The sequence below is a fragment of the Ranitomeya imitator genome, chromosome 1 (assembly GCF_032444005.1).
Source record: "Ranitomeya imitator isolate aRanImi1 chromosome 1, aRanImi1.pri, whole genome shotgun sequence".
NCBI classification, from domain to species: Eukaryota; Metazoa; Chordata; class Amphibia; order Anura; family Dendrobatidae; genus Ranitomeya; species Ranitomeya imitator.
In genome coordinates, this window is record NC_091282.1 from 938,180,864 (window position 1) to 938,325,042 (window position 144,179).

General features: G+C 45.5%; 2 protein-coding genes across 2 annotated transcripts; one reads left to right on the top strand and one right to left on the bottom strand.

Moving 5' to 3' along the window:
- Positions 1-21,878: 21,878 nt before the first annotated feature.
- Positions 21,879-90,164, top strand: LOC138651335 (complement C3-like). The gene is made up of 17 exons (XM_069741480.1): positions 21,879-21,900; positions 22,714-22,768; positions 25,606-25,768; positions 38,029-38,182; positions 39,675-39,844; positions 41,943-42,101; positions 42,585-42,644; positions 44,128-44,209; positions 47,774-47,813; positions 48,815-48,902; positions 50,947-51,033; positions 51,114-51,219; positions 59,995-60,084; positions 63,108-63,185; positions 76,357-76,440; positions 87,983-88,124; positions 88,230-90,164. The coding sequence occupies exons 1-17, from the start codon at positions 21,879-21,881 to the stop codon at positions 88,336-88,338; spliced, it is 1,689 nt and encodes a 562-aa protein (XP_069597581.1). The 3' UTR covers positions 88,339-90,164.
- A 14,944-nt stretch (positions 90,165-105,108) lies between these two features.
- LOC138655653 (alcohol dehydrogenase class-3) lies at positions 105,109-130,308 on the bottom strand. The gene is made up of 9 exons (XM_069743612.1): positions 130,166-130,308; positions 127,702-127,803; positions 127,463-127,604; positions 126,398-126,485; positions 124,542-124,761; positions 120,371-120,631; positions 117,499-117,634; positions 106,725-106,863; positions 105,109-105,278 (listed from the first exon to the last, which is right to left on the bottom strand). Exons 1-9 carry the CDS (start codon positions 130,286-130,288, stop codon positions 105,254-105,256), a joined length of 1,236 nt encoding a protein of 411 aa, XP_069599713.1. The 5' UTR covers positions 130,289-130,308; the 3' UTR covers positions 105,109-105,253.
- Between the last annotated feature and the right edge of the window lie 13,871 nt (positions 130,309-144,179).

Sequence of the window (144,179 nt, forward strand, 5' to 3'; positions counted from 1 at the left end):
CATATTCTTTTTATTCCACTGTTATTATTCTTCCTATTCTACTTCTTCATCATATTCTCATTTGTGACAGGCATTCCCGTAGTTGTTATCTATAAAAGTTTGAAGATTACACCTTCCGTTCTGCCAGTCACAAAAGTTACATTTGTCCGCGTTCAGTTTGGCCTGCAGCATCAGGCTTTATCCAGGGGCACCACGAGGAGGAACGGACTCACCCCCATACACTGCTTAGTCTTCTTCTGCATATAATTTAGATAATATCTTTTGCTCTGATATTAAGTCTTATGCTTAATGTTCTTCTGCTCTTTGTTCTGCAGCCTCTTGTTCTTCTGCTTCTCGGTCTTCCATGTTGTCGTCTCCAGGGTCGTCGTCTCCAGTGTCGTCATCTCCGCCGTCGTCGTCTCCGCCGTCGTCGTCGTCGTCATCGGGGTGGTCTTCCGTGTCGTCGTCATCGTGGTGGTCTTCCGGGTCGTCGACGTTAGGGTCTTCAACTTGGAAATGTAGCAGAAGGTACAAGAAGGCTGAGAAAATGCCAAGAACCAGCTGATGGAACTGGAACTCGGATGGCTACCCGAAGGTTCAAGAGCCTATGGAACTACCGAGGACCAGCTGACGTTACTGGAACCCGGTTACTAAGCAGGAGGTACCCGTGCTAAAAAGCACTACCAAGGACCGCCTGACGTTGACGGAACTCGGATACCCAGAAGGAGGCACCTAAGCCAAAGGCTCTGCCCGGAACCAGCTGACGTTACTGGAACCAGGATGGGGAGCAGAAGGTACAAGAGCAAAAGACACTGCCGAGAACCAGCTGACGGTACTGGAACCCGGATGGGTAGCCGAAGGTCCAAGAGCCAATGGAACTACCGAGGACCAGCTGACGTTACTGGAACCCGGTTACTAAGCAGGAGGTACCCGTGCCTGAAAGCACTACCAAGGACCACCTGACGTTGGTGGAACTTGGATACCCAGAAGGAGGCACCTAAGCCAAAGGCTCTGCCTCCCGGAACCAGCTGACGGTACTGGAACCAGGATGGGGAGCAGAAGGTACAAGAGCAAAAGACACTGCCGAGAACCAGCTGACGGTGCTGGAACCAGGTGGTGGACCCGAAGGCCCACAGGAGAGGAGAGAACAGCTAGGCCGCGAGGCAGCCGCAGTTACCGAACCCCAACAGTCCTACAGGGGGAGCTGGGCCTACTGGCACTACATAACCAGCCTTGACTACCAGTTCACGCAGCCCACATAGGAAGCTCCTAAACTGGAGGCACCTGGAGTTGGCTAACTCGACCGCACCACGACGGGGCAAGCATAGGCGTCTCAGTGAAGTTGACACAACCCGGAAACAGCTGACGGTGCTGAAACCAGGCTTGGCACGAGGGAGTACCTGTGACAAGAACACTGCGAGGAACCAGCTGGCGGTGCTGGAACCCGGATGCGTTGCCCCAGTGTGCAAGAGCCAATGGCACGACCGAGGACCAGCTGACGGTGCTGGAACCCGGTTACTAAGCTGTAGGTGCCCGCGCTTAAAAGCACTACCAAGGACCGCCTGGCGTTGGCGGAACTCGGATACCCAGGAGGAGGCACCTAAGCCAAAGGCTCGGCCCGGAACCAGCTGACGGTGCTGGAACCAGGTGGTGGACCCCAAGGCCCACAGGAGAGGAGAGAACAGCTAGGCCGCGAGGCAGCCGCAGTTACCGAACCCCAACAGTCCTACAGGGGGGAGCTGGGCCTACTGGCACTACAGAACCAGCCTTGACTACCAGTTCACGCAGCCCACATAGGAAGCTCCTAAACTGGAGGCACCCTGGAGTTGGCTAACCCGACCGCACCACGACGAGGCAAGCATAGGTGTCTCAGTGAGCTTGACACAACCCGGAAACAGCTGACGGTGCTGAAACCAGGCTTGGCACGAGGGAGTACCTGTGACAAAAAACACTGCCGAGAACCAGCTGGCGGTGCTGGAACCCGGATGCGTTGCCCCCAGTGTGCAAGAGCCAATGGCACGACCCGAGGACCAGCTGACGGTGCTGGAACCCGGTTACTAAGCTGTAGGTGCCCGCGCTTAAAAGCACTACCAAGGACCGCCTGGCGGTTGGCGGAACTCGGATACCCAGGAGGAGGCACCTAAGCCAAAGGCTCGGCCCGGAACCAGCTGACGGTGCTGGAACCAGGTGGTGGACCCGAAGGTCCACAGGAGAGGAGAGAACAGCTAGGCCGCGAGGCAGCCGCAGTTACCGAACCCCAACAGTCCTACAGGGGGAGCTGGGCCTACTGGCACTACAGAACCAGCCTTGACTACCAGTTCACGCAGCCCACATAGGAAGCTCCTAAACTGGAGGCACCCTGGAGTTGGCTAACCCGACCGCCACCACGACGAGGCAAGCATAGGTGTCTCAGTGAGCTTGACACAACCCGGAAACAGCTGACGGTGCTGAAACCAGGCTTGGCACGAGGGAGTACCTGTGACAAAAACACTGCCGAGAACCAGCTGGCGGTGCTGGAACCCGGATGCGTTGCCCCAGTGTGCAAGAGCCAATGGCACGACCGAGGACCAGCTGACGGTGCTGGAACCCGGTTACTAAGCTGTAGGTGCCCGCGCTTAAAAGCACTACCAAGGACCGCCTGGCGTTGGCGGAACTCGGATACCCAGGAGGAGGCACCTAAGCCAAAGGCTCGGCCCGGAACCAGCTGACGGTGCTGGAACCAGGTGGTGGACCCGAAGGTCCACAGGAGAGGAGAGAACAGCTAGGCCGCGAGGCAGCCGCAGTTACCGAACCCCAACAGTTCCTACAGGGGGAGCTGGGCCTACTGGCACTACAGAACCAGCCTTGACTACCAGTTCACGCAGCCCACATAGGAAGCTCCTAAACTGGAGGCACCCTGGAGTTGGCTAACCCGACCGCACCACGACGAGGCAAGCATAGGTGTCTCAGTGAGCTTGACACAACCCGGAAACAGCTGACGGTGCTGAAACCAGGCTTGGCACGAGGGAGTACCTGTGACAAAAACACTGCCGAGAACCAGCTGGCGGTGCTGGAACCCGGATGCGTTGCCCCAGTGTGCAAGAGCCAATGGCACGACCGAGGACCAGCTGACGGTGCTGGAACCCGGTTACTAAGCTGTAGGTGCCCGCGCTTAAAAGCACTACCAAGGACCGCCTGGCGTTGGCGGAACTCGGATACCCAGGAGGAGGCACCTAAGCCAAAGGCTCGGCCCGGAACCAGCTGACGGTGCTGGAACCAGGTGGTGGACCCGAAGGTCCACAGGAGAGGAGAGAACAGCTAGGCCGCGAGGCAGCCGCAGTTACCGAACCCCAACAGTCCTACAGGGGGAGCTGGGCCTACTGGCACTACAGAACCAGCCTTGACTACCAGTTCACGCAGCCCACATAGGAAGCTCCTAAACTGGAGGCACCCTGGAGTTGGCTAACCCGACCGCACCACGACGAGGCAAGCATAGGTGTCTCAGTGAGCTTGACACAACCCGGAAACAGCTGACGGTGCTGAAACCCAGGCTTGGCACGAGGGAGTACCTGTGACAAGAACACTGCCGAGAACCAGCTGGCGGTGCTGGAACCCGGATGCGTTGCCCCAGTGTGCAAGAGCCAATGGCACGACCGAGGACCAGCTGACGGTGCTGGAACCCGGTTACTAAGCTGTAGGTGCCCGCGCTTAAAAGCACTACCAAGGACCGCCTGGCGTTGGCGGAACTCGGATACCCAGGAGGAGGCACCTAAGCCAAAGGCTCGGCCCGGAACCAGCTGACGGTGCTGGAACCAGGTGGTGGACCCCAAGGCCCACAGGAGAGGAGAGAACAGCTAGGCCGCGAGGCAGCCGCAGTTACCGAACCCCAACAGTCCTACAGGGGGAGCTGGGCCTACTGGCACTACAGAACCAGCCTTGACTACCAGTTCACGCAGCCCACATAGGAAGCTCCTAAACTGGAGGCACCCTGGAGTTGGCTAACCCGACCGTACCACGACGAGGCAAGCATAGGTGTCTCAGTGAGCTTGACACAACCCGGAAACAGCTGACGGTGCTGAAACCAGGCTTGGCACGAGGGAGTACCTGTGACAAAAACACTGCCGAGAACCAGCTGGCGGTGCTGGAACCCGGATGCGTTGCCCCAGTGTGCAAGAGCCAATGGCACGACCGAGGACCAGCTGACGGTGCTGGAACCCGGTTACTAAGCTGTAGGTGCCCGCGCTTAAAAGCACTACCAAGGACCGCCTGGCGTTGGCGGAACTCGGATACCCAGGAGGAGGCACCTAAGCCAAAGGCTCGGCCCGGAACCAGCTGACGGTGCTGGAACCAGGTGGTGGACCCGAAGGTCCACAGGAGAGGAGAGAACAGCTAGGCCGCGAGGCAGCCGCAGTTACCGAACCCCAACAGTCCTACAGGGGGAGCTGGGCCTACTGGCACTACAGAACCAGCCTTGACTACCAGTTCACGCAGCCCACATAGGAAGCTCCTAAACTGGAGGCACCCTGGAGTTGGCTAACCCGACCGCACCACGACGAGGCAAGCATAGGTGTCTCAGTGAGCTTGACACAACCCGGAAACAGCTGACGGTGCTGAAACCAGGCTTGGCACGAGGGAGTACCTGTGACAAAAACACTGCCGAGAACCAGCTGGCGGTGCTGGAACCCGGATGCGTTGCCCCAGTGTGCAAGAGCCAATGGCACGACCGAGGACCAGCTGACGGTGCTGGAACCCGGTTACTAAGCTGTAGGTGCCCGCGCTTAAAAGCACTACCAAGGACCGCCTGGCGTTGGCGGAACTCGGATACCCAGGAGGAGGCACCTAAGCCAAAGGCTCGGCCCGGAACCAGCTGACGGTGCTGGAACCAGGTGGTGGACCCGAAGGTCCACAGGAGAGGAGAGAACAGCTAGGCCGCGAGGCAGCCGCAGTTACCCGAACCCCAACAGTCCTACAGGGGGAGCTGGGCCTACTGGCACTACAGAACCAGCCTTGACTACCAGTTCACGCAGCCCACATAGGAAGCTCCTAAACTGGAGGCACCCTGGAGTTGGCTAACCCGACCGCACCACGACGAGGCAAGCATAGGTGTCTCAGTGAGCTTGACACAACCCGGAAACAGCTGACGGTGCTGAAACCAGGCTTGGCACGAGGGAGTACCTGTGACAAAAAACACTGCCGAGAACCAGCTGGCGGTGCTGGAACCCGGATGCGTTGCCCCAGTGTGCAAGAGCCAATGGCACGACCGAGGACCAGCTGACGGTGCTGGAACCCGGTTACTAAGCTGTAGGTGCCCGCGCTTAAAAGCACTACCAAGGACCGCCTGGCGTTGGCGGAACTCGGATACCCAGGAGGAGGCACCTAAGCCAAAGGCTCGGCCCGGAACCAGCTGACGGTGCTGGAACCAGGTGGTGGACCCGAAGGTCCACAGGAGAGGAGAGAACAGCTAGGCCGCGAGGCAGCCGCAGTTACCGAACCCCAACAGTCCTACAGGGGGAGCTGGGCCTACTGGCACTACAGAACCAGCCTTGACTACCAGTTCACGCAGCCCACATAGGAAGCTCCTAAACTGGAGGCACCCTGGAGTTGGCTAACCCGACCGCACCACGACGGGGCAAGCATAGGCGTCTCAGTGAAGTTGACACAACCCGGAAACAGCTGACGGTGCTGAAACCAGGCTTGGCACGAGGGAGTACCTGTGACAAGAACACTGCCGAGAACCAGCTGGCGGTGCTGGAACCCGGATGCGTTGCCTTGCCTATTAAAGATTGTCTTCCTAGAGCCCCAACTAGCGGTGTTGGAGCAAAGGGTAAGCAGGGGGAGATGAGTGTAGGCCGAAGCCTGCACTGGAGGCAGCTTTGTGTCTGCGTTGCGTTTGCAGGACACTTTGCCGGCTACACACTGGGGGAACAGCTGGCGTTGCTGAACCCCACTAACACAATGGCGTGTGTTTTTCTCTGTGCAGCTAGCACTTGCGGGCAAAAACTAGCGATGTTAGAGCCCGTGTTGAAGCAGGAGGAGGAGGAGAGGAGCAGAGTGTAGGCCGAAGCTTAGTTGAACCAATTTCAAAGGAAACCTTTAACCCCCCCCTCAGGTGTTACAAAGTACAAGAGACACACCTTGTGCAGTATTAATGCTGCACAAGTGAAAGGTTGCTCTATTAATTTGTCTACTTGCACACGCTGAATGAAAGACATACACAATTTACCCCATTCTACAGTCAAACTGTAGTGGATGCGTGACTTGGTTTTTTGATGAGACGCAGCACAGGTGTCCAAAATAACGCCTTGGTGCTTGGAGCAGCTTCCTGAGCGTTGTTATTTGCTGTACAGGAGTCTGCGCTCTTGTGTTATCCCTTGGCAATGCCCTGTTAGCGCTGCCCATCTTATGACATCATTTCATGTTGGCCGGTGCGGTTAACGATGGCCATAAATCCCAGACCCACAGTGTCTTTTCATAAAGCCACACTGCGGTGCTGGGATTCGTGGCCTTGAGCAGTAAATATTTTGGCCGCTCACACACGTCCTTACACCTGCTTCAGACTGGGCGGCCTCTGCTGATCCCTTCTCGCATGCCGCGGCCATGAGGCTGCACAGTCTGAAGAAGGCTGAAGGAGATGAGTTAAGACAGGCGAAGATATGCACTGCTCGTGCCCATCAATCACACCCTCGCAGTCAAAATAATTAAGACAACGAGGAGCATTTTATTCAGGCAGGGCGGACGAACAGGCGCAAGTAGCCAACCAATGATGTCAGAAGACGGGAAGCGCTACCAAGGGGGGTGCTGCGTATCATTAGAAAGGAAAGTCACACCTCAGGGACAGTGGAATGGTCTCAAAGAGACACATTTTGTACGTGTTGAGTTCCACGTGGGCAAGGAGAAAACATCAGCCACCTTGTACAAATGCAGCAGTACTGCTGTACAAGGTGGCTGTTATACATAGAAACACCTGGGGGTGGGGGCCAGGCTCCCTTCAATTTCAGTTCATGTGCCTGCGTGGCGTTTGCAGGTCACGTTGCAAGCTGCACAGCAGGGGAACAGCTGGCGGTGCTGAACCCCACTAACACATTGGCTGGTGTTTTTCTCTGTGCAGCTAGCATTTCCGGGCAAAAACTAGCGGTGTTTGAGCCCAGGGTCAGCAGGAGGAGGAGGAGAGGAGCAAAGTGTAGGCCGAAGCCTGCACTGGTGGCAGCTTTTGGTCGGTTGTGCCAGCGTGGCTTGTGCTGGACACGATGCCGGCTACACAGCGGGGGAACAGCTGGCGTTGCTGAACCCCACTAACACATTGGCTGGTGTTTTTCTCTGTGCAGCTAGCATTTCCGGGCAAAAACTAGCGGTGTTTGAGCCCAGGGTCAGCAGGAGGAGGAGGAGAGGAGCAAAGTGTAGGCCGAAGCCTGCACTGGTGGCAGCTTTTGGTCGGTTGTGCCAGCGTGGCTTGTGCTGGACACGATGCCGGCTACACAGCGGGGGAACAGCTGGCGGTGCTGAACCCCACTAACACATTGGCTGGTGTTTTTCTCTGTGCAGCTAGCATTTCCGGGCAAAAACTAGCGTTGTTAGAGCCCAGGGTCAGCAGGAGGAGGAGAGGAGCAGAGTGTAGGCCGAAGCCTAGTTGAACCAATTTCAAAGGTTACCTTTAACCCCCCCTCAGGTGTTACAAAGAACAAGAGCCACTCCTTCTGCAGCATTAATGCTGCACAAGTAAAAGGTTGCTCTATTAATTTGTCTACTTGCACAAGCTGAATGCAACACGTAGACTATTTAGCCCATTATACTGTTTAACAGTAGTGGAGGCGTGACTTGTCTTTTTAAAGAAAAGCAGCACAGGTGTCGAAAACAACACCTTTTTGCATGGGCGCAGCTTCCTGAGCGTTGTTAGTTGCTGTACAGGAGTCTGCGCTCTTGTGATCCTTTGGCCATGCGCTGTGAGCGCTTCCTGTCTTATGACCTCATTTCATGTTGGCCGTTGCGGTTAGCGATGGACATGAATCCCAGACCCACAGTGTGTTTTTAAAAAATCACACTGCGGTGCTGGGATTCGTGCCCTGGTGCAGTAAATATGTTTGCCGCTCACACATGTCCTTACACCTGCTTCAGACTGGACGGCCTCATCTGATCCCTTATCGCCTGCCGAGGCCATGAGGACACCCAGTCTGAAGAAGGCGGAAGGAGATGAGTGAACACAGGCAAACATATGCACTGCACATGCCCATCAATCACACCCTCGCTGTCCAAAAAAATAAGACACCGAGGGGCGTTGTTTCGAGCAGGGGAGATGCACAGGCGCAGCCAGCTAACCAATGATGTCAAAAGACGGGCAGCGCTAACAAGGGTGGTGCTGCGTGTCATTACAAAGGAAAGTCACACCTCAGGGACATTGTAATGGTCTCTAATGAGACACATTTTGTACGTGTTGAGTTCCACGTGGGCAAGGAGAAAAAGTCAGCCACCTCGTACAAATGCAGCAGTACTGCTGTACAAGGTGGCTGTTATACATAGAAACACCTGTGGGTGGGGGGCAGGCTCCCTTCAATTTCAGTTCATGTGCCTGCGTGGCGTTTGCAGGTCACGTTGCAAGCTACACAGCAGGGGAACAGCTGGCGTTGCTGAACCCCACTGACACATTGACTGGTGTTTTTCTCTGTGCAGATTGCATGTCCGGGCAAAAACTAGCGGTGTTAGAGCCCAGGGTCAGCAGGAGGAGGAGGAGAGGAGCAAAGTGTAGGCCGAAGCCTGCACTGGTGGCAGCTTTTGGTCGGTTGTGCCAGCGTGGCTTGTGCTGGACACGATGCCGGCTACACAGCGGGGGAACAGCTGGCGGTGCTGAACCCCACTAACACATTGGCTGGTGTTTTTCTCTGTGCAGCTAGCATTTCCGGGCAAAAACTAGCGGTGTTTGAGCCCAGGGTCAGCAGGAGGAGTAGAGGAGCAGAGTGTAGGCCGAAGCCTAGTTGAACCAATTTCAAAGGTTACCTTTAACCCCCCCCCTCAGGTGTTGCAAGGTACAAGAGCCACACCTTGAACAGCATTAATGATGCACAAGTCAAAGGTTGCTCTATTTAATTTTGCTCCTTGCACACGCTGAATTAAACACGTACACTATTTAGCCCATTATACTGTCAAACAGTAGTGGAGGCGTGACTACTAGTCTTTTTAAGGAGACGCAGCACAGGTGTACAAATTTACACCTAGGTGCTGTGCGCAGATTCCTTACCGTTGTTATTTGCAGTACAGGAAACTGCGCTCTTGTGTTATCCCTTGGCAATACCCTGTTAGTGCAGGCCGTCTCATGACCTCATTTCATGTTGGCCGGTGCGGTTAACGATGGCCATAAATCCCAGACCCATAGTGGCTTTTCCTAAAGTCACACTGCGGTGCTGGGATTCGTGGCCTTGTGCAGTAAATATGTTCGCCGCTCACACATGTCCTTACACCTGCTTCAGACTGGGCGGCCTCAGCTGATCCCTTATCGCATGCCGCGGCCATGAGGCCGCACAGTCAGAAGAAGGCGGAAGGAGGGGAGTGAAAACAGGGGAACATATGCACTGCTCGTGCCCATCAATCACACCCTCGCAGTCAAAATATATGAGACAACGGGGGGCGTTGTGTCGGGCAGGGGGGACGCACAGGCACAGCCAGCCAACCAATGATGTCAGGAGACGGGCAGCGCTAACAATGGGGGTGCTGCGTGTCATTAAAAAGGAAAGTCACACCTCAGGGACATTGTAATGGTCTGTAATGAGACACATTTTGTACTTGTTGAGTTCCACGTGTGCAAGGAGAAAAAGTCAGCCACCTTGTACAAATGCAGCAGTACTGCTGTACAAGGTGGCTGTTATACATAGAAACACCTGGGGGGGTGGGGGGCAGGCTCCCTTCAATTTCAGTTCATGTGCCTGCGTGGCGTTTGCAGGTCACGTTGCAAGCTACACAGCAGGGGAACAGCTGGCGTTGCTGAACCCCACTGACACATTGACTGGTGTTTTTCTCTGTGCAGATTGCATGTCCGGGCAAAAACTAGCGGTGTTAGAGCCCAGGGTCAGCAGGAGGAGGAGGAGAGGAGCAAAGTGTAGGCCGAAGCCTGCACTGGTGGCAGCTTTTGGTCGGTTGTGCCAGCGTGGCTTGTGCTGGACACGATGCCGGCTACACAGCGGGGGAACAGCTGGCGGTGCTGAACCCCACTAACACATTGGCTGGTGTTTTTCTCTGTGCAGCTAGCATTTCCGGGCAAAAACTAGCGGTGTTTGAGCCCAGGGTCAGCAGGAGGAGTAGAGGAGCAGAGTGTAGGCCGAAGCCTAGTTGAACCAATTTCAAAGGTTACCTTTAACCCCCCCCTCAGGTGTTGCAAGGTACAAGAGCCACACCTTGAACAGCATTAATGATGCACAAGTCAAAGGTTGCTCTATTTAATTTTGCTCCTTGCACACGCTGAATTAAACACGTACACTATTTAGCCCATTATACTGTCAAACAGTTGTGGAGGCGTGACTTGTCTTTTTAACGAGACGCAGCACAGGTGTCAAAATTTGCACCTAGGTACTGGGCGCAGATTCCTGAGCGTTGTTATTTGCTGTACAGGAGTCTGCGCTATTGTGATCCCTTGGCCATGCGCTGTGAGCGCTTCCTGTCTTCTGACCTCATTTCATGTCGGCCGTTGCGGTTAGCGATGGACATGAATCCCAGACCCACAGTGTGTTTTCAAAAAATCACACTGCGTGGCTGGGATTCGTGGCCTTGTGCAGTAAATAGGTTTGCCGCTTACACATGTCCTTACACCTGCTCCAGACTGGGCGGCCTCAGCTGATCCCTTATCGCCTACCACGGCCAGGAGGCCGCACAGTCTGAAGAAGGCGGAAGGAGATGAGTTAAGACAGGCGAACATATGCACTGCTCGTGCCCATAAACCACACCCTCGCTGACAAAATAAATATGACAACGAGGGGCGTTGTTTCTAGCAGGGCGGATGCACAGGCGCAGCCAGCTAACCATGATGACAAAAGACGGGAAACGCTACCAAGGGGGGTGCTGCGTATCATTACAAAGGAAAGTCACACCTCAGGGACAGTGGAATGGTCTCAATGAGACACATTTTGTACGTGTTGAGTTCCACGTGGGCAAGGAGAAAAAGTCAGCCACCTTGTACAAATGCAGCAGTACTGCTGTACTAGGTGGCTGTTATACATAGAAACACCTGGGGGGGTGGGGCCAGGTTCCCTTTTAATTTCAGTTCCTGTGCCTGCATGGCGTTTGCAGGTCACGTTGCCGGCTACACAGCAGGGGAACAGCTGGCGTTGCTGAACCCCACTAACACATTGGCTGGTGTTTTTCTCTGTGCAGCTAGCACTTCCGGGCAAAAACTAGCGGTGTTTGAGCCCAGGGTCAGCAGGAGGAGGAGAGGAGCAGAGTGTAGGCCGAAGCCTGCACTGGTGGCAGCTTTTGTTCTGTTGTGCCAGCGTGGCTTGTGCTGGACACGTTGCCGACTACACAGCAGGGGAACAGCTGGCGGTGCTGAACCCCACTGACACATCACCTAGTGTTTTTTTCTGTGTAGACAACACTTCCAGGTGGCAACTGACAGTGTTGAAACCCAGGGAATCAAAGAGGAGCAGAGTGTAGGCCGAAGCCTGCAGTGGAGCAAGTTGAAAGGGAACCTTTAACCCCCCCCCCCAGGCATTTGTTGCTGAAAGAGCCATCTTGTACAGCAGTAATACTGCACATGGAAAATGGTGGCTCCGAAAATTATGCTCCTTGCAAACGCTGAAGTACACACTCATATAATGTGTCCCCTCACACCGTCAAACCATCCCGGAAGTGGGACTTTCCTTTGTAATGTGACACAGCACAGCCGTCATTCCAACCCCCTTGGTGCCGGGCACCACCTCCTCAACGTTGTTTGGTTCTGTCACGGAGCCCGCACTGTAATGTTATCCCTTGGCCATGCACAGTTAGCGGTGCCCGTCTTCTGACATCATGTAGGTGTCAGGCTGGCAGTGCCTGTGCGTCCAAGCTGCCCGAGATCCAACCTTGCAGTGTCATCTAATGTAGTCCCACTGCGGGCCAGGGATCCATGGGCATGCGCAGTGCATATCATCGCCTCTCACTCACCTCCTTCCTGCTTCTTCAGACTGTGCGGCGTCACGGCCGTGGCATGCTATTAGGGATCAGCTGACGCCGCCTAGTCTGAAGAAGCGTGAAGAAGGGGAGTGAGAGGCTAGTATATGCACTGCGCATGGCCATGGATACCAGGCCCACTGTGGGATCACATTAGACGACACTGCGAGGTGTGATTTCGGGCAGCGTGGACGCACAGGCGCAGCCAGGACGACAACAAATGATGTCAGAGGACGGGCAGCGCAAACTGTGCATGGCCAAGGGATAACATAACAGCGCAGGGTCCATGACGGAATCAAACAACGCTAAGGAGGCAGCGCACGGTGCCAAGGGGGTAGCAATGACGGCTGTGCTGTGTCACATTACAAAGGAAAGTCCCACCTCCGGGACGGTTGGACGGTGTGAGGGGACACATTACATGAGTGTGTAGTTCAGCGTTTGCAAGGAGCATAATTTCAAGAGCGACCTTTCCCTTGTGCAGTATTAGTGCTGCACATGGTGGCTCTTTCAGTAACAAACGCCTAGGGGGGGGGGGGGGACAGGTCCCCTTACATTTTAGTTGTGCCAGCGTGGCGGTCGCATGACACGTTGCCGGATACACAGCTGGGGATCAGCTGACGTTACTGAACCCCAATAACAGAGGAGCGACTGTTGACTGTGCACACAGCACTTCCAGGCACCAACTGGCGGTGTTAGAGCCCAGGGACAGCAGGAGGAGCAGATTGGAGGTATTGCCGCACACACAGCTGGGGATCAGCTGACGTTACTGAACCCCAATAACAGAGGAGCGACTGTTGACTGTGCACACAGCACTTCCAGGCACCAACTGGCGGTGTTAGAGCCCAGGGACAGCAGGAGGAGCAGAGGAACAGAGTGTAGGCCGAAGCCTGATTGGAGCAAGTTGAAAGGAAACCTTTAACCCCCCCCCCCAAGACGTTTGTAGCTGAAAGAGCCATGTTGTGCAGCACTAAGGATGCAAAAGGAAAAGGTTGCTCTTTTAATTATGCTCCTTGCAAACACCGAAGTAAACACTAAAAATGTGTCCCTTTATACCGTTAAACCGTTCCGGAGGTGCGAATTTCCTTCGTAATGGGACACAGCACAGCTGTCATTCCTATCCCCTTGATGCCGTGCGCTGCCTCCTCAGCGTTGTTTTAAGCTGCCACGGAGCCTGCGCTGTTCTGTTAGCCCTTGGCCATGCCCAATTAGCGCTGCCTGTCTTCTGACATAATTTGGTGTCAGGCTGTCAGTGCCTGTGCGTCCACGCTGCTCCAGATCCCACCTCGCAGTCTCATCTAACGTAATCCCACTGCGGGCCTTGGAACCATGGGCATGCACAGTGCATAACCTCGACTCTCACTCCCCTCCTTCCCTCTTCTTCAGACTGTGCGGTGTCACGGCCGTGGCATGCTAGGGATCAGCTGACGGCGCACAGTCTAAAGAAGGCGGAGGGAAATGAGCGAGAGCCCGAGGGGAAGATATGCACTGCGCATGCCCATGGATCCCAGGCCCGCAGTGTGACTCAATCAGAAGACACTGCGAGGCGGGATCTCGGGCACCGCGGCCGCACAGGCGCAGCCAGCCTGACACCAAATTATGTCAGAAGACAGGCAGCGCAAATAGGGCATGCCCAAGGGATAACAGAACAGCGCAGGCTCCGTGACAGCTTAAAACAACGCTGAGGAGGCAGCGCATGGCACCAAGGGGGTAGGAATGACGGCTGTGCTGCGTCACATTACGAAGGAAAGTCCCAGCTCCGGGACGGTATAACGGTATCAGTGAACACATTTTATAAGTGTTAAGTTCTGCGTGTGCAAAGAGCTAAAAAAAAAGAGCTACCTTTTCCTTGTGCAGCATTACTGCTGCACAAGATGGCTCTTTCAGTAACAAACGACGGGGGGGGGGGGGGGGACAGGTTCCCTTACATTTAGGTTGTTGTGCCAGCGTGGCGGTCGCAGGACACATTGCCGGCTACACAGCTGGGGATCAGCTGACGTTACTGAAACCCAATAACACTGGGTCGTATGTTTTTACTGTGCAGCCTGCACTTCTGAGCCGCAACTGGCGGTGTTGGAGCCCAGGAATAGCAGTTCAGGTGGTAGAAAGATGAACACAGCAGGAGACCTGGATGACACCCAATTACTTAATCAGGCAGAGGAGTGGCAAATTCCTGCGAGATCCAGGCCTGGTTCATTTTCAGGAAAGTAAGCCGGTCAACGTTATCGGAGGATAGTCGCATGCGACGGTCTGTTAGTACACCACCTGCGGCACTAAAGACACGTTCCGATAAGACACTAGCCGCAGGGCAAGCCAGCACCTCCAATGCATACTGGCTTAGCTCTGGCCATGTATCCAGCTTAGAGACCCAAAACTTGAACGGGGAAGAGCCGTCTGGGAGTACAGTAAGAGGGCAAGCCATGTAGTCTGTCACCATCTGACGGAACCGTTGCCTCCTGCTGACTGGAGCCGCCGGTGATGGTGTAGACATTTGGGGCGGGCACACAAAAGTGTGCCAGAGTTGTGCCATACTGGGCTTGCCTTGGGCAGAGGCACTGCTTCTGCTCCCTCTTTGGGCAGAGCCTCCCCCACTGCCTCGACGCACTGAGCTGCTTTGTAAAGCACTAGCAGCACTCCTCTCAGTTGGACAGGAGAAGATGATGGAATTCACCAGTGTGTCGTGGTACTCCCGCAATTTACGCTCCCGGGTCAACGCAGGGATGAGGTTTTGGACGTTGTCCCGGTAGCGAGGATCGAGGAGGGTGAACACCCAATAATCAGGCATGTTGAGAATGTGGTCGATGCGGCGGTCGTTTCTCAGGCACTGCAGCATGAAATCCACCATGTGCTGCAGAGTGCCAACCGGCCCAGAAACGCTGTCCCCTGCTTGAGACATGATCTCTGCCCGCTCGTCATCACCCCACCCTCGCTGTACACACTGACCACTGGACAATTGTGTCGCTCCCTCCTCTGGACGGAGCTCTTCCTCCTCCATTGACTCCTCCTCATCCTCCTCACAAATTGGCCCCTGCGTACCCCTTTGTGAGGAACCACGTGGCGCTGACTCTCCAGAAGCTGATGGAAAAGGTGACTCCTCATCCTCCACCTCTTCCACCACATCATCCCTTAACCCTTGCAAAGTTTGCTGAAGCAGGCAGATAAGGGGGACAGTCATGCTGACTAGTGCATCATCTGCACTTGCCATCCGCGTGGAATAATCAAAAGGACGCAAAACCTGGCAGACGTCCTTCATAGTGGCCCACTCTGTGGTTGTGAAGTCTGATCGGCGCTGACTGCGACTTCTTTGCGCCTGATGCAGCTGGTACTCCATAACTGCTTGCTGCTGCTCACACAACCGCTCCAACATATGTAACGTGGAATTCCACCGGGTAGGTAGGTCACATATGATGCGGTGTTCCGGAAGGCGGAATCGGCGCTGCAGAGCAGCAATGCGGGATCTGGCCAAGCTGGAACGCCGCAAGTGAGCACACTCTAGGCGGACCTTGTGCAGCAGGGCATCAAGATCCGGATAGTCCCTCAGAAAACTCTGCACAACCAAATTGAGCACATGTGCCAGACATGGGATGTGAGTGAGGTTGCCAAGGGCCAAAGCTGCCACCAGATTTCGGCCATTGTCACACACTACCATGCCTGGCTGGAGATTCGCTGGCAGTAACCACACATCGCTCTCCTGCTTTATGGCATTCCAGAGCTCCTGCGCTGTGTGGCTTCGATGCCCCAATGAAACTAGTTTCAAGACGGCCTGCTGACGTTTGGCCACGGCTGTGCTCATGTCGGTCATAGGTAAACGTTCACGGGTCCATGTGGGGGTGGACTGTGACGGATCCTGCAGAGAGGAATCAGAGGAACTGGTGTAAGAGGAGGAGTCGATGCGTACAGACTGGATTCCTGCAATCCTTTGAGTGGGCAGGACACGTCCTGCGCCACTCGCACGATCTGTACCTGGCTCAACAACATTAACCCAATGGGCAGTGAGGGAAACATATCGCCCCTGTCCATGCTGACTGGTCCACGCATCGGTGGTGAGGTGGACCTTGCTACTGACGGCGTTCAGTAGCGCATGTTTTATGTTTGCCTCAACATGCCTGTGCAGGGCAGGGACAGCCTGCCTGCTGAAGTAAAAGCGGCTGGGCACCTTGTACTGTGGGACTGCCAATGCCATCAAGTCACGGAAGCTGTCAGTCTCCACCAGCCTGAACGAGAGCATTTCCAGGGACAACAGTTTGGCAATGCCTGCATTCAGAGCCTGTGCTCGGGGGTGGTTGGCCGAGAATGCCCGCCTTTTCTCCCATGCCTGTACTACCGATGGCTGTAGAGTAGACTGGGAGTGTGAGGATGACTGGGAAGGTGGTGCTGTGGGTGGAATTACACAAGGTCTCTGGGAGGAAGCCAAACCAGCTGTGCGTGAGCTGGAGGAAGAGGCAACACGAGCTGAAGAGGTGGTAGCTGCCGCTGTTGGTTGGCCTACATCTTCAGTGTGTTTCTGTAACTCCACCGCGTGCCTGGTCCGCACATGTTTCCACATATTTGTGGTATTGAGGTTGCTGACATTTTTCCCTCTTTTTACTTTATGATGACACAGCTTGCATTTGACAAAACAAATGTCATCTGCAACTGTGTCAAAAAAGGACCAGGCACTGCAAGTCTTGGGAGCGCCCTTTTTGGCTTTGGAAAGAGACAGGCTCCTAACGGGTGCCAAAGTGGAGGCTACAGGCTCCGCAGTCTTCCCCCTCCCTCTCCCTCTTTGGCCCGTAAGAGGAAGCTCTTCCTCTGAGCTGCTCCCACCACCTTCCTGTTCCTCACGCCACGATGGGTCAAGGACCTCATCATCTCCACTACCCTCTGCCACCAACTGCTCCTCCTGGGTAGTCTCAGCAGCACAGTACGCACGAGAAAGCGGCACCTGAGTTTCATCATCAGATGCGTACTGCGCTGTGGTCACCGGAGGCACTGGCCCACCTGCCTCTTCAGAGTCAGAGAGAAAAAGGTGTTGGGCATCACTGCACACTGCCTCTTCTTCCATTTCTCCAATGCTGCTTGGCTGGCCCCCTGTTTCCAAGCCAAGAGATTCAGAGAACAGAAGTAGAGACGGCTCCTGTCCTGGGCTCTCTGACTGCCTGGCCAATTTGGCAGGTGGTGAAGAGACAGATGGCTGCTCTCCAGTGCTCTGTGCCTGAGAGGATGTGGCACTAACTGAAGTCGATGCCGAGGCGTTAGCTGCCATCCACCCGACAACGGCTTCAATTTGGTCTTCACGCAGCAGCGGTGCACGGCGCTCTCCGACAAAGCTGCGCATGAAGGACTGTTCCCTGCTGAAACTGAGTGACGACGAGTCACCGGCGCCCGCAGCAGGCACAGAATCACCACGTCCTCTCCCTGCTCCTCTCCCTGCTCCGCGCCCACGCCCACGTGCCTTACTCCCTGCCCTCTTCATCTTGGTTGACAGATAAAGATAAGCAGAAAAGTACTAAGGCCTTAGTGTGCTTATTCCTGTAATGCTCCTCCTAACAGGTGTAAGAAACACTAATGTTGTAAATTGTGGACTAAACTTTATTATTTTTCAAATGTGGCCTACACAAGTGTAAGTTGTGTTTGGTGAACTTAACCTTTTTTTTGGTGCAGATCGGGCTACAGAGCTAGTTTAAATCACACGGAGACCGTGCAGACAGCCGTAAACGGCGCTGCAAGGCCAAGAAACCCTCCTCTAGGTTATCCTATATAGTGTTTTTCCACTATTTAGCTGGATACAAGTGGAAAGACACTAATAGGAATTTTTTTTTTCAAATTTTAAACTGGCTGCACTATTTGAAAAAAAGGAAATTGTTTTTCAAGGTATGAGGCAGTAACGCACCCTGAGCTGAATCCAACCGGCTATGGCTGCACACAGACTACAGGGCGAGCTGGGCTCACACGGAGACCGTGCAGACAGCCGTAAACGGCGCTGCAAGGCCAAAAAACCCTCCTCTAGGTTATCCTATATAGTGTTTTTCCACTATTTAGCTGGATACGAGTGGAAAGACACTAATAGGAATTTTTTTTTTCAAATTTTAAACAGGCTGCACTATTTGAAAAAAAGGAAAATTTTTCTCAAGGTATGAGCCAGTAACGAACCCTGAGCTGAATCCAACCGGCTATGGCTGCACACAGACTACAGGGCGAGCTGGGCTCACACGGAGACCGTGCAGACAGCCGTAAACGGCGCTGCAAGGCCAAAAAACCCTCCTCTAGGTTATCCTATATAGTGTTTTTCCACTATTTAGCTGGATACGAGTGGAAAGACACTAATAGGAATTTTTTTTTTCAAATTTTAAACAGGCTGCACTATTTGAAAAAAAGGAAAATTTTTCTCAAGGTATGAGCCAGTAACGAACCCTGAGCTGAATCCAACCGGCTATGGCTGCACACAGACTACAGGGCGAGCTGGGCTCACACGGAGACCGTGCAGACAGCCGTAAACGGCGCTGCAAGGCCAAAAAACCCTCCTCTAGGTTATCCTATATAGTGTTTTTCCACTATTTAGCTGGATACGAGTGGAAAGACACTAATAGGAATTTTTTTTTTCAAATTTTAAACAGGCTGCACTATTTGAAAAAAAGGAAAATTTTTCTCAAGGTATGAGCCAGTAACGAACCCTGAGCTGAATCCAACCGGCTATGGCTGCACACAGACTACAGGGCGAGCTGGGCTCACACGGAGACCGTGCAGACAGCCGTAAACGGCGCTGCAAGGCCCAAAAACCCCCCTCTAGGTTATCCTATGTAGTGTTTTTCCACAATAGAGCTGGAGACTGGTGGAAAAACACTAATAGGAAATTTGAGAAAAAATGTGCAGCAGGCTGCACTAAGAGCAAAAAAGAACAACTGTGTGAGGCAGTGTGAACCCCCCCTGAGCTGAATACAACCGGGTATATGGCTGCACACAGACTACAGAGTGAGCTGCACACACACACACACAGAGACCTTGCAGAACGCTGTTAAAACAGCGCTGCAAGGCAAGAGCAAGGTGAACAGTGAAGAACACACAGCGTTTTGCTAAATTAGCCTTTGGAAAGGAAAATAAAGCAATTAGCTAGCTCAACTGGCCCTCAGTTAGAACACAGCGTCCTGTCCCTAACTGAAATCACAGCAGAGTGAGCGCAAAATGGCGGCAGCGCTTTTTTATAGTGCAGAGTGACATCATTTCAGCAGCCAATCCAAGCCTTGCCAGTACTTACATGCCCACCATGCTAAACAGGATGTGCCCACACTTTCATTCATTCCTCATTGGCTGCTGCGTTCAATTTGAATTCTGGGAACTTCCGATTCCGGTATCCGATACGCGGGAAGTATCGGAATTCAGTATCGGAATTCCGATACCGCAAATATCGGCCGATACCCGATACTTGCGGTATCGGAATGCTCAACACTAGTTGTCAGTGGTCTTTTGATCGGATGAGACAGTGTTTGTTCAGTTGAGCTTTCATTAACATTAACACTCAACCCATGTACACATCGAACACCAAGCCTATTCCCTCTTCCACCACAACCTCACTTTTTCCCACTCCTGTTGTATGTACCCTTCCCCCTTGCAATCTGCTGTTTCACAACCTAAAGGTACCATCACATTAAGCAACTTACCAATGAGAACGACAACGATCCGTGATGTTGCAGCGTCCTGGATAGCGATCTCGTTGTGTTTGACATGCAGCAGCGATCAGGATCCCGCTGTGACATCGCTGGTCGTCGCTGAAAGTCCGGAACTTTATTTGGTCGGCGTGATTCGTCCTGTTTGACAGCAAAAGCAATGATGCCTGCAATGTTTTTCCATGGAGCGAACAACCAGCGAGAATAATAAGTACGTCACTGGATCGCTCCTGCATCGTTCTGCTGTTACAGTGTTTGACGTCTCCTAGCGACGTAAACAGCGACGCTATAGCGTTGTCTATATTGCTGCAGCATCGCTTAATGTGACGGTACCTTTAGGTCCACAGCTGTCAGTCACTTGTCACTAAATGAGCAATCACTATTTATTTTCTTAGATAGTGTGTTTGAACAACACTGTTATACCTAACAATTTTAAGAGGAAATCTGGCCGCCTAATTTCTCACTGAAACACAGTTTTATCACAAACCATTTGGATTAGCAAATTGGGCCTCCTGGCTGCACCCCAATATTAAGCCTAATGATTTTTAAGTGGAAATCTGGTCTTCTGATTTCTCACTGAAACACAGTTTTATCATAAACCATTTGGATTAGCAGATCCCAATATTAGACCTAACAATTTTTAAGTGGCCTTCTGATTTCTCATTGCAGCACAGTTTTAGCCCAAACGATTTCGATTAGCAAATTGGACCTCTTGAGACTGCAACACAGCTTTAGCACAATCTCATTAGATGCTGGAAGATCAATTTCCCACAGGACAGGATCCTATCTAGCTAACTGACAAGCAGTAGTAGTATTTGCCATACAATAATAGCTAGTGATCATCAGCTGATCCAAGTAAATCCATACATTCTGTTTAGTTTTCCATAAAGCCCCATTTTCTGTGGTTGTTCTCTCGATTTTTGGTCTAAAGATCTCTTGTGTAGTGACGGAATATATATTATTCCCAGAGATAACACCTGTCTGTTGGGACGTGTTCTCATTTCTCTTGCCTGGGTTTCATAACTATCAGCGCATTATCTGCTCCACGAGCAATTACTTCAGCAGGTTCTGGAGGACCTTTGTCCCCATGATTTTTACACCATCATTGATAGTATGTGAGGATCCAACTCCTTTATCAAATCTAACCTGATGAGCACCTCTCTGGTCTGTGCCCATTGGTAAGTAGCTTTTTCTCCTAGGTGTCCATATTTCTAATGTGCCCACTGAATTCTTTTGGATTTTCACAAATCAACTGGCCTCCACCCTTGTACCTTCTACCAAAGCTTTAACTTGTTGCTTGTTTTTATTTTTCCAGTTAATCACCAAATCTACGTGGGGGCGTTTAACAATTTGTGGGGCGTGGCCAGCAAGTCACTCTTATTTTTTTCCTCTCCATTGCTCCTCCATTTCAGATGAAGACATCTTGGTAGGAGAAAATGATTGGCCCTTCAGTTGGGCTTTAAATTCATGTATCACGGATTTCACTTCAGCATAAAGATCCTCAGTCCCAGGTACTGTGGGCTTTGATGGAGATGAAGAGGGAGTGGGTCTTCTCTCCTTGTGTTCTGTCTCGCCCCTGCTGTGGAGATTCAGAATCTTTTACAGAAACCTTTTTATTATGTTAAACACCTGCCTTTTATTAAGTCCTCTCTTTTGATACAATTTCCACATCTCATCAGTACCAATCCCGCCTATTTTATCCCTGTGGACGCCATTCTTTATTAAAGCCATAAACCTATGCTTGCTTGTAATACAGGTTCTAGAATTGTAATGACTTTTGACATAGTCATGCTGCTCTTCAGAGGGAAAAGTACCCTTTTGTTTGGGACCCCAATCTCCTAGATCCCTTAACTGTCGAATTGCCTCCAGTGTATTAGCGATTGCTTTCCAAGTCTGATTTACCATTAGCGTCATCATGATATGTTTATATGCTGGAGGAGCATTTCTACAATTTCTAACAGATACACTTACAACAACTAGCATATAATCATCATAGGTGCTTGGTGAAATAGCATTTTTCATGACTTCCTCCTTCAACCTCTGAGCACAATCTTTTAATGTAAACCATAGTTTTTCATTGGGTGGCCATTCCACCTCAGATGGATATTTATGCTGCAATGCCATAGTCACAATGTCAAGCATACTACATACCACATGTGGCTCCTGGATTATCAAGGTACGGAATGCCTCCTTCACTACAGGTTCATGACTCAGGCAAATTTTGGGCCATCCACAGCATCCACCTGTACCCCATTAACCCCCATCTCCCATAATCTTACTGCCCAAGCTACCAGAGGTTCATTTGGGCTTATACTTATTAATTTAACTTTTATTGGTATCTATTTTTATTTTTGACATTTACCGGTAGCTGCTGTATTTTCTACCCTAGGCTTATACTCGAGTCAATAAGTTTTCCGTGTTTTTTGTGGCAAAATTAGGGGGGTCGGCTTATACTCAGGTCGGCTTATACTCGAGTATATACGGTAACTATTACTACGTCTCTGTGCTATATACTACGTGGCTGTGCTCTATACTGCGTGGCTGTGCAATATACTACGTGTCTGTGTTATATACTACGGGGCTGTGCTATATACTACGTGGCTGGGCAATATACTACGTGGGCTGTGCTATATACTACGTGGGCTGTGCTATATACTATGTGAGCTGTGTTATATACTACGTGGGCTGTGTTATACACTACGTGGGCTGTGTTATATACTATGTGGGCTGTATGCTACTTGGCTGTGCTATGTTTCTCTGCTGTATCTGTGCATCATGAATCGTGGTATGTGTTAAAGAGGGGGGCCCACTGAGACTCTTTCGCCCGGGGCCCTCAAAAACCTGGAGCAGGCCCTAGCTTCACTGATTGTTCGCGGCCGGGCATGACCAATCAGCAACAGGCGCAGTCCAGCCGCGAATTGGCGCGCAATTTGAACCACTGTCATAGATTTATAAGACAACCTGTAATAACTGTTTCTCTTTCAAACAGGTTATCTGAAACAATTATCTCATTTATCTGGGAATTCTTTTCAGAAAAGCACATGGTAAGAACTGAATTTTTAGCTGTTTTCTATTTAGCTTTGAATTGCTGATGAAAAGTAACCTAGCCATCAGGAGGACATACACATAGGTTGCTATAATGTGGTGGGCAATGGAGTTGTGCCGCTTGTCAACTACAGTGGCTTACTATTCAGCTGAGCTGAGCTTCCATTGGAACTCCTTGGTCCAGAGCTATTTTTGATACAGAGTAGGGATGGGGGAGCATTCCGTAGTCGAATCGAGCTGGTCCAAAGCTCGGACGGGCTTGATTTGAATGACGAGTATAATGAAGGTCAATGGGAAACTTGAGCACTATTCCGGCCGATCCTACCAAGAGGGTTGGGGTCATGAAAAAGGCTTGAATAAGGTGTTATTCGAGCATGCTCAAGTGTTAATAGAGCATCTTCGATGTGCTTCTAATACTATGTTTCATTGGCTGTTTGCTAGGCAATCCCTTCATGTGTTGTGGCTGTCAAACAGCAGCAAGACATGCAGCCACGGCGACTCAGACATAGTATTAGAGCATGCCAAATATGGTCTATTAGCACTCGAGCATGCTCGGATAACACTTTACTTGAGCACGCTTCTCATCACAAGCCTGGACGCATCTCTGATTCCCATATTATGCCATTTTTATGGAATGACAATAAAACATCAATAACCATAGGGGTGGAGCCGCATATTCATTACTGTAATGAGCGGTAACGGTGACCGCTCAGTACAGGAAGAAGCTGCGGCGCCGGGAAGCCAGGGACCTGCAGGGACCGCGCCAGGAACCGGAGAGTATAATGGGGAGGGGAGCACGATATTCACCTGCTCCTCGTTCCGGGCACCGCTGCATCCTCAGCGTCTTCTGCAGTGACGCTCAGGTCAGAGGGCACGTTGACGTGGTTAGTAAGCGCCCTCTGCCTGAACGTCAGTGAAAAAGACGCTGAAGATGGAGCGGCACCGGAACGAAGTCAGGTGAATATTGACAGTGTCGGGGGCCTGAGCGATGGAGAGGTGAGTATGTGATTTTTTTTTTTTATCGCAACAGCAAATGGGGAAAGTGTCTGTATGGAGTATCTTATGGGGCCATAACGTTTGTGCAGCACTATATGGGGCAAGTGTCTGTATGGGGCCATAATCAACGTTTGTGCAGCACTATATGGGGCAAGTGTCTGTATGGGGCCATAACGTTTGTGCAGCACTATATGGGGCAAGTGTTTGTATTGGGCCATAACGTTTGTGCAGCACTATATGGGGCAAGTGTCTGTATGGGGCCATAATGTTTGTGCAGCACTATATGGGGCAAGTGTCTGTATGGGGCCATAACGTTTGTGCAGCACTATATGAGGCAAGTGTCTGTATGGAGCATCTTATGGGGCCATAATCAATGTTTATGCAGCACTATATGGGGCAAATGTCTGCATTGAGCATCTTTTGGAGCCATAATCAACATTTGTGCAGCATTATATGGGGCAAATGTCTGTATGGAGTATTTTATGGGGCCATAACGTTTATGCAGCACTATATGGGGCAAATGTCTGTATGGAGCATCTTATGGGGCCATTATTAACCTTTATGCAGGATTATATGGGGCATATTTTAATATGGAGCATCTTATGGGGCCATCATAAACTTTATGGAGCATTATATGGGGCTCCTGATTCAATATGGATATTCAAAAACACTTAACCTACTGATGTCTCAATTAATTTTACATTTATTGGTATCTATTTTTACTTTTGACATTTACTGGTAGCTGCTGTATTTCCCACCCTAGGCTTATACTCGAGTCATTAATTTTTCCCAGTTTTTTGTGGCAAAATTAGGGGGGGGTCGGCTTATACTCGGGTCGGCTTATACTCGAGTATATACGGGTATTCAAAATTGAAGGCATACTGAACCAGCATGGCTACCACAGCATCTTGCAGCGCATGCTAGTCCATCAGGTTTGCGTTTAGTTGGACCATCATTTATTTTTCAACAGGACAATGACCCCAAACACACCTCCAGGCTGTGTAAGGGCTATTTGACCAAGAGGGAGAGTGATGGGGTGCTACGCCAGATGACCTGGCCTCCACAGTCACCAGACCTGAACCCAATCGAGATGGTTTGGGGTGAGCTGGACTGCACAGTGAAGGCAAACGGGCCAACAAGTGCTAAGCATCTCTGGGAGCTCCTTCCAGATTGTTGGAAGACCATTCCCGGTGACTACCTCTTGAAGCTCATCAAGAGAATGCCAAGAGTGTGCAAAGCAGTCATCAAAGCAAAAGGTGGCTACTTTGAAGAACCTAGAATATAAGACATAATTTCAGTTGTTAAACACTTTTTTGTTAAGTATATAATTCCACATGTGTTAATTCATAGTTTTGATGCCTTCAGTGTGAATGTACAATTTTCATAGTCAAGAAAATACAGAATAATCTTTAAATGAGAAGGTGTGTCCAAACTTTTGGTCTGTACTGCATCTCTGTTATTTAAGGGCATAAAACTGAAAAGTTGGAAAATTGCAAATTTTTGCAAAATTTTCATTTTTTTCACTAATAAATGCAGGTAATATCAAAGAAATGTTACCACCGCTATCTGTTGAAGCGTTCCAGAGTTATAACCTCATAAAGGGACTGTGGTCAGATTTGTAAAAATTGGCCCGTCATTAACGTGCAAACCACCCTTGGGAGGTTAAAGTCAAAATTTGCGTGGCTGTTAAGGGGTTAAATGTCTGGGGCCAATGTTACCCAATTTCTGGCCATTGCAGCAGTTAGTCAGTTGTATATTACATGGGATAAACACTGTGGATGGTGCGAGCACAGCACCAGAACACACATTGTTCCTGAATCAGAATTTCTTTTTCTTCCAGGTTAACCGCATATGTAGTAAAAATATTTTCAATGGCTTTAAATGCAAGTTTACTGGATGTTGATAAAAGCATGCTATGTCAAAGTTCAAAATGGCTGGTCAATAATCAAAAACAAAATGGTGAATTTATGGAGCCTGGAACTGTGTATGCAAAATCAATGCAGGTAAGACATTAAAGTGGTTAAAATGGTGAAAGCATTTTTTGCTTGTGTCACTATTTTCTGAGTCCCATAACATTATCATTTTTCAGTCGATGGTGCTGGGCGAGGGCTTGCTTTTTTCACAGTGAGATGATGTTTTTATTTCTACTATTTTAGGGTAGATGACGAGACCACTGCTATTTAATCATTTTAATGCCGGTGTCAGTTACCTCCTGGTATGTAATTGTCATGACCGTAGGGTACCGATGGGTTATCATGGCACCATTGGCTCTCAGGGCTGCCATCTTGGTCCATGGCTGATATCTTAGAACGTCATTTTCACAATATACTACAGTAAAAATACAGTATATAGAACAAATAATTCAACAAGGGACCTAAAACAAAAATGGATACAAAATGAAAAAAGTTTTGAAAAATGCAAAAAAAAAAATTGTAAACATTCATCCACTTTTTTAAATGGCAGAATTTGTGTTTTTTTACTCCTTGGACCATTGTAAAGGAATTCAATCAAAAGCCATTAAAGCATATGCTCTCTAATATGATAAAGGAACTTGTCACCTGATTCATGCTGCCCAAACTCTGAGCAGCATGAATCATCTCTCTGAAATGCTCTGGCATTTCAGAGAACATATACTTGGAAAATCAGATTGGGGACCATAGCCAGAGGCTAAACTAGTCCCATGCCAGCATTTTTCTGCATCGCTGCAGGTGATTGACAGGTCTCTCCATAGCAAGAAACCTGTAAATCACCTCAAGAAGCACAGGGAAAAGTTGGCAGGGAGCAGCTTTAATAGCCAGAGTTAAAGGGAATCTCTAAGCAGTAGAGATGGGAGTATTGATTTGCAGGACTCCAGTCCATTAGTTAACTAAGTAGTCTGTGATAGCTGGAAGGGAGGCCTGTGAATCTCCTTGATTAATTGGGCTTGTACAGTGTCATTATCGCGGCGTGACATACACACGACATTGCACAAGCCTTGGCTAATCAAAAGAAGAGTTGGGTTTGCCAAGAAGTAATACGATTTACAGACCTCTCATCTACTGGTCCCAGGTTACTAACATGACTGCAATTGACTAGAATACTCCAAATCCATTCTCTGATCTTTACTTAGCAGGATTTCTCCCTCAGGCTGTTTATATCCACACATAGCTCTTGCAATGAAAAGTCCATCCATACTTTCTTCTGCTTGACTGTAAGTTACTCTGCTTGAAGGCACATAACAAATGGAGCTGTCAGTCAAGCAGAAGGTGTTGCTGGGCAGGAAATAGACCTGGGAAGAGAAGATGCTGGGATGTGCTACCACATATTGAAAGCACTTCAGCATCATTTGAATGTTGATTCAAAGGCGATTCAAAGGCAACGGAGGAACCAACTGGTTATGGGAGGACTTGTCTTTGCAAGAGCTACATGTGCATATAAACTGCTTGAGGGGGTGAAATCCTTCTGATAAATGCATTTTTAAATGGAACCTAAGTGAGGCCATCACGACAGTCATTTGCATTGATTTTTTTGAGATTATATTACTACACAGCAGATTCCGGACAACAAAAGTTAAAGTTCAGCTGCACTTAAAGCAAACTGACTGGTTCAGATCCAAAGCCAGTCCACCAGAGAAGAGCGGATTGCTTTGTGCAACCCCTGTCCATAGTGAACATCTAAGTTCTCTGGTCATGGACAGTGGCTGTGCAAATTTTCTGAGCTTCCACATTCCCTGGTGCAGCATTTCTTTTTCTGGCCTTGCGTGTTGTCATCTGTGTAGCTTGCAGCACACATGTGATGTCCCTCCAGCCCGGCAAATTATAAGCTGAGCCTGTTGTCCCAGAAGCTACTGACCTGGGCCATGGACTTGGGTTGTGCAAAGTCATCAGCTCATCTCTACTGCCACTTCTTTGTTCATGAATTACGGTAACTGAGAACAGAGAAGAGAGCTGTCCTCTTGATAGACAGCACGGGTAATGTACAAACACAGGAAGCTCTATCCTATGGCACTTAAAGCGGGAAGAGGAGGTGCTTTAAAAAAATTTTAAGCTGGTTAACCCTCTTTTAAGTGATACATTTTTACCAAACCAAGTTGTGTTCTTGTCTTTCTAGGGTGGCTATACAGAGTCAGAGTCCTCACTTACAGCATTTGTACTCATTGCATTAGCTGAATTAGGAAACACGTGTGATCATTTAGTAAGTACTGGTTACATGTAAAATGGCTGTGAATATTGTATTATACAGTGCGAGGGTTAGTGAATTCACCAACTGGTGTATAACATGTAATCACAAGCATCAGCTAAAAAATAATTTCCACAGTCCAATAAATCCTTCTACATTTATGACCATTTCTCAAAGAGGGCCTATCTTTTCTCATGATATGCAGTTTAGTAAATTATTGTATTCCCCATAATGCATCCATTTTGGAGTATGTCTTAGTACTCTGTTGGGTTAATTCTCACTTATTCTGAAGAGATAATTATGAACAACTTTACAACTGTACGTTAACGACATATGGTGTTTCCTTGCACATTCTCATACTGTCCAATCATTGCTGCTTGCACCAGTCTGCATAGGGTTATGACAAGAGGGATGGTGACACCCAGTTGCTAATTTACTCATAATTTTGTAGGATAAAAAAACAAATGAACATCACAATGCAGAGTTAAAAAAAGACATTTTAGAATACATATATTTACTAAACCAGACATGACGCAGTCGTGTCTGGTTTTGTTTGTTGTGGCATCAAATAATTCTTGAAAACCTATCTAAAAGAGTTGACTTTAGGTACCGTCACACTAAGCGACGCTGCAGCGATACCGACAACGATCCGGATCGCTGCAGCGTCGCTGTTTGGTCGCTGGAGAGCTGTCACACAGACAGCTCTCCAGCGACCAACGATCCCGAGGTCCCCGGTAACCAGGGTAAACATCGGGTTACTAAGCGCAGGGCCGCGCTTAGTAACCCGATGTTTACCCTGGTTACCATCCTAAAAAGTAAAAAAACAAACGCTACATACTAACCTACCGCTGTCTGTCCTCGGCGCTCTGCTTCTCTGGTCTGGCTGTGAGCGCCGGGCAGCCGGAAAGCAGAGCGGTGACGTCACCGCTCTGCTTTCCGGCTGACCGACGCTCACAGCCAGAGCAGGAGGAGTGCAGAGCACAGCGCTGGAGGACAGACAGCGGAAGGTAAGTATGTAGTGTTTGTTTTTTTACTTTTAGGATGGTAACCAGGGTAAACATCGGGTTACTAAGCGCGGCCCTGCGCTTAGTTACCCGATGTTTACCCTGGTTACCAGCGAAGACATCGCTGAATCGGTGTCACACACGCCGATTCAGCGATGTCTACGGGGAGTCCAGCGACCAAATAAAGTTCTGGACTTTCTTCCCCGACCAGCGACAGCACAGCAGGGGCCTGATCGCTGCTGCCTGTCACACTGGACGATATCGCTAGCGAGGACGCTGCAACGTCACAGATCGCTAGCGATATCGTCTAGTGAGACAGTACCTTTTGTTGATTGAGCTGTGAACAACCTCATTTAGGAGGTTTGTGCACTTGGGATTTTTTTTTAATGTTCCCATAGACCCCCATAATAGAGAGCCAAAAGTGTGTTCTTTGGGCTTTTTCTCTAACCAATATAGTATGTGCCTGCTCAGCATTTAATTAACTCTATAGGAAAATACGTCATACTGCATTTTCCTTTATAGAGGGTGTGATGAATTCGCCAGCCGGCTCCTATGTCCTTCCAAGCATGTTACTCGACTGTACCCCCCCCCCCCCTTTCGAAGTGGACCGCATGCATAACAGAAAAAGAGACCACATGACATTACACTAGCCTTTATCCCCTTTGTGACACTCCCCTCCTGCTCACTGGGCTGAACCTAAATCCCCTCCCCTTGTCTCTAGCAGCTAAAAACTCCGAAACTTGAGATGTGTTATAACCCCTTAATGGACGGTTCTAGGGAGACTGTTTTGTTGCCATCGGATCCAGCCAGGCCCCTGCTACGCACTGAGACTAAACACATCTTGGCTATCTGGTTCCTATTAGCCATTCTATGTATTTCCGCTCCCTGGGGTGTCAGAACGGATCGAGCTCTTGGAATGCATTTGTCATGTTCTGGAGATCTCGAAAATATACACGATGTGCGGCTAGGACATATAGTATCTCTATAACTCCTTATAGAATCATGTTTCTATAATAATAATAATAATAATAATTTTATTTATATAGCGCCAACATATTCCGCAGCGCTTTACAAATTATAGAGGGGACTTGTACAGACAATAAACATTACATCATAACAGAAATACAGTTCAAAACAGATACCAGGAGGAGTGAGGGCCCTGCTCGCAAGCTTACAAACTATGGGGAAAAGGGGAGACACGAGAGGTGGATGGTAACAATTGCTTTAGTTATTCGGACCAGCTATAGTGTAAGGCTCAGGTGTTCATGTAAAGCTGCATGAACCAGTTACCTGCCTAAGTATGTAGCAGTACAGACACAGAGGGCTAATACTGCATAAAGTGTATGAGAACATGATGCGAGGAACCTTTTTTTTTTTTTTTTTTTTTTTATTATAAATAGGCCACACAGGGATCGTTAGGTTAATGCATTGAGGCGGTAGGCCAGTCTGAACAAATGAGTTTTTAGGGCACGCTTAAAACTGTGGGGATTGGGGATTAATCGTATTAACCTAGGTAGTGCATTCCAAAGAATCGGCGCAGCACGTGTAAAGTCTTGGAGACGGGTGTGGGAGGTTCTGATTATTGAGGATGCTAACCTGAGGTCATTAGCGGAGCGGAGGGCACGGGTAGGGTGGTAGACTGATACCAGGGAGGAGATGTAGGGTGGTGCTGAGCCATGGAGTGCTTTGTGGATGAGGGTAGTAGTTTTGTACTGGATTCTGGAGTGGATGGGTAGCCAGTGTAGTGACTGGCACAGGGTAGAGGCATTGGTGTAACGGTTGGTGAGGAATATGATCCTGGCTGCAGCATTCAGGACAGATTGGAGCGGGGAGAGTTTTGCAAGAGGGAGACCGATTAGTAGAGAGTTACAATAGTCCAGACGAGAATGAATAAGTGAAACAGTCAGAGTTTTTGCAGAGTCGAAATTAAGAAAAGGGCGAATTCTAGAAATGTTTTTGAGATGCAGGTAAGAAGAGCGAGCCAGTGATCGGATGTAGGGGGTGAATGAAAGGTCAGAATCAAGGATGACCCCAAGGCAGCGGGCATGTTGCTTTGGAGTAATGGTGGAACCGCACACGGAGATGGCAATGTCAGGCAAAGGTAGGTTAGTAGAGGGAGAGAACACGAGGAGTTCAGTTTTTGACAGGTTTAGTTTCAGATAGAGGGAGGACATGATGTTAGAGACAGCGGTAATCTTTTTTGCCAACTTCAGCATGACTCTCTATTACATGCAAGCATTTGTCATGCTCTGAGCTTCCGCAAGGTGTGAGATCTGTCACTCACAGCCTTTGGAGGGTTGAGCTAGCTGCCAGCTTTCTCCTTGAGGCTTGGAGAATATTGGACTTCCTGCTGAGTCCCTGGTGGACAAAGGCAAAGGGTTTATAATCCCAGGCCAAATAGCATGCAAATGATTGGCATGAAATTATATCTCCAATATTCTTCACAGAGTGCCTCTGCAAAATTCTATACCAATCAGTATGTGTTTATTACAATGGCTCTCTATTAGTGATGAGTGAATACACTCGTTACTCGAGATTTCCTGAGCACGCTCGGGTGTCCTCTGAGTATTTTTTAGTGCTCGGAGATTTAGTTTCCATCGCCTCAGCTGAATGATTTACAGCTATTAGCCAGGCTAAGTACATGTGGGGGTTGCCTGGTTGCTAGGGAATCCCCACATGTAATCAAGTAGGCAAGTAAATTATCCAGCTGCGGCGAAAAAACGAAATCTCCGAGTGCTAAAAAAAACTCGGAGGACACCCGAGCGTGCTCGGGAAATCTCGACTAACGAGTGTATTCGCTCATCACTAGTCTCTATGGTGGGTGGATGCCTTGGCTTCCATCCTGACTGTGGCCAGTGTCAGTTGTATTCCTTATAACCATAAAGCATACGCCTGACAGCTGCATAGTCTCTGTCTAAGCCTGGAGTCACAACGTATAAAAAAAACTGTCCGTTTTACATGGACGAGAATCGCAGAAATGTTCCCTGAACAGTGATCTGTATGTCATCCTTATGCAGTGCGAGTATGTGATTTTCTCGCATGTAAGCATCCATGTGACATCCGTATGGCAAGATTTTCTCGCCGGCTTGCAAAATGGACATATAATGAATCCATGGGCTCAAATATTCGTGAAAACATATATATATATATATATATATATATATATATATATATATATATATATATATGTCAGTGAGACCGGTCCACATCCTGGAATGAAACGTCGCACATGGGCCAATAAATTACACATATTTTTTCTATTGCAATGCTGCCTTCGTTTTTCTGGATAATAGCATGAGGTTTGGTGCCTACCTGGAAGGATTTTTTGCACCCTTTATTTTCTTTTGGTGCTGCTTTTTGCTTTCTTTATATATATACTTCATACAGAACTAGATAGCAGAACAGCCAGTAATTCATTTGTCGGCTTTTGCAAAATCTTTACAGAGCCCGACAGAATATGAGACATGGTTTACATACAGTAAACCATTGTATATGCGTGAGATTTATATATGACCCTCACTAATAATGTTAGTAGTGTGTGTAAAATTTTGGAGTGGTTGCATATGGGGTAATATGGGGTTAATGTCACCTTGCAATTGTAAGGTGACATTAAGCCTGGTTAATAATGGAGAGGTGTCAATAAGACACCTAACCATTATTAATACAATAGTATGAAAGGGTTAAAAATTCACACACACATTATGAATAAAGACTTTTAATGAAATAATGAAACACACAGGTTTAACATCTTTATTACACTCTCAATCCAAGCTTCGGGATTGAGAGTGTAATAAAGATGTTGGCATTCTCTTGATGAGCTTCAAGAGGTAGTCACCGGAAATGGTTTTCACTTCACAGGTGTGCCCTGTCAGGTTTAATAAGTGGGATTTCTTGCCTTGTAAATGGGTTTTGGACCATCAGTTGTGTTGAGCAGAAGTCTGGTGGATACACAGCTGATAGTCCTACTGAATAGACTGTTAGAATTTGTATTATGGCAAGAAAAAAGCAGCTAAGTAAAGAAAAATGAGTGGCCATCATTACTTTAAGAAATGAAGGTCAGTCAGTCCCAAAAATTGGGAAAACTTTGAAAGTGTCCCCAAGTGTAGTTGCAAAAAACATCAAGCGCTACAAAGAAACTGGCTCACATGAGGACTGCCCTAGGAATGGAAGACCAAGAGTCACCTCTGCTTCTGAGGATAAGTTTATCCGAGTCACCAGCCTCAGAAATCGCAGGTTAACAGCAGCTTAGATTAGAGACCAAGTCAATGCCACACAGAGTTCTAGCAGCAGACACATCTCTACAACAACTGTTAAGAGGAGACTTTGTGCACCAGGCCTTCATGGTAAAATAGCTGCTATGAAACCACTGCTAAGGACAGGCAACAAGCAGACGAGACTTGTTTGGGCTAAAGAACACAAGGAATGGACATTATACCAGTGGAAATCTGTGCTTTGGTCTGATGAGTCCAAACTTGAGATCTTTGGTTCCAACCACCGTGTCTTTGTGCGACGCAGAAAAGGTGAACGGATAGACTCTACATGCCTGGTTCCCACCATGAAGCATGGAGGAGGTGTGATGGTGTGGGGGTGCTTTGCTGGTGACACTGTTGGGGATTTATTCAAAATTGAAGGCATACTGAACCAGCATGGCTACCACAGCATCTTGCAGCAGAATGCTATTCCATCTGGTTTGCATTTAGTTGGACAATCAATTATTTTTCAGCAGGACAATTACCCCAAACACACCTCCAGGCTGTGCAAGGGCTATTTGACCAAGAGGGAGAGTGATGGGGTGCTACGCCAGATGACCTGGCCTCCACAGTCACCAGACCAGAACCCAATCGAGATGGTTTGGGGTGAGCTGGACCGCAGAGTGAAGGCAAAAGGGCAAACAAGTGCTAAGCATCTCTGGGAACTCCTTCAAGATTGTTGGAAGACCATTTTCGGTGACTACCTCTTGAAGCTCATCAAGAGAATGCCAAGAGTGTGCAAAGCAGTCATCAAAGCAAAAGGTGGCTACTGTGAAGAACCTAGAATATAAGACACATTTTCTGTTTTTTACACACTTTTTTGTTAAGTATATAATTTCACATGTGTTAATTCATAGTTTTGATGCCTTCAGTGTGAATGTACAATTTTCATAGTCATGAAAATACAGAAAAATCTTTAAATGAGAAGGTGTGTCCAAACTTTTGGTCTGTACTGTGTATGTATATATATATATATATATATATATATATATATATATATATACACCTGTACTACTGTATGTGTAGACATTTATTTTATCTATTCTATTTTAAGATTGTGATTTTACATTACAGTGTGATTTTATATTACACCGCACTGAATTGCTGGCTTTTCTGAAGGACACCGGTGCGTATTTCTCGCAAGTCACACTGATAGTCCATGTGGTGTGCGAGTTTTTCTCGCACCCATAGACTGTCATTGGCGAGTCTCAGCCATAATACGGTGCAAATGGCAGCATGCTGCGACTTCCCTCGCATGTATAATACGGCCGAGAAAATATCAGATGGGAGCTGCCCCATAGATTAACATTGGTCCGAATGCTATGCGATTTTTTATAGCACTCTTCCGTATTACGCTCTAGTGTGACTCCGGCCTAAAGCCGGATTCGTACATCTATAATATAAGGCCCATGCTCAATCCACAATATCCGGCTGGGGTTTTCTGGCCTCACAGTAAAGTATAGGAGACCCAAGGTCAGGTTAGCTATTGTGGACTTTATATAATGGACATGTGAATCCATGCAAAATGCAGCTTTATAGTGTTGGGGTATGTGTCCATGTTCAGGATTGCATCAGGATTTGCTCAGGATTTGACGTTTTGTGTTTTTGTAAGCTAAATAAAGATATATATAAAAAAAAGAATTGTGATGTCATTTCTTGTCCAACCTCTTCATTTACATACTCCATTGAAGAATAATGTTTGCACACACCGCTAGATAGATAGATACGATAGCTATCTATCTATCTATCTATCTATCTATCTATCTATCTGTCTGTCTGTCTGTCTGTCTGTCTGTCTGTCTGTCTGTCTATCTATCTATCTATCTATCTATCTAACTATCTATCTATCTATCTATCTATCGTATCTATCATATCCATCTATCATATCTATCATATCCATCTATCGTATCTATCTATCTATCTATCGTATTTATCTATGGTATCTATCTATCGATATATCTATCTATTATCTACTGATATATCTATCTATAAATATATCTATCTATATATAGATATATTGATAAATAGATATATTGATAGATACTAGATAAATAGATAGATGGATAGGATAGATAGATGGATACGATAGATAGATGGATACGATAGATGGATACGGTAGATGGATACAGTTAGGTCCATATATATTTGGACAGAGACAACATTTTTCTAATTTTGGTTATAGACATTACCACAATGAATTTTAAACAAAACAATTTGAGGGTATCCACATTAAAATTGGATGAAGGGTTTAGGAGTTTCAGCTCCTTAACATGTGCCACCCTGTTTTTAAAGGGACCAAAAGTAATTGGACAATTGACTCCAAGGCTATTTCATGGACAGGTGTGGGCAATCCCTTCGTTATGTCATTCTCAATTAAGCAGATAAAAGGCCTGGAGTTGATTTGAGGTGTGGTGCTTGCATTTGGAAGGTTTTGCTGTGAAGTAAACATGTGGTCAAAGGAGCTCTCCATGCAGGTGAAACAAGCCATCCTTAAGCTGCGAAAACAGAAAAAACCCATCCGAGAAATTGCTGCAATATTAGGAGTGGCAAAATCTACAGTTTGGTACATCCTTAGAAAGAAAGAAAGCTCTGGTGAACTCATCAATGCAAAAAGACCTGGGCGCCCACAGAAGACAACAGTGGTGGATGATCGCAGAATAATTTCCATGGTGAAGAGAAACCCCTTCACAACAGCCAACCAAGTGAACAACACTCTCCAGGAGGTCGGCGTATCAATATGCAAATCTACCATAAAGAGAAGACTGCATGAAAGTAAATACAGAGGGTTCACTGCACGGTGCAAGCCACTCATAAGCATCAAGAATAAAATGGCTAGACTGGACTTTGCTAAAAAACCATCTAAAAAAGCCAGCACAGTTCTGGAAGAACATTCTTTGGACAGATGAAGCCAACATCAACCTCTACCAGAATGATGGAAAGAGAAAAGTATGGCAAAGGTGTGGTACAGCTCATGATCGAAAGCATAGCACATCATCTGTAAAACACGGCGGAGACAGTGTGATGGCTTGGGCATGCATGGCTGCCAGTGGCACTGGGTCACTAGTGTTTATTGATGATGTGACAGGACAGAAGCAGCCGAATTAATTCTGAGGTATTCAGAGCCGCCATACTGTGTGCTCAGATCCAGCCAAATGCAGCCAAACTGATTGGTCGTCATTTCATACTACAGATGGACAATGACCCAAAACATAAAGCCAAAGCAACCCAGGAGTTTATTAAAGCAAAGCAGTGGAATATTCTTGAATGGCCAAGTCAGTCACCTGATCTCAACCCAATTGAGCAGCATTTCACTTGTTAAAGACTAAACTTCAGACAGAAAGGCTCACGAACAAACAGCAACTGAAAACCACCGCAGTGAAGGCCTGGCAGAGCATCAAAAAGGAGGAAACACAGCGTCTGGTGATGTCCATGAGTTCAACACTTCAGGCAGTCATTGCCAACAAAGGGTTTTCAACCCAAGTACTAAAAATGAACATTTAATTTAATATTGTTGAATCTGTCCAATTACTTTTGGTCCCTTTAAAAACAGGGTGGCACATGTTAAGGAGCTGAAACTCCTAAACTCTTCATCCAATTTTAATGTGGATACCCTCAAATGAAAGCTGAAAGTCTGAACTTCAACTGCATCTGAATTGTTTTGTTTAAAATTCATTGTGGTAATGTCTATAACCAAAATTAGAAAAATGTTGTCTCTGTCCAAATATATATGGACCTAACTGTATTTGTATCTGCTCCTGCGTCCTCCAGAACCACTCGGGGCCCGCATCTCTTTGTTGAACACCTTCTTAAACCGTTCCCTGATAGACCACCACCGCTTCACAATCCTCTCACCTGTAAAAAAAAGGAGAAACACAAATTGGTTAAGATACAATACTTAGAATGCATCAACATAACTGAACTGTGTATACTTACGTTCTTGATTCTGGGCCCGAACATCGAGGTCCTCCCAGTACTCTACTAGCTGTTGGCATACTTGCTCCCAGAGTCGACTAGTCACTATGACATCAGCATGGCGGCGGTCACCCATGTTCCACAGCGGCTCTCTGTCTCGGATCAGATCGATGAGGAGGTCAATATTGAGGCCGACCTCCTCACCGTCCGAATCAGGAGCACGCCGTGAAGCCTGTTATAAAAAAGGACAAAAAAAATAAAATTTGATTCAAAACAACATAAAGAAAATTCCCCCCCCCCAAAAAAAATGCTGCTTACACGATGACGGCCGCCACGACTCTCATGCCGACGACTCTGGGAGCCACTCGGAGGACCTCTGGATCGAGCACCAGAATCCAAACTCTAAAAGAAAAATAACATAAAATTATGTGCTTGTAGTTAGCCTTTTTATGTGTTGTGTACATTTTGGTATCTATAATGATCATTCTGTTTATGTTGAGTGATGTGTCTAATGATCTTTTTCTATGTGATGTGCGCATTGTTCTTTCTGTAAGTATCTTTTGTTTTTTCCATAGACATGCATTGTAGCGAAAAGCCGGAAGAGCCGGATCCGGCCTTTCCGGCTTTTTCGCCGGAGACCAAAAACGTTACTGTAAACGTTTTTTCCAGACACCGGAATCGAAATTTTCGCCTGATCTGGAAAAAAACGGAAGGAACACTGGGCCATGTGGCGCAATCCAGCGCTAATACAAGTTAACGGGGAAAACTGGTTCCGGTTTTTATTTTCGCCGGGTCCTGTTTTTCACAAAAGAGCTGTAATCAGCCGGAATGAAAAAACCTGATGTGTGAAAGTAGCCTAAACGTCCCCTAAAATGGTAGAATGAATAATTATTTGATGTTTTTTTTAATACCCAAAAATGTGTTTGCTTTTTTTTCTAGGAAATTAAAGAAGCTGTAAAAAAAGCTGAAAAATATCTGGCAGCCGAGCTTCCAAATTTACAACACACATATAGTGCTGTTATAACCTCTTATGCTCTTTCTTTAGTAGGAAACACTGAACACAAAGATAATATTGATTTTTTTGCAAGTGAAGGTAAGCAATTTTTTGTTTCTATTTTAATATTCTATTGGGCAAATGTAGTCTTACTTTTCAATCTATCAGTGTATATGACGTGCCCACAGGGCAGTGGAGTACTCGGTACCGGGACCGGTCGCAAAGGGGGATGTCACGGTGGCTGCGACCTGGTCCGTGGCCCTGGGCATCAACGTAAAAAAAGGGGGGGAGGTCTTTAAAGGGAATAAAGTTTATGTTCGTGACGCCACCTGTGGTTTCAGTCAGTGGGGACCGATGCTGCTTTAAGGGGTCCTCTGGGGTGATGTTATTGCAGCTAGATGGTATAACTTCCCACAGGTGAAGTATATCCCTAGGGCTCCCGACGTGTAGATGGAAGATGGTGAATGGCGCAGTAAAGAACGAGGACACAGGTTTGCAGTCTTATTACCTTGTTTACTGAAATCCTCAGGCAGCCACAGTCCAGAGCACCAGATCACAGGGCAGGCAGGGTCCGGCCGGCTTGGAGGCAAGTTAGGAGTCCCCTTGTCCAGGTGGAAATCAAAGCCTTCGTCTAGCGCCGTGGTGTTGTAGTCACTTACTGCCTATGGCTTCAGATAAGGTCCTCACAGATGTCCCCCGTATAGGATAGGACATAACCCATATTGACTGGTGACTTGAGTCTGTTTATAGGGACTCTAGCACACCCCGGGCTCTAAAGGTGTCACCGTGTCTCCTGGGTATTAAGGCGGACAGGTAACGTGAAGTTCAGCTGTCCTGCCGGTCTCTCCTGTAAGTCGTAGAGGGCCTTACAACTTTGGTGTTCCGGCTACCGTTCTCTGCGCCTCAGAAGGAGGCAGCCTGTTCGTGGCTGGTCTCCCACTGGCACCCTCTCCTGTGCTTTGCTCTCCTACACGCTCACTACAATGTATTCGGCTTTCTGTATGTCTCTTTCCAGGAGCTGCAGCACTGTGGCCACACAGCTACATAAACCCTCTTCTGCCTCAGACTGATCCAGTCTGTTTCCTGGCAAGAACTGTTCTGCTCGATGTTATTCCTTCTCGGTTTCCTCTTTCTGCCAGGAGCTGCAGACCCCCACGTCTGCTCAGCTATTCTCCTATCGTACCAGCTCCGCATCAGCTGATGTTCTTCGACAAGCTCCCTTCTGGCAATCTCTCTCTCTAGCACATCTCTCTACTTCCTTCCCCTCTGTCTCTCTGACAGGAACTCCCCCACTTTCCCTCCAAAACTATCTTATATATGGGGAGTCACCTAGTAAATAGGATCAAAAGCTCCCCTGGTGGCCTGGAGTGGGAATGTGTTGCATGCTTGTGTTTACCTGGTTACAGTTATCCCTTCTTTCTCCAAAACGTAACATCACTCTCCCCGTAAGGAAAGCAATGCTACTGTGATGACCAGGACCCTGGGACACCACATATACATTTGAGCAATATTTAAAATGATGATGGTAATTTATCTTAATTTTCGGCATTTCTGTGTGCCGATGTGATTGATGATCTTTCTCTTTCTGAAGATGGATCCCACTGGCCAGTTGAGAATTCAATAAATTCTTTATTTACTGTGGAAGCCACTGGCTATGCCCTTCTTCAAAAGTTAAAACTTAGAAAATTTGAAGAAGCCCATAAAATTGCAGACTGGCTGGTGAAACAAAGAGATTTTGGCGGCGGATACAAGTCGACACAGGTAGTGCAACAGAACAAACTTTAATTTCCCCACTTTTTTTTTTACTCAGTTTTTAACAAAAAATGTTTCAGCATAGTCCCAAACTTACCTTGGGACAAGTGGTGAACCCTTTGCGTCTGTCACGATTTGTTTTGGAAAAATCAGAAGGGGGACTTTTAATGGATTTTATACAATCCCTATAATTGTATAGTTGTGGTGCAGTCTATATGCTAACACAGAGGCAGACAAGACACAGTAAGGCCACTGGTCAAGAATAACATATGGGCCCTTTGCAGTTCATCAGCTCATTGTCATGCACAATTTAGGAGGTCATTCCTTACCTCTTGGACCCCTGTCTAGCTGCACAGGTTGTAACAATGAATGGAATGCATCTGCTAGAACCAGTGGCGTAACTACAAAGTTATGGGCCCCGTGCGAACTTTCAAATGGGGCCCCCCCACCATGCCAAAATATTTTCCACCCAAATTCACATTTTCCCTATTAATTAATTCCCTATTAATTAATTCCCTACATGCCCCGGCTGCCCCCCCCCCCTAGATACGCCACTGCCCTAGATACGCCTCCTTGCCTATTCCACCACTTCCATCATTTCCTCCTCCCCCACCATCCCCATCCTTGTCCATTCCACCACTTCCATCATTTCCACCTCCACCACCATCCCCATCCTTGCCCATTCCACCACCATCCCCATCCTTGCCCATTCCACCACTTCCATCACTTTCTCCACCACCATCTCCATCCTTGCCCATTCCACCACTTCCATCATTTCCTCCTCCACCACCATGCCCATCCTTGCCCATTCCACCACTTCCATCATTTCCTCCTCCACCACCATCCCCATCCTTGCCCATTCCACCACTTCCATCATTTCCTCCTCCACCACCATCCCCATCCTTGCCCATTCCACCACTTCCATCATTTCCTCCTCCACCACCATCCCCATCCTTGCCCATTCCACCACCATCCCCATCCTTGCCCATTCCACCACTTCCATCATTTCCTCCTCCACCATCATCCCCATCCTTGCCCATTCCACCACTTCTATCATTTCCTCCTCCACCACTATCCCCATCCTTGCCCTCTCCTCCCTCTACACACACACACACACACACACCATTTACTTCTCTGCACATTCCCCTGCAGAGCGCAACACACACACACACCTCACCTCTCCTCACGCTGTGCCGCAGCATCTCATCGCCTTCCTCTGACACAGCCGGCCGCTGGCTGATTACGTCATCCAGCTGCGCGTCTGTGTGAGAGGAAGCAGGAAGACAGATCGCTGGGCAGCGGTGCTGCAGGGATTTCTCCCTGCCTGCTGCAGCCACTCTGCAGGGGCTCCCCTCCACCTCTGCTCACATTGGGAGTCGGCGCTCTGCAGCTTCTCTGTGCCGGCTGTCAGCTTGACAGTCGGTGCAGAGAACAGCTGACTCCCAGTGCAGGGGGCGGCAGAATGCAGCCGCCAGGGGAGACGCTGCGGACCGCCACATTAGGCGACCCGACTGCGCCCCCCATGCCGGCTGCGCCCTGCCCCCCCCCCCTAGACACGCCTCGGACTGTTGCCGTGCGGGAGGGATCTCCTGCACTGCAACATGGTGTCGGCCGGTGCCTCTGACCTGCCGGGCGGCGGGCCCCTGACCTGCCGGGCCCCGTCGCAGTGGCGACCGCTGCGACCGAGGTAGTTACGCCACTGGCTAGAACCCATATAGGTCAAGGGAGGTAACAAATTGCAGTCCAGATCTAATCCAAATGTAACAAACATAGTAACACACCTCAGTTATAGGTGAGGGCAGGTGGAAGTTGATATGTACTGGACCTTAGCGTTTATACAGAGCAATGCTCATAAAGAGGGTCAATGCACAGCTTTGGGTAAAATAAAAGCCTTTTTGAAACTACATGCATCATTTTAATGACTATCTTCATCAGAACTCTTTTTATTCCTTTCTTAATAGGACGGTTCAGCTATATTCGCTTGAAACACATTAAAAAAAATTTCTCAGGCTAAACAACCACTTTAGTTAGTTCTACTTTATAATGGAGGGCCACAAAATTTATTCCATGTTTTATTTCATATGAAAATTCAGGTTTTATATTTTAGGCTACTGTAATTGCTCTGCAAGCCCTGGCACAATACCAAATGGATACCAGCGCTCCCGAAGCTGTCAATTTAGATGTCCAGCTTGTTGTAGAAGGAAAAGAAAAACCAATTACATATAATATCCAAAATGCTAATATGTACTTGGAACGGACAAGTAAGGTAAGGGGTGGAAGTTTTCTTACATATCTAATGTACTCTCAGAAAGTAGACATATTATTCTTGTTTTTGGCCTATACTAAGACCCCCTGAAAACTCAAAAAGTTATGACATAATGACATTAGAACTAAAATGGAAAAGCAGTGATGGCATAATTTAGTTATGACTTCTAAGGTCATGTCCAACGGAAAAAAGAAGGTTGAAAGTGATAATAAATATAATTAAGTGAAAGAAAAATTTAAACTTACAAATATAATCCCATACTGGGACTCGATAATGAATGTACAGTTCACCCTTGTTATGAAAGGTGCTTTTGGCACAGTACCACACATTGACTCTTTCCTTTGGGTGAAATCCATGATCACATCTGTGGGCTTATGTGTATTTTGTATTTGCATATCTCAGAGATCTTTGACAATATTTACACAAAAAAAATCTTATTGCCATTTCTAAACACCTAAAAGTTCTAAATTTAACTTTTCTCAGATTTCAGCAAGTAAAAATTTTAATATTGAGGTGAGAGGAACTGGAAAAGGTACCGTAACGGTAAGTAACATTTATTTTTCTTGTACAAATAACATATTGCTCCACATATTAAAATTAAAAGTGTTATGTGTATTTGAAACTTCTCAGCACTCCTTGTGTTCATGATATGCACAGGTATTGCTGAGAGTTCAGCACAGGGAGGCGAACACATCTGAGTGAGCCCCTAATCTCAGTAATCATATTTACAACAACGGGGGCTCACTCTGATCACAGTGAGAACAGGGAACGTCAGCAGATCACAAGACTGTTACTAGAAAAATAAAACACTACACAAAGACATATATTAGTGTTGTCAGGGATGGTGTGAGGGGGGCAGTGTGGTATATGCATCAGTACCTTGTCATATGCAGGGCAGACATACCGCTAGTGTAGTCAGTGCAGCTGCACCATGGCCCAGAGGGGCCTGCCAGCTCCCTGCACTGCAATACAGACCGCCAGCCAATCAGAGGCTGAAGCTGATGTTGGCGTACCTATTACGGGTGGTACAAAGCGGTAACATCATGCGCCATTGCAGGCAAGCTTAAGTCATGTGCTGGACCCTCCACTGGCTGTAAAAGAGGATGCCACTGATTGTGAGAGCGGAAAAAGGTAAAAGGAATTTTTAAAAAATATTTTGGAGAATATGTGAGAAAAAAATGAGAGAAAAATGTGCTGGAGCGGTGAAACATGGATTATTGCTGGAAGGGGCCCATGATGGGAGACATTATCCCACGAAGGGGCCCAGGATGGCAGACATTATCTCAGGAAGGTGCCAAGGATGGTAGACATTGCCACAGTAATAGGCCAAGAATGGGAGACATTATGCTAAGAAAGGGACCAGAAAGGGGGACATTATGCCAGGAAGGGACCTAGGATGCTGACATTATACTAGGAAGGGGCCCAAGATGGGGGACATTATACCAGGAAGGGGTTCATGACAGGTAAAGGACTTTATCACTGTATCATCTGAAGGAGTTTGCTGCTACATTCTATAAGAGCATGAACATCGGCTAATTCCCATCACAATGTGACTTTGCATGTTACATCCATTGTTAAGTATGGAAGGAGACCGATGGGTCAATTTTTTTATTTGGAAACTAATATTTGTCGACCAAAAAGACAAAAAACGGCACTGTCTGAACAAAGCTAAGGCCGCTCCACTCCTGGAGCCAGGTGTTAATCAACAGTCATTACGCTGCCAGCCACATATGCTCAGATCGGGTGCTCTTCAGAATGAAGCAGACGATTCCAATAGTACACGCAAGAAAAAAGAAGGTACTCATCGATCTAAAAGTTGGCAATCTTTATTCAAACTTAATATAAAAACGTCATGGCCGGGGAAAGTGAGGAAAGGAACTCATGCGAGCAGGAGCTCCTTTCCTCACTCCCCCGGCCATGAAGTTTTTATATGAAGATTGAATAAAGATTGCCAACTTTTAGATCGGTGAGTGCCTTCTTTTTTCTTGCCTGTACTACTAAACTAATATTTGTGTTTGATTTTTAGGTAATGACAGTTTACCAAGCCTTACTGAATGCAGAAAACCAATGCAATGGATTTTCATTGGAGGCAAAGGTGACATCACATGGTAAGCTCTGGGGTAATAACTTTCTCATAAATTCAGTAGTGAAATACCATTAACGCCTCGGTTAAGATCTACAATAGCACATCAGGAACACAGCACACTACTACAGATGTATTTTTTTTCACCATGCATTGTACAATAATCTGATTAGTGTTCTGCTACATTATAAGAGCTAGTTAGGAGAATTAGGCATTACTACAAGCCTGTCAACTGTTCATTAAGCAGAAGTTTGAATCCAGCACTTAACTTTTTATCTAGAGCATATATATATATAAATATATATATATATATATATATATATATATATATATATATATATATGCAGTACAGACCAAAAGTTTGGACACACCTTCTCATTTAAAGATTTTTCTGTATTTTCATGACTATGAAAATTATAAATTCACACTGAAGGCATCAAAACTATGAATTAACACATGTGGAATTATATACTTAACAAAAAAGTGTGAAACAACTGAAATTATGTCTTCTAGGTTCTTCAAAGTAGCCACCTTTTGCTTTGATGACTGCTTTGCACACTCTTGGCATTCTCTTGATGAGCTTCAAGAGGTAGTCACCGGGAATGGTCTTCCAGCAATCTTGAAGGAGTTCCCAGAGATGCTTAGCACTTGTTGGCCCTTTTGACTTCACTCTGCGGTCCAGCTCACCCCAAACCATCTCGATTGGGTTAAGTCTGGTGACTGTGGAGGCCAGGTCATCTCCTTCTTGGTCAAATAGCCCTTACACACCCTGGAGGTGTGTTTGGGGTCATTGTCCTGTTGAAAAATAAATGATGGTCCAAATAAATGCAAATCGGATGGAATAGCATGCTCCTGCAAGATGATGTGGTAGCCATGCTGGTTCAGTATGCCTTCAATTTTGAATAAATCCCCAACAGTGTCCCCAGCAAAGCACCCCCACACCATCACACCTCCTCCTCCATGCTTCACGGTGGGAACCAGGCATGTAGAGTCCATCCGTTCACCTTTTCTGCGTCGCACAAAGACATGGTGGTTGGAACCAAAGATCTCAAATTTGGACTCATCAGACCAAAGCGCAGATTTCCACTGGTCTAATGTCCATTCCTTGTGTTCTTTAGCCCAAACAAGTCTCTTCTGCTTGTTGCCTGTCCTTAGCAGTGGTTTCCTAGCAGCTATTTTACCATGAAGGCTTGCTGCACAAAGTCTCCTCTTAACAGTTGTTGTAGAGATGTGTCTGCTTCTAGAACTCTCTGTGGCATTGACCTGGTCTCTAATCTGAGCTGCTCTTAACCTGCGATTTCTGAGGCTGGTGACTCGGATAAACTTATCCTCAAAAGCAAAGCTGACTCTTGGTCTTCTGTTTCTGGGGCGGTCCTCATGTGAGCCAGTTTCTTTCTAGCGCTTGAAGGTTTTTGCAACTGCACTTGGAGACACTTTCAAAGTTTTCCCAATTTTTCGGACTGACTGACCTTAATTTCATAAAGTAATGATGGCCACTCGTTTTTCTTTACTTAGCTGCTTTTTTCTTGCCATAATACAAATTCTAACAGTCTGTTCAGTAGGACAATCAGCTGTGTATCCACCAGAATCTGCACAACACAACTGATGGTCCCAACCCCATTTATAAGGCAAGAAATCACACTTATTAAACCTGAAAGGGCACACCTGTGAAGTGAAAACCATTCCCGGTGACAACCTCTTGAAGCTCATCAAGAGAATGCCAAGAGTGTGCAAAGCAGTCATCAAAGCAAAAGGTGGCAACTTTGAAGAACCTAGAATATAAGACATATTTTGAGTTGTTTCACACTTTTTTGTTAAGTATATAATTCCACATGTGTTAATTCATAGTTTTGATGCCTTCAGTGTGAATGTACAATTTTTTTATAGTCATGAAAATACAGAAAAATCTTTAAATGAGAAGGTGTGTCCAAACTTTTGGTCTGTACTGTATGTACACTGCTCAAAAAATTAAAAGGGAGCACTAAAATACCGCATCCTAGGTATCACTAAATTACATATTCCAGTTGCAAATCTTTATTCATTACATAGTGGAATGCGTTGAAAAAAATAAAATATAAAAATGATCAATGTAAATTAACATTAATATCCCATAGAGGTCTGGATTTCGAATGATACTCAAAATCAACATGGAAAATCAAATTACAAGTTGGTAGAAACTTCAGTGGAAATGCCTCAAGACAAAGAAATGATGGTCAGTAGGATGTGTGACCGCCACGTGCCCGTATGACCTCCCTACAATGCCAGCGCATGCTCCTGATAAGGTGGCAGATGTTCTTCTGAGGGATCTCCCCCAGACCTGGATTAAAGTATCAGTCAACTCCTGGACAGTGTGTTGTGCAATGTGGCTTTAGTGGATGAAAGGAGATATGATGTCCCAGATGTGCTCAATTGGATTCATGTCTGGGGAATGGGCAGGTCAGTCCATAGCATCAGTGCCTTCATCATGCAGGAACTGCTGACACACTTCACCAACATGAGGCCTAGCATTGTCATGCATCAGAAGGAACCTAGGGCCTACTGCATCTGCATATGGTCTCACTATTGGTCTAATGGCAGTCAGGGTACCTCTGGCTAGCATATGGAGGGCTGTGACGCCCTCGAAAGAAATGCCTCTCCACACCATTACTGACCCACTGCCAAACCAGTCATACTGGAAGATGTTGAAGGCAGCAGAACGTTCTCCACAGCATCTCCAGATTCAGTCACATGTGCTCAGTGTGAATCTACTGTCATCCGTGAAGAGCACAGGGCGCCAATGTAGAATCTGCCAATCACCCTGCACAGTGTAGGGCTGTAAGCACAACACCCACTTGTGGAAGTCATACCACCCTCATGGAGTGTGTTTATGACAGTTTAAGCAGACACATGGATGTTAGTGGCCTACTTGATGTCATTTTGCAAAGCTCTGGCATTGCTTCTCCTGTTCCTCCTTGCACAAAGGAGGTAACGGTCCTACTGCTGGGTTGTTGTCCTCCTATTGCCCCTTCCACGTCTCCTGGTGTACTGGCCTGTCTCCTGGTACAGTATCTGCTCCATGCTCTGGACACTTTGCTGAAAGACACAGCTACCCTTCTTGCCACAGCTCTCATTAATGTGCCATCCTGGATAAGCTGAACTACCTGTGCAACTTCTTTGGGTTGTACTGTGGAAACCGCCTTATGATACTGTTCTTCTAAGGGCATGAGCAATGACAAAATGTAAAAGTGACCAAAACAACAACCAAAAAAGATGAGAACAGAGAAAGGGTCTGTGGTCTCCACCTGAAGAACCACTCCTTGCTAGGGATTGTCTTGTCTTGCTAATTGCCTATCATTTCTACCTGTTGTCTGTTCCATTTGCACAGCAGCAGGATACATTGATTTACAAACAGTGTTGCTTCATAACTGGACAGGTTGATTTCACAGAAGTGTGATTGACTTGGAGTTATATTGTGTTCTTTATGTGTTCCCTTTATTTTTTTGAGCATTGTGTATACCGTAACTGTACAAGCTAAACATGTTTTATACTATTTTTCTCTCTTTTATATTTTTGTGTTTGATTACACTTATCTAATACTTTCCCACAACAGAAACAAAAGCTGATACATACATTCTCCTCCTGAAAACAAGGTATTATTCATATTTTGCAAATCCCAATTATTATGGTACCGACAATTAAAGTAGCACTCCAGCAAAGTTTAGTGAGAACTCACTAGTAATATTTTAGCTGTGTAACTTTTTCCAGCCACAGCTATAAAAGAAAAACTTTCCAGCCACAGCACAGCTTTCATTTTGTATTATGCCTCATGTGAAATGTACTCTGTATTGAGGAATCATATGAAAAGGGAGGAAACCTCAAGATGACTAATGACCAAGAAATGTCATATTAACTAAAACAAGTATAATGTACAGGGTGAACTATATAGGAACAAAAAACCTGGAGTGCTGCATTCATTAATTAATTTATGCTATTGTAATGAGTTATGCATACGATATTGCTCTAAGGTACAGGAATGTTTTTTGCATGTCATTTTTGTTGCAATATACTATTGATATGAGCCTTTAATGGGAACCAGTCAGGAGATTTGTGACGCATGATTCACAGCCTGCCTGTGTGATTGCAGCCAGGTACGGTATGTTTTTCTCTAAATTACTCCAACGTTTTGGAGAAAATACACTTTAAAGATCCGGCTGAGGACAATAGCCAAAGAGGAAAATAGTACAGCTTTGCCCCAGGTTGGGTCTTCCCACCGCTGATTGCCATGTCTCTATGTACACGCGCTGGAGTGACTGGTCATTCACCTGCAGGGGCAGCATCGGATTAGTTTGGATTCTGGCTCTGGTCCCTAGCCGGATATTCAGAGAACATTTTTTCTAAAATGCTGGTGCGCCTCAGAAAATAATATACCGTACCTGAGTGCGATCGTGCAGCCAGGCAGTGATTCATGCTGCCCACTGTTTGGGCATGAATCGCCTGATAAGTTTCTTTTAATACGGTACTCCCGAGTGGAAATAAACAGAAGAAATAATGCATGATACTGATCTGATATATTAATTACCAGATTTAATTACTACATGTTTTTTTTCAGTTTTGTAATCGGTTTAGACTAATAACTTTTTTCCTAACACAGGTACCATGGTGATTTACCTGCAACCATGACCCTGATTGAAATCACCATGCTTTCAGGCTTCACACCTAGCACTGAAGATCTAAAATTGGTAGAGTGTTTGAAGCATTTCATTTTTGATTTCCAAAATGTTAATTTGTCTGATATTTGTGTCTTCCACTGTTAATGATAGGGATAAGCGAATGTGCTTGGTGATACTCGGTTACTCAAGTATCACGGTGCTTGGATGTGCTCTTTACTTGGCGATGTAAAACTCTAATCCCTTCCCTACATCTTTGGTGCCTGTTACGCAGCCAATAAGCATGCAGGGATTGCCTGTGAGTTTCTGTAATGCCATAGCCATCTTGGTTGTGGCATTACTGTGATTGCCTGGTTGTCTAACATCATCAGGGATTATAAAAGGACAGGCGGCGCCCGGCTCGGCACGCTAATGCCATTGCACAGCTCTGTGACAGTGCATATTGAAGGTAGAGAGTGCTTGTCTAGGCCTGTGTGCACAGTATAATGAATCAGAGGACTGTACTGTTGATACTAGTGCTGAAGCTGAGCCATCACACTAAAAGCTCTTGTAAGAGCTAATCAATTGTAGCACATAAAATTTGCATTTAGCCTAGGGAGGGAGAGAGAGTTGCAGGAGCAGGGATAGCGACAGAATCCAGTCTGTAAACAGGGATAAGGCCTGTGCAGTCCATTGATGAATATATAGCTGCATTTTTTATGTACGGGCAGAAAAATTGTAATATATTTTGATCCATCAAGCATTACGTGCTTTGAAACCTTTTTTGTGTTATATAACCCACCCTAAAATCATTGAAACATTTTCCTGGCCTACATTTCTCAGAAATACATTATACCGTTATGTGGAGTACATTTCTGTGATCTGTAAAACTGCTAAAAAAACTTTTAAAAATTTTGTAAGCATCTATTTCTCAGACGTACAGTGTTAAGTTGTATGTGAACATTTAAAGGATCTGTTAAACTGCTAAAAAGCGTTTAAAATTTTTTTTAGTCTTCCATTTCTCAGACATACGGTGTTACATGGTCTCTGAACAATTTTGTGATCTATAAAACTGCAAAAAAAGCTTTTCAATTTTTTTAGGATTCTATTTCTCAACCGTAGAGTTTAACGTGCTCCAGATCCACGGGTTTCACAAACAACTTCAGATTCTATGTCCATTCTTAACAGTTCAACTTTACTCATCAACAGCAAAGGAAGGGAAAAAGTTCCAACACCAGGCGTCTCTTCATTAAAATCTTCAATATTTTATTTTCATGTCAAGAATAAAACACCATCTGGTGACATAGCCAATGAACTGAAACATTATTATATATACACACTATTAATAAACGGGATGTGTCACCATGGTTTTGCCACCTAAACTGAGAGCAGCATAGTGTAGAGACAGAGACCCCAAATAGAGGGATGTATCACTTACTGGGGTAGGCTGCTGTGTGTAGTTTATATAAAATCACTGTTTTATCATCATTTGAATCTTTGGAGTCTTACAGACTGAGACTGTGACTCCCATGTTCAATGTTCTTCAGCACTGCTGTACCACACCATAATCACATTAGACGTTTTTCAATGCCTATGTGGAATGAGCTGTGCGCTATGCCCTCCTGTCCCTACTTTGTATAAGTATAAAATAGGGCTCTCTGGCCAGCCCGCATCTTTCACACTCGCTGTGATATCCGACCTGATCGACTGCACTACAACCATGTGAAGCCATAGCTACAGAGATTAAAGGGTAGAATCATTAGCCTGGCACCGGCATTTTATTTTATGGATCCTATAAAATAGCAAAGTGATTGAATCAGAGGGGACCTGCGAATTTCAAAAGACGTGAGTCGAAGTTGATTCTTATTGGATGGACACCTTTGTCAGCCTCACAGCAATTTAGGGTCCAAACCTCATATGGGCAGACATCATTTTGTCCATTGAATTGTCTGATCATGTTCCTGTTGTGAGGGAATGCTGACAAAATATGCATGTACCAAAATGTCACTTACAAAAAAAAACAAAAAACAAGTTGTCCAATAAAAAGGTTGTACAGTTACTGCATATAGAAAATAAATTATCATGGCTGCTGGAATGCGAAAGGCAAAATATTAAATGCTTAAACTATTTGTTTTAGTTGGCAAATAATGTAGAAAATTACATTATGAAGTTTGAAACCTACAGCACTGCATCTAACGCAACAGTTGTACTGTATCTTACAAAGGTAACATACTTTTATTCTTTTCCGTTACTGAACCTGTATTTCTTATTACTTATGTATGCTACTTACAAATTCAATTACAGGTTCCTAATAATGACGTTCTTGAAATTGGATTTCGAATACACAAGAATTTTGAAATAGGACTTCTCCAACCAGCCGACATTTCCATATATGAGTATTACGATCTTGGTAATTAATGGCTCCTCTACATCTCTATAAATTGCATTCTTCTCTAGTCATTTGTTATGATAAAACATATTTGAATGGCGTGCCTGCTTTAGATAAGAGTGTATATATTGCTCTGGGGGACTCAGTGGGCAGATATTATATACCCTGAGATCAACTAGTTTTGCATATGGAAAAAAAAATGGAAATTAATTGTGAAAAGTGGACAAACCCTTTAACAGTTTTCTTTAGTTTCCACCTACAGTGGGGCAAAAAAGTATTTAGTCAGTCAGCAATAATGCAAGTTCCACCACTTAAAAAGATGAGAGGCGTCTGTAATTTACATCATAGGTAGACCTCAACGATGGGAGACAAACTGAGAAAAAAAAATCCAGAAAATCACATTGTCTGTTTTTTTTATCATTTTTTTGCATATTATGGTGGAAAATAAGTATTTGGTCAGAAACAAACAATCAAGATTTCTGGCTCTCACAGACCTGTAACTTCTTCTTTAAGAATCTCCTCTTTCCTCCACTCATTACCTGTAGTAATGGCACCTGTTTAAACTTGTTATCAGTATAAAAAGACACCTGTGCACACCCTCAAACAGTCTGACTCCAAACTCCACTATGGTGAAGACCAAAGAGCTGTCAAAGAACACCAGAAACAAAATTGTAGCCCTGCACCAGGCTGGGAAGACTGAATCTGCAATAGCCAACCAGCTTGGAGTGAAGAAATCAACAGTGGGAGCAATAATTAGAAAATGGAAGACATACAAGACCACTGATAATCTCCCTCGATCTGGGGCTCCACGCAAAATCCCACCCCGTGGGGTCAGAATGATCACAAGAACGGTGAGCAAAAATCCCAGAACCACGCGGGGGGACCTAGTGAATGAACTGCAGAGAGCTGGGACCAATGTAACAAGGCCTACCATAAGTAACACACTACGCCACCATGGACTCAGATCCTGCAGTGCCAGACGTGTCCCACTGCTTAAGCCAGTACATGTCCGGGCCCGTCTGAAGTTTGCTAGAGAGCATTTGGATGATCCAGAGGAGTTTTGGGAGAATGTCCTATGGTCTGATGAAACCAAACTGGAACTGTTTGGTAGAAACACAACTTGTCGTGTTTGGAGGAAAAAGAATACTGAGTTGCATCCATCAAACACCATACCTACTGTAAAGCATGGTGGTGGAAACATCATGCTTTGGGGCTGTTTCTCTGCAAAGGGGCCAGGACGACTGATCCGGGTACATGAAAGAATGAATGGGGCCATGTATCGTGAGATTTTGAGTGCAAACCTCCTTCCATCAGCAAGGGCATTGAAGATGAAACGTGGATGGGTCTTTCAACATGACAATGATCCAAAGCACACCACCAGGGCAACGAAGGAGTGGCTTCGTAAGAAGCATTTCAAGGTCCTGGAGTGGCCTAGCCAGTCTCCAGATCTCAACCCTGTAGAAAACCTTTGGAGGGAGTTGAAAGTCCGTGTTGCCAAGCGAAAAGCCAAAAACATCACTGCTCTAGAGGAGATCTGCATGGAGGAATGGGCCAACATACCAACAACAGTGTGTGGCATCCTTGTGAAGACTTACAGAAAACGTTTGACCTCTGTCATTGCCAACAAAGGATATATTACAAAGTATTGAGATTAAATTTTGTTTCTGACCAAATACTTATTTTCCACCATAATAGGCAAATAAAATGTTAAAAAAACAGACAATGTGATTTTCTGGATTTTTTTTTCTCAGTTTGTCTCCCATAGTTGAGGTCTACCTATGATGTAAATTACAGACGCCTCTCATCTTTTTAAGTGGTGGAACTTGCACTATTGCTGACTGACTAAATACTTTTTTGCCCCACTGTATTTCTTATTGGTAGTAAGTGATTGAATCTCATTTTCTTTAGAGCCTGTAGAAATGGTGAATTTTTTTTGAGGACCAATGCAGCAGGTTTATTAGTGTAAACATTGTCCAAAGAAGTTCTTTGGTTTGTAGTTTAGCAAAACTAACCATGGAATTATGATGTGTTATCTGTGGTCTTATGAATAGTAGTTATAGCTCTACTAAATCTTGAAATATGTTTACAGTTGGAACACCAAATTTCGGTCCCAGCAGTCATTGCCTATCCAGCTTCTCATTTGCTTGGTATTTAACTACCAAATTTGGTACAACTATTTTATTGACCTTTCTAACAGTATGTGTACATAACAGGGGGTGTAACTTTGGTCATATATACTTCTTACCTATAGGAACACATTTTTCAGACTGATTAACCAATATAAATTTATAGCGCTCAGATTTATTATACTTATACAGTAACTATCACTGTCTGACTACAGCTGCTCCCAGTCAATGTCCTGAAGTGCAGACTTCAAACTGGGAAAATTGGCCTTTTTAAATTAGTTTTTTCCTCGACAACCAGGTATGTTTTTTTTACAGTTTGAGCAAAATTAAATGATGTTTTGGTTACTGGTGTGACGGTGGTATATGACAGAGATCAGTGAACAATTCAAAAGACCTTTATTGGGACTGGGAGAATATTCCAAAAGTAGATACGATTCCTTAGAATCTGTACAATCTGCCATATACGGGCACCAGGACTGGTCACTGCAGCAGATTCTTGCCCTTCACAAGACACATCAAAAACTAACAAACCAAACCTGTGGCTTATTGTTCTACCTCTCTTGGGATCAGCCCTCTGGTTGAGCAGAGATACTCACACCCCACCCCCTTAAACATTTGCTACAGGTAGCTCAAAGACTGAAGAAGGTTCCGGAAGCCCAGACTCCAGCCTGTCTGTGGGGTTGTGTATTAGGGAGGCCCCCTGCAGAGAGGAACAAAGACACACATGCTTCCACCAGATTATTATTATTATTATTTATTTATATAGCACCATTAATTCCATGGTGCTGTACATGAGAAAGGGTTTACATAAAGAGTTATAGATATCGTTTACAGTAAACAAGTTTACAGTGACAGACTGGTACAGAGGGGAGAGGACCCTGCCCTTGCGGACTTACATTCTATGGGAATGCAGATGCAGGACAAAAAATACTAATGTAGGCCTGCTTAAAGTATGGTCCATGAAAACAGGTTGGGGTGACACTGTTGCAACCCTTCAACTTGTGTACAGACTAGTGACCTCAATAGGTCGCTTATCAAGTACACGTAGACATGGCTTACGTGACTCATGGCTGCTTCTACCTGGACAATCTATCAGCATGTTGGTGTTGGCTCTCCTTTGGATATCATACAATAAAGTTATAGGGTTGAAGGTCCGGGCTCCATTTTGCATCCTCTTTGACTTAAACTCTACTTCCTGCACCCACAAATCAGCATTGTAGATCTCTCACATAATTTCCTAGGAGAATATCTGCAGGCAAGCCAATCATCACCCCAACCACTCATAGCTTCAACCCAAAGTCAAAGTTTAGTTCTACACTTGCTTTTTTGATATTATTTCATTGGCCACCAGCTAATTCAATGGTAATCCCCTCCCGTGCTTTATCGCCTCTGGCTGAACAACTCAGGAATCAGCTATTGTGAGATATGCCCCAGAGTCACAAAAAATCAAGCACTCTCTGACCAACCAGCACAACCTTCTGTAAGTCCTTTCTTTGAAGAATAAAGGAACTTGTGGCTGTTGCTTGCAACCCATAAGCCCCTAGTGGTTGAACATGGGTGTCTAAGTCATTAGGCAAGTCAACTTGGGGGATAAAACATCTTTCTCCACTGTATTTGCTTGTAAATAATAGTGCTGCCAGGTTCTTGTAAATAATAGGCATATTTGATGCTGGGTCATTCCTCAATCGACCATGAGGGCAGGTGTCTTGCAGATGCCCAGGCTGCCCACATCAGTAACATCTGCGCTGTGTCATAGTTCTTCCAATTTGCATTCTGGAAAAGGAGTTAAGGAAACCTTGAGGCTGATATCCATGTGAAGGTCCATTAACTGATTGTTAGGGTTGAGGACGACTCCTCCACTGGACAGCTGGGCATGTGACTTGCAGATGCCCGTAATGTTCACAACCATAACATCTGTGCTCTACTTTTTTCTCCTTGTCGCATTCTAGAGGATGAGGTAGAACTAGTTGGAAGGTGATTCACATGGGTATCAACATGAAGTGGTGGTCTAGTTGACAGCAAGCCTTGTGGAAGAAGAAAGGACCACCGGTGATGGGGTGTTGGTGTTTTTTTCTCCATCCACATGTAGCTTTTTAAATTGATCATTTATGGTGAGAACCTCATCAGCTAAAGCATCAGCTGGTTTTCTCTCACGCACCCATTCAGTGAGCTCAGTGGGGCAAAGAACTGTTCTTTTAGAATGACTTGGAGGATGGCATCCTGAGTTGGGGCACCCTCTCCCTCTAGCCAGTGATGACACGCTTCTTTGATGTTATGGGCATACAGTTTAACCCCGATACGCCTATTAACGGCGGCCGCTAAGGGTACTTATACCACAGCGCCGTTAATTAACGGCGCTGTGGAAAAAGTAAATAGCGCCTCCCAGAGTCCGATTTTCTCTGGGGTCTCGGCTGCCGGGGGTAGCCGAGACCCCAGAGAAAATGATTCAGGGGGTTTTTTACCGACCCCGCTTTAGGTTACGGTTGAGATTAGGATTAAGGGTGTGTTGGATTTAGGGTTTTGATTAGGGTTATGGTTAGGGTTGACATTAGGGTTGTTTTAGGGTAGGGTTAGTGATTAGGATTATGGATCGGGTTGGGATTAGGGTTAGGGGTGTGTTGGGGTTAGGGTTGGAGCTAGAATTGGGGGGTTTCCACTGTTTAGGTACATCAGGGGGTCTCCAAACACGACAGCCAATTTTGCGCTCAAAAAGTCAAATGGTGCTCCCTCCCTTCTGAGCTCTGCCGTGCGCCCAAACAGTGGGTTACCCCCACATATGGGGCATCAGCGTACTCGGGATAAATTGGACAACAACTTTAGTGGTCCAATTTCTCCTGTTACCCTTGTGAAAATAAAAACTTGGGGGCTAAAAAATCTTTTTTGTGGAAAAAAAAAATATTTTTTATTTTCACGACTCTGCATTCTAAACTTCTGTGAAGCACTCAAAGTTCTCACCACACATCTAGATAAGTTCCAAAATGGGGTCACTTGTGGTGGGTTTCTACTGTTTAGGCACATCAAGGACTCTCCAAACGCGACATGGCGTCCGATCTCAATTCCAGCCAATTCTACATTGAAAAAGTAAAATGGTACTCCTTCTCTTCGAAGCTCTGCAGTGCGCCCAAACAGTTGTTTACCCCCACATATGGGGTATTGACGTACTCAGAAGAAATTGCACAACAACTTTTGTGGTCTAATTTCTCCTGTTACCCTTGTGAAAATAAAAATTTTGGGGCAAAAAGATCATTTTTGTAGAAAAAATGCGATTTTTTTTTTTATTTTCATGGCTCTACGTTATAAACTTCTGTGAAGCACCTGGGGGTTTAAAGTGCTCACCTCACATCTAAATAAGTTCCTTAAGGGGTCTAGTTTCCAAAATGGGGTCACTTGTGGTGGGGTTCCACTGTTAAGGCACATCAGGGGTTCTCTAAACGTGACATGGCGTCCAATCTCAATTCCAGCCAATTCTGCATTGAAAAAAGTCAAACGGCGCTCCTTCACTTCCAAGTTCTGCGGTGCGCCCAAAAAGTGGTTTACCCCCACATATGGGGTATTGGCATATTCAGGAGAAATTGCATAACAAAATTTATGGTTACATTTCTGTTTTTACACTTGTGAAAATAAAAAAAATGGTTCTGAATTAAAATGTTTGCAAAAAAAAGTTAAATGTTCATTTTTTCCTTCCACATTGTTTCAGTTCCTGTGAAGCACGTAAAGGGTTAATAAACTTCTTGAATGTGTTTTTGAGAACCTTGAGGGGTGTAGTTTTTAGAATGGTGTCACACTTCATTATTTTCTATCATATAGACCCCTCAAAATGACTTCAAATGTGATGTGGTCCCTAAAAAAAAATGGTGTTGTAAAAATGAGAAATTGCTGGTCAACTTTTAACCCTTATAACTCCCTAACAAAAAAAAAATTTTGTTTCCAAAATTGTGCTGATGTAAAGTAGACATGTGGGAAATGTTATTTATTAACTATTTTTTGTGACATATCTCTCTGATTTAAGGGCATAAAAATACAAAGTTTGAAAATCGCAAAATTTTAAAAATTTTCGCCATATTTCCATTTTTTTCATAAATAATCGCAAGTAATATCGAAGAAATGTTACCACTATCATGAAGTACAATATGTCATGAAAAAACAGTCTCAGAATCGGTGGGATCCGTTGAAGCGTTCCAGAGTTATAACCTCATAAAGTGACAGTGGTCAGAATTGTAAAAATTGGCTCGGTCATTAAGTACCAAATTGGCTCTGTCACTAAGGGGTTAAAACAGCCTTCTCCATTACAGGCTAAAAAACGGAACGGAGTCCTGTAAGTATCTGGAGTTACTGCGTAATGTTCTAGGATGGTTTCCTTGATATCCTCATACTCGCAGTTCCACCGTGGGTCCATAGCTTGATTTGTCTCCGCAGGTCCACCGTCTAAGAGCTCCACCAAATGTCTGACCTGCTCCATTTCTGGAACTTCCAATCACTGACATTGGTGTTCAAAGTCTTGGAAGAATCCCTCAATGGGCCTCATTAAATGGCTTAAATTCATTGGGTGCACTCATGGTGGGTGTTGTGGTAACTGTGTGCCTGGGGCTTCTAACTGCTTCTACAGCAAGCTGCCTTTCATGACCTCTTTGAATGGCCTCCTGCTTATCTTCGATGGTTGCAATGCCACCTCCTCCTCATACCACCCAACCCACTGACTTTTCTGGGTATTTACCCCGGGTCCCGTCTTTCCTCCTATTGCTCGGGGAATCCCTCTCCAGTGGCATCTTCAAGCCTAGCTCCATCCAAAACCTCAATTAGTCGATCTTTGGACAGTCCTTTGTAACTGATCCCTAATTCACAGATATTTTGTTTGTAGGTTCCCCACAGTCCAATTCCTGTGTTCTGAGGTACTGGTTCCATTCGTTGCCATGTCTTTGTTCTCCATTCCCTCTGCCCTGATCCCTCTGCTGCCAATCAGTTTGTGACAGGTGCATGACAGAGCAGATAGGGACAACAGACCAGTGAACAATTCAAAACACTTTTATTTGGACTGGCAGAATAGCCCACCAAACGTAGATATGATTGCTTAGAGGCTGCAAAGTGGCCACAACCAAAGGAACAAATCCAGGGTCGCCAGCCGGCGATCCTAGTCCAAGGAAGATGCAACAGCAGTCCTTAGACTAGTTCCTGAAATCCAGCAGGGCAAGACATCACAATCTAATGTGGTATCTGATCTACAATCTTCTGTATACGGGCACCAGGACCTGGCCGCAGGAGCAGATCCTCGCCCTTCACAAGAAACAACAACAACTAACAAACCAAACCTGTGGCTTATTGTTCTACCTCTCTTGGGATCAGCCCTTTGGTTGGGCAAAGATACTCACACTCCACCCCCTTAAATATTTTCTACAGGTAGCTCAAAAGGATGAAGAAGGTTCCAGAAGCCCAGTTTCCAGCCCATCTGCATGGTTGTGTATTAGGGAGGAACAAAAACATACATGTCCTCACCAAATGCGGGACAAAAAATGCTGGGGTGACACTCTGTTACAACTGGTGCAAAGGTTTTTGCAAATATTGACACTTCCAAGAAGCTCTATATTGTTAAATATGACCAGACTCAACAGAGAATTACCTCTTGTGAGGTCTTCTACAAGCTGACCCAAAATATCTCATATAACAAGCTGAGCAACATTTCTCCTATTTGCAGTTGAAGCAGAACCATTACTGCAGTCAATAAGTGGGAAGTTAAAATCTCCCATAGTTACTATTATAGCAGCCTGTGCAGCCCCCCATCTGATTATGCAGGCAAGCCTTCAATTCTTCAGTGATTTTGGGTGGTCTATACATTACACCAAAAATTACTATTACTATCAATTATTTTTTGTTTTTGTGACATGGAGAGGGCTTTTTAGGATTTTTCTGTGAATAAACATGAAAAAAGATGTGATAATACCATTGCATCTGTCTTTCATTAACTGCAGTGTTATAAAATACAGATCGCTATTTATTTTTTTTAAAAAAGTAAAAAGTGCAGGAGACTTTTTTGCATCCTGTTAAAAAAAATGGATATTTGCACAAACTAATGTCAAACTGATAGCCATTTGACATTTTTTTTCCATTATCATCTATGTAAATTATATATTTTATATTTACACATATATTTATTTGTTAGGCAATATGTTGCCCAAGAGAGTATAAAAGTACTCCGGAGGACTTTACATCTTTTTCCATTACTCAGCCTTTTACTGTAACTGAGGACACCATAGCAGCTTCAGCAGACCCAGGAAAACCAGCGCTCTGCCATGGCACAAATTCTTCATACAGATCAGCTAGTTGTGCTAAGACCCCAAGAGCTTTGTTTTTTCCTGGAGACAACCAATAGCTATGTGATCATTGCGTCCTATAGAAGCACTGGCTGTGCCAATACTTTTATTCCAAAGACAAGATAAACAAAATGACCTGCCTCTGTTAGATTCAAAATCTGTAATGTAAAAATGTCAAAGAACACTGCTGCAAACTCATGATGACCCATATCATGTGTCCTAGCTTAGTTACAGTGCACTGTGTAAACAATCATTTTATTTGAAAAATTAATTTTAAATGCAGATCACCACTTTTATTCATACACAATAAATGTCTAAAGGACATTGTGTTTGCTTTGTTTTCATTGTCAATTTCTTTTATGCAGATAAAAAGTGCAGTACATTTTATAACCTTCCTGAGGAGAGTGGCGAATTAAAGAAAATCTGCAAAGGGTCTTTATGCAAGTGTGCCACAGGTAACATTACGAACGCAATTTTGTAATAAGTTTCTTTTGCCTTTTATTGTATGGCAAACATTAGAAAAGCCATACTGCTTACGTATCCAAACACCAAAATGTTAGGGCCCTTGTCGGTTGCACTTCCTTACCCAATGTTTCCACCACCTGTACAGTGTTCATTTTAGGACATGATCACATATCAAAGTCAAACATCAGAAATACTCTTGTCTGATACCTGATTCTGATACTTGATTCTGATACCTGACTTTCACATATCAAAGTCAAACATCAGAAATACTTTGTCTGATACCCGACTCTGATGCCTGACTCTGATACCTGATTCTGATACTTGAGTCTGATACCTGACTCAGAGTCAGGTACCAGAGTCAGGTACCAGAGTCAGGTACCAGAGTCAGGTACCAGAGTCAGGTACCAGAGTCAGGTACCAGACAAAGTTTTTCTGAATACCTAACCATTCTGAGAAGCAGAGGCATCAACAAACATCTATCATTACTGATCAGGATTGTAACTAGGAACAATCAAAGGCTATAGCTTTAAACCAAATCCTTAGTGTTTTGAATTTCTGTGAGAACTTCATCTATCAAGAATAGTGTTTAAAAAGCATAGACAAAATTTAGAACTGGTGGTATTCTCATGTTATGACCCACATGAGGGGAACCTTTAGTCAAGACCTGGCTAGAAATTAGAGTTGAGCAATATGTTCAGGTTCCCTCTTATTCAGCAAGCTTGCCGAATAAGCTGCCGAGGGAACACGGTATCCTGAATCGCGCCGGCTGATCGGCGCCGCAGCTGCATGTGTCATGGCTGTGTCACAGTCACGACACATGCATGGAGAGCCCAACAAACAGCCTCTCCATGCGTGTGATGTGACTGTGACCCTGCCACGACACATGCAGCTGTGGCGCTGATCGGCCGGCGCGATTCAGGAAGCCGGGTTCCCTGGGCAGCTTATGTGTCAAGCACTATAGGTTGCCGAATATGAGGGAACCCGAGCAAATTTGCTCATCTCTACTAGAAATCCACATTGAACATGCAAGCGCAAACCGTTTAGGGCTTGTGCACACGTTGCAGTTTTGCTGCATTTTTTCTTTGCAAATTTGCTAGCCAAACCTGAAGTAAAGTGAAACTTGTATTGTCATGCACACGTTGAGTATTTTTGATTTGCAGATTTAGTGCAGAAATCTGCAGCACATCAGTGCTCTGTGCATTTTTGCCAGCGTTTTTCACCATTGACCTCACTCAAACTGCGTTTTTCCTGCAAAGAGATGCAGAAATTTCCTCATCGTGTGCTCATAGCCTTAACATTTTTAATTAGTCTACTTTTTTAACCTAAAGGGAATCTGTCAGGTAATTTTTTTTTAGTACAATAGTACTAAATGGTAACCTGAAACAGGGATAGGGCATGTAACTTTTGTTTCTGTAGCTTCTCTGGTTTTCTTGATGTATGGCTAGTCAAGCGTATGTAAATCAAAGCTAAATATGCACTGCTCCTCACACCTATAATTTTGCCCACCCCTCTGCACCGATGTGGTATACGGTAAATCCAAACTGAATATGCACTGCTCCCCACGCCCATATTTTCGCCCACTCCTCTACGCTGATGTCAGTGATAGTAAAAATCTTCACTGTCACTTACTACCACTGACGTCAGCATAGAAGGGTGGGTGGGATTACGGGTGTGGGGAGCAGTGTATATTCAGTTTGGATTTACTATCTGTGACATCAGTGCAGAAGAGTGGGTGGGGGAGCAGTGCATATTCTTTTTTGAATTTACATATGCTTTACTAGGTGGTGCGCAGCTGTGAATTCTCCAGTGCTTACAGTACGAAAACAGAGAAGCTACAGCAAAAATATGCTACAGATTCTGAAAGGGCTGCCCCAGTCCTATTTCAGAATGCTCTTAGTATCGTATTAAAAAATAGATCAAATGACGGATTCCCTTTAGCTTATGTGATAAAATCATAAGAAAAAAAGAACATCTTCATGTAGAATATCTTAACGCAACACTTAACCCCTTCCAGACCCTGAATGTACCCAGTGCGTCATGGAAGGCAGTGACTTCCCGACCCTGGACGTACTGGATAAATCATGGCTAAATTATGATCACATTAGGGTGCATGCTGTTTCTAACAGGGCACCTGGGCTCATCTTCAATGGTGGTTTTGTCGACCCACACAACTACAATTCCTGTGATTGTTGATCAATTATGAACAGCCAGTCATAGTGATTTCAGTGTCAGAAACACTGATGTCCAGCCTATGGGCAGTGCTGCTGTAACAGCACTGACCATAGGCTGGAGCCTAGCAACGCCAGTGTCAGCAGGCTCAGCACTGATTGGTGTGATTGGACAATGACGTTGATTGCACCAGAGTGCACAGACTCAATCTGACCCCACAATGACTGCTCTGCACTTGCTCATAATGGCTTGGGAATGTTGCAGAACAGTCATTGTGTCATTCTGTCGTGCTGTGCTGGGTCTTGTGGTGCAACAGACTTTTTCGAGCTATCAGTGTGTCGAGAGTGGGAGAAGAGGGTTGCATTGACAATCCAACACAATGGGAAACACTTTGAACACATTTTATAAGTGGTCATAAACTTGTAATTAACCCATGAAAGAATAAAGTTACATTAGAACCAAGTACACCATTGTTTTTCTCATGAACTTCTCAATAAGTTTGATAAATCACATGACCCTCTTCCCATTGGAAAAAATAAAGTTGGATCCAAAGTGGCCAACTTTAAAATGGCCGCCGTGGTCACCACCCATCTTGAAAAGTTTTTCCCCTCCCATATACTAATGTGCCACAAACAGGAAGTTGATCTCACCAACCATTCCCATTTTATTTAAGTGTATCCATATAAATGGCCTACCCTGTATATCAATTTACAGGATATTACATCAGTATGTAAAATTATGTTTTCAATCACTGTGTAATTCCACAAAGTCATTCTACATACTATTATATTACTATACCTGAAGCTGGTTACATAAACAACTTTGTTTTCTTTTATATGTTTAGGAAAGTGTGCAACTCTAGGCAAAATGACTGACAAAGAGACACTAAAACTTAAAGCATGTGAAGTAGGAGTTGACTTTGGTATGTTTTATATATAACTTACAAGACTTATCACTTTTAGTCAAGTGCAGATGACTATTATTACCATTGTTATGACTTTAAGATGCTGCATCTTTTATCCAATATATTATTTTTAATGTTTTTATGTATTATATTTAACCTTTTACTGACATATGAAGTACTGGTATGTCATATGCTGGCTTGCTGATTTTGGTGCGGGCTCGCACACCGAGCCTGCATCTTTCCTGGCACATGATGACTGATTTAATGAGCCATCATGTGCCTTTAACCCTTTCACGACCTTTAACGTACATTTACGTCAAAGATTGTGTCCCTGCTGAATAAACAGTAACTGTGAAGGGAGAAGCGCACAATAGGGTAAAACCCTGATATAGGAGACCGTAAAAACAATAGGCTTGCTCACCTTGGGTGGTTGTGTGAAGACACAACGACTATTACAGTTTAGATAGCCAGCTGCCGCTGCCCCATGTCTGGGAGAGGGATCAACCAAAGGGAAATTACAAAACATAAAAAAAAAGTTTCAAAATTGGCTGCGCTGCAGGAAATAAGTCTCTTGCTGCAATATTCATTAGATGCCTAAACCAACTTCTTGTTTTTTTTCTTACACCTGATAAAGATGCCAGTATGGCATTGAAACGCATAGTGGACAATAAAGAACCTTCTAAGGAATATCACAGCAAGAGACTTCCTTCCTGTAGCGCAGCCAGTTTTTAAACGGATTTTGATGCGGGCTTGCACGTCTTGCCCACATCTTTCTCCACATAAAATGGGGAAAATAACTATTTGATACAGTGTCGATTTTGCAAGTTTTCCCACATCCAAAGAATGGAGAGGTCTGCAATTTTAATGATAGCTACACTCCAACTATGAGAAAAAGACTATTTAAAAAAATCCAGAAAATCACATTGTATGATTTTTACATAATTATTTTGCACTTTATTGCATGAAATAAGCATTTGATACAATAGAAAAACAGAACTTAATATTTTGTACAGAAACGTTTGTTTGCAATTACAGAGGTCAGACGTTTCCTGTACTTCTTGACCAAGTTTGCACACACTGCAGCAGGGATTTTACCCCACTCCTCTTTACAGCTCTTCTTCAGGTTTCGGAGCTGTAATCGTTTTTCAACTTCCTCCAAAGATTTTCTGGGTTCAGCTCTGGAGACTGGCTAGACCACTCCACGACCTTGAAATGCTTCTTAGTGAGCCACTCCTTAATTGCCCTGGCTGTGTGTTTTGGGTCATTGTCATGCTGGAAGACCCAGCCATGATGTATCTTCAATGCTCTTACTAAGGAATGGAGGTTGTTGGCCAAAACGTCACGATACATGACTCCATCCATCCTCTTTTCAATTCGCTGCAGTTGTACACTCCCCTTTGCAGAAAAAGTATGATGTTTCCTCCACCATGTGTCATGGTTGGGAAGGTGTTCTTGGGGTTGTACTCATCCATCTTCTTCCAAACACAGGGAGTGGAGTTGATACCAAAAAGTTCTATTTTTGTCTCATCTGACCACATGACCTTCTCCCATGCCTCCTCTGGATCATCCAGATGGTCATTGTTGAACTTCAAACAGGCCTGTACAGGTGCTGGCATGAGCAGGGGTCCTTGTGTGCCCTGGATGATTTTAATCCATGATGGCATATTGTGTTACTAACAGTAATGTTTGACACTGTGGTCCCAGCTCTCTTCAGGTCATTGTCTAGGTCGTCCCATGCCATGTATTTCTGGGCTGATTTCTGATATTTCTCAGAATCATCCTTACCCCACAGGTCGAGATCTTGCACGGAGCCCCAGTCAAAAGGAAGATTGACAGTCATCTTGGGTTTCTTCCATTTTCTAATAATTGTGCCAACAGTTGTTGCCTTCTCACCAAGCTGTTTGCCTATTGTCCTGTAGCCCACCCCAGCCTTGTACAGGTGTATAATTTTGTCTCTGCTATCCTTAGAAAGCTCTTTGGTCTTGGCCATGGTGAAGAGGTTGGAGTTAGTGATGAGCGAGTATATTCGTTGCTCGGGTTTTCCTGAGCATGCTCGGGTGGCCTCTGAGTATTTGTGAGTGCTCGGAGATTTAGTTTTTATTGATTTAGCTGCATGATTTGCGGCTGCTAGACAGCTTGAATACATGTGGGGATTCCCTAGCAACCAGGCAACCCCCACATTTATTCAGGCTGGCTAGCCGCCGTAAACCATGCAGCTGCGTCAACAAAAACAAAATCTCTGAGCATGCCGAAATACTCAGAGACCACTCGAGCATGCTCAGGAAAACCCAAGCAACGAGTATACTTGCTCATCACTAGTTGGAGTGTGATTGAGAGTGTGTAGACAGGTGTCTTTTATACAGGTAATAGTTCAAACAGGTGCAATTAATACAGGTAATGAGTGCAGCGTAGGAGGGCTTCTTAACCCCTTCCCGACCCATGACGCCACGTAGGCGTCATGAAAGTCGGTGCCAATCCGACCCATGACGCCTATGTGGCGTCATGGAAAGATCGCGTCCCTGCAGATCGGGTGAAAGGGTTAACTCCCATTTCACCCGATCTGCAGGGACAGGGGGAGTGGTAGTTTAGCCCAGGGGGGGTGGCTTCAACCCCCGTGGCTACGATCGCTCTGATTGGCTGTTGAAAGTGAAACTGCCAATCAGAGCGATTTGTAATATTTCACCTATTATAACGGGTGAAATATTACAATCCAGCCATGGCCGATGCTGCAATATCATCGGCCATGGCTGGAAATACTAATGTGCACCCACCCCACCCCACCGATCGCCCCCCCAGCCCCCCGATCTGCCCGGTACACTGCCCCGCTCCCCTCCGTCCTGTGCTCCGCTGCCCCCCATGCTCTTGTCCGCTCACCCCCGTGCTCCAATCACCCCCCCGTGCTCCAATCACCCCCCCTGCACTCCGATCCACCCCCCCGTGCTCCGTTCCACCCCCCGTGCTCCGTTCCACCCCCCGTGCTCCGTTCCACCCTCCCCGTGCTCCGTTCCACCCCTCCCGCGCTCCAATTCACCCCCCCATGCTCCGATCCCCCCCCCCCGTGCTCCCCCCCACCCCATCATACTTACCGATCCTGCCGGGGTCCGTCCGTCTTCTCCCCGGGCGCCGCCATCTTCCAAAATGGTCGGCAGATTCGTTCCAAAGTGCATTTTGATCACTGAGATATAATCTATCTCAGTGATCAAAATAAAAAAATAATAAATGACCCCCCCCCCCTTTGTCACCCCCATAGGTAGGGACAATAAAAAAATAAAGAAATTTTTTTTTTCCCACTAATGTTAGAATAGGGTTAGGGTTAGGGTTAGGGTTAGGGCTAGGGTTAGGGGTAGGGTTAGGGGTAGGGTTAGGGGTAGGGTTAGGGGTAGGGTTAGGGGTAGGGTTAGGGTTAGGGGTAGGGTTAGGGCTAGAGTTAGGGTTTCGGTATGTGCACATGTATTCTGGTCCTCTGCGGATTTTTCCGCTGCGGATTTGATAAATCTGCAGTGCTAAACCGCTGCGGATTTATGGCGGATTTACCGCGTTTTTTCTGCGCATTTCACTGCAGTTTTACAACTGCGATTTTCTATTGGAGCAGTTGTAAAACCGCTGCGGAATCCGCACAAAGAAGTGACATGCTGCGGAATGTAAACCGCTGCGTTTCCGTGCAGTTTTTCCGCAGCATGTGTACAGCGATTTTTGTTTCCCATAGGTTTACATTGAACTGTAAACTCATGGGAAACTGCTGCGGATCCGCAGTGTTTTCCGCAGCGTGTGCACATACCTTTAGAATTAGGCTATGTGCCCACACTGCGGATTGGCCGCTGCGGATTCGCAGCAGTGTTCCATCAGGTTTACAGTACCAAGTATACCTATGGAAAACCAAATCCGCTGTGCCCATGGTGCGGAAAATACCGCGCTGAAACGCTGCGTTGTATTTTCCGCAGCATGTCAATTCTTTGCGCGGATTCCGCAGCGTTTTACACCTGTTCCTCAATAGGAATCCGCAGGTGAAATCCGCACAAGAAACACTGGAAATCCGTGGAAAATCCGCCAGTAAAACGCAGTGCCTTTTACCCGCGGATTTTTCAAAAATGATGCTGAAAAATCTCACACGAATCCGCAACGTGGGCACATAGCCTTAGGTTTAGGGTTGGAATTAGGGTTGTGATTAGGGTTATGGCTACAGTTGGGATTAGGGTTAGGGGTGTGGGGGGGTTAGTGTTGGACGTAGAATTGAGGGGTTACCATTGTTTAGGCACATCAGGGGTCTCCAAACGCAACATGGCGCCACCATTGATTCCAGCCAATCTCGTATTCAAAAAGTCAAATGGTGCTCCCTCAATTCCGAGCCCCGACGTGTGCCCAAACAGTGGTTTACCCCCACATATGGGGTACCAGCATACTCAGGATAAACTGCGCAACAATTACTGGGGTCCAATTTATCCTGTTACCCTTGTGAAAATAAAATAATGCTTGCTAAAACATCATTTTTGAGGAAAGAAAAATGATTTTTTATTTTCACGGCTCTGCGTTGTAAACGTCTGTGAAGCACTTGGGGATTCAAAGTGCTCACCACATATCTAGATAAGTTCCTTGGGGGGTCTAGTTTCTAAAATGGGGTCACTTGTGGGGGGTTTCTACTGTTTAGGAACACCAGGGGCTCTGCAAACGCAACGTGACGCCCGCAGACCATTCCATCAAATTCTGCATTTCAAAAGTCACTACTTCCCTTCTGAGCCCCGACGTGTGCCCAAACAGTGGTTTACCTCCACACATGGGGTATCAGCGTACTCAGGAGAAACTGGACAACAACTTTTGGGGTCAAATTTCTCCTGTAACCCTTGGGAAAATAAAAAAATTCTGGGCTAAATAATTATTTTTGAGGAAAGAAAACGTATTTATTATTTTCACGGTTCTGCATTATAAACTTCTATGAAGCACTTGGGGGTTCAAAGTGCTCACCACACATCTAGATAAGTTCCTTTCGGGGTCTAGTTTCTAAAATGGGGTCACTTGTGGGGGGTTTCTACTGTTTAGCCACATCAGGGGCTCTGCAAACGCAACGTGACGCCCGCAGAGCATTCCATCAAAGTCTGCATTTCAAAACGTCACTACTTCAATTCTGAGCCCCGGCATGTGCCCAAACAGTAGTTTACCCCCACATATGGGGTATCACCGTACTCAGGAGAAACTGGAAAACAAATATTGGGGTCAAATTTCTCCTGTTACCCTTGGGAAAATTAAAAAATTCTGGGCTAAATAATTATTTTTGAGGAAAGAAAACATATTTATTATTTTCACGGCTCTGCATTATAAACTTCTGTGAAGCACTTGGGGGTTCAAAGTGCTCACCACACATCTAGATAAGTTCCTTTCGGGGTCTAGTTTCCAAAATGGGGTCACTTGTGGGGGGTTTCTACTGTTTAGCCACATCAGGGGCTCTGCAAATGCAACGTGACGCCCGCAGAGCATTCCATCAAAGTCTGCATTTCAAAACGTCACTACTTCAATTCCGAGCCCCGGCATGTGCCCAAACAGTAGTTTACCCCCACATATGGGGTATCACCGTACTCAGGAGAAACTGGACAACAACGTTTGGGGTCAAATTTCTCCTGTTACCCTTGGGAAAATAAAAATTGCAGGCTAAAAGATCATTTTTGAGAAAATAATTTTTTTTTCATGGCTCTGCGTTATAAACTTCTGTGAAGCACTTGGGGGTTCAAAGTCCTCACCACACATCTAGATTAGTTCCTTTGGGGGTCTAGTTTCCAAAATGGGGTCATTTCTGGGGGATCTCCAATGTTTAGGCACACAGGGGCTCTCCAAACGTGACATGGTGTCCGCTAATGATTGGAGCTAATTTTCCATTTAAAAAGCCAAATGGCGTGCCTTCCCTTCCGAGCCCTGCCGTGCGCCTAAACAGTGGTTTACCCCCACATATGGGGTATCAGCGTACTCAGGACAAACTGGACAACAAATATTGGGGTCAAATTTCTCCTGTTACCCTTGGGAAAATTAAAAAACTCTGGGCTAAATAATTATTTTTGAGGAAAGAAAACGTATTTATTATTTTCACGGCTCTGCATTATAAACTTCTGTGAAGCACTTGGGGGTTCAAAGTGCTCACCACACATCTAGATAAGTTCCTTTCGGGGTCTAGTTTCCAAAATGGGGTCACTTGTGGGGGGTTTCTACTGTTAAGCCACATCAGGGGCTCTGCAAACGCAACGTGACGCCCACAGAGCATTCCATCAAAGTCTGCATTTCAAAACGTCACTACTTCACTTCCGAGCCCCGGCATGTGCCCAAACAGTGGTTTACCCCCACATATGGGGTATCAGCGTACTCAGGAGAAACTGGACAACAACGTTTGGGTTCAAATTTCTCCTGTTACCCTTGGGAAAATAAAAATTGCAGGCTAAAAGTTCATTTTTGAGAAAATAATTTTTTTTTCATGGCTCTGCGTTATAAACTTCTGTGAAGCACTTGGGGGTTCAAAGTCCTCACCACACATCTAGATTAGTTCCTTTGGGGGTCTAGTTTCCAAAATGGGGTCATTTCTGGGGGATCTCCAATGTTTAGGCACACAGGGGCTCTCCAAACGCGACATGGTGTCCGCTAACAATTGGAGCTAATTTTCCATTCAAAAAGTCAAATGGCACGCCTTCCCTTCCGAGCCCTGCCATGTGCCCAAACAGTGGTTTACCCCCACATATGAGGTATCGGCGTACTCGGGAGAAATTGCCCAACAAATGTTATGATCCATTTTATCCTATTGCCCTTGTGAAAATGAAAAAATTGAGGTGAAAAGAATTTTTTTGTGAAAAAAAAGTACTTTTTCATTTTTACGGATCAATTTGTGAAGCACCTGGGGGTTCAAAGTGCTCACTATGCATCTATATAAGTTCCTTGGGGCGTCTAGTTTCCAAAATGGGGTCACTTGTGGGGGAGCTCCAATTTTTAGGCACACGGGGGCTCTCCAAACGTGACATGGTGTCCGCTAAAGAGTGGAGCCAATTTTTTATTCAAAAAATCAAATGGCGCTCCTTCCCTTCCAAGCCCTGCCGTGCGCCCAAACAGTGGTTTACCCCCACATATGAGGTATCAGCGTACTCAGGACAAATTGGACAACAACTTTCGTGGTTCAGTTTCTCCTTTTACCATTGGGAAAATACAAAAATTGTTGCTAAAAGATAATTTTTGTGACTAAAAAGTGAAATGTTTTTCCTTCCATGTTTCTTCTGCTGCTGTGAAGTACCTGAAGGGTTAATAAACTTCTTGAATGTGGTTTTGAGTACCTTGAGGAGTTCAGTTTTTAGAATGGTGTCACTTTTGGGTATTTTCAGCCATATAGACCCCTCAAACTGACTTCAAATGTGAGGTGGTCCCTAAAAAAATGGTTTTGTAAATTTCGTTGTAAAAATGAGAAATCGCTGGTCAAATTTTAACCCTTATAACTTCCTAGCAAAAAAAAATTTTGTTTCCAAAATTGTGCTGATGTAAAGTATACATGTGGGAAATGTTATTTATTAACTATTTTGTGTCACATAACTCTCTAGTTTAACAGAATAAAAATTCAAAATGTGAAAATTGCGAAATTTTCAAAATTTTCGCCAAATTTCCGTTTTTCTCACAAATAAACGCAGAATTTATTGACCTAAGTTTACCACTAACATGAAGCCCAATATGTCACGAAAAAACAGAACCGCTAGGATCCGTTGAAGCGTTCCTGAGTTATTACCTCATAAAGGGACACTGGTCAGAATTGCAAAAAACGGCAAGGTCTTTAAGGTCAAAATAGGCTGGGTCATGAAGGGGTTAAAGAACAACTTAAACAGGTCTGTGAGCCAGAATTCTTGCTGTTTGGCAGGTGATCAAAAACTTATTTCATGCAATAAAATGCAATTTCATTATGTAAAAAAATCATACAATATGATTTTCTAATTTTTATTTTTAGATTCTCTCTCACAGTTGAAGTATAGCTACGATTAAACTTACCGACCTGTCCATTATTTGTAGGTGGAAATAGGTCATTGTATCAAATACTTATTTTCCACACTGTATGATGACTGTCAGCTGTCATGTGCCTTTAACAGCCGCGAGTGGAGTCCATTTTATCAAAATAAAATAGACTAATCCGATTGGTAAACGATGTAACTAGCAAAAAATTGAAACTCCAGAATTACGATATTTTTAGTTGCCACAGCATTGCAGTAAAATACAATGTTTTGATTGAGCAAATAATAAGCTCACAGAGCCTCAGATCCCAAAAAATAAAAACATTACGGGTCTTAGAAAATTTTGACACCAACCATTTTTTTTTTTTTAAACACATGTACAATTTTTTTCACCACTTGAATAAAAAAACAAACTATACATGTTTATTATCTGCATAATTGTACTGACCTGGAGAAGCATACTGTCAGTTTTACATTATAGTGAACATAGTAAATACCCTCTCCCCCCAAAAAAAAAACAATTGTGGAAAAGCACTTTTTCTGCAATTTCAGTGCACTTGGAATTTTTTTCCGCTTTCCACTACATAACATGAATAAATAAATGGGGTAATTCCAGTAAGTGCAAATCGTCCCACAAAAAAACAAGTCCTCAAACGGTTGTGTGGACTAAAAAAGAAAAAAAGTTATGATTCTAGGAATGAGGGGAGGAAACACCGAAAATGAAAAAATGGGAAGTGATGCCTGTCAGCAGTTATGGACCAAAAGCTGCTGACAGCAACTGACAGGAGAATAGTGTAAACATACCAGGTGTGATGACCATGCAAGCTGAATGACCCAGAAAGGTGCAGGTTGGAGCTCGCTCCCATTGGCGTATAATACAAAGGAGTGCAATACAAGAAAACATCACATTGCACTCTGACCAATGTTATTAAAAGAATCAATGCTGTTCAAAAAAGTCAATGTGTTGTGAGTGGCTGTGTATATCGAGCAAGATTTGCAAGTCTATGGTTGCGAGGAAAAAAAATAAATAAATCAGATGGCACTCGGAGCATATGTTTGCTGCCCGATTTTTATACACATATCTTAAAGGAAACCCAACATACAGTAAATTCACAGCCCAAACCATCAGAATAGATTAGATAGATAGAATAGATGTCCTGTAGCTATTTAATGTCATAAGTTCCCTACATATAATAAACTTCAACCCATTAATGCCTATCATGTGGCAATAATGGTTGTTTATCCCTATTTAACCTATTACGTAAATAAATAATTTAAAAAAAAAATGACGTGGGTTTCTTCTATTTTTGATAACCATCCAAGGTAAAACAGACAGCTATGAGCTGAAATTATCAGGTTGGGAAGTTCCCTGATTATTGGGCCCTTCCCAGCCTAAAAAACAAGCCCGTAGACACCACAGAATTGGTGCTTCACATGACATGTGCCCAGCTTTTACCGATTGCCCTGGTGTGTTGCAAATAGATTAATGGCTGCACTCAAAATTAATCTGTGCTAGAGCAAGGAAATGTGCGATACATGAAATGGGAATAGCATAATGGCTTGTGAAATATATGAAAAAACACATGAGATTCTTAGCACAAGATTTGGCCAAAAGTTGTGAGCCATCCACCAATCGTCAAGGTAATCTCAGAACGGATGGGTACCTGAGCTGACTGCCTAGTGTGAACACTTACCTATGGCTAATAACGTGGTAAAGCCTGCTTATATAGGAAGCTCAGAACCAACTGTGTTAGGATGTAGTTAAAATCACAGCATGGTGAAGGGCGGGGCGTTCAAGTCAGAAAAAATAGTACATAGTAAATATAGAAAAACTGACCGAACAGCAATCTAATCTGAACTGGTGCATAACCAAAAAAGTCATATAGCAAATAGATTAATGGCTGCACTCAAAATTAATCTGTGCTAGAGCAAGGAAATGTGCGATACATGAAATGGGAATAGCATAATGGCTTGTGAAATATATGAAAAAACACATGAGATTCTTAGCACAAGATTTGGCCTGGTGTGTTGGCAATCAGGGTAAATGGTATTTGGGGTTGATGACAGCTGTGAGTTGTCAAAAATCACAGCTTCCATCAACCCCTGGGGTTGTAACCCTAACCCTGTAACAAAAAAATAAAAGCACACAGAAAAAAACACTTTATTTGAGAAAAAGACTCCCCCACACTATCCCTTGTTCACCAATTTATTGAAAAAAAATCCCATGCAGGTCTGAAGTAATCCAACAAATCCAAAATAGTCCTGAAAAGGATACCTGAAGTACATAAGAAGGCAGAAATAAAAACAAGAGACAGTCCCCCATTCACCAGTTTATTAGATAAAACTGTTCCCACGCGGGTTCGACGTAGACCATGGGGATACCAGAATCCGGCCCCAGCAATTGTGAATAGCAGTAAGTTACGTTACTGTTATTCACAGGCGCTGGGTACTGATATCACCAGAGTTCCCGACTCCTGCCCCGTTCCACGAGACCCAGTGGCTCTAAACAGCAGTGACATCAGTTACTGCCCTACTTATAAGAGCCGCTGAGTCACGCTGCCCAGGAGTTGATGGCAGCTGTCATCAACCCCAACTACCATTATCTCGATTTCCAACACAACAGGGCAATCGGGAAGAGCCGGGCAAGGTGTCAGAATTGGCACATCTCATGTGATGCGCCACTTCTGGGGCAGTTTCGAGCTTGCATTTTTAGGCAGTGAAGGACCTAATACCCAGTGACCTTCCAGGCTTGATAATATAAACCCACAGCTGTCTGCTTTACCTACACAGGTTATCATAAATAGAAGGGACTCCAAATTATTTTTTATATATTATTCATTTAATAGGTAAAATTAGGCTAAAAATGCTTTAGTGCCACATGAAAGGCACTAATGGGTGAAAGTTTATGATGTGTATAGGGCTTGTGGCATTCTATATCTACAGAATATCTGTCTATTATATATCTAATATTTTTATCTATATCTTTTTATAAGATTGCTTTATTAGGTTTATAAACTAGCTTTAAATTACATAGAGTATTACAGTATGTAAAAGATGATGTTAAACATATTGCATATGGATTGCAAATGCATGTCATATGGATGTTAGGTGATAAAAATCACTCATCCAACTTCTCAGGATCAACATGAGGGATATTTTTTAAACGCAAGTGTGAGCAATCTCTAGATGAGAGAGTTATAGCAGAGTCAAGAAGCCTTAGTAATAAATGCTCCTGAGTTCATACCCTCTGCTCCAAATGACAGGGTTGATTGTGACTTGTAGGATCGCTACTTCCAACAGGTGGCGCTATAGAGTTTAAGTCCTCTTTTTCTCAGAAGAGGCAATTTGCAGCTCAAGCTACTGTACTTCCTTCCCGATAGGAAATGCAATGAAAATTCAATTTTATACTCTGTGCTGTACACATATTATATACAGTGCCTTGAAAAAGTATTTGTACCCCATTAATTTTTTCACATATTTCATGTTTCAATCACAAACTGAAATGTGTTTATTGGGATGCTATGTGATATACCAACACAAAGTAGCACGTATTTTGGAAGTGTAAAGGAAATTATGCAAGGTTTCCTAAATATTTTACAAATATAAATCTGAAAATTGTGACAGATTTGTATTCAGCCCCCCAGTCAATACTTTCTAGGGCTATACTATATTTTGCTTCAATTACTGCTGCCAGTCTTTTAGGGGTATGTCTCTATCAGTTTTACACGTCTAAAGGAGGAACATTTTTGGCCATTTATCTTTCCAAACTGGCTCTAGCTCAGTGAGATTGGATGGAGTCTTGTCACAGACTCTCAATGGGATTTAGGTCTGGACTGTGACTGGGCCATTCCGCACATGAATATGCTTTGATCGAAACAATTCAATCAAAAAATAAAGTTTAATTGAAAAAAAAAAGTTAAGTTTTACCCATCAAAAAATGTTACCGGAAATATATAACTATTTTGCCCCACTGCAATTGTAACAACTTATATAGTTAACATGTCAAACGTAATCTTTTTTCTAAACTACTTTATTAACATAGCAAAGGAATAAAGAAAAGAGTTAGGAACCCTGTTGCCAGAACAAGGTCACTGACAGATTTCACTATGAGGCTGCCGTCACACTATCAGTATGTGGTCAGTATTTTACATCCGTATTTGTAAGGGTACCGTCACACTATAACATTTCGATCGCTACGACGGTACGATTCGTGACGTTCCAGCGATATCGTTTCGATATCGCTGTGTCTGACACGCAGCAGCGATCAGGGATCCTGCTGAGAATCGTACGTCGTAGCAGATCGTTTAGAACTTTCTTTCATCGCTGGATCTCCCGCTGTCATCGCTAGATCGGTGTGTGTGACACCGATCTAGCGATCTAGCGATGCGATCCAGCGATGCGTTCGCTTGTAACCAGGGTAAACATCGGGTAACTAAGCGCAGGACCGCGCTTAGTTACCCGATGTTTACCCTGGTTACAAGCGTTAAACTAAAAAAAAAAAAACAGCACATACTTACATTCTGGTGTCCGTCAGGTCCCTTGCAGTCTGCTTCCCGCACTGTGACTGCCGGCCGTAAAGTGAAAGCAGAGCACAGCGGCTGTGCTTTCACTTTCACTTTACGGCCGGCAGTCACAGTGCGGGAAGCAGAGACTGCAAGGGACCTGACGGACACCAGAATGTAAGTATGTGCTGTTTGTTTTTTTTTAGTTTAACGCTTGTAACCAGGGTAAACATCGGGTAACTAAGCGTGGCCCTGCGCTTAGTTACCCGATGTTTACCCTGGTTACCCAGGGACCTCGGCATCTTGGTCGCTGGAGAGCGGTCTGTGTGACAGCTCCCCAGCGACCACACTACGATTTACCTACGATCACGGCCAGGTCATATCGCTGGTCGTGATCGTAGGTAAATCGTATAGTGTGACGGTACCCTAAGCCAAAACCAGGAGTGGGTGATAAATACAGAAGTGGTGCACATGTTTCTATTATACTTTTCCTCTAATTGTTCCACTCCTGGTTTTGGCTTACAAATACTGATGTAAAATACTGACCAAATACTGATAGTGTGACAGCAGCCTTAATTTATTCTGCAGTCTGCTATGTACAGTCGTATGTAGGTGCTTCATACACTAAATTGTGCTTTAAAAATGTATTGGGATTCTACTGAAAAAGTTACCTTTAAGAAGAAATACAAATATTTATGTAAAAATCCTTTAAATATTTTTTATATTGTTTAGTTGTAAAGGTTCAACTGACTGACTCAAGGACGCAAGCCAACTTTGCCTTTCACAATTTCACCATTTTGGATGTAATCAAAGAAGGTAAGAAAAAAAAAATCACAGATGCAGTTAGTTCTCAAGTTTCCCGTTCAGTGGGCAGAATTTACTATCGTGATCAAAGAACTTTATCTATGCTGCGTAATACACAGGCACATCTTATATTATGGCTGATAAAAAATTATTACCTGCATGCAATAAGTGTCAGCCTCCTGGCTTGAGGCGGTGTAAATTTTTCCCTGATTTGCGTTTTGCCTATATCACCATGTTTCTAATTTTCTTTTGGTAAATTTATGAGCAAATTAGGTAAATCGATGCTTTCATGGTACTCTATGTACCAGCAAAAGAGGTCGGATTTTGCCAGAGCTGAGCACTTTGTCATTGAGCTTGCTCTATAGAATCAGCTTACCCCAACACCCAGAAAAAATAGTCTCACCAGATTTTTCACTCACTCTGGTAACCCCTTAGTGTTCCAGCCTATCGCCCCTCTTCAACACAATTGCATGGTGGGATTTGTTTTCACGGCATCTGGCTGCCTAATAGTGTCCCACATGTGGTACAATCTTAGTCCTTAGTTTAATTTCGCCAGCGGCTCAGCCTGGTTGAATGTCAGAATGCCTGTCACATCTATATTGACAGGCATAATACAATGCAATGGAGAAGAATTAGAGTGTATTTTATCAAGATCATTTAAGTTGAAGTCCCTATTGGAGACTAAAATAAAAAGGTAACAAAGTTTAATAAAATGTATGAAAAAATATAGAAAATATTTAAAAAAAAAAAGTAGAAGGCGGCGGCTGCTAGTGATGGGTGAACGTGCGCGAATAGCGTTTTATCCGACCGTGCTTGGGTGTTATTCGAGCATCTGGGCGTGCTTGTATATTATGTTCGGGTTGCCGTGACTGCATGATTTGCGGCTGTGAGCCTAAGCACATGTGGGGGTTTACTAGCAAACAGGCAATCCGTGCATATGTTCAGGCTAACAGCCACAAATCATGCAGTCACGGAGACCCGAACATAATATATGCGCATGCCCAGATGCTCGAATAACATCCAAGCACGGTCGGATAAAACGCTATCCGAGCACGTTCACCCATCACTAAAGGCTGCACATGAGTGGTAACACATTTGGAACAATTCAATCTATGTAAATTTCATGTTCTTTGACCCATACAGTGAACAACAGGAAAGAACTTCAAGCTTGAAATAACTTTTTAATTCATCCATCTCCCCAAAAATGGAATAAAAAGCAATAAATATAAAAGACAAAAAAAAAATCAATGAGTCCCAAATTGATACCAATGCAAACATCAACTGATCAACCCAAAACTAAGCCCTCAAAAAGTTGTATTGACAGAAAAATAAAAAGAAGCTCAATAAAAGACTAAAAGACATTTGAAATTGTACAACACCTGACTAATGGAGTTTTGAGCTGGGTTTACACCAGTTGACCAGCAGCATTAAACGATAGCCGAAGGCCAATATTTGCCATCTACGGCCATTCAATGGGTTGCTTAGACAGGCAGACTGATCGATTATCGATTGTTCTCTGCCTAGACTTTCACTGTTCTCGGCAGCACAAATTGCATCCACAGGACGATGTGCTGCCGAGAACAGTAATAATTTCAGAAAGCTTAAAAATAATTTCACCCAATGAACAAATGTTTTGCTAGTATATCAGGTGACTGGCAGCCTATTTACACTGCTTTCCTAGGAACAATCTTTCCTGATTAATTGTGGAGTGTATAGTTATGTGCAAAATAATTGACGTTTAACATTACTAATGTGCTTTTATTTTCTGTTGTTGGCATGAAAGATCATACAACGTGGAGAAAAAAAATGAATGACTAAGTGTAGGCAAGTAATGGGCAACCAACACAATCAACAGTCATGACAAGCATGCAACCACATTGGTGTAATGGACTCATTTAATGAAAGGTGTTCTAATAGCAATGTGTAGTTCAATTAGTGAGGTCATTCTTTCTGTGAAGAAACAAGTGTCTATTATGGCCCTTATTTAAAGATGGAGGGCAGCAAATGTTTTACCTCCTGGTTTTAGCCCTTGCTTAAGTAAAATGGGTTGTTCCAGACACTGTATCGAAAGAGAAAGAACTTTGATCAAGGTAATTGGAGATGGGAAAACGTATAAAGAAGTGCAAAAAATAATTGGCTGCTCAACTAAAGATTTCCAATGCTTTAAAATAGCAAACAAAACCCAAATCACGTGGCATTAAAAATACTACCCTCCGCATAGATCATAGAATAGAATGGCAAAGAAGCATCCAGTGATCAGCTCCAGGGAGATCAAAGAAGATCTTCAGTTACCTGTGAGTCTTGAAACCATCAGAAAATGCCTAAGTTAAGCCAAACTATTTGCAGGAAACGCTCATAAAGTACCATTGCTGAAAAAAAGATGTGTTGAAAAGGTTACAGTTTGCCAAAGAACACATTAACTGGCCTAAAGAGAAGTGGTGCAATATTCTATGGACAGATGAGAGCAAGATTGTTCTTATTGGGTCTAAAGGCAGCAGTTTGTGAGACAACCCATGAACACTGAATTTAAGCCACAGTACACTGTGAAGACTGAAAAACATGGAGGTGCAAGCATAGTAGTTTGGGGAGGTTTCTCATATTATGGAGCTAGGCCAATTTATTGCATGTCAGGCACCATGGACCGGTTTGAATATATCAAAATACTGGAAAAGGTCATGTTGCCTTATGATCAAGAAGAAATGCCCTTGAAATTGATGTTTCAGCAGGACTACGAGCCCAAACACACTGGCAAGTTAGCAACGTCCTGGATCCAGACCAATAAGATTGTTGTTATGAAGTGGCCAGCCCAATCCCCAGACCTCAATCCAACTGAGAATTTGTGGAGTGACATCAAAAATGCTGATTTTCATACAGATCCTAAGAATGCAAAAGAACAGTGGAATGTAGTCCAGTCAGCTTCGGCTAGAATATCTGTTTGCATGTGCTAGATGTTAGTTGACTCCACGCCACACAGATGTCATGCAGTTATCCAATATAAGAATTATATAACTAAATATTAGTTCAGTGATTAACACAAAAGGGAAGTCTGTAAGCAAATTTCAGTTTATGCTGTAAATATTCGATTATGTAAATGAAGATGCTGCTATTTTTGAGCAGCCTATTCCTTTTTCTTCATTTTCAGTATAAAATTTGATATTTTGTTAATGTTTTCATTTGGAATTGAATGTGCAGTGCTCCCAGTGCCTGTGTACATATGGAAATAAATATTATGAGGATTGAGCTTTTTCCTCGTTGTTTTAAACACACTGCTATTATTTTGCAGATAACTGTAAATGGCCCTAAAGTTGTTCATATACTTTACAAATGATGATCTGTGGTGCACATTTTAGTGTGCTCCCCCCACCGCCTACAACAAAACCAAAATGTCACACTGTATACCTTCAAACTTTATAAAATATTACTACTGTACATTAGCATCTTTGAAGCTGTAACATGGCTTCCATTGCGCTATTTGGGGTCCTGCTGTACTGCCATGTCTCTGAATATAAAATGGAAACATACACAGTTTTTTTTCCTGTTAGATTCTATATGAATCCAAGATGGAAAAAACCTAAATTTCTTCATCATCAAATAACTTAGTAATACAGCATAGAGAACATTCTAGCGAAGGCTGTTGTGTCAGTTCCACCATTCATTTGTGCCTTCTTTTGTGGAGACTTTCACAAAATTCCAGACCCCATAATTAATTTAAAACCCTAAATCTATCCAGACCCTATGCCAGATGCCAAAATTAATTTAGATCCCAGGCCAGACCCCTACATTAGTAAGAAACACAGACCAGATACCATAATTAACCTAGACCAAACTGAAAATCTGACGTAAAAACTAACCCTACTTGACATCCGCCATACATGAATGGTGCACAGGGGGAGTGGGTTCATAGGCTGATCCCAAACCATACCTGGCAGATAATGGCTGCATGTCACAATCAGGACCTGCCTCTAAGGGAAGAGTCAGACAGCGTATAACTTGGATGAGGATCGCAACGCAGTACTGGAACTGTCCGTAGGCTTACAGACCAGAGAGTGACAGCATGTATTTCTCTTCAGCTGTCACGCTCGGGTTAGGCGCGCAAACTGCTAATCCGAGCATTACATTTCAATCCTTTTCTCCATCGTCTCATTGGGGGACACAGGACTGTGGGTGTATGCTACTGCCGCCAGGAGGCTGACACTAAGTAGGTATAAAAAAAAAAAGTTAGCTCCTCCTCCATAGTATACACCTTGCCACTGGCCCTGACAGCTCCAGTTTATGCTTAGGAGGCACATCTCTGGGTTTTCCCAGATGCTTTTTTCTCTGAAGATAAGACAGGGGCGACGGACCCTTTTGAAGGGGTCCGATCTCCCCAAACCAACAACGGGCGAGCACGTGGAGTGTCGCCTCCACGTATCCTCTCCCGCGATGTGGGATTTTTTTCCCGGACTAAGAACCTGACCACCCTGAGGTAACGGAACCCTAGGTTGTACAGGCATTCATTCCTTGTCCGTGCAGCCTCCACTTCATCACCAATGCACGACTACGGTGTTTAAAGGAGGCAGACGGTCCCTCTCCTCGCCTTCTGAAGGGTGTAAGGAGTTAGGGTGCCTGCACCGTCTTTTAATATTTATATATGTATATATATATTTATATGTGGATTTTTTATGTCTAACCTTATGCGCTGTCAGAGGGCTGCACAGGGGGGGGCTCCTGCTTCATCGCACGTTCTGCTGGCGACTATATCCGGCGCTGTGCTGGTTTCCAGCGTTTTTTCCCCACAAGCAAACTTCAGCAGAGGCATGGGCGGAAGTCCCGCCCCTTTTTTTTAGGCGGTTTCCTGTTCGCTGAGGCATTATGGATCTTGTAGTCTGAGCATGGGCAGAAGTCCCGCCCCTTTTTCGGCGGCTTCCTGTTTTCTCTGTACAGCCTGTGGCATTATGGGTCTTGTAGTCTGGGGGAAGTCCCGCCTCCATGGCGACGGTTTACTTCCGGTTTCAAGCACCCAGGTTTCCCGGGAGAGCAGGGGAAAGAGTAAAATCTAGATCCCTGCTTCGGCCTAAACCGGGTCCATGTGCGGTCAGGAGACATGGTTCAGTGTTTGAGAGCATACGGGGACTCAGGACTGGGGTAAGTGCTACTTCCCTCAGCCTGACAACAGTATTTGTTCTAGACCTAGTAGCTCATAAGGAGATACGGAGCATAGCAGCAGCAGCAGCAATAGAGTCATGTCTAGAAAGACTAAGACTCACTCAGTTCTGTATACCTCATGCATTACCTGTCAGTCTACTTTTCCGCATGCGCAAAGTAACCATTTCTGTGAGGCTTGTGATTCCGAGCGCGTGCAGGAGCCCCCGTCTGCTACCCTGTCTGCTTCCCCGCCGGCTATCCTGCCGGGTGTGCCTGTACCTGGGTCGGCAGTGTCTCCCCCTGAGTGGGTCATATCATTAACGCAGTCTATGGCGTCTCTAACAAAGGCGGTTGAGTCCCTTCAAGCCCCTGTCAGGGACATTCATCCGCCTGTTTTGGAAAGATCCTCCGATTTTCAGGATCCTCCGGCCTGCAGGGACCGTACTCCCTCTAGGCAGACACAGGGGAAACGATCCCACACAGCGTCTCCCGGTCCGTCAGGTGCATCAGCATCTTTGAATCCTGTCTCTCGATCTCCCTCTCCTGCGGAATTGAGTGAGCACGGTTCGGACTATGACTCAGAGGGGTCTTTTGATTTAGAAGCTCCTGGTTATCAGGAATCTGTTGACAGTCTCATTGAGGCCGTTAACCAGACCTTGGGAGTAGAGGATGTGGCCACCTTACCTTCTGGTCATAAGGTGTCCTTTAAGAAATTCAAGCAACCTCATAAGGTGTTTTCTACTCATCCTGAGTTTGAGGATTTAGTCCAACGTCACATGGAGCGACCGGATAAACGTTTCTTAGGCCAGAAGGCCCTAGGTGCAAGGTATCCGTTCGCTCCAGAGCTTTGTAAAAAGTGGGCAGAATCCCCTTCAGTGGATCCTCCCGTATCCCGTTTGGCCTCTAGTACGTTGCTGTCTCTTCCTAATGGGTCGTCTATTAAGGATCCGACTGATCGGCTCCTAGAGAGTCTAGCTCGGTCTCTGTTTGAGGCTTCAGGGTCAGCCCTCGCACCGTCTTTTGCGGCCACATGGGTTGCCAAAGCTATGATAGCTTGGTCAGAGTCTGTAACTAAGGCTCTTCAGGATAAGGGGTTTCCTGTAGAGGTGATAGAGATGTCAGATCAGATATCTTTAGCAGGAAATTATCTGATTAATGCATCCTTGGATGCGGCAAATTGTTCAGCATTGGCTGCGGCAAATGCTATTGCTATCAGAAGGGCCCTATGGCTAAGAAATTGGCGGGCGGACTCTACTTCAAAGAAGTCCCTTACATCCCTTCCTTATCAAGGTGTCCGTCTTTTTGGCGAAAAATTGGAACAGCTTATATCTGATTCCACGGGAGGTAAAAGTAATTTCCTTCCTCAACAAAAGGTTAAGAAACCTTTTCGTCGCCAATTTCAAGCAAGATTTAAATCCTTTCGTAACTCCCGGTGGTCTGCGGCACCAAGCGCAGGTCCCCCAAGTCGGCCTGTCCAAGACCGGGAGCACCAGGTCTCCTATAGGGCCAATCCATTGGCAAGAATGCGGTATCAACCGTCAAGATCTAGGGGATCTAGATATCCTCGATCTTTGGCTAAATGACTGCAGGCAGCCTCTCGTCGCTTCCAACAGAGTAGGCGGTCGCCTACTACTGTTCCATCAGTCCTGGCTGTCAGTTGTTCACGACAGATGGGTAAGAGACCTGGTGGTTTCAGGGTACAAAATAGAGTTTTCCCGTCTCCCTCCAGGCCGTTTTTTTCCGTCCAGTCTTCCCAGTTCAAAAACCCGTCTAAGAGCTTTATTCAGAGCAGTCGAGTCTCTTCAGTCCAACGGGGTCATTGTCCCTGTTCCAAAGGAAGAAAGGTTCAAGGGGTTTTATTCAAATCTGTTTACGGTTCCCAAAAAGAATGGGACCGTGAGACCCATTCTGGACCTAAAGTGTCTAAACAAATTCATCAGCACTCGTCGCTTCCGTATAGAATCTCTCCGCTCGGTCATTGCGGCTATGGAAAGGGGAGAATTCCTGGCTTCCATAGATATTCAAGACGCCTATCTGCACGTTCCTATATTTCCTCCTCATCAAAAATTTCTACGGTTTTCCATAGGCGAGCGACACTTCCAATTCACTGCATTACCTTTCGGGCTCGCCACTGCTCCCAGGGTGTTCACGAAGGTGATGGCAACAGTGGTGTCAATCCTGCACTCTCGAGGCATAGTCATTCTGCCTTACTTAGACGATCTCTTAGTCAAAGGACCAACTTTTCAGGCGTGCAGGGACAACGTCAACATCTCTTTGGACACCCTAGCTCGTCTAGGGTGGCTGGTCAATTTAAAGAAGTCATCTCTAGTACCATCTCGGAAGATCTCTTTTTTAGGGATGATCTTCGACACCTCTCGGGGGCTAACTATTTTACCCCAGGACAAGGTGCTTTGTCTCCGGCAGGAGGTAAAAATTCTTCGGCAGCCAAGTTTCCATTCAATCCGGTTCTGCATGAAGGTCTTGGGCAGGATGGTAGCAGCTATAGAAGCGGTTCCATTCGCCCAATTCCATCTTCGTCCACTCCAACAGGCACTTCTGTCAGCCTGGGACAGGAGTCCTTTGTCTCTCAACCTCAGGTGTTGTCTGGCTCCTGGGGTCAGGCAATCCCTGATATGGTGGATGAGGAGTTCCTCCCTACTTCAGGGGAAAGCCTTTCCTCCAGTTCATTGGCTGGTAGTCACTACAGACGCCAGCCTTCTCGGTTGGGGAGCAGTGTTTCTCCAGCACACGGCTCAGGGTCGTTGGTCCCCAAGGGAATCAACCCTTCCAATCAATCTGTTGGAAATAAGGGCAATTTGGCTGGCTTTGCAGCACTTTCACCATCTTCTGGTGGGTCGCCCGGTGCGGATCCAATCGGACAATGCCACGGCCGTGGCCTATGTAAATCATCAGGGGGGCACTCGCAGCAGATCAGCCATGCGCGAGGTAGGACAAGTCCTCCGCTGGGCCGAGAACAATCACTCTGTGATCTCGGCAGTTTACATCCCGGGCAAGGAGAACTGGGCAGCGGACTTTCTGAGCCGACAGGGGCTTGCGCCCGGGGAATGGTCTCTTCACCCCGATGTTTTTCGGCAGATATGTCTACGCTGGGGAATCCCGGACGTGGATCTAATGGCCACCGGGTCGAATACCAAAGTACCCAGGTTCGTTGCACGGTTTCGAGATCCAGGAGCAATTGCCGTAGACGCACTAGTCCTATCTTGGAACCAATTTCGTCTTCCATATCTGTTTCCCCCTCTGGCGCTGCTTCCAAAGGTCATCAGGAAGATCAAGTTAGAGGGAGTTCCGACAATTCTAGTCGCCCCAGATTGGCCTCGGAGGTCATGGTACGCAGACCTAGTTCAGCTGATCGTCGGGGTTCCTTGGCAGCTACCAATGCAGCCAGATCTTCTGTCGCAGGGGCCGATATTCCACCAGAACTTAGAGGCCCTGCATTTGACGGCTTGGCCGTTGAATCTTGGATTCTGACCCAGGCCGGTTTTTCTCAGAAGTAGCCTCAACTATGGTTAATGCTCGAAAGACAGCTTCAGCACGCATTTACTACCACACCTGGAAAGTCTTTCTCTCATGGTGCAGGAAGAAGGGTCTTCCTCCTCTTCGGTTTTCCATTCCTAATGTCCTAGCTTTTCTCCAATCTGGTCTAGACTCAGGTCTCGCTCCAAGTACCCTTAGGAGGCAAATATCCGCCTTATCGGTTCTTTTCCAGCGCAGGATCGCTACCAATCTGCAAGTAAAAATTTTTTTGCAGGGAGTCTCTCATATAGTCCCTCCTTACAAAGCTCCGATAGAAGCTTGGGACCTTAATTTGGTCTTGAGTGTTCTTCAGGAACCTCCATTTGAGCCCCTCCAAGACGTTCCTTTAAGGTACCTTTCTTGGAAGGTTTTGTTTCTGGTAGCTATAACATCCATTAGGCGGGTATCGGAGTTAGCGGCCTTGTCCTGTCAGGCGCCGTTTCTACTATTTCATCAGGATAAGGTGGTGCTGAGACCAGCACCTTCCTTTTTGCCAAAAGTAGTCTCCTCATTCCACATTAATGAGGACCTTGTCTTGCCTTCTTTTTGTCCTGCGCCTACACACCGGGTGGAAAAAGCTCTCCATACTCTAGATTTGGTGAGAGCTCTGAGAAGATACGTTTCTCGGACTGCTTCTTTTCGAAAGACGGATGTTCTGTTCGTTCTTCCTGCGGGTCATAAAAAGGGACTCGCAGCCTCTAGATCGACCTTAGCCAGATGGATAACAACCACTATTCAGGAGGCCTACCGTATCAAGGGTGCAGCCATCCCGGCTGGGATCAGGGCACACTCTACTCGGGCGGTAGGGGCTTCCTGGGCGCTTCGGCACCAAGCTTCAGCAGAGCAGGTTTGCAAATCGGCCACTTGGTCCAGCCTGCACACTTTCTCTAAACATTATAATATCCACACTCAGGCCTCTGCTGATGCAAGTTTGGGAAGGAAAATTCTTCAGGCTGCGGTATCACACCTATAGGCGGTAAGTGCCTAGGGGTTTTCTTCCAGTGAGTCTTCTTCCCACCCTGGGACTGCTTTGGGACATCCCACAGTCCTGTGTCCCCCAATGAGACGATGGAGAAACAGGGATTTTTGTGTTACTCACCGTAAAATCCTTTTCTCCGAGTCGTTCATTGGGGGACACAGCTCCCTCCCTATTCATTTTATTTGTCTATGGAGTTGTTCAGACTATAGTATTATTCTAGACATGTTGTCTTTGCTCTGATGCTGTTTTGTTTTCTCTATCTCCTACTGCTTGTGCACCAAACTGGAACTGTCAGGGCCAGTGGCAAGGTGTATACTATGGAGGAGGAGCTAACTTTTTTTTTTTATACCTACTTAGTGTCAGCCTCCTGGCGGCAGTAGCATACACCCACAGTCCTGTGTCCCCCAAAGAACGACTCGGAGAAAAGGATTTTACGGTGAGTAACACAAAAATCCCTGTATCCAAGTTATACGGCCGCCTGACTCCTCCCTAACAGCCGTGGGTGGACTGTTAATATTAAATACCGCTATCACAGGGTAGTCAACAGATTAAGTCTGCCTACAGTGCTCTGGCATGGGGGCATGTCACGCTAAGCACTCATCAGTCGCCCCATGAAGTGATTGCGGAGCACTGATAGGTTGCTATGACAGCCGGGGTTCTGTTGAAGACCCCCATGCCTGCCATAATGTAATGGAGCTCTGTTATCTGGGATTCAAAATAAACTGAATTTTACTATATTCTGCTATAGTCTGGCATTCCTATTTATACTATAGGATATCTGCCAATCACAGGTTCAACTTCCCTTAGAGGACTAACAAATACACTAAAAATATAAAATATGGAACCCCACCCCCCACTTATCACCACAAAAAAAATATAACAACAATACACATATATGGAGTAACTGCAACTATAAAAGGTCCAATCTAGCAAAGTATAAAATGAATTAACCCGATTGGTAAACACCATAAACAGAGAAGTTGTGGGTTTTTGGTAGCTACAACTCTGCAAAAAAAATGCAGTAAGAAGTGATCAAAATGTCACATCTATCCCAAATTGGTATCACTAAAAAACGTGGTCTCCCCCACCAAAGATAAGCTCTTACCCGGTTACATCAACCAAAAAAAGAAAATGTTATGGATCTTGTAAAATGGCAACACAATCAATTTTTTTTTTTTTTACCACCAAAATGCTAAAAAAAAAATTGAACAAGTTTAGTATCACTTTAATTGAACTGGTGCCAGGAATATTTTACCGCACAATATATGCCGTAAAAAAAATTCCTCAAAAAACAAATGTAAAAATTCAGTACTTTCATTGAACTTGGATTTTTTTCTGTTTTCGTCATTCAAATGTATAACCCTTAATGCAAAAAATCAAGGCCTTATATATCTATTTGGAAGGGAAATAACCAAATATGACCTTTGAAAAGAGGACGGGAATTAAAAAAACATGCAAAAATGGAAACTGACCATGTTGGGGAGGGGCTTATATAGATCCCCCAGTTAGACCCTTACATTTACTTCCCACTCCTCGCTCCTGGCGCCGATTCTTAGCTCTTGGCAGTGCTGCACTAGATCCTGAGCATCAGACGGCTTTTGCACAGAGAACCTAAACTGAATAAAGGAGTTGCAAGCATATGGCAAATCATTGACCCACAGTCTCCAGTTCAATTGCTCCTGGCAGTGGCAGAGCAATAAAGAGGATTGGCGACTGGTGGATTTCTCAGAGTGGCACACAAGGATCCAATCATTATCACCAATCTTAGGCTGCAAAAGACCAGTATTTAATATTATAAGCCGGGTTAGCTGCATGAATGATATGCCACAACAACATGGTTACCCAAGGCCCCGTGTATATGCAAACCTACGTACAGGCTCCATTTTCTGTTCATTGACAAACTTTCATCTTTTTCAGGAGCAGACATTCAGTACATGACCACTGGTCAGCAAAGAGAGTTTCTTAATCACGTGGCTTGTAACCAGATACTTGAATTGAAAACAAATATGGATTACCTTATAATGAATCACTACTCTAATGTATGGGAGATTTCATCATCGTAAGTATCATAAAATCCCACTATGTCAAATAACCTCCATGTGTAGCATTGTATGACCTACAACGGCCTCCTTGCAATTACCTATTTCTTGTCTCTTATTTGCAGAGCAAGTTACATGTTTGGCAGTAACACATTCATACTTGCTTGGCCAGAAGACGATAATACGCTAAAGGAGTTTACAGAAACCATGAAAGAACAAGGATGCGATACTTAGAGCCTCTTTAAAAAAAATTATGTTTAGTAGCAAATGTTCACAAATTAATTGATGTATACAGATGTGCTCAAACGTTTACATACTTCGGCAGAATTTTTACTTTCTTGGGCTTTTTTCAGCGAATATGAATAATAACATCAAAACTTCTTCACCACTCATGGTTAGAGGTTTTCTCTTTTTAAATCGTAATGACAACCCAAAACATCCAAATAATAATGTGCCTGATAACATGCACAGAAGTTGACACAAATGGGTTTGAATGGCTATTAATGGTAACATCCTCACCTGTTTGCTTGTAATCAGTGTGTGTGCATAAAAGCGAGTGAGTTTCTGGGATCCAGACAGACTCTTGCATCTTTCATCCAGCCTCTGATGTTTCTGGATTGTAAGTCATGGGGAAAGCAAAAGAATGGTCAGCGGATCTACGGGAAAAGGTAGTTGAACTGTATAAAGCAGGAGAGGGATACAAAAAGATATCCAAGGAATTTATAATGCCAGTCAGGAGTGTTCTGAACATCTGAAAACTAGCAGTGTGACTGTTTCAAGATGCACAATAAGTAGGCACTTGAAGAAAAATGGGCTGCATGGTCAAGTCGCCAGAAGAAAGCCATTTCTGCGCAAATGCCACAGAGTATCTCGCCTACAATACACAAAACAGCACAGAGACAAGTCTCAAAACTTATGGAACAAGGTAATTTGGAGTCATGAGACCAAAATTGAACTTTTTGGCCACAACCATAAACGTTACGTTTGGATAGAGGTCAACAAGGTCTATGATGAAAGAAACACCATTCTTACTGTAAAGCACGGAGGTGGATCACTGATTTTTTGGGGATGTGTGAGCTACAAAGGCACAGGAAACTTGGTCATAGTTGAAGGAAAAATGAATGCAACACGTTATCAGCAAATACAAGAGGCAGATTTGCACTCATCAACCCAGAAGCTGCCCAAGGGGCGTAATTGGACGTTCCAACATAGCAGCGATCCAAAGCACAAGGCCAAGTTGACCTGTCATTGGCTACAGCAGAACAAAGTGAAGGTTCTGGAGTGGCCATCTCAATCTCCTGACCTCAATATCATTGAGCCACTCTGGGGAGATCTCAAGCGTGCAGTTCATTCTAGACAGCCCAGGAATTTACAGGAACTGGAGGCTTTTTGCCAAGAAGAGTGGGCAGCTTTACCATCTGTGAATATAAAGAATCTCATCCACAACTACCACAAAGGACTTCAAGCTGTCATTGATGTTAGAGGGGGTAATATATGTTATTAAGAAATGGGGTATGTGAACTTTTGATCAGGGTCATTTGGATTTAAAAAGAGAAAGCACAATAGTTTGACAATAAATGGCATCACCCAACCACTAACCATGAGTGTGGTGTTATCATTCATATTCTCTTAAAAAGGCCAAGAAAGCAAAAATTCTGATGGGGTGTGTAAACTTTTTAGCACAACTGTATATATATAAAAATGATGAATAAACATTTTAGCAAACAGATGTTAATCATTTATTTGCAGTGTGTACACCAGGCATAAGTTGCCAGATAGTACAGATAATATATTACGGTGTTATCCAAGCATGCTTGTGTGCTAACCGAGTGTTTTCAGTAATATGTTTAAGTCCCCGCAGCTGCATGTCTTGCGACTATTAGTCAATCCCTGCATGTCTTGCAGCTGTCTAACAGACAGGCTACAGAGATCCACAATGAACATCTGGAGTGAGTTTGCTGCACTGAAAGTAAAGGGGCCGAATAATATTGCACGCCCCACTTTTCAGTTTTTGAATTTGCACAAAAATTTTAAATAACCAATAAATTTTGCTCAGCTTCACAATTGTGTTCCACTTGTTGTTGATTCTTCACTAAAAAATTACATTTGGTATCTTTATGTTTGAAACATGATATGTGGGAACAGGTTGAAAAGTTCCAGGGAGCTGAATACTTTTGCAGGGTACTGTAACTACAAAACTATGGTCTGCAACAAGGAATCAGTGTGGGAAATGCGGTCTGCTGGTAATGTCTGCTTCCTGAAGTTGTTTCATTGTTGTGCATTTCAAATATACATTTGTTTATTTTACAACAGTAAAAACAATAATGTAAAATCTTCCGGAAGCCAAAAGCTTTTCCTATATGGACCCCTTGTTACACTCCTTTGTTCCGGAGAAATATCTCCAAGTGGCTTCCCTTTTCTCTTCTCAATGGGGTTTCATCTGACATTTGCTTATTTATGCATCATATATTCTTGATAAATATAATTTGTCATATTTACATTATTTTAGTTCTTTATTTTACCTGGCATTTTAACATGGAGGTGAAGACTTTTATACACAGAAACAGGGAAAGGTGAGAGGAGGTCAGCTCACCGTTACCCACTGTAGCTTGCTTGGATAGAAGCCTCCGCATGGAGCCGTCCTGGTTTGGGATGCTTCAGAAGAACAAATGGAAAAGAGATTCTCCAGCGTAGGATGAAAATATGAAACCTCATTTATTCCATCTTCATAAAAATTGACATTCTGGCATACCACTGAATACCCACCAACCTGACCGAAGCATTTCGACTTATACAGTCTTAATCGTGGGTCTAATGTTCAGGAGTACTGGCAATGCAGTACAATGCATTAAGACTTTATATCCATAGTATATACCAGAGGATGTGCCTGTTTCCCAGCACTTAATTCTAGGTTTGATTCTAAGGAACTAACAAATGTTTCGATCAGTGTCCAGCATTGTTGCACCATTTTACAAGCGTGGCAATGATTCTGGAAGAAAGTAGATTTTTTTGTATTCTTAGACACACCCTTTAATTACGTACATTTTCAGAATATGGGGAACCCATTCAGTTTTGTGGACTGGTGCCGAAAGAGATGAGGGAAGAACGTTGCCCTCATAACAGTGGGAATAGAATACCACCTTGGTAACAAGGGATGGGGATGGCCTGAGGACAACCTTGCCTTGAAGGTAATAAGGGAAAAAAAGTCAGAAAGAACAGAGTGGCTAGCTCCGAAGAGTCATCAGGATGACGAGATCGCAGAGAAAAAAGGGCGACCTTCTCTGATAGTAAAGTCTGATCAAAAAGAGTCTACTGTAAGACTCCCAGGACCATTAAGGTCCCAAAGATCTAACGGTATGCGATAGGGAAGAACCACATGTGAAAACTTCCTGCGAGGAAGTCCCTACTTGCAGTTTTGTTGCAATAAGATGGAAAAATACTAGTTCCGCAAGCAAAAAAAAAAAACTGACGTGGTCAGTATGGATGTCCCAGGATCACTGGAGCCCTTCCTGCTTTCGAAAGGCTCTCAGAAGTAGTGGAAGAGGGGTTATGGAAACTGGTACCATGGAAGAACCAGAGCATGCACTGCGATGGCTTTTGGATCTCGAGTCCAAACCATAAACTAGAGTACATTGGCGTTCAGTCTGGACACCATCCGATCTACATCTGGAGTGCTCCAGAGAGGACAAATCTGATGGAATATTTCCGGGTGAAGTTCCCACTCACTTGAGGCAGGACCCAGAGTTCTACTCCTGGGATGAGTAGTGCTGAGATCACCTGAATGATAGATCTCGGCCATCACAGAATGTGAGGTACCTCGACCATGACGCCTGACCATGTGTATCTGCTAAATGACTGACGTATGGCACAGCTGTGGCATTGTCCGATTGAATTCGGATGGGGTGACCCGCCAGAAGGGAGTGGACCTGCTGTAGAATTAGCCATACCGTTCGGATCCCCAGAACAATGATCAGGAGAAGAGGACTGGCATCAGTGGTCACAAATAACCATTGGACTGGGAGAAAGGATCTCTCCTGGATGAGGAAGGAGCTCAGAGACTATCCTCTGAAAGCCTGCTTGACCTGCAGAAAACGAGAGGAGCGAAGGAAACCGCTTCCATTGACGTAACCATTTTCCCTCAGAGCCCTCCTAGCAAATTGAACGGAATGAAGGGATGTGTGAACAAGTGTGCTAGCTCCCTGTTGAAGAGCCACAGCCTTGTCTCAAGGGACCATTACCAACCTTCTGGAAGTGTCCAGGATTATCCTCAAAAAGGATATCTGCTGGGTTGGAAATGAGGAAAAACTTGTCTAAGATTAGCTGCCAGCCCAGGTGAGAAAGGGTATCGCAAGAGATATAGACGACTCAGCGCAGTCCTGGAAGAGCGGCTCAAAAGTCGACCAGATAGGGCTGGACGACCATGCCTCTAGGGTGCAAGAGGAACATGACAGCCGCTATAACATTCACTACTTGCGAACACTATGGGTGCCGTAGCAAAGCCGAAGGACAAGGTCGTGATTTGAAAATGCTGTTCGCGAATGGAAAAGCGAAAGAATTTTTTAAGAGGGAAAAAATAGGAATGTGAGGGTAAGCATCCCGAATGTTGGTGGATGCCAGAAACTCCACCTTTTTCTGTTGAAGTAATGGCTGAGCAGAGGAACTCCTTCCTACCTTGTCAAGCTTGGTAGAAGTTTGAGGTTCAGGGTCGGTCTTAATTTGCGGTCCCCTTTTTGGAACCAAGATCCCTTAGATCTAGACCGTCCTGGTCAACTCATCCACTGCTGGTTGGGTCCATAGGAAACATGTGATCCTTTGTTCCTGCGTGGGAAACGATCCCAACTTCTCATTGAATAACCGATCACCTTGGTAAGGGAATGATATCAGAGGCTTTTTGAATGCAGAGTACGCTTCCATTCTCTGAGCTATAAAATCCTTCTGAGTGTAATGGCATTTGCTGCTGATAGCGCCATGCTACTAGCAGCATCCGAGAGGCGTGAAGCAGTTAGTCTCCCACTCAAGAAATTTGATTGACCAGCTGTACCGTCTTCGGGAAAAGGTTACTGTTGTGAATCAAGGAAGTTAAGGTCTCCGACCAGGAGATCATTGCTGTAGCAACCCATGCGGCGGCTAAGGAAGGGTAGAGAACTGAACCCGAGGCCACAAGACGGAACTAACCAGATTTGCTATCTGACAGTCCATTGTATTGTTAATTTATGACCCATCGGGCAGAGATACTGGATGGTATAACACAGGAGATTCCGCCCGGTTAATCTGCCAAGTGGCACAATGCGTGGCTGCATCCAAAAGGTCAGGAATAGCCATATCTTGCAATCGCCACTCTCTTTTGATGGTGCGGAGTTGAAATGATGAACCCTCAATCCACCATCCTCTTAACAGGGAAGCGGAGAGGGATCGTCTGCCTTCTTGCATCATCTGCTAAATAGTGGTGATGCAGAGGGGGACGTTCGGATGCCAAAAAGGGTGCCTCTGTACATCCACAGAGTTCAGGTCACCGGGTGGACAGGGCTGGCTGTCCGGCGTTAGGCCTGGCTGCAGAAGAGGATACATGGAGGCGACACTCCGCGTGCTCGTCTATTGATGGTGTGGGGAGATCGGTGCCCTTTAAAAAGACCCATCGCCCATAAGAATCAAACCAGGTATGGCATCTCACATCCTAGGGGGATATATGTGGAGGGGACACCCCACGTGTTCGCATATTGGCTGAAGAAGGATACCGCACTTGCAGAGGCTTCTGTCCAGTGAATCGCTTATCCGGACGCTCCCTGTCCGGGTTAATGGCAAATGCTCTGCTGGGAGTTTAGTCTCCTTATGAGGGACACTGCGTGATCTAGAGTAGAACCGAAGTCCTCGTCAATTTACAGAGATTGGTTAATGATATAAATAGGCGAATCCATCCTTTTCTGAAGTTCTGATGAGTCCAGAACCAAGGCAATATCCAATCCATATTCAAAGTCTTGTTCTCAGCAAATCATTGGTGAAGGATAAGGAAATGAAACTTCCGTTTTCTAGGTGCGTGTACGTTTCTAGACGCCAGTACGTTTCTAGAATACTTGAGGCCCCTGCTAGCTGACGGCTCGCATGAAGGAGAGGGACCATCTATAATCGGTCCTGCGAGCACTCCCAGCCACAGAGGGTTCACGGAGGGATTCAATTTCTTGGTCAGGGAAGCTATGGGTTGCGGCAGTGACGAAGCCCACTCAGGGAACTAGGTACTCTGGGATAAGCTGGGGTCGGCGGCAGAGGGCTCCTGAGCTCATTTAGGGTGAACGGTTTCGGACTGGTCATGTGCCTTTAAGACAGGGAATATTGGTCATGTGCTTTTAAGACCAGGGAATGTTGGTAATGTGCCATTAAGAACAGGGAATGCTGGTCATGTGCCTTTAAGATCAGGGAATACTGGTCATGTGCCTTTAAGACCAGGGAATGTTGTTCATGTGCCTTTAAAACCAGGGAATTCCGGTCATGTGCCTTTAAGATTAGGGAATACTGGTCATGTGCCTTTAAGACCAAGGAATACTGGTCATGTGCCTTTAAGATTAGGGAATACTGGTCATGTTCATTTAAGACCAGGAATATTGGTTATGCACCTTTAAGACCACGGAATACTGGTTGTGTGCCTTTAAGCACAGGGGGAAGATGCAGGGGGGAGAACAGTACTTTCTTACCCAATTGCATGTGCCCCTTCAATGCAAAACCATCGCCTCTGTGACTTCCATGAATAGGCCCAAGCCGGGGCCTAAATTTGTGCAGCCGGTGGGAGCAATACCAGGGGTAGAATAGAGGGATGTTGGTTGTAGGTCGAGAGAAGCGAGCGTTCCTATGCTAGGTGAGAAGCGCCAGAAAAGGTGGGCGGAGCCACCTTAACGCGCCATAGTGCGGGCACGGCTTCCGGTATGCGGCCTACACATCGGCCGCAGCCGGCCGGAGCATTACCTCAGGGAGGTGGGCCACAGTGAAGCTGAGGCTGCCTCTCACCATTGGTGCACATCCCGGCATGGAGCCGCCGCGGATGACTGGGTTTCAGCGCCGAGGTGCAGGGATAAACCTCAATCCACCATCCCTTTGTTAGGGAGGTGGAGAGGAACCGTCTGCCTCCTTGTGCCATCCGCTTTAACCGTGGTGGGACATTGGGGGCTGCTCGGACGCCATAGAGAGGGGCCTCTGTGCATCCGCGGAGTTCAAGCCCCCGGGTGGACAAGGCCAGTTGTCCGGCAATAGGCCTGGCTCCAGGAGAGGATACATGGAGGCGACACTTCTCGTCTGTTGATGGTGTGAGGAGATTGGTGCCCTTGAAGGGACCCGTCGTCCCAAAGAATCAGCTCAGGCGTGGCACGTCGCAGGAGAGGATACGGGAAGGCGACACTCTCCGTGCTCGCCTGTTGATGGTTCGGGGAGATCGGAGCCTTGAAAGGATCCGTCACCCCTTCGTTGTAAAAAGTAAAATCAAAAATATAAAAGGTAAAAATAAAATAAAGAGCTTTGGGTCTGAATAGCAGACCGTGTGCCTCCTATGGACACTAAGCAAGAACTGGTTAGCTGAGAGCCAGCAGGAGGATGTATACTGCAGGGGAGGAGAGAACGTTCTTTGTATCATTTAGTGTCAGCCTCCTAGTGGCAGCAGCATACACCACGGTCTGTGTCCCCCAATGAGGCGTAGGAGAAATAAATTAAATAGCAGTGTGCACTAATTTCTTCCGTATGTGGTGACGGATGTGGAGCCACAGTATAGCTTCAGTTCCATTCTTTTTTTGTTACAGATACATTGCAATAATTTGACATGGGAAGATGTAAATGGTGTTGTTAATGATAGCTGCTACTGTATAAAAAAACAAAACAGATTGCATAATAAACTGTACATGGATGTCAGGTGAGAAAAAAAATTGGCCGAGTTTTCTGCTTGCTATAGACTGAATGCAGACGTTCATGAAACGTGGTCCAAATAGTGCACGTGTCTGCGCAGAATGACATTATGAAATTGTAAGGTGGAAGCACAAGACAAATTAGGCCATGGCTTTAGACTAGGGCATTTCAAAGAGCTTTTCTTTAGGCTTATAGGAAGGCCCAATCTTAGACCAGTATCTTTTCTATGAATGTACATTGTTGAGTCCTCTTCCGTCCCTGGCTTCCTGGATTGAGGAATCCAAGTAAATGACACGCAGCACAAAGGTTGTGTGTTCATAAACAGGGGTAGCCCCGGAGCACGCCTGCCTCACTGGGCGCTGCCCCTTCTTTATATAGTAAGAAGTTAGGCATTTACAGACATGCGCACAAGCGCTCATATTTCATAATCACTTACAAAGCAAATCTATACTAGTGAAAAGTTACAATATCTGGTATGTGGGTGAAAGGCTACAATATCAAGGAGAAATGCGCGCGTGATTACTTCTATAAAAGGAAATGTCAAGTTTGCTGTGCAGAAGCAGATTTCATCTGGGAGACAAAATGGATCCTTTGGTTCAGTCTGGTCTCCACAATTCCCCCCTTTAATAATAATAATCTATTTTTATATAGCGCTAACATATTCCGCAGCGCTTTACAGTTTGCACACATTATCATCACTGTCCCCGTTGGGGCTCACAATCTAGAATCCCTATCAGTATGTCTTTGGAATGTGGGAGGAAACCGGAGTGCCCGGAGGAAACCCACGCAAACACGGAGAGAACATACAAACTCTTTGCAGATGTTGTCCTGGGTGTGATTAGAACCCAGGACTCCAGCGCTGCAAGGCTGCAGTGCTAACCACTGCGCCACCGTGCTGCCCCTTTGACATATTCTTTTATAATTTGTCATAAATTTTTGCATGAAGCTTGTGCATTTTCTTCTTTATGCGGCAGTATACTAAAATATAAAAGAAAATTAGTACGGCAATAATAAACTTTATACTCTTGCATCTATTACACAAAATTTATTTGTGCATACTGAGATACCCTTGAGTACAATCTTGAATAACACATATATGATTACAATAATCATAACTATATGTATTATGCTCTGCATAATCCCGGCAACCCACCCACCGATCCCTCTGAACCAGTTGGCTGGGTTAAGAAAAGAAAAGGTATCTGACCACCAGCTATCCTTATTCTGGTCATTGTCTTTGTCATACTGATCTCTGAGTCGTTGTACGTCTTTTAATTTGAATGTCATACTCATAGTACTATTCGGGTCTATATAATGACAGCAGGTGGGTCCGATGATTTGACACATACCCCCTTGTGAGGCAGTTAGGTAATCCAATACCAGGGTATGTTGGTTGACGACTATTATAAGCTGATTCTGTACAGCTACACTAGTGTTTAGTATATCTAATATATCCCAGATCTGATCATCTAGATAATCCGTGGCTCTAACTAATTTATCCCACATTTGTGTTAACATAGGATAAATAAAAATGGTACTAGCAATTTTGTTGGGAATTCCCATTTGTACTATATGTGGCCTCCCCGAGGGACGTGGTGAGTTATCTGCAGCTCTTTTATATAGTGTGTGCTTGGGTACGGCTTGCATATTCACTTGTTTATTTGAAATTATGAAAGTAGCTGGGGTTAGGCGTCCTAATGTACAAGTACCCTTTATACCTACGGGAAGCCATTTATATGCTCCTTCTCCGCATATCCAAAATGTACCTTCAGGCAGATCCCATAGAGCTGAGTGCTGCAATACCAATCTGTGAGCCAAATCCACAAAACTAGATACATTTTGAAGCATACACCAAGAGGGTTTTTGTCCCAAGGGGCTACAGTACCCGGCTGCGGGATTACCACATACATGCATTCCGTTGACATACTCATCAGATTCATTACAAACCAGGTTCCCCGGCTTACTTGTACAACTGTTATCATCACCTTGGGGGAACAACTCAGAATGTTCCCATTTTCTATTATGTATGTATCTTTCCAATACTACAGGTTTGAAAGCATCAGAGGGAGGGGCGGTTGTACTGAAACTGAGCTGTAGATTTTCTGTGGGGACCTGTCCTAAATTAGTTAATCCAGTCTTATTCCTAGGGACCCAGGCTCCACCCTTATAGGCCAAATATTGTAGATGTGTACTACTCCCTGAGAGATTACCCTGCCACCAAGGAAATTCTACCCATCCCACAATTGGTATGGCGATTGTAGTATTCCATAGCCTAGTATTACCAGTTTGGTTGTTGGCCAGGTTGTCTGAACAATTAGGCCAAGCGAATATTTCTTCTGCTGATACGGGAACTGCTAGAAAAGGTATACTTGTGGCTGATACCGGCGAATGGGTACAGATCCAACAATCTGTCAGGGTTTGTGTATTGTTTAACAAGTCGTGCACTAATTTTCTATGATGTTGTACGAATCTATTGTTCAAAGGGGCTAAAGAATTTAGTCTTTCCCATGCCTTCGTTGTGGTTAACATTATTAACATCAATATCATGAGTTTTATACTGCTTTTTTGCAATGGCTTGCATGTATCCATGATGCCTTTCCTTCAAGCTTGACTGATGTAGGTGTTGTCAACAGGACTTGGAAGGGTCCGTCAAATCTTGGTTCAAGAGCCTTTCTGGTGTGTCTTTTTATATAGACTTGATCACCTGGTTCCAACTTGTGACTTCCTTCAGTGTTGTCAGGATCTGGAAGGGAAGCAAAAACTTGTGCATGCACCTTAGTTAATTGTTTCTGAAGATTTTGCACATAGGAAGTCAGTGATTCAATATTTAACACAAGTTGCTGTGGAAAATAACATCCTAAATTGGCAGTCCTGCCAAACAAAATTTCATATGGAGACAGTTTAGTCTTACCCCTTGGGGTATTGCGTATTGAGTAAAGGGCCAGTGGAAGGCATTCTGTCCAAGGCTTTCCTGTTTCAGCCATGGCTTTCTGTATTTTTAATTTTAAAGTTCCATTCATGCGTTCTACCTTACCAGAACTTTGAGGATGATACGGAGTGTGTAACTGACTTTCAACACCCAACATTTTTAGTACATTTTGAAATATTTCTCCAGTGAAATGAGTACCCCTATCTGACTCGATCACTTCAGGGAGACCATAACGGGGCACCAGTTCGGTAACTAGCTTTACAGCAGTGTTTTTAGCTGAAGCCTTCCGAACTGGATAGGCCTCTGGCCACCCCGAGAACATGTCCACACACACCAACACATACTCATACCCATTACTCTTTGGCAGCTGGATAAAGTCTATCTGCAACCGTTGAAACGGGTAGAGAGGTCGGACGTGGTGCTTCATAGGGGTCTTTGCTGTCTGTCCGGGATTATGTGTCAGGCATATAGCGCATGCAGCACAATAGTCTCTTGCGTAGTTGCCAAAACCTGGAGCCAACCAGACTTGCTTTGCCAGTAGTGTCATTGCATTTGCAGACACATGCGTAAGGTGATGTAATCCACCAACTACTATCGGGTACCAGGCTCTAGGTAGACATATTAGTCCATTTTTCTTCCAAATTCCCTCTTGTTCTTCTGCCCCTTCCTTTTTCCACCTGTCCCTCTCCTCTTCTCCTGCATCTTCCTGTGCTTGTCTCAGTCTATCTTCAGTATTTTCTGTGAGGTTTACAGAATGGACCTGTTGTAAGGGTTTGACTGCTGCTGCTTTGGCTGCTTTATCAGCCCTATCATTTCCCCTAGATTCCCTAGTGTCGAGTCTCACATGTGCAGCTACCTTGATTACTGCTACTTCTTTTGTTTCTTGTGCAGCCTCTAAGATCTGTTTGATCAGAGAAGCATGTTTTACAGGTTGTCCTGACGCTGTCATGTAACCTCTAGCTCTCCAGATTACTCCAAAATCAAACACAATACCATGTGCATACCTAGAATCAGTGTATATATTAGCTGTCTGATTCTCAGCTATTTTTAGAGCTTCAATCAATGCTGTTAGTTCTGCTTCTTGTGCAGATTGTTTCGGTGGAAGCGGTTCTGCTTTGAGAGTTTCAGATTCTGACACAACTGCATACCCTGTATGGAAGTTACCTGTGTCATCTGCAAACCTACTACCATCTATAAACAGCTCTAAATCTGGATTTTGAAGTGGTGTTTCGGATACATTGGGTAAGCCTACCGTTTCTTGTAAAATGAGCTCTGTACAATCATGTGTGTCTGTAGGGAAAAAATTTGCGTATGGATCAGTGTCCTTATTCCCCCCTTCAGACTCGAGAGGTAGCAGTGTAGCTAAATTGAGAGTCTGAAGCCTTGCAAATGTGATAGTGGAGGGGAGCAGCAAAGAACACTGCAGCCGCAAATGTCTGGCCATGGAAATGTGTTTTGGTTGGACCTGGTTTAATATCCCATAAACATCATGTGTAGTTTGAACTGTGAGTGGATGCTCTAGGACAATTTCTGATGCTTTGTCCAACAATAGTGAGACAGCAACAACTACACGTACACAGGTTACATAGTAACATAGTAACATAGTTAGTAAGGCCGAAAAAAGACATTTGTCCATCCAGTTCAGCCTATATTCCATTATAATAAATACCCAGATTTACGTCCTTCTACAGAACCTAATAATTGTATGATACAATATTGTTCTGCTCCAGGAAGACATCCAGGCCTCTCTTGAACCCCTCGACTGAGTTCGCCATCACCACCTCCTCAGGCAAGCAATTCCAGATTCTCACTGCCCTAACAGTAAAGAATCCTCTTCTATGTTGGTGGAAAAACCTTCTCTCCTCCAGACGCAAAGAATGCCCCCTTGTGCCCGTCACCTTCCTTGGTATAAACAGATCCTCAGCGAGATATTTGTATTGTCCCCTTATATACTTATACATGGTTATTAGATCGCCCCTCAGTCGTCTTTTTTCTAGACTAAATAATCCTAATTTCGCTAATCTATCTGGGTATTGTAGTTCTCCCATCCCCTTTATTAATTTTGTTGCCCTCCTTCTCTAGCTCTAGCTACGGGATCTAACCTTGCTGAAAGATATGCAATTGGTCTTTGTTTCCCTGCATGCTTCTGGGTAAGAACTCCTGTAGCATGGGAATCAACTTCTGCAGCCATAAGCTGAAATGGTTTGGTGTAGTCTGGTAGCCCTAACGCTGGAGCTGAAACAAGGGCATCTTTTAATTGTTGGAACGAAATCTGACCTTCTTTTGTCAACAAATAAGGTTCACTTTTTACACAGTCATACAGTGGTTGCATTAGTTGACTGGCATGTATAATCCATTGTCTACAATGAGACACTATTCCTAAAAATGCTCGTAGCTGTTTATGATTTCTAGGCTCATTCATCTGTCTTATTGCTTCAGTTCTTTGAGGTGTAAGATGCTTTTTACCTTGAGAAATGCAATGACCTAGAAAGACCACTTTGGTCTGACAAACTTGTAGCTTTTGTCTATTCACTTTACACCCTTCTTTTTCTAGAAAACATAGTAAACTCACAGTGGACCTTTCTGCAGTTTCTAGATCTGGGCAGCAAAGTAGTAGGTCATCCACATACTGCAAAATTACTACCTGTGGTTCGGGTTCAAACCTCTGAAGGACTGTTTGTAGGGCATTTGAATAAAGAGTAGGGGAGTGTATCATTCCCTGTGGAAGGCGTGTCCACGCCAACTGTTTGCCCTTAAATGTAAATGCAAACAAATGCCAACTGTCTTGGTGTAAAGGAACCGAGAAAAATGCATTTGAAAGATCTATTACAGTAAACACTTGAGAACTGGCTGGTATGTGATAGTAACGTATGAGGATTGGGTACAACTGGGGTGATTGGATCTAGAACTTTGTTTATTTCTCTTAGATCATGTACCATACGATATTTGGGCATAGAACCCTTATCAAGAGTTCTCTTCTTGACTGGATACAGAGGAGTGTTAGCAGGTGATTGTATCTCTACCAAAACCCCTTTCTCTCTATATCCCTCTATCTGTTTTGTAATCGCTAGTTCCTGCTGGGCACTCACAGGGTATTGTCTGAGCTGTGGGAGAACAGTTCCTGGTTGCACAGATAGTTTTACAGGAGAGATATGCAATAATCCCACATCAGTGTCACCCTGTGCCCACAGTGTTTCTGGGACTGTTGAGAGGTCTAGATCTGTGGTGTACTCTTTTTCTTCAGTATAATCCTCAAAAGCCTGAATTCTGACATATTGTTCTAATGTTTCTGCATCATCAGGGATAGTCAGCATGACTGTGCCATCTTCCCTAAAATTGATGTTAGCTTCTAATTTCTTCAAGACATCAGTTCCCAACAAACATGTTGGGGCACCTCTGGCATACAAAAATCTGGATGCAAAACATTTAGGTCCTAATGAGACCTCTAGGGGCACAGTGTATGGTAGTGTTTGAATTACCCCATCATAACCCTCAGCAAAAGTTGTTTGTTGTGAAATATCTTCCGGGTTTGGAAGAAAATCTTGATTCAAAATTGAGGAAGTTGCACCTGTATCTATCAAAAATGGAATCTCTCTTCCCCCCACATTCACCTGTATTATAGGTCTTCTAGCTGGTAGGGAAGTTTGTAACACATTGAGTCAATCTGAATCTGGTATGGGACCATCCACTATGGATGTCTGTTGGATGTCTGAGGGCTTATTCTTTGGTACAAATTTTTCTGATTTTATGTCTGCCTGCTTCTTTCTACATTCTCTCTGGAAATGTCCTGGTTTCTTGCAGTAATGACAGGGAAAATTATGTCTTGCCCTTCCACCTGTTGTGTTTGCTTGCGCTATTCTGACAGGCTTATGATTTTCTCTTAAATCCAACTCTATCCCTACGGCTTTTTGCCTGGCCAAGTGTGGGTCTTCCAAGGTTCTCCAATCAGGAGTTGCAGCCTTAAGTTTTTCCTTTACTTTTGGAGACAATCCATCTATAAAGGTTTTTGTAATTAACCTCATCATTCCTGGAGCGGTTAGATCTATTCCTTCATCTCTAAAATTATTCTCTACCCCTAGATAATATTCATCTACCGATTGTCCAGGTCTCTGAGCCACCACTCCCGTTGTTCCTCTCTGCCTCTGTTTCTGCCTCATGAAAACTATTAAATGGTCTACAAATTGTGTTCCTGATTCTATCGTTTGTAAGGCACCTTGTCCCGCTTGTCCCTCTTGTAGCTCCTGTCCCACCTGTGGCCTGTGTCCCTGTAGATGTGTTAGCAGTTCCTGGAAGAGACCAGGAGTCATTTTCATTCTACATAATTCCTCTCCATCTGCCCAGACTCCTGCATGAGTCTGCATAATTTGCTGTATATACTGTGCGAATCTAACTGGGTACTGGGTAGGATCTGGTGCATTATGTAGAAGAGACATTCCTTCAGCGGGGGTCCAAGGGAAGTATTGTCGGGTTTGGTGATATCTAGTTGCCATTGCTCCATCTACACCAGTTTCTCTGAAGGGTTTCGGTACTATCCTAACAGGAGCTAACAATTGATGACCTCTGGGGGCCCCACAGGCAGAACATTCAGTTCTCCAGTCTGGATTCTGCTGGCCACAATTTTGGCATACCCATCCTTCCACCCCATTTAACCCAGGATATAAATTTGGTTTGGTTTGTCCTCCTTCAGATGGTACAAATGGTTGAACATTCGGATCTAGGTAAGGCGGAGGAACTGAATGAGTCGTGGCACAACATTTTCCCGTACCCATACTCCATTTGGAAGTGTCTGGATCATACTTCCAATTCTCCTCTTTAGCTGTTTTTGAGACCTTTATCATACAGTGTATGATTTCTTCCCACCCATTGTCTTTGATAATTCCACCTCGTTCTTTACTGTCTTTCCCATTCAGTGCTAAACATAAGTGCTTCTGAAATTCCCAATTTTTCTCTTACCCTTCTGATCTGCCTTCTGACTGTCTTTCCACATCTTTCCTGTATGATATCTTTTGCTTCTACTTGTCCTAAGACGGATTTTGTCTGTTTATTTCCCATTTTTCTTTTCAATAATAGCTGTATCTACCCTAGGTGACGTTTGGACAACCACCTCTCTGGAGTGATGTCTCGTTGCCTTCTCTCCTAGGGAGCTAAGATATTGAAGGGCTGATCTGCTCCGTTCTTTCTAATGTGCAGAATAAACTTGATTCCTACAATGCACGCAAACAGGATCAGCAACACCAAACAGATCACCAAACTCTCCGTCTCTGTTATCATACTTGTCCCAGGCTCATGGACTCGTGTCCTGGGCTCATTCTATCAAACTCTTATCCAAAAATGAAGGAACAAGTTTCTCAAAGAGAGTCAAGCATGGGCGGAGGTCTCCCCGAAAGGACGCAACCACATGACCCAGTTAGGCTGACTTCACTAATAAGACTTGTCCTAACAATTTCGGCTTATTGTTCTACGTACTTTTATCCTTCTTTCATAACATGCCACAACCTTCACACTTGTTCACACGCTGCCAGGGACAGGACTCATAAATCTATACAATATGGTAACCCGAGTTTTATAGGTATCTACTCACTACTAGACTAACCCAGCGTGACACGGCTCGTAGAGATCTTTCGGATAATACAGGGCAGATAAAAGAGAACTAATAATGTCTCTTACCTGGCCAGGTTTTTCAGTTCATTTGCCGTCCATTATCCCAGATCTCCGTTGTCCGTATCCGTAGGTGAATCTCGAGTAGACACTCTCGCCTCGGGTCCCTGTTTCGGGCGCCAAGAAATGTTGAGTCCTCTTCCGTCCCTGGCTTCCTGGATTGAGGAATCCAAGTAAATGACACGCAGCACAAAGGTTGTGTGTTCATAAACAGGGGTAGCCCCGGAGCACGCCTGCCTCACTGGGCGCTGCCCCTTCTTTATATAGTAAGAAGTTAGGCATTTACAGACATGCGCACAAGCGCTCATATTTCATAATCACTTACAAAGCAAATCTATACTAGTGAAAAGTTACAATATCTGGTATGTGGGTGAAAGGCTACAATATCAAGGAGAAATGCGCGCGTGATTACTTCTATAAAAGGAAATGTCAAGTTTGCTGTGCAGAAGCAGATTTCATCTGGGAGACAAAATGGATCCTTTAGTTCAGTCTGGTCTCCACAACATGAACAAACAACACAGAATAAAAACCCAAACTACAGAACAAAAATATTTATTAGAAATGTCAGCATGAAACATTAGCTGTCATTAGACAGGAAGGCAACAGTGAACAAATCTAGTGTCAATCAAAATGGGGTGGTCCGACTAATCGATTCTAGCGTGGTCTTGTATCCATTATCCTTCAATAGTTCAACACACTCCGAATGCTGTAAAGAAAGCAAATAAACGTCAGTAGGTGGTAAAGTTATGGAGACTTGGGTCTTAAATGGGAACTTGAGCGCTTCCCAGGGCCCCCAAACCATTACCATGTGTGTTTGCTAGCAATAAACCATTTGTTTTAGGCTGCCGTCACACTATCAGTATTTGGTCAGTATTTTTCATCAGTATCTGTAGCCAAAACCAGGAGTGGGTGATAAATGCAGAAGTGGTGCATATGTTTCTATTAGACTTTTCCTCTGATTGTTCCTCTCCTGGTTTTGGCTTACAAATACTGATGTAAAATACTGACCAAATACTGCTAGTGTGACGGCAGCCTTAATGTTTGCTGCATATGTAAAAACAAAAACTTTTATAACTGCGGTGGCGATTTTCTAAGTGGTGGTAGCTAGTCGTGGGGGTATTGTTTTTCCCAGACTAGGCAGTGGTGATACAGTGCTCAACCAGTTGTTACTGCCGACATAGCAAATGACATGGCAGGCTGTGTCCAATGTCACCGATGAAGCCTGGCTGCGTACATCCAGCTTAACGTGCATGGTTGGCAGAGATCTGAAAAGGGTCACTGGTGATGCCACTCTTACAATCATGTTACATCCACAGGGACATGACGTTATTAGTGGAATGACTTGCCTGGGAAAACAATGCCCCCACGAATATTCACCCACTAATTATATTCCAGCCGCAAGGATAAAAAAAAAAAAAAATGTTGTTTGTTATATGCAGTATTCAATATGACTATAAAAAGCTATTTATAAAGTGTATAAGGCTAATAAATACATGGTGGCTTGGGGGAGGGGGTCTGGAGAAGCTCTCAACTTCCCTTTAAGACAGACACCGAATGATCTATCATGCACAAATAATAATAAAACTAAAAAGCCCTTATAAATCAAGTCCTGTCCTATAATTCTCGCTCTGGATCCTCAGTTCTATCTACTAAATGTATTTCCCATGTTCACTGGTGGGATAGCTAACAGATTACTCCAGCACATTTTAACATCCGCATGACAACAGATTGCTTCCGTTGCAATCTGTTGTCATGCGGATGTTAAAATGTGCAGGAGTAATCTGTTAGCTATCCCACCAGTGAACATGGGAAATACATTTAGGAGATAGAACTGAGGATCCAGAAAAAAAAAAAACTTATTCCCCTTCTGTATTCGGCCTATATGCTAGAGTCAAGGACACCAGACACGTAGAATACTACATAATAAGGCCGATATGTCCATGACACGGGATCTTTGGGACACCTACTGGGCTGCTCATCATATGTAGAGATTAGAATACATTATTTCCCCTCCCCATCTGTCCACTTTCCCTGTGTCTGTCCTTCCGTATCAGAAATAAATGGAACCGGTGATGTTACCACCAGGTTAGGAAATTCTGTGTAGCAGCAGAACAACAGGGGTTAAGGAATCTCTCTATGGTTTTCCACTTACCTCTTCCCACAATGCATCAGTTCAAAAGCTTCATTAATTGAACTGAATGGCAAAGTGTGAGTTACAAACTCATCAACTTTTATTTTTTTAGCCATGTATTCGGAAACCAACTTGGGGACACTGTCTACACTTTTCCAACCTGCAAAAGGAAACAATTTACCATAAAATTTTACATTTTATATAAAGTGTCGCCCCACACGGTCCTGCCTTTACATTTTCCAGCACTGATGTTAAAGGGACACTGTCACCTGAATTTGGAGGGAACAATCTTCAGCCATGGAGGCGGGGTTTTTGGGTGTTTGATTCACCCTTTCCTTACCCGCTGGCTGCATGCTGGCTGCAATATTGGATTGAAGTTCATTCTCTGTCCTCCATAGTACACACCTGCGCAGGGCAAGATTGCCTTGTGCAGGCATGTACTATGGAGGACAGAGAATGAACGTCAATCCAATATTGCTGCCAGCATGCAGCCAGCAGGTAAGGAAAGGGTGAATCAAACACCCAAAAACCCCGCCTCCATGGCTGAAGATTGTTCCCTCCAAATTCAGGTGACAGTGTCCCTTTAAGCAACTCGTTTCCAGTTATTCTGGTGAGAACTTCTGGGTCCCCATTTCCCCCCTCAGGGCATATTCACATGCTTCTGTATGCGGCGTACATGCGGCCTGCGTACCTATCTTTAACATTAGGTACGCAGTTCGTGCCGCTGTATGCGGATGCTTCCGCATGCGTCGTTTTGATGATGCGGAGAAAAAAAATTGCTACAAGCTGCGTTCTACGCTGGTCACCGCATCGTCAAAACGACGCATGCGGAAGCATCCGCATACAGCGGCACGACCTGCGTACCTAATGTTAAAGATAGGTCCGCAGACCGCATGCAGAAGTAGGCGGAGCTAGCGGCAGAGGTGCGGCCGAGGGCAGGGCTACACGGAGGAAGTTCGCAGCCGTCCGCAACGCTAATGTGAAACCGGCCTAACCTGTACAAGTCAGAATATATGCAAAAAGACAATTTGGAAAAAAAAAAAGTAGGTTAGGAAGTTCTACACATAGAAACAGTAAAATGACTGATAACAGCCATCAGTTTGTTTACAGCCTAAAGTAGCCAAGAGACGTCACCCAGAAGACTACTGTAGAGGAGTCACAAACCTAATCTGGGGTAATCAGATTTAAACATGAACTAAAGGTACTGTCACATTAAGCGACGCTGCAGCGATCCAGACAACGATCCCGATCGCTGCAGAGTCGCTGGAGAGCTGTCACACAGCTGTCGTCGCTGGACTCCCTGCAGACATCGCCGATTCAGCGATGTCTTCACTGGTAACCAGGGTAAACATCGGGTTACTAAGCGCAGGGCCGCGCTTAGTAACCCGATGTTTACCCTGGTTACCAGCGTAAACATAAAAAAAACAAACACTACATACTTACCTTCTGCTGTCTGTCCTCCGGCGCTCTGCTTCTCTGCACTGACTGAGCGCCAGCCGGAAAGCACAGCGGTGACGTCACCGCTGTGCTCTGCTTTCCGGCTGGCCGGCGCTCACAGTGCAGAGAAGCATAGCGCCGGAGGACAGACAGCGGAAGGTAAGTATGTAGTGTTTGTTTTTTTTTACGTTTACGCTGGTAACCAGGGTAAACATCGGGTTACTAAGCGCGGCCCTGCGCTTAGTAACCCGATGTTTACCCTGGTTACCAGTGAAGACATCGCTGAATCGGCGATGTCTGCAGGGAGTCCAGCGACGAAATAAAGTTCTGGACTTTCTGCACCGACCAACGATGGCACAGCAGGATCCTGATCGCTGCTGCCTGTCAAACTGAACGACATCGCTAGCCAGGACGCTGCAACGTCACGGATCGCTAGCGATATCGTTCAGTGTGAAGGTACCTTAAGTGAAGATCCACACATCACATCACATCTGATATAAAACAGGTAACAATCGGCAACCGGGCATCTTCCTACAAAACCTACGGTATATTATGGCACAAACATTTACATAAAAAAAAATCCCATTTAATATTTAACAGGAAGTAGAAAAACATACAAATGTCAGACTCCCAAACACAGTACACAAAGACCCCTAAAACCAATAGGGACATTACTGTTCTGCTCAGTATATAAGACACGCATGAAGTGATTAGTAAAAAAAATTGTTTATTAATGTCCAGAAATCGGCGCCACACTAATTGTGTAAAAGGAATGTCGCACAGCACACCAATGGGTTGGTCCATTAAAGCTACAGCACAACCACCAGTAGAAAAAAAGTGTGCATTTTTTTTTTATTTTATGATGCACATTCAAAAGGAATTGTGTGGTAGAAAAAAGGCCCTATAATGCCTACATTTAGAATTTTTGAGGAGGTGTCAGACTCAAGAAAACAGATTCCTAAAATAGCCCTAAACTAATGTCAACCAACTAATATTGCGCTGGGCCACAACGCTACTCTCCATTTTCACTGGACGTCAGAACATAGTGAGAACCACAGTGACGTCCTGTGATGGTGAAGGAAGGTGAAGTGGCTGCTGATGCACAGTAACGTAGTGATAATTAAGATAACAGGTATTACCATCATACACTCCTCAACAATGAAATTGAAACAAGAAAAAAAGTCATGCAATTATGGAATTCAGAGGATGGATGGGCATCTTAGGGCTATGCAAAGGATTAAAAAATGGAAACATTTTCAAAACATCTCAACTCATTCAGTATCAAGTGTTGGAGCCAGAGAGGAAATTTCTGCCACACTGAATGCACTTAAGCATGCAAATCATCAAGATCAGCTGCTGGCAGCTACAAATGTAATTACAGACCAATCACGTCCCAGATATGTTTGATGGGAGACAAGTCCAGAGACACTGCAGATCATTGTACTAGGTTTGGACTATGCAGGCTATTCACAGTAGGGCGAGTGACATGTGGCACTGATGTGATGTTGAAAAAGAAAAAGGATCTAGGTGAATTTTTGAAGGTAGTAAAGGGAAAACTTTTCTTCATATCAGAGGCCTGAAAAGGAATATCATCAAGATAGGGCTCCTTCACAGTAAAGGCTAACACATGGGCTCCTTCATTGTAAATGGTACATAACCTGGACTTAGAAACAATCCCCCTACCAATATTTTAGCCACAGGGCTCTAAGGACTGAATTAATGTGGGAGATGGATCTGGCAGCTATTCTGACTGTATCAGGAGAGGAGTCAGCCAAGAAATCTGCAGCCTTTTGAATGACAGCAAGAAACTAAATACTTAAGTACTAAACTAACGGTTCTATCCATAAGATTAGATCTGCAGCAGTGCATGTACTCGGGTTTATAAACAGAAGCCTCAGATTCCCATGCACTCCTCAGGAAGCTTCCAGCTTTCCCATCCATAGATTATTTGATGGGGCTAATGTCATGAAAAGGGAGAGAAGATTTTCTAGAGAGATTAGAAATAGAGACAAGAATTTACGGAGTTAAGTCCCAACAATCAGACTCATGGGATATTTATGCTTAATGCTCTTGAGTATAAAACCAGTGTCAGTTTTTCCCAACTCCCTCCTAGGCTTCCTTCACACATCCATATAAAAATACGTATGAGAAAAAACAGTACCAGTGTTTTCCATTTGTGTGCCCATTTTTACAATTAGTGAATCAGTGTTTTTCCGGTATGGATAAAGAAAAAAAAAGGATTAACAAAGCTTCTCCTATACTTTGCAATGTTAAAACATGGAACGTACAAGGATGTCATCCATGTAAAGTACATTTTTCACGGACCCATAGACTTGTATTGGCCCTTGTCATCCGTGCTGTCAGAGAAAAAAAAAACATGTTTCTATCTGGCTTTCATGGACACATGGTTCGTGTAAGAACAAGAACATGTGAATAGCACTACAGGTTAAAATGGGTACGTGCTGTATCCGTGTAAAAGAGGGATTTTTGGTACTTACCGTAAAATCTCTTTCTTGGAGCCTTCATTGGGGGACACAGGACAACCATGGGTGTATGCTGCTGCTGCTAGGAGGCTGACACTATGCAAAAAAAGGAAAAGGCATAGCTCCCCCCTGGCAGTATACACCCACCGACCGGCACCAAGTACCTCAGTTAGTGCAAAAAGCAGTAGGAGAAAAGACAGAACTGATAATAGAAAAAGTACCAACTCAACTAGGGCTTCCAGGCCCCAAATACGGTACCAAAACAAACAAGTAGGGAGGGTGCTGTGTCCCCCAATGAAGACTCCAAGAAAGAGATTTTACGGTAAGTACCAAAAATCCCTCTTTCTTTATCGCTTTATTGGGGGACACAGGACAACCATGGGACGTCCAGAAGCAGTCCCGGAAAAGGGTGGGTAGAAAGGAAATGAGAAAAGGTCTCAGGTCGGCCGGTGTGCGACCGCCGCCTGCAGTACCTTCCTACCAAGACCTGCATCGGACGAGGCTTGGGTATGAACCCGATAGAACCTTGTAAACGTGTGCAAAGACGACCAGGCTGCGGCCTTGCAAACTTGCAAGGCGGAGGCCTGGTGGCGGACAGCCCAAGAAGCTCCGACAGCTCTGGTGAAGTGAGCTCGCACCCCCGGAGGACGTGCCTCATGAACACGGTACAATTCTGAAATTGCCGAACGAATCCAGCGCAAGATAGTGGATTTAGACGCTTGAAGGCCCTTCCGACGGCCTTCGGAAACGACAAGGAGAGAATCGGATTGACGGAAAGGAGCGGTTCTAGAAAGATAGACCCGAATGGCCCTGACCACGTCAAGCTTGTGAAGGGACTTCTCCAAGGGATGAGTCGGAGAAGGGCAAAATGATGGAAGGACAATGTCCTCGTTGATGTGGAAAGCCGAGACCACCTTGGGAAGGAATTCGGGAACCGGTCTAAGAACGACCTTATCCTGATGAAGAATCAGGAAGGGGGAACGACATGACAGGGCTGCCAGCTCAGAGACCCTCCTGATAGATGTAATGGCAATGAGGAAGGCGACCTTCCAAGAAAGAAGGGAAAAGGACACGTCATGAAGAGGCTCAAAGGGAGCAGCCTGAAGAGCACCAAGGACCAGGTTAAGGTTCCAAGGGAGGACGGAAGGGAGGGAGTGTGGGGAGGGATAAGCCCGAATCGAGACCAGACTGGAGGAAACCGAGAAGCTCCGGAAGAGAAAAGGACATTGGAAAAACTTCATTAGTTTCACACGACCGGAAGAATGCTTTCCAGTACCTATGATAGATACGGGAAGACGCCGGTTTTCTGGCTCTGATCATGGTCTGTATGACCTGAGGAGAGAGACCAGAGTTCGTCAAGACTGCGGCCTCAACAGCCATGCCATTAAACTCAGCGACTGAGAACTCTGGTGGTAGAGAGGTCCCTGCGAGAGGAGGTCTGGGCGATCCGGGATTCTCCAAGGAGTGTCCGCGAGCATGTTTACGAGCTCGGCGTACCCCGGCCGCCTTGGCCAGTCCGGCGCTATCAGTATGACTGGAATCCCTTCCAACTTGATCTTCTTAATCACCCTTGGAATCAAGGGGAAGTGTGGGAACAGGTAGGGAAACCGAAACTGGGACCATGGAATTACCAGAGCGTCGTGGCCGACGGCAAGAGGGTCCCGAGATCTGGCGACAAACTGAGGGACCTTGTGGTTCATCCGGGACGCCATAAGGTCGACGTCTGGCGTGCCCCAGCGGTGGCAGATTTGATCGAAGACTGCGGGGAGGAGAGACCACTCGCCGGCTGCTAGGCCCTGGCGACTGAGAAAGTCGGCTGCCCAGTTCTCGACCCTGGGGATATGAACGGCTGATATAGCCGGAACGTGGCGTTCCGCCCACCGAAGAATCTTTGCCGCTTCTGCCATTACTTGGTCGCTGCGAGTCCCGCCCTGGTGGTTTAAGTACGCCACGGCCGTGGCGTTGTCCGACTGTATGCAGACGGGAAGATTCGTCAGAAGAGACTGCCAGTGGATTAGCGCAAGGAAGATTGCCCTGATCTCCAGAAGACTGATGGGAAGGAGAGCTTCCTGGGTGGTCCAACGGCCCTGAGCCGTGTGCTGTTGGAAGACTGCTCCCCACCCGAGAAGGCTGGCATCGGTGGTGATGACCTGCCACTGAAGGGGAAGAAATGATCTTCCTCTCAGGAGAGAGGAGGACAGCGTCCACCAGGTTAGGGACTGACGGACCTGGAGAGGAAGGTGGACGGGACGGTCCAGGGAGTCCAAAGACCTGTTCCAGGTGGATAGGAGGAATAGCTGGAGGGGGCAGGTGTGGAACTGGGCGTAAGGAACAGCCTCCATGGAGGCCACCATCTTTCCCAGGACTCCCATGCAGAACCGAAGCGACTGGGGAGCTGGGCGTTTGAGAAGGCGGACCGCCTTGAGGAGCACTGAGAACTTGTTCTCTGGGAGGAACACCATGCCCAGGAAGGAGTGTTGTTGGGACGGGATCAGGGAGGACTTGGTCCGGTTGATAATCCAGCCGAGACGGGTCAGAGTGTCCAGAGAGACCTGGAGACTCTGAGCACGGTCTAGACGAGAGGACCCCTTGATCAACAGATCGTCCAGGTAGGGGATAACGAGGATCCCCCTGGAACGGAGGAGAGCCATGACCGCCGCCATGATTTTGGTGAAGACCCTGGGGGCAGACGCTAACCCGAAAGGGAGAGCCGTGAATTGGTAGTGAATGTCTTCGATAGCAAACCGAAGTAATCTCTGACGCCGTACACAGATGGGGACATGAAGGTACGCATCTTGAATGTCGACCGAGCAGAGGAACTCCCCGGGTTCCATGGCGGCGATCACTGACCGCAGGGATTCCATTCTGAAGTGGCGAGGTCGGACGTGGCGGTTCAGAAGCTTCAAATCCAGGATAGGGCGAAGAGACCCGCCCTTTTTTGAGACTACAAAAAGGTTCGAGTAGGACCCGGAAAAACGTTCTTTGGAAGGAACGGGAACTACGACTCCGGCGGCGACCAGAGACGTTACGGCTTGAAGCAAGCCAGGTAAATGGGATGGTTGCTTTGGGGGACGAGAGAGAAAAAAGCGATTTTCCGGGAGGGTCGAAAATTCGATCCTGTACCCGTAGGTAATAATCTCTCTGACCCAGGCGTCGCTGATCACTGACAGCCAGGTGTCTTTGAAGAGAAGAAGCCTGCCTCCCACCCTGGAAAGACTCCCAGGTGGGGGCGACCCGTCACTTGGAACGGTATCTGTTGGAACGAGGTCCAGAAGACCTGGGAGGTGGAGCCCTGGATCTCCACAAGGGAGCTGGCTTGTAAGAGGGTTTTCTACGTTCACCCGTGGTAGTAGGTCGCTCTTGTTGCGATGAGGAATCTCAGGCTGCAAACGGGCGAAATGTTCGAGGACCCTTTAGGTTAAAGAAGCGTTTTGGCTTGGACTGGGGGAGAGAGGTACTATTGCCCCCAGTCGCGTCTGAGATAATTGGATCCAGACGAGCACCAAAAAGCCTGGAACCCTGAAACGCCAGGTTGGTGAGAGACTTTTTGGAAGTAGCATCTGCATTCCATGCTTTGAGCCAAAGAATGCGGCGAATAGCGACAATGTTGCTGCTTGCCCCAGGCCGAACAGGCTGCTGCATCTAGGGAGGCAGTGAGAAGGTATTTCCCTGCGTGGTTAATCTGGTCTGCGAGGTCAGCCAGCTCGGTAGGGGAGGCCGAAGCCAAAATGCCCCGACGGAGGATCTTGGCCCAGGCAGAGATAGCCTTAGCCACCCAGGTGGAGGCAAAGCTGGGACAGAGGGAAACACCCGTTGCCTTGAAAGCTGACTTAGCCAGTGCCTCAGTTTGTCTGTCCGATGCATCCTTAAGCGATGCGCCGTCCGGTAAGGAGAGAACCGTCTTGGAAGAAAGATGGGAAATCGGCGGATCGACCTTGGGGGACTCAGCCCATTTGGAGAGAAGATCGGCGCTAAAGGGATAGAGCACGTCCAGATGTTTTCTACCCGAAAAACGTTTTTCAGGATGTTCCCAGTGTTTAGACAGGATAGAATCAAACTCATCATGGGTAGGAAAGGAGCGAGAGGGACGCTTCACCCGCTTAAACGAGACAGAGGAATCCTGGGGGGAACCTCATCTTGTTTTAGTTTGAGGGTTTGCGAGATAGCCGAAATAAGACTATCTACGACAGCCTGCATGCTAGAAGCCTGGTCTGAATCGTTGTCAGAACCAGACTGGGAATCCACATCAGACCCAATGTCCTCCTCCGAAGAGGGGAATTGGGAGGAGGAGAGAAGTTTGAGCTCTGCGGAGGGACCCGGAGAACCAGACGAAGAGCCAGACAGAGTTCTCTTTCCAGAGCGGCTGGCTGATTCGTCTCCCTGTGGTTCAGGGTCAGGGGCGGCCAACTCGCCATGGGGGACAGTCGGAGCACTGGTGGCTGAAGGAAGCTGTGGAAGACGTTCAAGCGCCTGGATCAGGGACTGAGAAACCTTAGTCAAATCAGAGACCGACTGCGAGATAGCAACGGCCCATTCAGGGGGAGGGGGAGCGCCCCCATCCCGAGAGTCAGAAGCTTCCTGCGGGGCAGACATGGCAAGAGGACTGCAGGACTGGCAGAGAGGCGACGATTGGCCTACTGACCACTTTATCTTACAACGAGCACAGGCGTAGTGAGTTATGGTAGGTTTGGTAGGGAAGGCTCCAGAAGAGTTGGACATAAGGATATTCTGCAGTACTATACTACAGAAAAGACTAAGGGGCCTACATTGGTATGGATAATACCGAGGGAGGGGCCAATATAGCGTCGCAATCCTACCGCACCACAGAGCAGAGTTGTCTGTGTCCCCGAACGCAAGATGTCTCCTTTGCACAGAGCTGCTGAAGCAGGAAGTGCCAGCAGTGAAGAAGGGGCGGTGCTGTGCTGTGAGGAATAAGCCAAGGCTCCTGATAGGGCCGCACCGAAAGGGAAGGGCGTGCCCCAGATGTAAGAGCCATCCTGAGTGGAGAAGGAAAAGAGCGCCCGAAAAAAGGGGCGTGACCTATCGAAGGGGCGTGGCCAGCCGCAGCTGTGAAAGTGAAAGTAAAAACGGCCAGGACTCTGTGTGAGAACGAAAGTGAAAGTAAAAACGGACGGGACTCTGTGTGAGAGCACTGTACATCTAGACAGGGGAAGCTACTGCTGCGGTGGAGCGGCTGATGAAGCGCTGGTACCTGCATATCCAGTTCCGCAGGTAGAGTGGGGAGAGAGGATCGTCCAGGGGCCCAAAGAGAGAGGGGTCGCTGGAAACGGAATGCTTCGTCCAGAAGATGGCCTCGACCCCAAAGACAAGGGGGAGGGTCACCGCTGGTGACCACCGTCTTCCTCTCAGTCCTCTCCGAGGAGAGGGGTGAGGGGGACCGTTTGGCAAGGACCGCCACCATAAAGACCCTGGAACACCTGGGAGGGTGACAGGGGATAATGTCCTGCCGGCGGTCTGAGAGCTGCGATGCAGACGACACCACACTGCTCGCTTAGACGCCCTCCTGGGAAGGCAGGGTGGAAGATTGCACCCTGAATGCTGTGATCTGAAAAAGAAAGCCAAAACGTTAATAAAAACAACAAAACCTGTAAAGGAATCAAGGTTAGCAGAGGATCTGAAGATCCAGGTCCGCCTCCTACAGACACTAAGCACAAACTGAGGTACTTGGTGCCTGTCGGTGGGTGTATACTGCCTGGGAGGAGCTACGCCTTTTCCTTTTTTTGCATAGTGTCAGCCTCCTAGCAGCAGCAGCATACACCCATGGTTGTCCTGTGTCCCCCACTGAAGCGATAAAGATAGACGGATATCACACGTACGTGTGAAGGAAGCCTCCTTACTCAGAGCAGCCACATTTTTTACTGATGCTTTCAGTCTTGGATGCTACCATAGGTGACTGGGACGCACCTAAAGCCCCGGACCTGCCTTCTTTATAGAGTGCACTCTAGCGTTAGATTGTCTCCATCCCTCCTCTTCCAATTAGCAGTGGAGTGAGGGACTCCTAACAGCAGTAACCTCATGGAAAGCAGGCTGCAGTGACACTTCCTGTGGCGCACTTCCATTTCCCATCAATGCTGGATTTCCCATTTCCCCTTGCATTACCCCACTTCCTGCAACATTATTTACATGCCGAGTCCTGCAACATTATCCACATGCCGAGTCACAGTGATCCTCCGTGTACCCCTCTGCCCAGAGGAAGTAAGGATGTGAGGTCAGCACAACTTAGGCTAGGAGAGATTACTCCTTACCCTCATTAGGGATGACAGCCATTCAAAGGACTCAGCGTCCTAGGACAGGGAAAGTGGGTGGCTCTGCCTTTTCATGCCTGCAGATTACTTGTCCTAGAAAGTAGGGCCTCTTTTGCGGAGCTGCCATGGAGGATGTGAAATTTTTTTTTTTTTATCGTTTGAACATCATTAACATGTCTGCCGATAACTCCATGACTTTTCCTTCTTGGTGTTGTAATGTCAGTGTTGAGGAGCGTAGGACAGTCTCCTTTTCTAATGGTGGTTGTGCTGTACCATTAATGGACCACATGGTACCATTTGTCAAGTTCCTTTTGCACAAAGACAAATTGCTCTGGGCATCTAGCACCCTTTTACTATTTGCCAGATAACTTTTTTATACTCAGCAGAGTAGTAGGGATCCCTTTATTGGTTTTAGAGGTCTTTGAGAGTCCATCATTTCTATGTCTTTCTACTTCATGTAATAAAGACTGTATTCTTGGCATTTTATATGAAGACTCAAATGTTCCAAAATATAGAATTGTATTGTATTGCTCAGGTCCTATCTTTCTGATGTATTTTTTAAGCTGCTAAGGTGAAGAGTATCCAGAATGTCAAAATGGCTTTTCTCACCTCCAAAAGCCGTTCCTTTCCATGTGCGCCCGGTGACCAGCTGAAATGGTCGGGTTGCAATCTCTTGTCCAGATGCTGCTACTCCAACAATGACACTTACACCCCAGCCTTTGTGACAAGCTTCTAACGCAGCTCTCTAAAATACAAAAGACAAGGCTGTTATCGAAAAACAGCTCCCTACAGGCCAACTGTACACAATCTACAGTGCCAAGAACATGGGGTTACGGTACACAGAACTAAATTCATATTTTAATAGGACCATGAAAAATTTTGCTCTCTGTTAATACTTGTCAAACGGAGGTAGACCTCGCTGCCTAGGAGTGTGAAAGTTGTGATCACTTCTGTCAAAACTGTGCAGAACCAACATGTCCTATCTGTGGATGGAGCAATCTCTGCTTTAAACGAGCGATCAGCTCTTCATCTTTTTCTGCAAGTTTGGCTCGGATTTCAGCCTCAGTTTAAAGGGCCACTGTCATCCCCCACCAGCCGTTATAAACTAAAAGAGCCACCTTGTGCAGCAGTAATGCTGCATTCTAACAAGGTGGCTCTTTTAGTTTTTTGTTCATGTATTCCCAAAATAAAGCGCTTTGAAACTTATCCAAAATACCTATCTTTGTCCATGGAGGCGGGTCCTCACTCCCCAGCTTGAACCAATACTCTGCCGTCACTCAAATCTTCAGGGGCTTTCGGCACCGCCCCCTCCGTGCTTTTTTTGCTTCAAAACAGGCGCCTGCGCTGTGTACAACTGTGTGGGGCAGGCGCAGTAAGCTCTGGCCGTCTGACGTCCCAGCCAGGCTTGCAGACTGTGCCTGTGCGGCCGCCCTGCCTATGAATCCCAGCCCCGCACTGTGCATAATGCATAACACACTGCGGGGCTGGGATTCCCAAGGTGGCTGGCCGCACTGTCCGCACACGTGCAGTCTGCAAGCCTGGCTGGGACTTCAGACGGCCAGAGCTTACTGCGCCTGCCCCACACAGTTGTACACAGCGCAGGCGCCGGTTTTGAAGCGAAAAAAGCGCGGAGGGGGCGGCGCCGAAAGCCCCTGAAGATGTGAGTGACGGCAGAGTACCGGTTCAAGCTGGGGAGTGAGGACCCGCCTCCATGGACAAAGAGAGGTATTTTGGATAAGTTTCAAAGCACTTTATTTTGGGAATACATGAACAAAAAACTAAAAGAGCAACCTTGTTAGAATGCAGCATTACTGCTGCACAAGGTGGCTCTTTTAGTTTATAACGGCTGGAGGGGGGTGAAAGTGGCCCTTTAAGGAGAAACAAGGAGATTAGGGCAGATACATCTCTTATTTGAGAAATCCTGCAACAAGTTCCAATAAAGCAATATAAACTATAAGGATAACACACTTTCTCTCTTTAGTTCCAATTTAGTAGTTAAAAATCCATGATGCAAACTAAAAGTGACAAGTGCAAGTAGCTTACATGTACTGAGAGCTCCATATGATCAAAGTGTGTATCCTCTTAATATATTTCAGTCATCATATTATACAGCACTGTGCACTTACAATTCTTCATTTTGTCTTACTACCCAGATAATTCTGCTGTTTTCTCTGCTCTATGTAGTATCATCTCCCTCTTCAACTCCTGACCCAGCTGCTCCCCCCATAGACTTTTGCTGTGACTCATGCCTCATACAGGGAAAATTTCCTTCCTGTTCCTACATAGAGCATAGAAGGAATCAGCTAGTCCGTTTTTAATCAAGTAATGTCATAGAACTAATAGAGTAGAGAATAATTAGCTGGGTAGAAAGGCAAAATGAGCAATTGTAAGTACAAAGAGCTATATAATATGATGACAGTAGTATAATAAGAGGATGAAATAAATGTGACGGTAATGCTTCTTTAACAGTGTTTGGAGTACGCTAAACATGTAAGCTACCTGCACTGCTCACTTTTACTTAGTATGATGAATTTTAACTACTAAAATCCTAAATAAATATCTTTATGCTGTATGGTTTAAAGAGTCAGATAAATCCTATTTTATGAAAAGCTATTCCTTGCATAAACACTTAGCATTTTAAATGTAATACATACATTACATAGCATTACATTTGGATAGTAACTCATGAAAGGAATTCTTAAAATAAGCTTTGCTTATGGCCAAGATATCTTCAATTACACCAATCATAAAGTAGCACAATGTTTGATAAATTTGGAACATCTTTAGATGAAATACTGTATTGAGGTCATGAACAGTTTTTCCTATTTTACACCTCCGCCCAACTGTAGTGAATAGCTTTACTTTCTTACGACCATTTAATAAATCTCAATTCAAAATTCCCTCCATAGTAACCTTTGTTGGAAAAATGTCTTGATCCCCGATCTCTGTTTAGAACAACAACCTATAGTTATCGATGTGTTTACTCCAGTTTTTGGCGTAAAATGAGTGTAAAAGGGGTGTGTATAGTCCAAGGTCTTCAAGTAGCAAATGAGTGTGATCAAGTTTGCTAATCTCTTTTGCAACTTTTTTCTTTAATCAAAAATGGCAAAAAAATAAAAAGCAGATATGGTCCCACTGGAGATGCAACTTAAGCCGAATATATTAACATGCACATGACCTTTTGTCCCTACTAAAGCTATTAATCTTGTGCCAAGTTCTACAACTATACTCTCCAGTTTTAAGATACGCCATTAATAAGCGTGAGTAGCAGAGTATTGCATAGAGAACCCTGCTCGGCCTAGTGACTAGCTGGAAATTTGGGAACAAATTACCTTTTTTTGGAATAATGTAATAAAAAGTCTTGACGACAGTTACGTGGTATAATACAAGGTTTCACGAGGTCTGCTAGAGTATGTACTGAACTAACATCTAGTTTAGCAGGTAGCAATAAAGAATACCATTTGATTGACTATATAGTTACCATAACTCCAACATTTCCTATGCACTCGAAGGAGTAATCCACGCCTCCATCAGTCATGTCCACCAGCACTTCCTGGATCGGCTTGCTGTAGTCCGAGGGACTAATACATTCAGTAGCTCCAAACTCTTTGGCCTTTTCAAACTTGTCCTTGTTCAGGTCAATTCCAATAATGCGCTTAGCACCGGCTACTTTACATCCCATAATGACCGCAAGGCCAACCCCTCCTACGCCAAATACTGCACAGGTAGAACCTGGCTCCACCTGGTATGTAAAAAAACAAAACGTAGAAGTTATTGAAATATAGCACAAAATTACAGTAAAATTTGAAAGCCCAAAAAGAAAAATATATGGTGCAGCATAGCACACAAGAAATGTAAAATGATAACTGAATGACACCTTTTTTTTTTTTTTTCAATGACACCATTCATTTTACTGCATCGTGTACTGAATAACAGGAACAGAATTCTAAGTGGAGTGAAATGGCGAAATTTTTTCGTTTTACAGCATTCACTCTGCGGTAAAAGTTACCTGGAAAACTGATTTGACACATTTCTGTGATTAGGACATCAACATTTTTTATTTTATTTTAGTGGTGAAAAAAACCCAAACATTTAGACGTAAGAAAACAAATTTTATTTTCAATCAATCATTTTCTGAGACCCATAATGTTTTTAGTTTTCCATCAATAGAGCAGTAGTGAGAACTTTTTTTTTTGTGGGGCAAATTTACATTTTAATGGATAACATTTTGGGGTAAATTTGACATGTTGATCACTTTTCATTGCTTTTCTTTTTTTTTTTTGTTTTAAGGCAGTTGCAAAAAATGTACAAATCTGGAATTTTAATTTCTTTGTGCATTAGGGCGTTTATTAATCGGGTTAATAAATGAAATATTTTGGAATATCAAACTTTTTCAGAAGCGGCGATACCAGATATACATTTTTTATCTATTTTTAAAGGGAGCGATTACAATTTTTAGTTTTTTTTAAATAAATTTTGTTACTTTGTCCCTTAGGGGCCTGAAAGTTGAGATTGTCTGATCACAAACTATATTGGGCAATACATACAGGTCCTTCTCAAAAAATTAGCATATAGTGTTAAATTTCATTATTTACCATAATGTAATGATTACAATTAAACTTTCATATATTATAGATTCATTATCCACCAACTGAAATTTGTCAGGTCTTTTATTGTTTTAATACTGATGATTTTGGCATACAACTCCTGATAACCCAAAAAACCTGTCTCAATAAATTAGCATATTTCACCCATCCAATCAAATAAAAGTGTTTTTTAATAACAAACAAAAAAACCAACAAATAATAATGTTCAGTTATGCACTCAATACTTGGTCGGGAATCCTTTGGCAGAAATGACTGCTTCAATGCGGCGTGGCATGGAGGCAATCAGCCTGTGACACTGCTGAGATGTTATGGAGGCCCAGGATGCTTCAATAGCGGCCTTAAGCTCATCCAGAGTGTTGGGTCTTGCGTCTCTCAACTTTCTCTTCACAATATCCCACAGATTCTCTATGGGGTTCAGGTCAGGAGAGTTGGCAGGCCAATTGAGCACAGTAATACCATGGTCAGTAAACCATTTACCAGTGGTTTTGGCACTGTGAGCAGGTGCCAGGTCGTGCTGAAAAATGAAATCTTCATCTCCATAAAGCATTTCAGCCGATGGAAGCATGAAGTGCTCCAAAATCTCCTGATAGCTAGCTGCATTGACCCTGCCCTTGATGAAACACAGTGGACCAACACCAGCAGCTGACATGGCACCCCACACCATCACTGACTGTGGGTACTTGACACTGGACTTCAGGCATTTTGGCATTTCCTTCTCCCCAGTCTTCCTCCAGACTCTGGCACCTTGATTTCCGAATGACATGCAAAATTTGCTTTCATCAGAAAAAAGTACTTGGGACCACTTAGCAACAGTCCAGTGCTGCTTCTCTGTAGCTCAAAAGTGGCTTTACCTGGGGAATGCGGCACCTGTAGCCCATTTCCTGCACACGCCTGTGCACGGTGGCTCTGGATGTTTCCACACCAGACTCAGTCCACTGCTTCCTCAGGTTCCCCAAGGTCTGGAATCGGTCCTTCTCCACAATCTTCCTCAGGGTCCGGTCTCCTCTTCTCGTTGTACAGCGTTTTCTGCCACATTGTTTCCTTCCAACAGACTTACCATTGAGGTGCCTTGATACAGCACTCTGGGAACAACCTATTTGTTGAGAAATTTCTTTCTGGGTCTTACCCTCTTGCTTGAGGGTGTCAATGATGGCCTTCTTGACATCTGTCAGGTCGCTAGTCTTACCCATGATGGGGGTTTTGAGTAATGAACCAGGCAGGGAGTTTATAAAAGCCTCAGGTATCTTTTGCATGTGTTTAGAGTTAATTAGTTGATTCAGAAGATTAGGGTAATAGGTCGTTTAGAGAACATTTTCTTGATATGATAATTTATTGAGACAGGTTTTTTGGGTTATCAGGAGTTGTATGCCAAAATCATCAGTATTAAAACAATAAAAGACCTGACAAATTTCAGTTGGTGGATAATGAATCTATAATATATGAAAGTTTAATTGTAATCATTACATTATGGTAAATAATGAAATTTAACACTATATGCTAATTTTTTGAGAAGGACCTGTAGTATTGTAATATATAGTGTAAGTCTTGGTCGCCTTTAAAGCTCAGCATATAGCAAAGATATCGGTGACTGGGGCCTTCAGCATGCTCCTGGCTGTCATAGTATCCAACTCACACCGGCTGTGACGTCACTTAAATGACACCGGAAGTTTAAATTAATACTCGGCTCTGGGTGCTGCTCTTAGTGACAGATTACGGCTATTCAAAACAGCCGGCATCAGCTAGCTTTCCCAGCCCATATCCGTACAAAGTGTCCCAGACTCTGCTTAGAGGACCTCCAGCTGACTCTTAAGGTACCTTCACACTGAACAACATTACAACGATAACTATAGCGATCCGTGACGTTGCAGCGTCCTGGATAGCGATATCGTTGTGTTTGACACGCAGCAGCGATCTGGATCCTGCTGTGACATCGCTCGTCGGAGCTAGAAGGCCAGAACTTTATTTCGTCGCTGGATCACCCGCTGAATCGGCGTGTGTGACGCCGATCCAGCGATGTGTTCACTGGTAACCAGGGTAAATATCGGGTTACTAAGCGCAGGGCATTGTAAATGTAAAAAAAAAACACATACTCACATTCCGGTGCCTGTCAAGTCCCCGGCGTCCGCTTTCCTGCACTCCTCCTGCATCCTGTGTCAGCGCCGGCCGGCCGTAAAGCAGAGCACAGCGGTGACGTCACCGCTCTGCTTTATGGCCGGCGCTTACACAGGATGCAGGAGGAGTGCAGGGAAGCGGACGCCGGGGACGTGACAGGCACCAGAATGTGAGTATGTGTTTTTTTTTTTTTTTTTTTTACATTTACAATGGTAACCAGGGTAAACATCGGGTTACTAAGCGCGGCCCTGCGCTTAGTAACCCGATGTTTACCCTGGTTACCCGGGGACTTCGGCATCGTTGGTCGCTGGAGAGCTGTCTGTGTGACAGCTCTCCAGCGACCACACAAGGACTTCCAACGATCACGGCCAGGTCGTATCGCTGGTCGTGATCGTTGGAAAGTTGCTGAGTGTGACGGTACCTTAAGTTAGGATTATCCCCGACACAGCTATACCCATTATGTATACTTTCTTTACTTTTGTTTTGCACAAAAACTGAGTTTTTAGTGGCAAAAATTTTTTTTACGCTATTTTCCTTTTCGAACTTTGGTTAGCCTGATTGCCATAACAACCATTGGCACGTCACGATTAGACCGTGGGGGGTCCAATGGAGTGAAAGAGAGCCCCCTCCTTATCAAAATCAGTTTTTCAGTGCCCAATCTCACTTTTCAGTAAATTACATGGCAAAATGAACTATGAAATTGAAAACTACATCTTGTCCAGCAAAAAACAAGAAGTCACATGGCTAGACCAATGGAAATATAAGAATGAAGGCTTTAGGAAGAGAGAATTAAATTACAGAAGGAAAAAAAAGCAAGTAATCAACGGGTTAATGCATACATCGCTCATGATATACGATTTTGGGCAGTCTTAAAACCTGATGTGAATGTATCCTATATAATAAAGCTATTGTGAACAGGGCCGATCTGATTACCTTGGCAGTGTTCAGAGCTGCTCCATACCCAGTGGCCACCCCACAGCCCAGCAGGCAGACTTTGTCCAGAGGAGCAGAGTCCTCTATTTTAGCAATCGAGATGTCAGCAACAACGGTGTATTCAGAGAAGGTGCTGGTGCCCATGAAGTGGAAAATCTGCTTTCCTTTGCAGGTAAACCTGCTAGTACCATCAGGCATGAAACCACGGCCTTGGGTTATCCTGTAAAAAGTCCCATAATATGATGTTACCTCATAAAAACAGTAAGAAATTACATAAAGCAAATACATGTATAAGGCAGAGTTCACATTAGGTGTTTTTGCGGCTTTATTTATGAAAATTTTCAGCTGCGTTTTACAGTACCACCAAAGTCTATGAAACTTCAAAAATCTCAAACACAACTTGCTTTTTTTGTCATCAGGATTTTGAGCTTTGCATGTTCTTTGCACAATGTGCATTGAAATTAATCCTAGATGGAAAAAAAAAGCACCAAACACACAGGAATCAGTTTTTGCTGCGCTTTTTTGTGCCAAAACCTGATTCTATAGGTTTTTTTCCCAACACTAAATCAGTATGCACAAGAGACATCGCTAGCATGCCAAAAAAGCAGCAAAAAAAAAAAAGTTCAGCTTCTTTCCTGCAGAAAAAAAATGCTGATAAAACGCCTAGTGTGAACTTGCCCTGTGTTTAAACATACCGTATATACTCGAGGATAAGCAGAGATTTTCAGACCATTTTTTTAGGCTGAAAGTGCCCCTCTTTGCTTATACTCGAGTCATTGTCCCAGGAGGGTCGGCGGGGGAGCAGCGGCTGTGACATACTCACCTGCTCCTGGCGAGGTCCCTGCATCTCCGGTTTCCGAGCGCTGATAGCTTCTTCCAACATTGAGCGGCATATTCATTACTGTAATGAGCGGTAACGGTGACTGCTCAACGCTGGAAAAAGCTGTCAGTGCCTGCAGACCGGAGATGCAGGGACCTCGCCAGGAGCAGGTGAGTATAATGGGGAGGGGGAGCACTGCGTGATATTCACCTCTCCTCGTTCCGGGTGTTGCTCCGTCTTCCGTGTCCTCTGCAGTGACGCTCAGGTCAGAGGGTGTGATGATGTGGTTAGTCCGCGCCCTCTGCCTGAACGTTAGTGCAGAGGACGCAGAAGACACAGGGGCGCCAGAACGAGGACAGGTGAATATTGCAAGTGCCGGGGGCCTGAGCGACGAGAGGTGAGTATTTTTTTTTTTTAATCGCAGCAACAGCATATGAGGCAAATATCTTTATGGAGCATCTTATGGGGCCATAATAAGCATTATATGGGGCCAATGTGTCTATGAAACATCTTATGGGGCCATAATCAGCATTTGTGCAGCATTATATGGGGCAAATGTTTATGAAACATCTTATGGGGCCATAATCAGCATTTGTGCAGCATTATATTGGGCAAATGTGTCTATGGAGCATCTTATGGGGCCATTATTAACATTTGTGCAGCATTATCTGAGGCATATTTTAAGATGGAGCATCTTATGGGGCCCATCATGAACTGTATGGAGCATTATATGGGGCTCCTGATTCAATATGGATATGATTCAATATGGATATTCAAAAACACTTAAACTACTGATGTCTCAATTAATTTTACTTTTATTGGTATCTATTTTTATTTTCGACATTTACCGGTAGCTGCTGCATTTTCCACCCTAGACTTATACTCGAGTCAGTAATTTTTCCGAGTTTTTGGGGGCAAAATTAGGGGGGTCAGCTTATACTCGGGTCGGCATATACTCGAGTATATACGGTACTAAGACGCCATCAATGAATAAGAAAACAAGTAGTCACAGTGATTCAAAGGCATACAAAATTACCTGATCTTCTGACATAGGTTGGTTTTGGGGTTCAAGCAAAATTTGCATTCGCCACATTGAGGGATATAAAGAGGAATAACTCTGTCTCCTGAAAATATGGCAAAATACAAGACATATAAAAGAAGTTTGGTAATTGTATTAATAAAATTATCTTACTGTGTGTCCACAGATTCTGGGTCATCACGAGACTAAAGCCTGCATTTTCCCCAATTCTACAGACTCCTTTCTATCCATGTGTACAAACTGTCTCTTCAGAGAGGAACTCTATAGCGCTTCCTATTGGAAGTAGCAGTCCTAAAAGTCAATATCGACCCTTGTCATGTGACAGGATCAAAGCCATACCAGAATCTCAATTTGCAGACATGTTTCATAGCGTATTTAACTTACCAGAGAAGCATTCCAGGGCAAGAGGTCACCATGCTATGGGAAGGGTATAATGGGCATCTAGTACCCATCAGAGATTGGGGGTTACCTGGTGTAGACAAACCACATCAATAGAGGGGCGCCCTCTGCTTTGCTCTTATTATTATTATTATTTATTGTTATAGCGCCATTTGTTCCATGGCGCTTTACATGTGAGGAGGGGTATACATAATGAAAACAAGTACAATAATCTTAAACAATACAAGTCATAACTGGTACAGGAGGAATGAGGACCCTGCCCGCGAAGGCTCACAATCTCTTGAACTATTATCTAGAAGAAAAAGCTACACCTAAGAGCAGCTTGTCCTCCAGAAACAGGACAGTCAGTACATGCCACCAATGGAGCAGCGCTTCCACCCAGGACTGGGAATGTTATGTCCGTTACTGGAATTCCAGGCTCAGCTCATAAAATGCTGATGCATTATTGTTTTCCTTTGTGTGACGGATGCCAGACACATAATGGAAGGCTCACACTCGTTTTTTACCTTAGTGGTGCGGTCACGATTTGTAGGATATTTGTGGACGTGACCCCTCTGCAATGTGCAGGCGCGCCCAATACATGAATGACCTGGGCACACGCACTCTATATCTCAAGACTTTTCTACCTTCCTAGGGTTAGATATTATGTGGATTTCTACTTACCGGCTTTAACTCTTGTAACGCCTTCTCCTACGCTTTCTACAATCCCAGCTCCTTCATGGCCAAGAATCACTGGGAAACATCCTTCAGGGTCAGCACCACTTAAAGTGTAGGCATCAGTGTGGCATACAGCCGTGGCCACGATCTGCGAACATCCAGCAGTAAGGCAATAAACTAACATTTATGGCAGCTTATTCCTGTCTCACTCCTATAAAGGCAGAGGGCACTATACAAAGGGTTACCTTAATGCGCACTTCATGAGCTGCGGGTGGTGCCACCTCTACGTCTTCAATTGACAGAGGTTTTCCTGCCTCCCAGGCAACTGCGGCTTTACACGTAATTACCTAGAACAAGAAATAACCCGATATCTTAGGCTGGGGTCACATGGTGAGGGTCTCATTCATGTGGTGGCTGTCATATGACTACTTCACAGTTACAATTTGACTAAAAAATCTTCACTCACACTGCACCAAAGTCATCACCGATGGTAAGGATGTGTGTGACTTGTGCCCAAAAAGCCAACACGTTCATAATCCCAGGCTTATGTCACAAGTCACACCATGTCACCCATCCAAAGTACCCCCAGCTTTAGATACAGACCAAACTGAGGGAGCTGCAAGTAATGTCCACATGGCATTCTGCCTCTCCAGTCATTTTTAGGGAGAGACAAATGTAATAAGTCATCTATTGTAGCAGGAATGCAAACGAAAAAACGGAGGCACTGGTGCCTCACTGGTCCATCAGGGCTCTGCTTTCGGGAAAGCAAAAAATTCTGCTCACAACATTTTTTTTTTCAATTAAAAAAAAAAAAAAACCCACAACAAGAAAAGAATACCCCATAAATAACGGGATCTGGCAGCAGTTTCAAGGCTGAATGTGCCGTAAAATCCACAGAATTTTGTGGAGAATATCCTCAGCAGATGCGCACCACATGGACATACCCTAAAAGCAGTACAGTACTCCAGCAGAGTTTTTTACTGCGCCACTGGATTGGGGCTTTGTATGTAATTCCCCTGCCGCCTGTCTCACTCTCCTGCCATCACCTTCATCGTTTTCAACCGTCGCTCCCATCAGTCTACAGGGAAAGGTGACCGGCCGGCAGCTCCAGTGTTTCATGGAACGAGCCGGAGGTCGTATTTCACATCAAGTCTATGTGAGCCTGGCTCTGGTGCTCATGGACTTGCATTTAAAGTGCCACTCCAGAAATGAAGAAAAAAAAACAGCTGGAGTGGCGCTTTAAAGCCAAGCTCAAACAAGCCATTTTTCCTATCTAAAGCGCCAAATGCTGTGGTGGTTTACGAGCAGATTACACATGTGATTTATCCAAAGTACATGTATAGCCATTGTCACCAGGACTGTCCCTGCACAGCGCACCGGCCATTGTCACCAGGATTGTCCCTGCACAGCGCACCGGCCATTGTCACCAGGACTGTCCCTGCACAGCGCACCGGCCATTACAGCCAGGACTGTCCCTGCACAGCGCACCGGCCATTGTCACCAGGACTGTCCCTGCACAGCGCACCGGCCATTGTCACCAGGACTGTCCCCGCACAGCGCACCGGCCATTGTCACCAGGACTGTCCCCGCACAGCGCACCGGCCATTGTCACCAGGACTGTCCCCGCACAGCGCACCGGCCATTGTCACCAGGACTGTCCCCGCACAGCGCACCGGCCATTGTCACCAGGACTGTCCCCGCACAGCGCACCGGCCATTACAGCCAGGACTGTCCCCGCACAGCGCACCGGCCATTATAGCCAGGACTGTCCCCGCACAGCGCACCGGCCATTATAACCAGGACTGTCCCTGCACAGCTCACCGGCCATTATAACCAGGACTGTCCCCGCACAGCGCACCGGCCATTACAGCCAGGACTGTCCCCGCACAGCGCACCGGCCATTATAGCCAGGACTGTCCCTGCACAGCTCACCGGCCATTATAACCAGGACTGTCCCCGCACAGCGCACCGGCCATTACAGCCAGGACTGTCCCCGCACAGCGCACCGGCCATTATAGCCAGGACTGTCCCTGCACAGCTCACCGGCCATTATAACCAGGACTGTCCCTGCACAGCTCACCGGCCATTATAACCAGGACTGTCCCCGCACAGCGCACCGGCCATTATAACCAGGACTGTCCCTGCACAGCTCACCGGCCATTATAGCCAGGACTGTCCCTGCACAGCTCACCGGCCATTATAGCCAGGACTGTCCCTGCACAGCTCACCGGCCATTATAGCCAGGACTGTCCCTGCACAGCTCACCGGCCATTATAGCCAGGACTGTCCCTGCACAGCTCACCGGCCATTATAGCCAGGACTGTCCTTGCACAGCTCACCGGCCATTATAGCCAGGACTGTCCCTGCACAGCTCACCGGCCATTATAGCCAGGACTGTCCTTGCACAGCTCACCGGCCATTATAGCCAGGACTGTCCCTGCACAGCTCACCGGCCATTATAGCCAGGACTGTCCCTGCACAGCTCACCGGCCATTATAGCCAGGACTGTCCCTGCACAGCTCACCGGCCATTATAGCCAGGACTGTCCCTGCACAGCTCACCGGCCATTATAGCCAGGACTGTCCCTGCACAGCGCACCGGCCATTATAACCAGGACTGTCCCTGCACAGCGCACCGGCCATTATAACCAGGACTGTCCCTGCACAGCGCACCGGCCATTATAACCAGGACTGTCCCTGCACAGCTCACCTTCCCCGCAGTGTCCATTCTGCACTCTGTACTTGCTGTGCGGCGGCGCCCTGCCCCTTCGGCACAGACAATGTGCAGTACCGTGAGCGCCCCCTGCCGCACGGAAGGACCCGAGCACGTCATATAGTGCTGCAGGTCACGGGTGTGCTCTGCGCAGACAGATCTGATACAGTCTAGTCGGAGGAAATCACAGCTGCACATGGTGGTCACACACAGAAGAGACCCTTGTGAAAGGACACTATGTGGGCCCTCTGCTGTCCAATGTCTCCCCCTAATGCACTGGAGGTGGCAGTGGCCCCTGTGCAGCTGTACAGCTAATACACTGTGTCCCTCTTGGCATTTGAAAGATACAAAATTACCAGAAAGTCAAAAGATCATTTATTTTCCTTATTACCAAATTTTGTGCTGTAACCACGATGTTTCCCTTTGCCTGAGCCATGTATACGTTGTGTGCCCCGGCGCTGCGGGTGTGACTCCACAAGGCATTTTCACTAGAATTCTGGCCTAAAACCGTACGTCCTATCTTTAGGCTTTGTGCACACGTTGCGGATTTTGCTGCGGCTCCGCAGTGTTTCCGCAGATGCGGATCCGCAGCAGTTTCCCATGAGTTTACAGTACAATGTAAACCTATGGGAAACCGAAAACGCTCTGCACATGCTGCGGAAAAAAACGCGCAGAAGCACAGCATTTTATTTTCCGCAGCATGTCAATTCTTTGTGCAGAATCTGCAGCGTTTTTACATCTGCTCCAATAGAAAAGTGCAGATGTAAATCTGCAGCGGAATCCGCAGTAGAAAACACGATAAATCCACAGGAAAAAACGCAGCGGTTTTGCCCTGCGGATTTATGAAATCCGCTGTGAAAAAATCCGCAGTGGACCATTCTACGTGTGCACATACCCTTAGGCCATGTTCACATGTTCAGTATTTGGTCAGTATTTTACCTCAGTATTTGTATCCAAAACCAGGAGTGGGTGATAAATGCAGAAGTGGTGCATATGTTTCTATTATCCTTTTCCTCTAATTGTTCCACTCCTGGTTTTGGCTACAAATACTGAGGTAAAATACTGACCAAATACTGATAGTGTGAAAACGGCCTTACCGAACAGAAAAAGGAAGAAATTCCACGTAGCGCTACTCAGGCTGCGGCGGGTTTTGAGCACGCCCCTAGTCACCACCAAAACACACACATGCTGTATGCCCTTTCTACCCTGGCACCAGGGCTGCCAACTTTTGATTTTTTCAGGACTGTTTATAAAACAAAATCACGCACAGACTATATTTTTAAAGACACATTGCAAAACCATAATAAATACTATGATTAATAGTGATACATGGCTACAACCCATAATCCTGAAATGTAGACATCAGCTACAATCACTTTTATCTGTAAAATGATAATTACACATAAAATTATATACGTTTCAGCTTAAAAAAATTAGCAGGGGAGAATGATGAGAGTTAGGCCGGCGTCACACACAGCGTAAAACAATACGGTCCGTATATTACGGCCGTAATACGCTGAAAAGTCCCGAAAAAAGTGGTCCGTAGCTCCTCAGTAGGCAGGGTGTGTCAGCGTTTTTTGCGCATGGCATCCTCCGTATGTAATCCGTATGGCATCCGTACTGCGTGGTTTTCTCGCAGGCTAGCAAAACCAACATACCGCTATAGAAGTGATCCATGTGTCCCAAAAAGAAAAGAAAATATATATATACTGTCTATATATATATATATATATATATATATATATGTCAGTAGACACATATATTAGAGAGAAAAGCCGGTAATTCAGTGCGGTGTACAGTAAAATCACACTGACAGCTTACAGTAGAATAGGTAGAATAAATGTGTACACATAGAATAGGTATATATATATATATATATGTCAGTGAGACACATATATGTATATATATTAATATTTATTCCAGCGCTAGACAGCTTGAAAGCCGGTAATTCAATTACCGGCTTTTTCCTTCTCCTTCCTAAAACCCGACATGATTTGAGACATGGTTTACATACAGTAAACCATGTCTTCTCTCCATTTTTTTTGCAGATTCCACACTACTAATGTCAGTAGTGTGTATCTGCAAAATTTGGCCGTTCTAGCTCTTAAAATAAAGGGTTAAATGGCGGAAAAAATTGGCGTGGGCTCCCGCGCAATTTTCTCCGCCAGAGTAGTAAAGCCAGTGACTGAGGGCAGATATTAATAGCCTGGAGAGGGTCCACGGTTATTGGCCCCCCCCTGGCTAAAAATATCTGCCCCCAGCCACCCCAGAAAAGGCACATCTGGAAGATGCGCCTATTCTGGCACTTGGCCACTCTCTTCCCATTCCCGTGTAGCGGTGGGATATGGGGTAATGAAGGGTTAATGCCACCTTGCTATTGTAAGGTGACATTAAGCCTAATTAATAATGGAGAGGCGTCAATTATGACACCTATCCATTATTAATCCAATACTAGTAAAGGGTTAAATAAAACACAAACACATTTTTTAAAATTATTTTAATGAAATAAAAACAATGGTTGTTGCAGTATTTTATTCAACGCCCAATCCAGTCACTGAAGACCCTCGTTCTGTGAGTAAAAAAACATAATAAACCAACAATATACTTACCCTCCGCAGATCTGTAACGTCCAACGATGTAAATCCTTCTGAAGGGGTTAAAACATTTTGCAGCAAGGAGCTGTGCTAATGCAGGCTGCTCCTCGCTGCAAAACCCCAGGGAATGAGGCTAAAAATAGATCAATGATCTATATTTAGCTTCATTTGCGGTGAGGCGCCCTCTGCTGGCTGTTCATAGATCGTGGGAAATTACCTAGAAAGCCAGGGAGCCAGGGAGCTTTCTAGGTAATTTCCCACGATCTATGAACAGCCAGCAGAGGGCGCCTCACCGCAAATGAAGCTAAATATAGATCATTGATCTATTTTTAGCCTCATTCCCTGGGGTTTTGCAGCGAGGAGCAGCCTGCATTAGCACAGCTCCTTGCTGCAAAATGTTTTAACCCCTTCAGAAGGATTTACATCGTTGGACGTTACAGATCTGCGGAGGGTAAGTATATTGTTGGTTTATTATGTTTTTTTACTCACAGAACGAGGGTCTTCAGTGACTGGATTGGGCGTTGAATAAAATACTGCAACAACCATTGTTTTTATTTCATTAAAATAATTTTAAAAAATGTGTTTGTGTTTTATTTAACCCTTTACTAGTATTGGATTAATAATGGATAGGTGTCATAATTGACGCCTCTCCATTATTAATTAGGCTTAATGTCACCTTACAATAGCAAGGTGGCATTAACCCTTCATTACCCCATATCCCACCGCTACACGGGAATGGGAAGAGAGTGGCCAAGTGCCAGAATAGGCGCATCTTCCAGATGTGCCTTTTCTGGGGTGGCTGGGGGCAGATATTTTTAGCCAGGGGGGGGCCAATAACCGTGGACCCTCTCCAGGCTATTAATATCTGCCCTCAGTCACTGGCTTTACTACTCTGGCGGAGAAAATTGCGCGGGAGCCCACGCCAATTTTTTCCGCCATTTAACCCTTTATTTTAAGAGCTAGAACGGCCAAATTTTGCAGATACACACTACTGACATTAGTAGTGTGGAATCTGCAAAAAAAATGGAGAGAAGACATGGTTTACTGTATGTAAACCATGTCTCAAATCATGTCGGGTTTTAGGAAGGAGAAGGAAAAAGCCGGTAATTGAATTACCGGCTTTCAAGCTGTCTAGCGCTGGAATAAATATTAATATATATACATATATGTGTCTCACTGACATATATATATATATATATACCTATTCTATGTGTACACATTTATTCTACCTATTCTACTGTAAGCTGTCAGTGTGATTTTACTGTACACCGCACTGAATTACCGGCTTTTCTCTCTAACAGCGCTGCGTATTTCTCGCAAGTCACACTGCTTGTCCGTGTGTAATCCGTATTTTTCACGCTTCCATAGACTTTCATTGGCGTATTTCTTGCGCAGTACGGTGACAAACGCAGCATGCTGCGATTTTGTACGGCCGTAGAAAGCCGTATAATACTGATCAGTAAAATACGGCAAATAGGAGCAGGGGCATAGAGAATAATTGTGCCGTATTTTTTGCGAGTTTTACGGACGTAGATTCTGCGCTCTTACGTCCGTAAAACTCGCATGTGTGACGGCGGCCTTATATTCAAGTCAAAACAGTGACAGCAGGTGGGGGCTTTTTGGGCTATTACTCCCATCATCCAACATCTGCTGCAGCTAATAACAGTGACACCAGGAACGGATGATCGGGGTAATCGTCACCCGCCGCCTGCAATATAACTAAATAAGGCTACGTTCACATTAGCGTTCCACTAATGTGCGTCGCTGTTGCGTCGGCGACGCAGCGGCGACGCAGCGGCGACGCGCCCCTATGTTTAACATGGGGGACGCGTGCTTTTTTTTGTTGCGTTTTCCGACACGTGCGTCGTTTCCGACGCTAGCGTCGGACGCAAGGAAATGCAACAAGTTGCATTTTTCGTGCGTCCGATTTTCGTCAAAAAACGACGCACGCGTCGCAAAACGCAGCGTTTTTGCGTGCGTTTGCGCGCTTTTTTTGTGCGTCGTGCGTTGCGTCGCCGACGCAGCGGCGCGCAACGCTAATGTGAACGTAGCCTAAGGCTAGTTTCACACTAGCGTTTTGCTGAGCTGCGGACTTCCTCTGTGAAGCCCCGCCCACGACCGCACCTCCGCCGCTCAGCACCGCCCACTTCCGCATGCGGCCTGGTATCTATCTTTAACATTAGGTACGCAGGTCGTGCGGATGTATGTGGATGCCTCCGCATGCGTCGTTTTGACGATGCGGCGACCCGCATCAAACGCAGCTGGTTGGAATTTCTTTTTTCTCTGCAGCGTCAAAACGACGCATGCGGAGGCATCCGCATACATCCGCACGACCTGCGTACCTAATGTTAAAGATAGATACCAGGTCGCATGTGGAAGTGGGCGGAGCTGAGCGGTGGAGGTGCGGCCGTGGGCGGGGCCTCACAGAGGAAGTCCGCAGCCCTCCACAGCTCAGCAAAACACTAGTGTGAAACTAACCTGAATGAATGAATGAAAAACCCGGTGTGGGTTCCCTCTTGTTTTCTATAACCAGCCAGGCAAAACTCACAGCTGGGGGCTGCAACCCTGACCTGTCATCTTCAGCAAGGCCGGATATCAAAAATAGAGGAGTCCCCACGCTGTTTTTTACATTATTGAAATAAATAATTTTAAAAAACAGCTTGGGATCCCACCCATTTTTGACAACCAGCCAAGCTAAAGCTCACAGCTGGGGGATGGTATTCTCAGGCTGGTAAGGGGCCATTGATATAGCCACTCCTGCCTAAAAAACAGCAGCCCAAAGCTGCCCAGAAAAGGCACATCTCTTAGATGCACCAATTCCAGCGCATTGCCTAGCTCTTCCCACTTGCCCTGTAGTGGTGGCAAGGGGGGTACATATTTGTGGGGTTGATGTCACCTTTGTATTGTCAGGTGATATCAAGCCCCGAGGTTAATAATGGAGAGGCATCTATAAGGTTCCCCATTACTAACCCCATAGTCATATTGTAAGGCTATGTTTCCACGGTCAGGAAAAGTAGCGCTTTGGACGCAGCGGATACACTGCTCCGCCCAAAGCGCCACCCCCCTTTGTACGCTCGGTGATTCCTTCTGTGTTCACATGCGGAATCACCGCATCCTATCCATAGAGTGGGTTATTTATCTTGCGGACACGTGCTGCGGTCTAGAAAGATGCGCCGAATGTGCGTAAACACAGGGCCGCCAGATGTGGCCCTGCACACATAGTGGAGATGGGATTTCATACAATTCCCTCCACTATGCTGTAACATCTGGATGTTGCAGCCGTACGCAGCGTCCAATCCGCAGCAAATCCTGAAGGAATATGTGGCACCCCTAGAGGTATTTGCCACAAATATAGTTACTGACACTGAATACAAATACTAAAATAGCAAGACTGCACTACCTTCTCCGGCCAGAAGGGGGAGCTCCAGAGACTCCCCTTGATCCATTCTCGTCTGAGAGAAGAACTGGCAGTTGGGCAGTTGGGCTAAGGAGCTGAAAGTGAGAGGTCATACAGCTGAATTTCTAACAGCCCTGTGACTGTTTCCAGGCCTAAATCACCGGCCTGAGGAGAAGAGGGATAGAGAAAAAGGACATTGTGAGAACCGGGTAGCATTAATCACTACCCAGAACAGGCGCAAAGATGGATACCGGATCCGTGGCTGTATTCATTACATATAATACAGCAACCGGAAAAACGTGAGGTGATATCAGCTTCACTAGGGTCGGACGCAGCAACAGACACAGAGTTCAGCGGTACTCCCGGAGGGGGTAAGCCGATAAAAGGACTCGGGTTGCCCGTCGAACCAGGACCCGGAGGGGACAGATTGGGCCGGCAGCCAGTTCACATACAGCAGCAGGGCCACACAGATATTGCGTACAATAAGAGGCGAAGACCCCGGCAGGGTCAAAGTAACTCAGAGTTCCCATACAGACTCCGGTGACAGGACTGGTTGTAAATCCTTTTTTTGTTAAAGTAAACTGGTTAAACGTTTCAGTGCCTCAGTCTTTCATTTGGACAATAGCCATCTATCCAGGATTGGGATCATCACCGCTGGGAGAACCTGCTGCTGATCAAGTAAGTGCCTGTCCCCTCATGATACCCTTTACACTGTGCATTGCCTGAGGCCACAGCACCGGGTCAAGCCACCCGTGACATCCCGCTTAAGAGACAGACCCCATTGGTCCGGTGCTGGGTACCCCGGTCTCCTGGGCGTCACAATTGGCGTCACGAACAGGATAGAGCCAGCCCATATACCAGGTATTGTGTGCCGTGATTGGAGCCCAAAACTTTGAAAACTTGGATGAAAAATCGTGAAAATTGACTTTATTAAAGAAAATTCCATTTCCCATTAAAAACTATTGAAAGTGACTTTTCCCCATTGGTTATAATGGAGTAAAGATGGCCGCCATCCCCTGAGGTAATCACCTCATAACCGTTAGGCACGAGACTGTTAATTGAGCTACGCCATTACCTGAGCCCCAGTCTGACTGAAAAACTTCAGAATCCGCCATTACAGAGCGCGCGGCGGGCGGGAGCAGCAGGGGGCGTGTCATTGTGGGCGGCACCAAGCTGAGCGCTCTGACGTCAGAGCAAGGGGAAAACCAATCCTGCTGCACAGCGGAACGAATCTTCACTATCCCGACGGAAGCGGAGGACCGGAAGGGTCCGGATTAACTAAGGGGGCACAGTATGTCGCAGCACGGCGACGCTAATGCAGCTGAAAGACAGAGTGTCGATAGAGAGTCCGGTAGCGCAGTGGTGCAAGGAGTGGCGCCCATCATGCCGGTGCTGATGCCATATACCCCGGGTGGCCCATGGCTTCCAATGTATGAAGGTGAGCCTAATACCCTTGACGATTTCAGAGAAAAGATGCTGGCCCATTTTAATATGTTCCCCGTGGGTGAAGTTCAGCGTGTTAGTCTCCTGATGATGCAGTTAAGTGGCCATGCTAAGCGAGAAGTCACAGCATGGGCAGCTGATCTGAAAGACACTGTTGAACGCATATTTGCTGGATTAAAAGCTACATTTGAAACCACTGCCAGCAGCAAAGCTAAAGTATGATTCTTTAATTGCAAACAAAAAGTTAATGAGGGCGTGAGAGACTTTGCCTTAAACCTGCAGGAAGCCCTTAAATCACTTACACTGGCTGAACCCATTTTTAACACCGGAGCGGATAAACTGCTTAGAGATCAATTTATTGAGGGACTCTACACCCCTTCTCATCGGGGGCATGTGAGCATGCTTGTTTTTAAGAACCCTGAATTGACATTTGCCCAATTAAAGGAGAGCGCTATACGTCTCCAGCTGGCAGAGGCACCTCGGGATCAGGAGCCTGCGCAACCCATGGCAGAGGCTCCTCAACAACACATCTGCACCAAAAATGCATCTAATGCTACGTGCACACGATGCGGATTGGTGTGCGGATTTTGCAAAATACGCAGGTAAACCGCACTGCGGATCACCATTTGCCGCGGATTTAGTGCGGTTTTTATGCGGATTCCACCTGCGGTTTTACACCTGCGGATTCCTATTGAAAAGCAGGTGTAAAACGCTGCAGAATCCACACAAAGAATTGACATGCTGCGGAAAAAACACCGCTGCGTTTTCAAGCATGTGCACAGCGGATTTTGTTTTCCATAGGTTTACATGGTACTGTACAACGCATGGAAAACAGCTGCAGATCTGCAACGTCAAATCCACTGTGGATCCGTGATATGGAAATTTGGGTTGGATAAATCTATCCCGTGTGTGCTGTGGCCATTCCCAATAAGACTGAGTATTTTGAGCGCTCATCAAGAATGAGTCTGTACACGATTGTGACAGGAAAGCATTCCATCAATACTGACCCTTTATTTCCTGATACATAGTTTTATAATTGCATATAGAAAGGAGTGGTTAGGGGTGGTTAGTTAATTAACATATTGTCTAGCTCCTCTGTAATTGGTTATCTGAATATATATGGAATATTGTGATTAATGCATATATGACTGCTGATTAAGCAACTAAAATGAAGTTCTCTGCATCTGGGACAAAGTTGAGACATCGCATCAGCATTTAATACATCTGGAGTTCTTCTGCTTTTCGGGTGGAAAACACCAAACAGTCTGCCTGGCTTATATTAGTTTATGTCAGCCATTTTAAGCCATTGATTATAATGTATATAGATATATTTGCGTTTATATGAGTATATATGGTTATAGAGGAGTATACATGCAAGTGAGATCTACATGATATAAATATTTCTATCACAAGCCCCCCTTAGATATCACTTGTCCTAATCCTAGCCTTTTGTGCTGCCGGCGAACTGACGCAAGCCTAGTGCCCACGCCCTACACCGTACAGACTTTTCGCAAATGGGCGATCAGGAGATCTGTCCCTAACGGGGGTTAGTTGCAATCAGTCACTTAGTCAATAGCATGTGTAGTGTATTCTTTATCAGGTAGGTCATCTGTTCGGTCAGGCAGGGCAATCCACAGGGATTGTAAGAAGCGTGTAGGCCTAAATCTGACCCTACTGCTGACCAGATCTCCCGTGTGAGATTTGCTGTGAATGCGGGTCCCTGGTCACTGCCTATCACTTCTGGGACCCTATATCTGCGTATCTCATCTCTGAGGGTAGTCTCTTTGCAGTAGTCTTTGCTGACTGGTTCCTCACTGGGAAAAACTTCTGGCCATCCTGAGAACACGTCCACGACCACAAGGGCATATTTAAAACCTCCACTTGGCGGCATCTGGATGTGGTCTATCTGGATCCTCTGGAAGGGGTACAGCAGGCTGGCAAGATGATGTGTGGGAACTTTGTCCATTCTTCCAGGGTTGCATTTGCCACAGGTCAGACAGCTGCTAGTGAACTTGGCTGTTAGGGTGGAGATCCCTGGAGCGAACCAGTAAGCACCAATCAGATCATTCATCTGTGTCTTTGATCTGTGTGTGGGCCCATATGCCCACTGGACCACCATAGGATACATGCTTCGGGATAAACAGGGTTTGTAGTCCATTGCGTATACCCTTCCTTCTTCATGTGTTGCTCCCTTCCGCATCCAGCATTCCTTCTTGTCCTTTTTTGGGGCTTGCTCTTGCAGCTTTTTGAGCATATCCCAGGATGTTATCTGGTCAGGTTTCTTGTCTTCAGTCATCATGTAGTAGCCGTTCGGCTCTGCGACCTCTCCCACTTCTCCATTTTGCCTTCCTTTGGCTGCTTCTTTGGCTGCTATATCCGCCATGTTATTACCCTATGCTTCTACTGTGTTCAATTTTCCATGTGCTTTGACTTTTAGTACTGCCACCATTTTTTGGAAGTTGGAGTGCATCCAGCAGGTCCTTGATGGCTCCATGATGCTTCACGGTTGTTCCGCTTGCTTTGATGAAGTCTCTTGCAGTCCAGACGGGTCCAGAGTCGTGTGCTATGCCATGCGAGTACCTTGAATTGGTGTATATGTTCGCAGTTTTGCCTTCTGCCATCTGGCAGGCCTTCGTCAGCGCTATCAGTTCTGCTTCCTGAGCTGACAGACTAGGCGGCAGACTTCAGGACCACAGGATCTCTTGATTGCTGGTCACTGCACATCCCGTGTGGAATCTTCCTTCATCATCTGCAAATCTGGAGCCATCCATGTAGAGGATCAACTCTGGTTTGGTCAGTGGCTCTTCTTCTACCTTAGGTAGTCCTGCTGTTTCCTGTTGCATGATGCTGAAGCAATCATGCTCATCCATCCGGAGAAAATTCAGATCCCTACGCAAGGTATCATGCAGATTTTGATCAGAATTTTTATCTGAGGGTCCATATCTGTATCCCCCCTTGGGAGTGGGAGTAGAGTGGACGGGTTGAGGACTGTGCATCTGGAGATTTCGGGCAGGAGTAGAGAGCACTGGAAGCGAAGATGCCTGGCGGTGGAGAGATGTTTTGGCTGGGTTTGGTTGAGGATTGCTGAGATGTCATGCAGGAGGGGCTTCCCTTGCAACTGGATCCAAGCAAGCTGAAAATTAGCCCAAAGGTCTCGGCTTTCCCCCCTCAAGCTGCGTCAGGACTCCAGTAGCAAGGTCTTCTTTTTCCATCAGGTAGAGACGGAATGGCTTCTCGTAGTCAGGTAGGCCTAGTGCTGGTGCTGAGACTACGGAGTCTTTTAACTTCTTGAACGAGCTGAAGGCTGCATCTGTCAGGAGGAACAGGGTTATGTTGACACAGTCATACAGAGGCTGCATTAGGACTGAAGCATCAGGGATCCAGGCTCTGCAATACGAAACTAGACCAAGGAAGGCCTGTAGCGCCTTTGGAGTTGTTGGAGGAACCATCTTCTCCACTGTGGTCTTCCGGTCATCTGTCAGGTGTTTCGTCTGGCAAGCAATACAGTGTCTCTGGAACGTAACTCGCTTCAGACACCATTTGACATTGTTCTTTGAGACCTTGCAGTGCTGCTCTGCCAGGTAGAGTAGGAGAGACAAGGAATGAGCTTTACACGTGCACAAAGGAGTAGATTGTCCACATATTGTAGCAGGGTTACTTCTGCATGTTCTGTGACCCAGTTGGTAAGGACTGTGGACATTGCTTTGCTGAACTGTGAAGGGCTTTTCTGGGCCCGCTGTGGCATAACTGTCCATGTGTGCTGTGCCCCCTGGTGCATTAAGGCAAACAGGTACTGGTCTTCTGGATGAAGTGAACACTGGAGGAAGCATTAACCAGGTCGGTCACTGTGAACACTTTTGCTGTGGAAGGCACCTTTTGAGAGCAGAGTGTGGGGATTCGGCACAATTGGAGTTTCAAACACCGTGGCGTCATTCACATCTCTCAGGTCATGTACCATTTTGAACTTGGCTGGCTTTACTTTTACAGTCTTTTTTTCTTGACCGGGAAAAGCGGGGTATTGCAAGGCGATGTGCAAGGAACAATGATTCGTATTTCCAGGTAGACCTTCAGTTGGTCAGAGGCAGCTTGACTCTAGGCCTGGCCTGGGCCTTATGAGGGTACGGGGTACCTGGCTTGAGTGACACCCGTACTGGGGCATCTTGAGGTTTTCCCACGTCCTGGGGTCCCTTAGACCATAGACTCTCTGGTACTATGTCCAGTACCTCCTAGGGTAGGCCTCATCGGTTGTTTTAGGTTCTTGTAGGGCCGCCAGCATGATTCTTCTTAGGTCAGGGATGAAGAAAGTGTCACGGTCCCATCTTCCTGGAACACTGTGGTTGCCTTCAGCTTCTGCAGTAGGTCCGCTCTCAGCAGGTTGAGTGGCAGGTTCTTGACACCACAAACTGGGACAGGATAGAGTGTCCTTGCTGAGTGCACACGCTCAGAGGCTTTGTAAGCTGAGAATGTCTGACTTGACCATCAATGCCCATGCGAGACACAGAGGATTCTGATAGGCAGGTGGGATCAGCGAGTTCCGCAGGTCTCATCACACTTCTGGCTGCACCGGTGTGCAGAAGAAAAGATCTGACAACGCCATCCACTTTCATGGCAATTTGAGGTATTGGTCCTGCAGACGGGGTTTTACATGTCAGGAGTGTAGTGTCTTGCAGACCTGGCTTGCTTACCCCTGTCCCATGGACGGGGTACTTCACTGCCTTCTGTACTTCTTCCTTGACCTGTTTCTCTGGACCAACTCTTGGGTTGCATGGGTGCTCTGCACTGGTTCCAGAAATGGCCAAACTTGTCATAGATGTAACACTTGACACTTCCTCTGTCTTTGTAGGGTGGTTGCGCTTCCAGGTCAGTGGTCACCATGAGAGGGGCTGTCTTCTGCACTCCTGGTTGGGACTCAATCCCTTTGGCTACTGTGGACAACGGCATGATGGACACTGTAGCGGCAGCTGGGTCCGGCCTGCTGATTGAAGCTGCGGTGGTAAGATGGGGCCTGCAGGTGCGTCCGTGGCGAGGCCCGGGAGTGCCATGAGACCGGTGGCTGCATCCAACCCAAGGTCTTGGGGCATTACAGGGGCTGCGGCCGCATCTGCCATTACTTCTTCCCCCTGCTTTGACATAGCTTCTCCCCTTTGCTAACCTTATTGAGGTTGGTGTCTCCTCTCCGGAGTCTGCAGCGGTTCTTCCGGTGTGTCGTTCGGCACTTTGCAGCGTCTTCACCTCTGGCTCCCCTTCCGGCGTTCTCAGCAGCACGGCACCCGTTTCCTTCTTCGCGCTCTTTGTGGCACTATAATGGCAGCAGTTTTGGTGACAATTGGCAATAAACAGTCTCCCAGCTGCACATAACCCGTTTTGCTGGGTCAGTCCACTGCTATTGACCTGTTCTCGGGCCTAGCCACTATCAGTGGTTTCCTGATTGGCTGTCTCAGTCCATGCACAAAGGCCTGTGCCAACATTTGCGTGTGTATCTGGTGATGAATGTTGAAGCCCAAGTCCTGGAATACTTGCATTACTCTGCCATGAAACTTCTTTACAGACTTTGTCTTGTCTTGGCTCATGTCATGTAAGCTGAGGGCTTGTCCTGCCAATCTACCTTTGGCTCACACTCTGAGCTGTTCAATTAGCTGTGGCCATGACTCCCAAGCGTGTACATCTAATTCTGCTGGAAGTTTGAATTGTTCCTTCATGATTGGCCAGAGTGCATCACCTGTTTTTCAGTTCCATTTATGGCCCAGAGATCATTCCAGGTGGCTATATATGTTCGCTGATTCTGCTACATTCTTCTGTAAAATGGCATAGGATGCATCCCTGGGTCTGGAAGATTGTCACCTGACCTGAAGTGCACATAGTGTAATGGTGGTGCCTCTATCTGCCTCTGCATTCTTGGTGCCTGTGGGTTTCTTTTCCTAATAGTGGGCAGCATGTATGATGTTCCCTCCACATCTTCATCAGAGGAATAGTTGTATTAGCATGTGCTAGGGTCATAGACTGGCTGATTTTTGGACTCAGAAGCTGCCTTTTTGTGTGAGGATGTCTTCCCCCTTGCTGAAGCTGTGTTGGACTAGGCTTATAGCTCTATGTTGATGTGAATGTAGGCAGCTCTGACCGCTGCTGAAGTTGCACATTATCAACAGATGATGATGATGATGTCAGTCCTCCATCCCCTGCACCCAGGGCTGAGCTGTCTGCCGCCTACTGCAGCTTGGGGGGTGCCTTCTACCGGGGGATCTCCACCTTCCTCCCCCGATACCATGACTGTTAGAGGCTGGGCTGTATTGGGAACATAGAATGTGCCTTGTGCTGTGAGCACCGGATACAGAGACACTTCACTGCTTGAATCTGGCATCTGCCCAACAGGCAACAAAGCAGGAGAAGGAGAGTGTGAAACAGGAAGAGATACATGGTGCAGAGGAAAAGAAGGAGGTAGAGATGTAAGGTGCGCAGAAGGCGGGACGTGCAGAGGTGAAGAGTGAGGGAGGGGAGCTGATAGAGCAAAAGATGGGTGGTTTTAGAGAAGGGGGAGAGAGAGAGAGAAGGAGGCAAAGGGTGTGGCGAAAGAGAAGGA

What these genes read in the sequence shown, in the direction of transcription:
- LOC138651335 (XM_069741480.1), top strand. Translation starts at nt 21,879, where the DNA reads ATGTGGCTCCTGGATTATCAAG. An exon ending in TGATTTTTTTGCAAGTGAAG is followed by an intron (nt 38,183 to 39,674) that starts GTAAGCAATTTT and finishes CTCTTTCTGAAG; the next exon opens with ATGGATCCCACTGGCCAGTT. An exon ending in CTGGAAAAGGTACCGTAACG is followed by an intron (nt 42,645 to 44,127) that starts GTAAGTAACATT and finishes TTTGATTTTTAG; the next exon opens with GTAATGACAGTTTACCAAGC.
- LOC138655653 (XM_069743612.1), bottom strand. Translation starts at nt 130,288, where the DNA reads ATGACGTGCTCGGGTCCTTCCGTGCGGCAGGGGGCGCTCACGGTACTG. An exon ending in CTCATGAAGTGCGCATTAAG is followed by an intron (nt 127,605 to 127,701) that starts GTAACCCTTTGT and finishes GGATGTTCGCAG; the next exon opens with ATCGTGGCCACGGCTGTATG. An exon ending in AACCTATGTCAGAAGATCAG is followed by an intron (nt 124,762 to 126,397) that starts GTAATTTTGTAT and finishes GACTTTTTACAG; the next exon opens with GATAACCCAAGGCCGTGGTT.